At 37.3% G+C, this 126366-nt stretch overlaps 12 protein-coding genes, 2 long non-coding RNA genes and 1 pseudogene across 20 annotated transcripts; 6 read left to right on the top strand and 9 right to left on the bottom strand.

Moving 5' to 3' along the window:
• Positions 1-5740: 5740 nt before the first annotated feature.
• Positions 5741-17698, bottom strand: LOC105203492 (protein downstream neighbor of son homolog). Of its 3 annotated transcripts, XM_026140790.2 has the most exons (8): positions 17630-17698; positions 17356-17410; positions 15084-15716; positions 13632-13960; positions 9876-10099; positions 9614-9817; positions 8183-8363; positions 5741-8124 (listed from the first exon to the last, which is right to left on the bottom strand). In XM_026140790.2, exons 3-8 carry the CDS (start codon positions 15683-15685, stop codon positions 7937-7939), a joined length of 1728 nt encoding a protein of 575 aa, XP_025996575.1. In that variant the 5' UTR covers positions 15686-15716; positions 17356-17410; positions 17630-17698; the 3' UTR covers positions 5741-7936. The 3 variants fall into 3 exon arrangements, 2 of the variants coding, with proteins under 2 accessions (XP_025996575.1, XP_011170593.1); XR_003269445.2 differs by lacking the exon at positions 17630-17698 and having other exon boundaries at positions 8183-8305; positions 17356-17623; XM_011172291.3 differs by lacking the exon at positions 17630-17698 and having other exon boundaries at positions 17356-17623.
• Positions 17699-19862: 2164 nt separating this feature from the next.
• On the bottom strand, positions 19863-20465 carry LOC120359238. Its single transcript, XM_039456048.1, has one exon. It carries the CDS (start codon positions 20463-20465, stop codon positions 19863-19865), a length of 603 nt encoding a protein of 200 aa, XP_039311982.1.
• Positions 20466-20498: 33 nt separating this feature from the next.
• Positions 20499-22130, bottom strand: LOC120359237 (zinc finger MYM-type protein 1-like). Its single transcript, XM_039456047.1, has 2 exons — positions 21934-22130; positions 20499-21876 (listed from the first exon to the last, which is right to left on the bottom strand). The coding sequence occupies exons 1-2, from the start codon at positions 22128-22130 to the stop codon at positions 20499-20501; spliced, it is 1575 nt and encodes a 524-aa protein (XP_039311981.1).
• Positions 22131-29975: 7845 nt separating this feature from the next.
• On the top strand, positions 29976-31025 carry LOC105206723 (protein GVQW3-like). Its single transcript, XM_011176201.3, has one exon. It carries the CDS (start codon positions 29976-29978, stop codon positions 31023-31025), a length of 1050 nt encoding a protein of 349 aa, XP_011174503.3.
• An 8761-nt stretch (positions 31026-39786) lies between these two features.
• Positions 39787-41596, top strand: LOC120359223. 2 transcript variants are annotated; one of them, XM_039456031.1, is made up of 5 exons: positions 39787-40461; positions 40530-40775; positions 40925-41096; positions 41169-41290; positions 41430-41596. In XM_039456031.1, exons 1-5 carry the CDS (start codon positions 40356-40358, stop codon positions 41444-41446), a joined length of 663 nt encoding a protein of 220 aa, XP_039311965.1. In that variant the 5' UTR covers positions 39787-40355; the 3' UTR covers positions 41447-41596. The 2 variants fall into 2 exon arrangements, with proteins under 2 accessions (XP_039311965.1, XP_039311964.1); XM_039456030.1 differs by having other exon boundaries at positions 41169-41596.
• A 27-nt stretch (positions 41597-41623) lies between these two features.
• Positions 41624-43298, bottom strand: LOC105204431 (protein ALP1-like). Its single transcript, XM_039456029.1, has 4 exons — positions 42869-43298; positions 42539-42776; positions 41948-42398; positions 41624-41881 (listed from the first exon to the last, which is right to left on the bottom strand). The coding sequence occupies exons 1-4, from the start codon at positions 43225-43227 to the stop codon at positions 41685-41687; spliced, it is 1245 nt and encodes a 414-aa protein (XP_039311963.1). The 5' UTR covers positions 43228-43298; the 3' UTR covers positions 41624-41684.
• Positions 43299-57276: 13978 nt separating this feature from the next.
• LOC120359236 lies at positions 57277-62554 on the top strand. Its single transcript, XM_039456046.1, has 4 exons — positions 57277-58618; positions 58691-59809; positions 59877-61123; positions 62099-62554. The coding sequence occupies exons 1-4, from the start codon at positions 57277-57279 to the stop codon at positions 62552-62554; spliced, it is 4164 nt and encodes a 1387-aa protein (XP_039311980.1).
• Positions 62555-64336: 1782 nt separating this feature from the next.
• Positions 64337-65585, top strand: LOC105202964. The gene is made up of 3 exons (XR_005576032.1): positions 64337-64540; positions 64864-64987; positions 65506-65585. It is a non-coding gene; the product is annotated as an uncharacterized LOC105202964 (long non-coding RNA).
• Positions 65586-68927: 3342 nt separating this feature from the next.
• Positions 68928-69977, top strand: LOC120359196. The gene is made up of 2 exons (XR_005576031.1): positions 68928-69080; positions 69287-69977. It is a non-coding gene; the product is annotated as an uncharacterized LOC120359196 (long non-coding RNA).
• Positions 69978-75838: 5861 nt separating this feature from the next.
• LOC105202966 (protein ALP1-like) lies at positions 75839-78579 on the bottom strand. Its single transcript, XM_039456010.1, has 5 exons — positions 78121-78579; positions 77853-78044; positions 76629-76650; positions 76260-76532; positions 75839-76186 (listed from the first exon to the last, which is right to left on the bottom strand). The coding sequence occupies exons 1-5, from the start codon at positions 78489-78491 to the stop codon at positions 75881-75883; spliced, it is 1164 nt and encodes a 387-aa protein (XP_039311944.1). The 5' UTR covers positions 78492-78579; the 3' UTR covers positions 75839-75880.
• Positions 78580-84107: 5528 nt separating this feature from the next.
• LOC113005865 lies at positions 84108-86525 on the top strand. The gene is made up of 3 exons (XM_026141769.2): positions 84108-84969; positions 85186-85640; positions 85788-86525. Exons 1-3 carry the CDS (start codon positions 84108-84110, stop codon positions 86523-86525), a joined length of 2055 nt encoding a protein of 684 aa, XP_025997554.2.
• A 10116-nt stretch (positions 86526-96641) lies between these two features.
• Positions 96642-100492, bottom strand: LOC105207273. Its single transcript, XM_039456045.1, has 2 exons — positions 100477-100492; positions 96642-100027 (listed from the first exon to the last, which is right to left on the bottom strand). The coding sequence occupies exons 1-2, from the start codon at positions 100490-100492 to the stop codon at positions 96642-96644; spliced, it is 3402 nt and encodes a 1133-aa protein (XP_039311979.1).
• Positions 100493-103168: 2676 nt separating this feature from the next.
• Positions 103169-105004, bottom strand: LOC105206813. The gene has a single exon (XM_011176277.3). It carries the CDS (start codon positions 105002-105004, stop codon positions 103169-103171), a length of 1836 nt encoding a protein of 611 aa, XP_011174579.2.
• A 4282-nt stretch (positions 105005-109286) lies between these two features.
• Positions 109287-120644, bottom strand: LOC120359235 (annotated as a pseudogene).
• Positions 120645-122028: 1384 nt separating this feature from the next.
• Positions 122029-126076, bottom strand: LOC105207063. Of its 4 annotated transcripts, none has more exons than XM_039456012.1 (5): positions 125869-126076; positions 125602-125793; positions 124803-125379; positions 124454-124603; positions 122029-124246 (listed from the first exon to the last, which is right to left on the bottom strand). In XM_039456012.1, exon 5 carries the CDS (start codon positions 123605-123607, stop codon positions 122471-122473), a length of 1137 nt encoding a protein of 378 aa, XP_039311946.1. In that variant the 5' UTR covers positions 123608-124246; positions 124454-124603; positions 124803-125379; positions 125602-125793; positions 125869-126076; the 3' UTR covers positions 122029-122470. The 4 variants fall into 3 exon arrangements, with proteins under 4 accessions (XP_039311946.1, XP_039311948.1, XP_039311947.1 ...); XM_039456013.1 differs by having other exon boundaries at positions 124454-125379; XM_039456011.1 differs by having other exon boundaries at positions 124454-125379; positions 125874-126076.
• Between the last annotated feature and the right edge of the window lie 290 nt (positions 126077-126366).

The following is a 126366-nucleotide window of genomic DNA, read 5'->3' as shown; positions in this document are numbered from 1 at the left end:
ATTTTATCAACGTAAAATCTAAAATAAGCAATAAGAATAGTTTGATATGCATAACACAGTTAAATAAAAGTCTAACAACCATAGAGTGAGATATATATATATATATATATATATATATATATATATATATATATATATTTGATAATATTTCTTATTTCTTTGATTTTATACATTTTCTAGTTCTTGAAACGCTGTTACTATCGGTGTTAAAATACAGTTCTAAATTGAACCAGTAATATAACTGATAATCAATTTAATAATACTAATGTTAATAAGCACCTTTTATAAATATAAGTGTTAATAATTATTAGTACGCGCTTTAGTAAAGGTTTACAATCAAATATCTTTTTACTTCTTAACTCCTCATATTATAAATCAATCTATTTTTACGCTAAAAACATAAAAAAAAAAAAAAATTGAGACATCGCTAGAGTCAAAATAGGAGCAAGCTCTTCAGTTAGAATGAAAGTAATGTCGTATTTTCAGTTTAAAATTGTAGCAAACTTATTCATATTTAAAAACAGCTTCAATCAATGATGTAATGGATGCTGTTTCGTATAACCTTTTGCCATCTTTCGGGCAGTTGCAAAATTCCTCGCGTGTAAAGTGTGAGCATTTTCACAGAAAAACTAGAAGGTATATATAAGTTTTTTCAGTTCTTTAAAGAAGTGAACGTCTTATCATTAAGAAAGTTCTGTAAGGATTAGAACAAGTAATAATTCAAAGAAACAATAACTAGTGAATATGCTGCGTATGATATTATGTCCCAGTAAAGTGGTTAATATTTTATAAATTAATATTACTTTAATAAAGGTAATATTTTTTTCTAGGAGGTTAAAGAAACTCATCTGAGCAGCATCCTGATAGAATAAACACTCTTTCTGTTCACTAGTTCTGGGCGTTTTACGCAATGACTTTATTCAGTTTGTGCAATTGAGCGCAGTATTTGTCCGAATTAATTCATAACGGTCTTTGAAACGAACTTATAATACACGACACTCTTCCAGTCTTATTAAATACACATTTTCCAAATGAAATTCAGATTTTAGAATAATCAAGTTTTTTTTAATGTTTTTCGCAGGATCCATTTTTACCCGTTTTCTAGTGCCCATTACGAGTTGTTTCAAAAATGAGTTATTTTCACAATAGTTTCGTGCTCGTGTTATGGCCTTTAATTATTCTGTGAGTTATTTTCGTTGCGTTTAAGTAACAAATCTAGGCCGGTATTCATAGTCGATTCTTATATTTAAGCATACTCTTAAGATGTCATTAACCAATCAGAAAGCCGTATTAGCATCTTAAGCTATTACTTAAGACAATCTTGAAATAAGAATCGACTATGAATACCGGCCCGTGTAGACATAAAACAGACCGCAGCGCAACTTTCAATTTTTCTACGATGTGAAATGTATGTGTAAAAAATATTGTACATTTTATTTAATAATTTTAAATTGAAAAAAGCTAATCGATAAAAAACGATTCTTAATGTTCAATAATAATTATCTATGTTAATTTATGTACATTTATTGTTCCTTCAAACTGTGTACCACATGTTTGGCGGTTGCGCTGGACTTCAAAATATAGTTGTTAAATAGTAATATAATATCACAAATTAAATTGCTAGTCAATTTATTAATTTTTATGTCTACATCTTTACAATCCCTACTATTCCGAAAACTGTAAAGAAATTTACCTAGAAAATTGTTAAGTACCAAGATCCATTTTTGACCGATTAGCTGTTGGATACTAACTTCCTGTATTGTCTGTATTTTTTATTGTGTATTAGGCTTAAGTGTTAAAGTAGTAATAATGAAGCATAGTAACGTAAAATAAATTATAACACCATTTTAATATTAAAATATTAATTTATTATAACATATATAATATTATAACATAACATTTTAATCTTCAACTATATTAACCAAATCTGGCATACGCAACTAAATTCATGGGATAATTTTGTTAAGAGTTTTAACTTAAATAAAAGATAAAAAGTTAGTGTTTTTTTAGAATGATGTAATAATTAAACGTTCCGAAAATAATCGTTATGAAAATATAACAAATATAATAGAAAATAAAGTTTGTTGGCTCTAAGTGTGTGTGTGTGTGTGTGTGTGTGTGTGTGTGTGTGTGTGTGTGTGTGTGTGTGTGTGTGTGTGTGTGTGTGTGTGTGTGTGTGTGTGTGTGTGTGTGTGTGTGTGTGTATATTATATATAATAAAGACTTTTTTTTAATTCTTAGCAACGGTAATTTTAGAACATTTCTTTTATAAATAATCAAATAATAAATGAGCTACACGAAAAATATTTGCGTAATTGTGTGCGATGGGATATATTTATAGTGCAGTTAAGGATTAATATGTATGTTACTAAAGGTTTTTATATAACATTTAAATTATAATTAACAGTATGTAACGTTTAATAACTTTTTTCTACTTTTATTTGTAATTTTATACGTCTTTTCCTATTTATTACTATTAGAAATCGTGTTATTTACTCGTCATAATCTTATGTTTGAATTAAACAGTAAAATTTCACGCAGTAGCTGAATTTCATTCTTTATGTAGTTACCTATTTTTATTGGCTATTTTTAGAAATATAAACTTTTGAAAAAAGTACTATAAAAATTAGAAAATTCTTTTATGATTAAACCGACTTTTCGGAAATGTAACTTGGATATATACAATTTCCTTTGGAGTAAAAAACGAAGCAATCATCTGTATTATCCGAAAAATTTGTTTCATGGATACTCCTAGTTGTAAATAACTACACTCTATGCTGTGAGCCATATATCCATTGTGAAAATATAGTTAAGATCTTCTTGATTAATTACATCGCTAATTACAGTTTCTTCTAAATCAGTCAATAAACTTATTTCTGCTTCAGTTAGAGTATAACTATTTAAATCTAACATTACAAAGTGATTGTAATAATAAGAGTTTAAGAACATGTTTTTAAAATACACAAAATAATAGATTTTTGAAGTGCTTTTCGTAGAAGAAATCTTGAATTTACGTAATATAAATAAATTTTACGTATATAAAAATAATGAAAAGTTGTATATAATAAAGAATACTAAGGAAACTTTTTTATTGTGATACGTATTTAATTTTATCTTGTTTTTCTCTTCTTTATTTATTTCTACATTAATAGCTTCAGATTCATACATCTTTATTTTGTCTCACATCTGCATTGCTTAAAATATTTGAGTATCTCTTATCAACAATATTTTCCTCATTAGTGAAAATCTCAAAATTATTTACAAATGTTCTTAAAATTAAACAATATATTGTTAAAATGTTTTCCTATGGTGTAAAATTTTAATATGATATTAATCGGCAGATGATCATATACAGCTGCAACAAATCACAAATATGAAAATTAAGAAATTTTCCAAAATATTTTGTAGTAACCTGTGTTCGTTATTATACATTCTATTTTAAATAAATTTGACCATTTTTTTTCATACATAATAATAATTGTTTTATTGGATAATAACATTTTTTTCTGAAAAGGTAGTCAACTTTGATTGTTTCTCATACGCATTTTTTATATAAAATTATTCAATTTTTTTGCAATATTAAATTTTGTTCTAAGTTTACGCCATGTGCATATAATTTATTTTTGTATCCAAATTTTAATTGACTGTTGATAGATCAAATCAATTACTAAATAAGAGCAGAAGGTCTGATATTATTTTCATTTCTGCATTGACATAGGAGTATATTGTCTACACCACGGAGATAAAAAATTACCTCCATGGTCTACACCATAATATGGTTAACGCATTTTTGAAAATAAGTTTTTTATGTGCCACAAAAAAGTTAAAGGCCATCACAAAAAATTGTAGTCGTAATTATAAGACCGTGAACATATCGACTAAACATAATCAAGCATTTTAAAATATAAAACTGCACTTTTGATTATGATGGTTTGATTTGCTTATGACCTTACGATTATGACTACAATAGTACTTTCGAGTACAGTGAATTTTTAATCCAATTTGATATTAATGACGTTATTTCAAAACACGAAGCAACATAATACTATATAGATGAAGCCTATTTGTTCCAAAACTTGTAGTAAATAGTTACGACCTAAAAGCCTAATACAATCACAAACAATAACTTTTAAGTACTTATTCAACCATTATATTTGTTGAACACAATCAATTGTACATAAATAAGTTAACTTTTACAACCCTGTTTCTGAAGTAGATTGAAGGAATAGATCTTGGAAAAAGCGTGCTAATTCGAAAGTGATTTTTTATGTATTATAAATACTTATGTTTAATATTTTGTATTAAAACTTATGCTTATAATATTTACATAGTACTCATAATTTAATCTTAATCAACCACAAAACAGTAATTAATTACACTCTCGATAATATGCGTAATCATCCTGTACTATTAAATTTTAATAGTATTATTTATACTGACATGCGCGCGCGCACGCACGCACGCACGCACGCACGCACGCACGCACGCACGCACGCACGCACGCACGCACGCACGCACGCACGCACGCACGCACGCACGCACGCACGCACGCACGCACGCACGCACGCACGCACGCACGCACGCACGCACGCACGCACGCACGCACGCACGCACGCACGCACGCACGCACGCACGCACGCCACGCACGCACGCACGCACGCACGCACGCACGCACGCACGCACGCACGCACGCACGCACGCACGCACGCACGCACGCACGCACGCACGCACGCACGCACGCGCACGCACGCACGCACGCACGCACGCACGCACGCACGCACGCACGCACGCACGCACGCACGCACGCACGCACGCACGCACGCACGCACGCACGCACGCACGCACGCACGCACGCACGCACGCACGCACGCACGCACGCACGCACGCACGCACGCACGCACGCACGCACGCACGCACGCACGCACGCACACAGGAAGAACGGCGGTCATGGAATCTAGGATGATGAAATATCATATCTCGTATAATTCGTGTTGAATTCTACGAGCAACCGTTAAAATTACTTCATTAGAGTCTATTTAGACATTGGGGTTACAGGGTGGTTGCAGGTGCATTAGTGTTCGCTGTGCTTTAATTAAAGGTGAATTTCAGTTTTGCAGGAAGCAGAAATTTTTATAGATGTATACATTCTACGTACTTTAGAAAGGTATATTATGTATTAATTTGTTTTATTTTAGTCTAACTTGAAGGCCTTAAATGTGAAGGTCAAATAATGTTATTGAATTTAATACGTGTCGTAATGAATGCATAAATTCTGCAGTCATGTTACATGTAAGTTGTGATTGTCGATTATGGTCGTCCGCCAAGTGCCATCTCTCTTGCGACTTTACTATCTCATTGTAGATGTGTTACAATATTTATTAGAAGTAAATTATTTTTAAAGATTTTAAGTTTTATTTAAAAAAAGATTTTCAAGCTGAAAAAATTAACAAAAAATTGTTTTTGATAAAATATATTTTATAATATGTTTGTAAACCTTGTTTTGTTATATTTGTGTGTAAAAGTTATAAAAGGTCATTGATTTATGTTTTTTTTATAAATAAAATAAAAGTGCCTTTCATGACATTATATAATATTCCATGATCTCCCTTTTATTCCACCAAACGCATCCTTTTTCCCCCTTTAGTAATTGTAAATTACGTTTCTTCTATATATCAAATGAATTTCTACCTATAGGGTGATTGGTAAAACTTTATGGTTAATAAATGGATGTTGGTTAGAATTGTGTCGTGTTAGTATTTATTGAGTTAATGTCAAAAAACAAAATCGTATTTTACAACTTCCTCCTTTTCTTTATATCTATTTTAATAATTATCACAAGATATTTTAAATATTAATCTGATTGATTGAGTTAAAACTTAAGACTGTAATTTTTCCTTCAAACTTACACAATTATATTTCACGCAAAATGTCTAATTTGTTTCAAATTTATTTGGCGCGTAGAAACTTACTCTGACTTCTACTATCTTGTGCTCTTCATTTAGAGTACAGTTTTGTAATACAGCTCTACACATTCTATCCTATTATGAACCTAAACCTAATCCTAAACACGATGCTTCATCTGAAACACTCTCTTTCGAAGTTCAAACCTGTATCGAACTCGAACCAGGCATATAGTTGATTTCCCGTAAGCGCCTTCGAATTCTGTTTGTATCGTACAATTAAACAAGATATCCATCTCTCGTGAGCAATTTGTTCACATAGAAAGGGAAGAGAGAAAAAGGCGAGGATAGTATCAAAAGTAAAACACTCATGGAAATGGCGCGCTCGTATAACTCGAGCTGCATCGAGAAGACTTTAAAATGCGAAATCGTCTTCGCTCGACATGGCGCAGCGGTGTTGCAATACGGCGACGAACCCTGACGTAATCTCCCGGCGCGTGTTATTCACAGCCATGCCTCGCACATCGCATTGACGCGGCAAATGGATCGCTTTGTCGACGCACCACTGCCACTAACGGGACAATGTTCTTTCGACAATATTTGTCGGTAAAACTAGACGGTATATTTACCAACCGTAATTGCGACGTACAAGCAAATGATCGAGAATTATTGCATAATTCACATGAGAAAAAGAAATGCATCTCGACGTAATGAACGAATTGATTTTTCGTATTATGGACTCTCTCACTCACTCACTCTTACTCTCTCTTTCTCTCTCTCTCGGTGACCCAGGCGAGTGCGGCGACTGATTTGGGGGCAGCGGGCGAATATCGATTCGTTATTTTTAGGGGCAGTCTATCCGTTGTGCGGACCCTACCTATTTCATTCCCGGGGTTCTTGAACAGTTCTTAATGATAATGTTACTATCACTATCATTGATACTGTATTCCATTATTATTTATTTTAAAAACGTTGAAACTTTTAAATTAACAACGCAATTGTTCTTCCTACATGAAAAGCAACCGTGATTAAATCGCGAACTAAATTAGTTTGTTATAATCGTGGTCTCATTCCTTCTTTCTTTTTTATTTTAAATGCATGCACACACGATATACATATAATAAAATGGCAAAAACAATATTTGATTTTGTACATAAACGTACCAGTTAAATGAAACAGAATCTATATTGTGGTAAAAAATAAAATATATTTGTAATTTAAAGTTTTGTCAAGGCGACTGCAATATTATGTCAGTTTAAATAAAAACTTTATCAGATGTCGATAATGTTCACAGTTCCTATTTTATATGATATATTAGTATACATCTTGTAATTTAAATTACAACACATTAAATTACACGTTAATAAAAATATAAAGTTTACAATAGTGAATTGTGCACAAATGTAATTACCAACGTGTCTATATTGTTAATGGCGTGTTGCCCACAATTACATGTGTTGCTATCAGAATCATTGCAGTAAATGAATTCACATTTGTTGGCAAACATATACCTTCATAATATGACAACTTTAGATAGCAATTTTTCAGCGATATGCCAACAATTTTGAAACCATCATTAAAATTTGTACTGTTGACGTTATGTCATAATAATTTAAAAAATCACACAACTATTATATTGTTGACAATGCAGAGGAACTATGATGCTGCTACTTTGTTATTAAATTGCTGGCAAGACACATGTACATTATTGTCCGAATGCTGTTTTAATATCGGTATATTCGAAATTGTTTAAGACAGATATAAGACAATTTATCAACATCATAAGCAATCAAATTTGCGTGACTTTGTTTAGGCACTTTGTTATTTGGGTCATTATATTAGATATAACATTAGACACCTTTTTATTTTTATAAACATAACAATATTTCGTTATTGGATGTTACATGCCGTCAGCAATTTAATATTGCTGAAGACAAGAAATGTTGACTACTTTCTTTTAAAATTAATTCTTATGAGTACAAAGATCTATACTTAAAGGTGCCATAGTTATTTTGAAACTATACATATTATTATGGTCACGACCATGTATATAGTCCGTTAAAAAACTTGAGACTATCTAAGATTTCTATCCTGGCTGGGTCGGGACTGCAAAAATGGCTCAATAATTCTTCGTTGAATCCACAATCGGTTAGATTTTCTTGCCCAAAAATGTTAGGTAATATCATGGTATCATGATCTTCTCCTTTTGTGACAATCGCATGGCCTAGAAATACAAATACAAATATTTTTGCTCTTTGTCATATGTATTCGCGTAACCTTACCGTGCTTCGCAGCAGAAAAAGAAGTTGTCGAGGCCAACTGCGCGCAGCTTGCCGAATATTGTTCCAATTGACTGGATTTCATCAAATGACAGAGAGAAGGCAGTACATGCGGTAAAAGGGGTCCTTTCAATTCGAGAGAATAGTATTTGTCGTTATTATCGCGCACTACGCTTTCTCGAACCTTTGTCATTAAAAAAAAAATACAGTTGTGTATTTTTTTACTAGAACAAGATTTTATAATACAACAAAAATAATTTTTTTTATATAATAACGTAACAAAATAATTTTTTTTCTACAAAAAATTCGATATGTACATGTAAGTAAAGACGAAATTTAGCACAAAAATGTGATTCGTTCCGTAAGATTAAATTATTTGAAATTTTTATGTATACAGTAAAGTTTAGAAAAAGTTGTTTCGATTGCAAGATGAAATTTGCAATAATGAAAATAATATTGTATATAAAATTCATATAAAATTAGTCGTCGAATTTAAAAATATAAAAATTAAAGTGAATATTAACGAAAAAAATGTGTAATCACTGCTTTTATTAATAAAAAAGATGTGATCTTTCATCATCTTACTTTTCTCTAAATACTTTAATTTTATTATTTTCGTATTCAGTAATCAATTTTAAATATGGAAATTGTGAGTTTTAGATAATCGTAAAATTTCATATTGTATCAAGGCAAAAGTAACCTACTTAAACTTCAAATGCATAAAAATTGCAAATAACTTGATCACACGAAAAGAAATCCATTTCTATGCTAGATTTTATCTCCACTCTCACAAACATATAAAGTTTTTCATGGATGAAAAATGCTATCGTAATGTAATAACAATGAATTGTGTTCTTTATTAAGGTAAAGTGGTACAATTTCAAACTCTTAACATATATTTTTATTTTTGTAAACACAAATGCAATCAAACATTTAAATTTTAGTGTAGAAAGTTTGTAATCTAAATTATTTAAACATGAATATAAAAAAATTACTGTTGATGTGATCAAAGTGGTAATTTGTTTTATTTTAATAGATTTCGAAAATATACCGTAATAAGTAACATTTTGAATATAGCATAATACAATTGTATCACTGGTATTTCCCACAAATAAACCGGTTCCTTTTTTAGCAACTACATTTTGTGATGACAGAAGGGGAATAGATTAAAAGGTAAATAATATTAATATTAAACTATTGTACTGCTCAGATTTGCATCTAAACATTTCATGTAATATTCGAAATTAAACCCTCAAATAAAAAGAACTGCTTTCCGTATAATTTTTACACAATGAGACTAACAAAATAAAATTATTTTATTGACATTATGCAATAAAATTAGAATTATCAAATTTGAACCTCGAAAACCTTGAAAAATTTATTTTGCTCAATTGTACCACGGTCGAAATTATACTACCTTATCTTACGTAATACCTTAAGCGGTTTTAACGTGGCACCATGGAAAGCCGTTGGAGCCAAGAGCGTAGGAGGAATACCGGCTAATGCACCAGTCACCGCAATAGCCGATTTACAATTAATTAAAAAGTTAAACAATGCCTGCGTCTCCACACCTTTTACGAATACAAGGGATTGTCTCAAGCTATCCATTTCGTTTTCTTTCTCCAAAGTCATTCTCGCCTAGAATGAGCCGATGTTAAGATAAATTCAGAGAGTGCACATTTTTATACATATACACCTGTGAGTTATGATTAATTTTCTTAATTTCTGAATTTTCTACTCCAAGACTCTCTAGCCATGCATCTTGAGTTTCATCATCATCATCATCTTCTTCGTAATTGTCATTCTCTCGCTGACAATCCACAGTATTAGTAGAAATAGCATCTGCAGTCTTAGAATCAGAATCTGTCACATCAGATTGTCTCTTCGAATCCTTCCTTAAAGGCATAGAGTATTCTATTTCTGAAATATATTAAAATAGACACAATTAATATTTTAAAGCAGAATAGGGTGACTAGTTAAAAAGTTAAACGTTAAATAATAATATAAAGGTAAGAAAGTCTATGTTGATTGCAGTGGAAGTGCTGAATAATAATTTTTACAATCTCCAGTCCAACGAATATACGAACTGCGCGAAGCATAATTATTAAAGTCTAATTTGAAAAGTATTTAATAAAAAATAACTATTATAGTGTTTTGAAAAGCTCTCAAGTTCGATTGTCAATAAATGCAATAAAAAATAGGAATTTTTATTTAAAAATTACAAAACTTTTTTTACGTTTTAATTTAAATAGTGCCAGCCAAGGTCACGCTAATATTTTTGTCTACTGCATTACTTTCTATCACTTTTGTATGAAACATTTCTTTGGAAATACTTAGTTTTCGAAATATTAAGCAGTTCCAATACTTTGTATTTTTTATTGCATTTTCTTGCAGTTGATCTCAAAAACTTTTCAAAACTTTACAATGAAGCAATTTTTAATTAAATACTTTCCGAGTTATGAGGCTTAAAAGTTACAATGTACTGTAATTTTCAAGCCATGAGACAAATTATGAAACTTGGAAAATACTTAATGAAAAATAACTTCATTTTAGTGTTTTGACACTTTTTTAAATGCTAATTTTTTAAGATATTCAAGTGGTCTAAAACTTTTTATATACCCTGCATACTTATATACACATAATTTAATATTTTTCTTCTTTTTTACTCATTTTCAATTTTATATTAAATAAAACAGTTTCAGTAATATTTTTTTGTTAATTTCAACCTAAAGTTACTTATTTCTGTAACTGCCTTTTCTCATATCTTTTTCTTAGTAAGAACGAATATGGTTCATACTAAAATTGAGATTTTTTAAATTAAACTTTTTTTTTTAATTGCGAGATTAATGTTTTATTTTTAACGAAATGTTACGACTATAAACAGATACCTTAGAAATTAAAGTAAAATTAAATTTATATATTTAAAAAAAAATTTAAGCAACAAGATCAAAATATCAATATTTAGGACATTATCAGTAATTGAGTTATTTAACCTATATTCCTAAAAGTATTAGGGTCAGTCAAATGAAAACGAGACAGTCTGTATAACGAGCATGGAGCGAATGTTCGTAACCCTTTTCGGTGTGTTTATAGTCCTCTGTTGGGAATTAGGGGAGAACGGCGCAAATGTTCACCGCTGTGTCGTTTGTTTCCGTTTGTTTTCTGTTCCTGAACCCCATGAATTAGTGTGCACTTAAAATGAAATAGATATATATTTGAAAGTTAGTGAAAGCAAGAAAGAACGTTCCAGTGTAGTTTAGTGCAGGAATAGAAAACAAGCCTTTTGTTAAACGTGCTCGAAGTGAGATCAACGCGTGTGTGCGTCATCATATGGAGGCCGGGAAAGAAGAACAGCGAGATGTAGTGCGATTTTTAACTGCGAAAGGGCTGTCAGGAAGTGCAATTCATGCCCAAAATGTCTGCTGTGCATGACGAACAAAGTACGTCACGTGCGCGTGTGTTTGCGTGGAATAAACGAATTCGAGAAAATCATTTATTCCATGTAAACACACGCGCACGTGACATATTGTGTTCGCCATGCACAGCAGACATTTGAACATGAATTGCACTTCCTGACACCCCTTCCGCAGTTAAAAACCGCACTACACCTCGCTGTTCTTCTTTCTCGGCCTCCATAGTGATGTCAAACGCACACACGATGCGCTGACTTCGAGCACGTCTAAAGCTATAGGCATACGATGCGATTTTTTTTTTGCTAGAACGCATGCGAGTCATACTGGCGATGCTGCTAGAAATATGGCGTATTGTGTGCTACCAGCCCCCTCCGACTCAAGCTTTTATCCGTTCCATTAATGACCAAAAAGTTATAGGCGATATTATCTAATTGGCTGGTGGGTCCGTGGTAAGAGTATATTATTTTCTTATTTTGTGTGGGATCGACTTCGTAACTTTTAAGAGCGGTATCTTTATCGTTATGTTATTTTGAGTATAACATATAATATATAAATTACTTTATACAAAAGATTGAACTACGTAACGTTAACGATGCAAAAGAAATTTTCTGAAAAGCTCAGAGAAAGAATTCTTTTCTCATCTGGAAATGCATTAAAATTGATGATGTACGATTTATTAATTCTTTTTGAATTTCTTTTTAACTCTCTGTACTATCTGGGAATACAATAAAATATAAAAAATAATTTTATTATAATTAACCTTTCATATTTTACAAAATTTGGAAATTTTTTTTATACATTCTTTTTATACGTTCTTTTTTATTATTATTTAAATTGCAACAATATTGTGTTAATTTTATGTGTAAATAATAATAAACAATATAAGAAATTACATCCATTTTATGAACTTTACAAGGGAAAGTTAATGCATTTGATTCAATAATATCGCAACCGACAACTATACGTTTCATTTTTTTGTTTTAGCATATGCAAAATAAATTTTCTTTACTATTAATTTAATCCTCGTGAACTTCATCAATCCGTGGTTAGCCGGTTGGGACCCGCTCACTCATCGGCCAACTAGATAATATCGCCATTTACAACTTTTTGGTCATTAACGGAACGCGGTAGCACATGGGAAATATACAAGAGTCGGAGGGGGCTGCAGTCCGTTTGGGGCATCGAACGTGTGCGAACATGTTCGTCCATTACCGGAAATATTTTGAATTCGCCGATTGCATCACAATCGGCAATTAGCTGTTTTAGTTATAACTTCGATTTTGTTTACTCATAAAGACTTTGTATTTCATTTTTTTTTCTGGAACTAAATCTTGATCTGAAGCACACAGGGAATTTGCATCCCTTTTATTCGAGGAATGGCCTTAACGTTCCTGACTTAGTGAAACAGAAACGGGTGCCAAATTGTCTAAGAAGAAGAAGAAAGAGGGGGCTGCGTGCTACTATGCGTGCTAACATGCTGGTTTTCAATGACATCTGTTACTATTTTTTCTGCGAGATTTGCTGCCAAGTAAAGAATTGGGTTAGAATACAGATATTCTTACAGAAATATAATACTAACAGTATTAAATAGGTAGTAATTAAAGTAATATATTACTTATTTTAAATATTAAGTATATACTGTAAGAATATCTGTATTCTAACTCAATTCTTCATGTACTTACTTTGTTAGCAGCAAATCTCGCAGGAAAAATAGTAACGGATCTGTCACTAAAAACCAGCATATTAGGACGCATAGTAGCACGTAATACGCCATATTTCTAGCAGCATCACCAGCATGACTGCTAATAAAATGCCTCGCATGCAATCTAGAAAAAAAAATCGCATCATGTGCCCATAGCTTAACAAACAAATGACACAGCGGTGAACACTCACACCGTTCTCCCCTAATTCCCAATAGAGGACACGTCCATAAACATACCGAAAAGGATTACCAACGTCCTCGCCATGCTCGTTATACAGCCTGTTTCGTTTTCATTCGACTGACCCTAATAAATAAACAGAATTCACTTGTTCCTTACCTTCTTGTTTTAATGACTGGCGGAATCCTCGTGTTGTAGGTGTGACAAGAGCATGAATCTCCGATAATCCACAAATACCGGCAGCACGGAAGAGCACTGTAAATGTGTTCGCGCACACATAAAAGTATGGACACTGCCTCACTCGCAATAAATGAAACAAAGATCTGAAGCTGTCACACCATTCTCGATACAATGCATCTTTCATATTTTGATTATTTACTATTGATGAGTTATTGACGAGAGATGCACTCACTTTGCCAGCAAAGCGAGGGAATAACTCTAACCATGGTAAAGATGGATGTTGCCATATTAAGCAGCATTGATGAAACCTATATCAGAACATTTAATGAGCATTATTATCAAACTTGAAAAAAGCCAAAGTTGGATGAGTTAATATATATTTTTTAATTAAATTAAAATAAATAGCTTAATTAAATTATTGGTCATGCAACTTTTAAAAAAACTAAAATTAAGTTTTAGTTATGTTAAAAGTTACATAAATAAAAAATTGCGTTAAGGTTAAAATAAGTTAAAATTTTGAAGAATTGCATTAATTATCATAAAGACATAATTTTTTAAATAGTTAATTATCCTGCAAATAAAAATAAATTCAAATAAATTGAAAATTGCATGTCAGTTTAATTTATTTATGTTTGCGTTTTAAGTATTTTTATCTCAAAGTATTTTTGGATTCAAATGGATTCAAATACAAAATGTGTTATTCATCAATTTGAAATCAGATGGATTCATGTGCCCATTATGTTATTCTTGGATTCAAATTGAGATACGAAATGAGCTATTCATCATGTTGAGTGTGAATTTGGATGTATTTATATTCATATTATATTACTTTTGGATTCAAATACAATAAATTTTAAAAATTTGAAGCGCAAATTTGAAATGTTCAAATGAATTCATTTATACCCATTTCATTTTTGTTTGCTGGGTGAATTATTCTAAATAACAAAACAAAATAAAATCTCTCTTTACGTAGTCAACTGCAAAAACCTCAGATCTTAATTGTTGGATCTTCTTGAAGATCAAGATCATTGAACTTTTCTGTCGCTCGTTGTTTATTGCAAAATTATTAACAAAACAATATTTATAAATAGAATGTAATTTTTGAGAAAAGTACATCTTTAATGTTATAAAAAAGATAAATCTAAAATATTATGAATAAATAGATATATAAATAGAAATTTCTGGCAAAAATCAAACAAGTCCAAAGATTTTTTCTTTTCTTCTTTTAAATGAATCCTCGAAATATTATTCAAAGCCTACAACTTTTTTTTGTTCTTTTACTTATTATATGTCTAGAAAAAAATTATCATATTTATACAATAAACAACTTAAAGATAAAACATTCTTTATTTCCTGAAAATTTAATTTTTCGAACTTATTTAATTTTTGTAAGAAACCCTTTAAATATGGTCTAGTGACAAAAAAATCAACCTTGCATTTGGACTAGTGTCCAAAGTTGTCTCTTTCTCTCCAATATTTAAACATCTCACAAATCCTGTGGTACCTGATGCTTCTTCACTTGTCTTGAGCTTACCATTCCATGGAAAAGGCTTTGGTGACATAAATTTTATTATAGTTTTCAATGTCCAATCTATAGGAATATACTTTGTGCCTTTTGAGAAATCTGGAGTGTGACTAGTTGAATCCAATTTTGAAAGAACATTAGCAAAAGTTAAAGAATCCTTTATAGATGTATCTGTTGATTTTTCTCGTTGAACTTCAATATTTAACAATTCGAACAATGTGTTGTCATTACTAATCTCTAATCCAGCTGAGGTTATATCTTTTTGTTTCTTACATGTTTCATTAATGGCAAAAGGATTCTTACGCTTCTGACAGTAAGATATATGTTTCAGTATATTACTACTAGAGTTAAGCGTATCTAAATTCGTAGTAGTTTGTCGAGTGTCAATAATGATAGTTTTCTTTATACGTGCTTGAAGTGCGCGTTTCTTTAATTTCATACGATGCAGTTGCATCACTTGATCGGGGCGTGTCCATTCCAATGTGTTTGAATTTTCCGATTCTGACATTGGAGTATGTAAAGTTAGATTTGATACACCGCTGTAAAAATTTTCATTATATAAGAAAACTGAAGAAAATTATATAATACTCATGTTACTAAATTTTTTATTATATGACTGATATTCTTTTAGCTGGTTCTCATATTTAAAATCATCTTATTATGTATAGATAACATTAAAATAATTTTACATTCATGTATATAATAATAATAATAATAATAATAATAATAATAATAAGTACATATACAATATATTGTACATCAATGCATATAATATATTAAAATGTCAAAAACTTCGACAATATTGTTGAAATGTAGGTATTATTATATAGAATACCCACCCCACCTCAAATTTTGATAAAAATATACTCATTTGATGCATTTTCACTCAAAACAAAAGAAACTGGCAGAAAAAAGCAGAGGTCTGACTCGCAAAACTAATTATAAAGCATTAAAGTTTGAGACTTTAAAGATTAAGATATCTGTTATACTGATACACTATGCACTTTGTGCACATACTGAAGGAAGGAATATAATTAGGAAATACGTTACAATCTTGTAGATTTTTACTAAAATACTAGATCTTATGACAAATTTAAATCAAGTATCTCAACATTGTTGAAAAACTTATTTGTTTTTTTCATGTTCAATACACCTTTTTCGGCATTCAGCAACATATATTAGTTTCTTTGTAGTTACACTTTCCATACTTGTTGTTAAGCAGCAAATCATATTAGATTAAAAAATGTATTAATTGCTGAATGTATTACTATGAAATTCTTGTATAACTATCGACGCATTAAGGATTCAAAATCTTGAGTCGAAACGTATGTCTATTCTACTTAAAAAAAACAGATCGATTAATAGCGTTTAATGTATGTCCTTGTAATTTGTTAATTTGGCACACAAACAACCTGAGCTGACTCACATAGGTTATATTCAATTCCTGTTTTATTAATTTTTACTACTATTTTTACAAATATTGTGCTACATATACATATACATATACACACACACAAACACACATACACATACATATATATTTATTTTCCATAAATATAAATGTTTTATAAAATAAGTCTGCACTGTGGTTACGTGTGCAATTAATTCCTAAAAATAAATATTCTCTGCTTCAAAACACAAATTCTCTGCTTGAAGATCACAAAAATTATATAAGGAAATAGTTTGCATTTTGAAAGTAGAGAATTTGTTTTTAAAGCAGAGAATTGATGTTTTAAAACAGGGAATTTAAAAACACAAATGCTCTGCTTTAAAAATGCAAATTATTTTTTTATATAATTTTTTATGTAGTCTAAAAGCAGAGAATTTGTTTTTAAAGCAGAATATTTGTGTTTTAAAACAGAGAGTTAATTTGTTATAACCGCTTAGTACGCGATTGTATGACAGATATTTTAACCTCTAAAGTCTCGAACTTTAACGCTTAATAACTCTCTTCGTGAGGAAGACCGCCGCTTTTTTCTGTCAGATTCTTTCGTTTTTCTTTCTTTTTTGAGTGAAAATGAATCAAATAAGTAAATTTTTATCAAAATTTGAGATGAGGCTGGTATTCTATATAATTACCGAAATATATAGGTTATGCAGAACTTTTCGCTGAGGACAACGTTCAGTTAAAGTACTAATTATCTCATAATTTTTAATAATGAAAAAAAAAATACATACCGTTTTTTATTATTTGTCGATCACTTATAAATACTGATGAATTGTTAAGTTTCGTCTAAAAAGGTTTTTAACATTATATTTACAAACACAACAAATGTGTTTCGTAAAGCCACAGAACATAGGCTTGTTTTCTGTTCCTGCACTAGACTGCACTGGAACGTTCCTTCTTACTTTCGCTAACTTTCAAACATCTATCTATTTCATTTTAAGTGTATGTACACTAATTCAGAGAGTTCAGGAACAGAAAACAAACAACATATGTAAAGAAACTCACTGCTCAAGGTGTAATAATGGCTGTGTTCCGTTTTTACTGTCAGTACTGAAAATTTATAGTTCACGTCACATATACTATACATTTTCAGTACTGGCAGTTAATATCGGAACACAACCAATAGGTCTGTTCGAGTTGCTTGAAATCCCCAAAAATGTTTGCACTCGAGATGAGATAAATATATATTCGATTGTAAGAAAAAGAGAGACGACAAAGAAATTAATTCAAAAAGGGCAGCAACACGAACAGGCCTAATAGGCTTGTTTTCTATTCCTGCACTAGATTGCACTGGAACGTTTCTTCTTGCTTTCACTAACTTTCAAATATATATTTATTTCATTTTAAGTGCACACTAATTGAGGGACAGTTCAGAAACAGAAAACAAACGGAATAGCGTTTTTCACTGGGAAAACTAGTGCGCACTGAGTGTGCACTCGTCGCTGGCAATTGGACGTTTCGATTTGCGCGATGACGGTGCCAACGGAAACGCCCAATTACCTGCAGCAAATGCACATTCAGTGCACTTCCAGTGAAAAACACTATAAGAAAGGTAAAGCATTCCCGAGGATAAGCAGTGGTCAGCCAATCAGAAATGTGTTAAAACTAAAATAGTGGAGAATAGTGAAGTCTTAGAACATATAATGGGTCGATTATGAAACTTTTTCCCTAAAGGGGAAACGTGAAAAGTGAAAAATTTCTCCATTCACTTCAATAGTAAAGATTTTCACTTTTCACGTTTCCGCCCTAGAGAAAAAGTTTCATGATCGATCCCCCTGAACACGTGGCAGAAACCTTTGAATATCTTTCCCCATTAATGTTTAACCGCGCTCGTTGTCGTCGCATCATCGTCGGTCCGGGTATCGGTATAAAGTCACTAGATTAATAAAGTACCGCAATTCATAAGACTCAATGTATAAGGATTTGGAGCCAAAATGGCGTCGGAAAGTGTAAAGAGTGCACACTTTCATAATGTATGTATCTACACATTAAGTGCAATTATTTACCGTGAGACACCGTGAGATGCGTTAGATCTGTTGTGTTATTGTTGTACTCTGAGAAATTAAACGTTTAAAAACATGCCTAATTTCGAATAAATTAAAACCTTTAGACTCTATTAAAGTGTTTTTAAATAATTGTCGTACAGACTTTGTGCCATCATGCCACAATATTGTTGTTAAACTTATCAAAACATTTATTATAGGACGCATCCATTTTACCTTCAAAAAAATATATTAATATTAACACATATAGAATACGCATATATAATATTAACGCATATTGAACACATATAGTAGTAAAAGAGTTGCAATAAAGTCATATGTGAATAAGAACCATTGTAAACAAAATTAATTTATATAGTTTATGATTTTCTTTCTTATTTAAATACATTTATACACATATGCACGTTTTAAATGTGCCGCATGTTGGAGCCAAAATGGCGGAATGATTGCGGTACTTTATAAATCTAGTGACTTTAGGTCGTGCATCGCCATCGTCGGTCCGGGTATCGATAAAAGATTGGCGAATCTATGCTCTGTAGTCAGGGCCGCCGAGAGGTTTGCCGGGCCCCAGGGCTACTATCTCAGACAACACACTGTAAAAAAGTTTGTAATTTTTTACAACTATTATAATGGGCAATTTTGCGACCCACTGTAATAATTATAAATTTACACAAGTTTGTTTTTGCAATATACAAGTAAATTGTACTTGTATTTGTATATTGCAAATACAAACATGTGTAAATTTACAATTATTATAGTGGGTCTTAAAATTACCCACTATAATAGTTGTAATTTTACACAAATTTTTTACAGTGCATGTTATAAATCGAGACATAAGATATCTTAAAGACGCCTTTAAACGATTTTTATTATACGTCTTTAAAATACCTAATGTCTTGATTTGACATTATGTTGTTTAAAATTACTGTTCTCCCTCCTTCAAAGGCAACTCTTTACAAATTACAAAAAAATATTCTTTTTGCCATCAAAGCGAACTGTAGAAGTTGGTAGAAAACTCTTCACAAAGTACAGCCAGTGTAAATCAATAAAAAATACTACTAATCATAAAATTTTTAATTATAAATATTTACTTATAATTATAAATATTTAATTATAATTGTAAATATTTACTTGTATATAAATACTTAAATACATTGCACACGAAAAGGCAAAGCTCACTACAATCTGCATTACACAAGCTGGCTTACATTATTACACATATTGCACAATGATATTTAAATATTGCATTTTCTGGCCTTTTTTGAAGCAAAATCGTTAATTAAACTCTCCATGTTGACTTGTCTCGCGAGTTCAGCTTCCACAGCCAACACACCCAGGCTGGATAGCCTGTCCTGAGACATGGTGGAACGCAGAACACTCTTAACTCGCTTCAGAGTAGAAAATGACCTTTCAGCACTAGCTACTGTTGCGGGAATTGTTAGGAAGATACGGAGAGCGATGCACAAATTAGGAAACAAACAAGCAAGATTCATTTTTTGAAGAGCATTCAATAGTTCTAAAGGTTGCAGAGTTTCTTCGCCGAAATTTACAACGTAAATGGTTTTCAAATCCTCTGCTTCATTCACAAGCTCATACTGCAGATCTATAGAATACTTGCGCACCAAATTAGTTGCTCGTTTTTCAATTTCGTCCTTTAACATAGAGCGCATTTTCCAAAGGACGGAAAAGTTTTCACAAAGCTCTTGCATAGATTTAAAGCGCTCAGTTAGGTCTTCAATCACTTGATCTAAAATAACATAGAAAACTTCTCTTTTGAATGTCACATCTGCAGTTACTTGTCCTGCTCCGTCGTCTTCATCTTCTTCTTCGTCTGCCATTTTTCTTCGCTTACGACCCCTCTTTGTTTCCTCTTAGAAAGATTCTGGCCATCCGATATTTTTGGCCACGATGACAGCTTCATTCAAAATATTCTCCCATCCTTCATCACGTAAAGCCTTCAACTCTGCTATTAAACTACTTAAATTTTTGCAAGTAACATCAACTATTGCCCCTCGAGCCTGAATTATTTTATTGACTATGTCAATAGGTTTCAAAATTTTCACCCAAATTGATGACATAACTAAACATTTGAATGTCCGTACATAATTCTTGAGCCCATTGACGTCACGCTGAGACTCTGCTGATAAGTTGAGATGTGACAACTCATTCAGTGCTTCCGCTATTCCTGGGAGATGAGCAGCAAAAGGTTTTACACTCTCGATTCTGGCAGACCAGCGAGTTTTAGAGGTTGAGTGCAGAGAGTGACCTATTTTCTTCTGTAATATTTCCCATCTTTGGGGACTGGAACTAAATAAATTATACAATTTTTGTATAACTCCGAAGAATGTAAGGGCAGCACTACAACTCTCAGCTGCATGCACTCCGCAAAGATTGATAGAGTGGCAGGCGCAAGCAGAATAGATCGCTAGATTGTTGACAGCCAGTATTTTTGCCTGCACCCCTTTATAAGCACTTTTCATGTTGCTGCCGTTGTCGTAGCCTTGTCCTCGACAATCTGCTAAAGGAATTTTAAATTGCTCAAGTTTTGATACTATAAGCTGGGTAATGGCTTCCCCTGTTTTTTGAGCACAATCAGCAAATGTCAAAAAACGCTCTTCGATTTTATAAATTCCTCCAGCTTCATCGGTCAAATTTACATATCTTATTAAAAATACCGTTTGTTCAATGTGAGCAGAGTCTGGGGTTGCATCCACAATTATTGCAAAATACTTTGCTTTTTCACGTTTTTGAAGAATATAGTTTATTACTTCGGCTGCGCAGATATCTATAAACTCGTTCTGAATATCTGATGATAAATAGTGTACCTGTAGTCTTGTACCGGTTTCTTGCGAGTGACGCACTTTCCGTAAATGGTCATTTAGGATCGGATCATATATTGCTAGAAGTTCGAGAAGTCCAAGAAAATTACCATTGGAAAGGTCTCCAATTCTGTTACTGTCTCCGCGAAAAGCCAAACCCCTCTCACATAAAAACAAAGTTACATGAAGTAGTCGCTTTAAGATTTCTTTCCACACTTCTTGCTCATGTTGTATAGACTTAAACAATAAGCCACTTAATGAAGTGTCCATTTTCAATTTTCTCTGTTCCGTTTTCCATGCGATGTAACAATTCTTGTGCGAAGCACTTCTCTCATGTTCAGGTACTTTGTCATGTAATTTCTTCCACTTTTGTGTAGTGGAATAACCTTCAGATGATGTTAAAGCTGATCGTTGAGATTGTGGAAGTCTGCTGAAAATTCTGCATGGCAGATAATAGAGGGCTTTCTTTGTTCTACTCTATACTAACCAATCTCTAGGCACAAATTCACCATTCGCTAGTTTCTTCTTAAAGATGGAGATCGGCAGTACACCTCCTGTACTATCTTCTGGAAAACTTTCAGGCAACTTTTCGTGCGATTTTGTAATATCAATTTCAATGTTAAAAGTGGGCGATCCTACATCGAAATATGTTTTAGTGATTGGCGTTGACGATGCTGAAGACATTAATATTAAATTATTTGGAAGAGTATGATTATCAGTGTCAGCATCAACGCAAACAGACTGAATTTTGTCTTTATGTGATGTCGAAGGTTCTGACGTTGAAAAGAGCTCTAATGAAGTTGCGTCTTGAGAAGTAGAAGGCTTTAAAAATCTGGACAAAGAAAGTTGTTTTTTTGATGCGTCTTTAAGGTTTTTCTCCCACTCTTCTTTTTCCTTCCTCTTTTGTGCTCCTGATTTATATTTGTAGCTTATTTTTAATACTATTATTTCAAACACACACTTCCTGTCAAAGAAACAGACATGAATGAATAATCGATTTGAAAATATATTGTCGAACGAGGTACCTAATTATCGGATCTAAATAATTATGTGCCAGTTTTAATCGTAACACGAGTACAATTACAATTCCAACACACGTTTTTTCTGCTCTTACCTTTCTGGAAACTGCAGTCAAATAATATCTATGAATCCAACACGGTGTCTTATATAAAATCCAGAAATAAATAACTCTATGTTACAACTTTTTTCAACTTCATGCTATATGATCGTAAAAGAATTGAAAGCGCACGTATACGCGACTTTGATTTAAGCGACAAGCGAACTGCGGCACTGCGGATTTCGAGACGTAACGTGAGAACGCTGGCAGAGATCGGAGATAACTGATAGTGGCTTGTTTTATTCTCCGGTGACTCCGGTAAGCCGATTTTGAAAAGAATAAATAAGAGAGCGACGCGAGTCAGTCAATTAGTTTGCAGCTCTATTCTATGCAAGTTACATCGCGTATTTAGCGAGCTTCTACAATACAAATGTAAAACAAATAAGACGGTATGATTTGATGTGTCTAAACTAGATATGCTGCGAGTAAAAATTAAAAGATTCTGCGTTGTCTACTCCTATGTCGTATTTAGATTTATGTCTTTGATATAAATATATAATAAGAACATCATCAATTATCTCCTTATGTTTAACTCTATGAATTATAATTTATAGATTGTGTATAAACATGAACCTCCCCTCTATGAATATTATTTTTTTAAAACCATGTTTTTTATTAAAAAAAAGGTTACTTCTTTTGTGCTAAAATCCGTGGCCGCGGGCCCCCTATGAGAGTCCGGGCCACGGGAATATAGCCCTCCCTGCCCCGCCCTCTCGGCGGCCCTGTCTGTAGTATCCGCGTGTTGTCTGCGGCGAGTGGGGCGACGGTGAATCTGAAGAATTTCGCTTTCGAAGAACAGTTTTTTTTTTGTTGTCTGTATTATTTCAGGATTTGTACACATATGATATTTTAATACAGTGATGAAAATAAAATTATAAGAATTGTCTATGTATATTAACATCGTAATTATTAAATGATAAATTAAATTAAAATTAATTAATAATTTTTAGTTGGATTCCACTATTCCCAATCAGCAGACAATGTTTTTTTAAATATTTAAAATACACAATAATAAATATTTAAAAAATATTGTTTGTTGATGCGATTTTTAATACTAAAAAATTTTATATAAAAACAGTTATATAAAAACAGTTATATAAAAACAGTTTAATAAAAAAGTAAAATTTTACAAATCTTTATTATAATAATTAATAAACATTTTCAAAATATTTACCATAATATTTATCGTAATAATTAATAAACATTTTTAAAATATTTATCATAATATTTATCATAAATATTTTTGAAACTTTTATAATAAATATTTATGATCAGTCCAATCTACGGCCATAAAAACATTTATTAAATGTTTATGATAAATGTTTATGAAATATTAAAATAAATATTTTAAATATTTAGTAAATGTTTAATAAATATTTTGTACTATTTGGGAAATTATTAAGAAAAACTATTTTTAAAGAATTATTAATTTTTAATGAGAGAGATTTGAAAATAGCAACTTCAACTTTACTAGGGCACACTTTGATGCAAAAGGGTTTCAAAGACAAAGAGTTAAACTGGCAGCTTAGATTTTTTCCCACAGAAATGCTGCAGCTATTCAATATTGCAGACAAGAAGGCTTTTTAAATGATCCAAATTGACAAACAATGGCAAACATGTTGAAATTAACAAATAATTAGTTTGACATTTTAAATACCCAATCAAAATTTAAAAAACACTTTGGTTTACGTGCCTATGGAATTGATGTGGAACACCAGGACATTATTCTTAACGAAATGAATAAATTAATTTTAAAAATGAGAGTATTTGGAAGAAAAACACTATTGCTATTTTAAAAAGGCATTCTAATAGTCAATTCATCTTTAAAACAATTGCTTCATTATTTAAAAGAAAAATATACTTGCGACAATTTCAAGCCAGAATATATAATAACTCGACGATTGTGTCAAAATATATTAGAAAATTTTTTTGTATACATTCGGTCCATGGGAGGAACTCATGATCATCCCTCACCTGTACTTCTGCAGATTAGATTGAAGTAGTATATTTTAGGAAAACATTCGGAACGTGGATTGTCTGAAAAAGAACACAGAATCTGACGAAGCCTCAAGTATAATGGACTTACAAGATGCCTCTCATTCCTTAAACGAATTAGAATTAAATTTTGAACAAGACAAATACACAAGAGAAATGGCCCTATTTAATAAAGGTTTAGAAATGACAAAAGAAAACTTTAATGAAGGTATTTGTGAAGCAACAGTAGAAGTGGAGAAAAGTGGAGATAATTTTTATTTTTACTAAAATATCTTCGATCGATTGTATATCACATAATTTAAAAATTACAAAAGTGAGCAAATTCATTTGATATCCATTGAAATATAACGAGTAAATTTGCTCACTTATGTAATTTTCATCAAGATACACAATCTTCGACAGACAAAACGTAATTAAAAACATAAGGCCGGTATTCATAGTTGATTTTTATATTTGAGACCGTTTTAAGATCATCTTAAGATGTCATCAACCAATCAGAGAGCTGATATTAGTATCTTAAGACTTTACTTAAGACACGGTCTTGGCATAAGAATCAATTATGTACCAATCATAAAAAAATTACCAGTAGTTTCAGAGATATCGTACGGATGGATAGACATTTGTATAAGTAAGTAGTTTTTTTATTAAGTAATATTTATTACTTAATGAAAAATAATTGCTGAAATAATTATAAATATAATAAATAATTCAATCATAATATTACATATTGTAATATTAGTATATTGTAATATTATAATAATAATAAAATAATTTAATTATAATATTGTTTGATTTATTACAATTGTATTTTTCCTTTCTTACTTTTCTTTCATTAGAGATTCAGTAGCAAAGTACCTCAGTAGACGAACTAAAATTATTAAAAGAATTTGAAAAAGAAGTAGCACTGCATACTATAGAAACTTTAATTTATGTAGTGGGATTGTCGCGCACCAATTTTGTTCTTCATACTCTCATCTCGGCGTACCGACATCAATTATGGAACCACTTATTAGTAGAAATAATTTGTTATCGCGCCTTTCAAGAGGCAATTGTATTTATCTAGCAGAATCGTTTATTTTTGTTGCAAAAATTATGGAAGATGAATTTTCAAAATTTCATAGACTCACATTTAACAAAGAAAGTGGAATTTTTGATAAATTAACAAATTGCGTGTGTGCGAAGATAGATTGTAATGTTTTCCCCAAAAAATAATTCACTGTTTAGCAAGAATATGAACCTACATAAGATTAAGAAATATAAATTTAAAAATAAAAGAAAAAAATACTTTGAGAGGGAAGAAATATTAAAAAAAGATAAAGCTTATGACTAATAAGATTATTTAACATTTATTTCTGGTTCATTGTTTGTTTTATTATATATTTTATTATTATATTTTATTGTATTTATAGTTAATACCATATATATAAATTATATTTAAAAAATAATGTTAATAATTTTCTTAATATAATGGATTAGAATACAATTGCAATTAAATTGATCTTGTTGAAAACATTAAAGAGACTACTAAAATCAAATGCAGTATGTATTATTTCATTCACAAAAGACTATATCAGAAATTTAGAAAATAATAATTATAAAGATTTTGATGCGACTTCTTAGCATTGTAATAAATGAAATCTGTATATATATTGTTTAAAGCTATTATATTGCACGTATTGCTATTCATGCAAATATATTTTATTATATATATATATAAAATATATAAATTATTAAACTAATTTATAGGAAGGGTCCCAGATGCGCACAGACCCGATCGGACACCACCAATCACGTAATCTAATCTAACCCAACCAACGGAAATACTCTAGGCATCAGCCGCTATAATTGGTGGTGTCCAATTGGGCTTGTGCGCATTTGGGACCTTCCCAATTTTTATATATTTACCTTGATTAAACATGATGTGACATGATGTTTTCATTTTGTATATTATATATATTGAAATTAACGCCTTGTATTCACACCATGCACTTCACTCTTAGAACATATAGTACTGGAAGGAGCATAGCCCTATCAGCCCCGTGCATTTGATTGTCCGAGAGTAGAATGGAGAGATGATGGTCCTAACTTGTAATGTGCATGTTCCATACAGATGCGTGCATGGTTGCCATCCAAGGCATCTAAACTAACCTTCAATTGAGCTTTGTAAGTATTGAGTTGTATTGAGTTCAGGACACGTAATCAAAAAACCCCTTTGGAAGAATTGAACATTATTCTACGAAATTGTGACAATAATGTATTGCTATATTTGCAAGGAACGAGATCAGGCGTCTACATATCACATGTAAGTTTAATTATTTACAAGATCTGTTTTTTAATCACAGAACAGAAATGATTAGATTAATTATTAAACAATATTTAAAGATTCGAATCTATCATACAAATAAGCAACTTTGCGAAAAAGATAATTATATCAGGCACAAATATACGAAACTTGTACTGTTCGATAATCAATAAATAAACATACAAATTATTATTCACATTTGAATGCGTTTTTATTCAGTTAATATAAATTATAATTTGTCACTTGTCACTTTAATATTTTTTTTATCATAAATTAGTTTTTTATTGACCTTTATACATACGAGGTGTGTTCAAAAAGTATCGCGAATTTTGTGTTTTTTCAAAAATTATTTATTTATTCATGAATATCTATTTTGTCCCCTTCAAAGTAATCCCCATGAGATATTATACACTTGTGCCAACGGTTTTTCCAATCTTCGAAGCACTTCAAAAAATCATTTTTTTTTATCTTGTTCAGCTCCTCCTTCGATGCCGTCTTTATCTCGTCAAGCGTAGCGTAACGTCGTCCTTTCATGGGCCTCTTCAGTTTAGGGAACAAGAAAAAGTCACAGGGGGCCAGATCTGGGGAATACGGTGGCTGCGGCATCATTAGTGTGTTGTTTTTGGCCAAAAAGTCGCGCACAAGCAACGATGTGTGAGCAGGGGCGTTATCGTGGTGCAAAAGCCAATTTTTGTTCTTCCACAAATCCGGGCGTTTCTGGCGGATTGCTTCGCGCAAATTGCGCATAACTTGCAGGTAATATTCCTTATTGACCGTTCTACCCTGTGGCAAGAACTCATGATGCACCACGCCCCTGCAATCGAAGAAAACTGTCAGCAAAACTTTCACATTTGACCGAACTTGGCGCGCTTTTTTCGGTCTTGGTTCGTGCGGCAGCTTCCATTGAGATGATTGAGCTTTGGTTTCCACGTCATAACCATAAACCCACGATTCGTCACCAGTTATGACCCTCTGGAGCAAATTTGGGTCGTCGCGGACAGAGTCCAACATCTCATTAGCAATGTTCATGCGATGCTGTTTTTGGTCGCAATTGAGCAATTTTGGTACGAATTTCGCGGCGACCCGTCTCATGCCCAAATCATTGATAAAAATCGAATGGCACGAGCCAATCGATATGTTTAGGTCCTCAGCAACTTCTCTAACGGTGATTCGACGATTGGCCAATACCATTTTCTCCACTTCATTAATTTTTTCGTCTGTTGTTGAAGTGCTCGGGCGTCCGGCACGCTCTTCGTCGTTCACATCTTCTCGGCCTTCTGAGAACATTTTGTACCACCGATAAACGTTGCTTCGGTCCAAGGTAGCTTCTCCGTATGCCACAGTCAACATTCGGAATGCATCCGCGCACTTAATTTCGTTTTTCACACAAAATTTGATACAGGTTCTTTGATCCATTTTTTTGAATAGGTAAAAATCGAAGACGATCCAAAACACGTGCAAGCAAAGCAGCTGTCAACAATTAAGTGAACATTCAAAATGGCCGAGCTTGGCTGTGTTCCGTTTTTACTGGCAGTGCAGTAAATGTGACGTCATGACAGTACACTGTCACAACTGTTCCAATATTACTGCATTACTGCCAGCACTGCTATAGCATCGTATTTCGGAACAGCATAGTAGCCATATTGCACTGTAGCTACCTCACCTTGGAAGCTGCAGTAGTCACAGTGGCAATATGGCTACCATTCATGACGTCATTGATGTTACTAGATGCTGTCGCAGTGCGCTGCGTACCAATAACGGAACGGATTTTTCACCACTGCCAGTACTGGCAGTTATATCGGAACACAGCCCTTGTCGGCATAAGTGAGAGACATGAGTACCAACATAACGCCACAAAAAGATCGAAATTCGAATATACGTAACCCGCGAAAATTCAAAATTCGCGATACTTTTTGAACACACCTCGTATACCGTTTTGTGCTATAATTCATTTGCCCGCGCTTCCCTGGTCATGCGCATTACAAACTAGTATCACCATCTATCTATCTCTGTCAATCTATTTGACGACACTTTCAAGAGACTATGCTCCTTCGGGACTTAATTCGTAGATATCAATAAAAACGTCGCCGGTAGATAAAGCGCAACAACTCTCTTAAATTTATTTTTTTGAGGAATATATACATATAAGCTTTGTTTACACCAAATACTTGATACGCGTAATATTTAGTAACTTTCTATTCAATTATCTTAATTTCGGTAATAAATTTAATGAATAGTATATTAAGCTGGTACAATATGAATCAAGATAATTAATTAAATACAGATATCACGTATACATTTACACGTATTGTCGAAATTAAGGCTTTGTTTACACCGAATACTTGATACGCGTAATATTTAGTAACTTTCTGTTCAATTATCTCAATTTCGGTAATAAATTTAATGAATAGTATATTAAACTGGTACAATATGAATCAAGATAATTAATTAAATATAGATATCACGTATACATTTACACGTATTGTCGAAATTAAAACAATTTAATAGAAAGTTACTTGATAGCATGCGTGTCAAGTGTTCGGTGTAAACCGCCTATTTAATGTACTAGATCTCCTCAAGGGTCATTAATGAATTACACTCAATCTACTTAAGGGTCTCAAGAGCTTTCAGATCTATTCTATAGATATAGACACACCTCGGCATGGCTCAACATGGCTCAACAGGAACAGAAAGTATAATAGCTGCTCAATCGTCGCGGCGCCAGTCGGCCACAGATCGTTCACGTGACGCTGTTGGTGTGTTCTTTTCAGTTTCACTTCAAATGCAGTTGGAAAGAACAGACCAGGAACTTACGATAGCGGCCTAGTTTACATCAAGCACTTAATTGATACGCGTACTATAACTCGTAACTTTTTATTAAATTCTTTCTATTAAATCTTACTTTCAACGATGTGTGTACAGGGTTTGTCCGGAAAGTAATAGGACTGATTTTCTTCCGCCGCGACTGTACTTTGGAGCGTGTACGCGCCGACTGGATTCGGTAGAGGGCGTTCCTAGCTAACGAACGAGCGGCTGGTCGGTTGTCTCCGAGCACCTGGAGAGTCAGGACAGGCATTTTCGCGCGACGTGTTTCTGTGAGTGGTGCAAGCCGAAAATGCAGCGTTCGTTAGAGCAGAGGTACGCGATTAAATTCTGTGTGAAACTCGGTAAATCTGCGACAGAGACGTTTGATATGATCAAGCAGGCTTACCCAGATGTTGCTTTAGCAAGAAGTGGTGTGTTTCGGTGGCACCAGGCCTTTTTGGAGGGCCGGGAAGAGGTCGCCGATGAAGACCGTGCTGGAAGACCTTCGACTTCGACAAACACCGACAATGTGACTCGTGTGCGCAAAGTTTTGAACTCAGACCGTCGACTAAGTATTCGTTTAATTGCCCAGATGTTAAATTTACCAAAATTTATGGTTCATGACATTGTGACGGTGCATTTGAACATGCGCAAGGTGTGCGCGAAGATGGTCCCAAAAGTGCTCACTGACGACCAGAAATTGCGGCGAGTGGAAGTGTGCCAAGAAAATTTGAACATGTGTGAAAGTGACCCTCAATTTTTGAATAACGTAATCACAGGTGACGAGTCCTGGATCTTCGAGTATGATCCCGAGACAAAGAGGCAATCTTCCGAGTGGCACACGCCGGCGTCTCCTCGCCCAAAAAAGGGAAGAATGAGCAAATCGAAAGTGAAAACGATGCTCATTGTCTTTTTTGACATCAAAGGCATAGTCCACCATGAATTTGTTCCTCCTGGACAAACCGTCAACGCCAAGTTTTACGTGGAAGTGCTCAAGAGACTCAAACGAAGGGTCAATCGGGTCCGACAAGACATCGCAGCCGACTGGAAGTTGCACCACGACAACGCCCCGGCTCACACCGCCTTTCTTGTGAACAGCTACCTGACCAAGGCCGGCATCCCAACGCTTCCGCAGCCGCCCTACAGCCCAGATGTGGCCCCCCCAGACTTTTTTTTGTTTCCTCGCCTGAAAAGGCCGATGAAAGGCAAGTATTTTGAGACGGCAGAGGGGATACAAGCAGCATGCACCGCGGCTCTCAAGGCTATTCCGGAGAATGCCTACCGTGACGCCTTCAATGCTTGGAAATCGCGCTGGCAGCGCTGCATCGACGCAGAAGGAGCCTATTTTGAAAGTTTTTAAAGAATTGTAACAATTGGCTCAATAAATTTTTTTAAATCGACTCAGTCCTATTACTTTCCGGACAAACCCTGTATACATGATACATATATTTAATAATCTCGATTCATATTGTACCAGTTTAGTATACTATTCTTTAAATTCATTGCCGAAATTAAGATAATTTAAGCTTTTACACCGAATACTTGATACGCGTAATATTTAGTAACTTTCTATTCAATTATCTTAATTTCGGTAATAAATTTAATGAATAGTATATTAAGCTGGTACAATATGAATCAAGATAATTAATTAAATATAGATATCACGTATACATTTACACGTATTGTCAAAATTAAGACAATTTAATAGAAAGTTATTTGTTAGTATGCGTGTCAAGTGTTCGGTGTAAACTAGGTCTTAATAGAAAATTACTAGTTAGTACGCGTATCAAGTGCTTGGTGTAAAGTAGGACAGTAAAGAGAAACCAATAGTACACCCTAGAGTCCTATATAAAGAGAAAAGCGACATCAAACCCCCACCACAACCTTCAGTATCCAATTGAGTCCTCCACCGCCATTTTGGGATCGCTTTAACGTCATCAAACACCATTCGTATCATTCTGCAAACAGCTGTGGTCACAATATGGCTGCTCGCTTAGCCAATCAAGTATCAATCATTTTACCAATCAGAGCTTCGGACATCAATGTCGCTTCTCTCTTTATATAGGACTCTAGTACACCCAAGGACTTTGATTCTGTCCATGGGGAAATTTTCCAAACTAAGAAGTCGCTATCTTTCTACATATTTACAGTTCATGATTAACGTAACGACCAATAAGCTCTAGTCATTAATCATAAACTGCGAGTATGTAGAAAGTGGTGACTACTCAGTTTGGAAAATTTCTCCATGGACAGAATCAAAGTCCTTGGGTGTACAGTGCGTTGCATGATGCCTGGGGATTTTAAGGACCACGTTTCGTTCCATAGTTATTTTTATGTTCATTACTAAATGCTGCTGTCAACCATGAAGGAAGATTAAGGAGAGGGAACTACAGAGATTGAAAGTGGTCACGAAAAATGTTCCGCGTTCTACCGTGTTTGTCCAATGAAAGAACTAGGCCCATAGCGTCGCCATCTTATCCTTGGGGGCAGATTTTATCCTTATTAGGCCTGTTCGTGTTGCTGCCCTTTTTGAATTAATTTCTTTGTCGTCTTTCTCTTTCTTACGATCAAATATATATTTAGGTTTGTTTGAGTTGCTTGAAATCCCCAAAAATTTTTGCACTCGAGATGAGATAAATATATATTCGATCGTAGGAAAGAGAGAGACGACAAAGAAATTAATTCAAAAAGGGCAGCAACACGAACAGGCCTATTATCTCATCTCGAGTGCAAAAATTTTTGGGGATTTCAAGCAACTCGAACAAACCTATTGTTTACCAAGTATTAGACAAAGATAAAATTGCTGGAATTTGTGTCCTGGAGTGGTTTTGACAGTTTGGTTAAAAGGTTAGAAATACACGTTGCAGTGTAAGTGGAAAATTTTTTAATGTACTGTAATAAATACACACATAGCACGTAATATTTCTGTGATATCACAGAATCATTGCAATATCACAGAAATATTATATATTACTGTGAAATATCACAGAAATATTACTGTGATATTACACAGTGATAATGACATTGAAATATTCCACTGATATCACAGAAATATCGCAGAAATATTACTGTGATATTACACAGTGATAATAACATTAAAATATTCCAATGATATCATTGCAATATATTGTTGCAATATTTAATTCCAAAGAACAAGGTAATGTCAAATGACGTTTTTATTATGTCTTATTAATGCAACGTCACTATCTCTTTGATTAATTTCGATATTTTTAGTATCCTTAATATTCTTAGTAATTTCGGTATCCTATAGAAGAAATCAACTTACAAATAAAATAATTATGTCTTTGCCCTTTCGTGGAATAAAAATGAAAGTTAAGAAAAAAAGTTAATTAACTTTATTATTAGTTTAGATATTTACTTAGTTTATCCCTTAAACTGTATATATGTATAAACTATAATGTACGCTCTTCTATGTAATCTATCAATTTAATTATTGCTTTACAACTCGATCAATAATGATTTTATTAAAAAATTACAGAAAAACCTTTGTATTTGTCTTATTACCATTTATAATTTTTACAGGAGCACAAAAATCGATTTTAATTTTTAAAAATTTTTATCATAAGGTATTTAAAAAAAAATGTTTACAAAAAGTTTTGTTAATACACATTTAATATTCACTTGGCAATAAATATTTTAAAGTATATTTAGAAGTTTCTGAAAAAAATATACATTTTTACGTCGTTTAATATTTACTGCTCGGTACATTATTTTGTGAAATAGTTTATTCATTAATATTGATTAGACTATTAAACACCACAGTAAAAGGTTTTTCAAGTTTTTTAAAATATTACATTTCCAACAAATTTTTCTTTAGATTTAATTTTTTTTCAACTCTATTAAAAAATATGATTATATATATTCTATCATTAATTAGGTATTTTATAATGTTCATTAATTATATGTATGTATATAATATTGCGGCTCGGTCACCGACCGTCACAACATACGACGAAACAAGTGAGCGCGTGCACAGCCGCTATGCGGTCCCGCCATGTGTATAAAACTCCACGCAAACAAGTGAATGCTGGCACCACCGCTAGGTGGCCGCGCCGCTGGAGACCTGTAGCGACTTAATGTATAAATCACTAGTTTTATTCGAGATTGAAAGATATTTATTATAAACGTGTTCATTCCTTGACAGACAATATATTAATAAAGAAGTAAATGTTTTTAACAAAAGATGTTTAGTGTGTTGCTAAGTAACAAGTGCAGAAAGTGTAAGTGTAAGAATAAATAGTGTAAGTGAAAGAGTGTAAGAACGCCACAGTACTCCCCCCTAAGCGACGACTACGTTGCGAAATGAACTTTCTTCTTAGCCGGGTAAGTTCTTAAAGGTCTTGAAACAGGAACAGAAATAGAAACGGGAACATCCAAACTGGTTACAGGTTCCGTAGAAGAAGAGCAAGGTAAGGAAGTAGAAACTGCAGAAAAATCTTCTCTAGGAAGAAAAGCTGGTTTAAGCCGTTCCGTAGAAACATTAACAATATTACCTGAAACGTTTATAGAGAACAAATAATCAGAAATACGTTTGACAACAAGAAAAGGCCCAGAATAAGGAGGTTGAAGAGATTTCTTGACAGCATCATCACGAATCCAAACGTGAGTACAATCACAAAGATTTTTATGTACAAAAGGAGATTTCTTGATGTGATGACTGGTTGGTGAAGATCTAACATTCCTCATATGAATTCTGTGTTTTTCTAAAAAGATTTCAGGATCCGCAGGAAAATCCTCTTCAATAAAAAATTCTCCAGGAATCCGAAGAGTGGTTCCATAGAGTAGTTCCGCAGGTGAAGCTTTTAAATCTTCTTTAAAACATGAACGAAGACCCAGAAGAACTGAAGGAAGAGACTCTAGCCAATTCTTCGTCTGATGACACATAATGGCAGTCTTGACAGTCCTATGCCACCTTTCCAAAATGCCATTTGAAGCAGGATGATAAGCCGAAGTTCTTTTCCTGTCACAACCAATCAAATTGGTTAAAGCCTTGAAAAGAGATGCTTCAAACTGCGATCCTTGATCCGTGGTGATGGTTAAGGGAGAACCGTATCTAGCTACCCAATGAGTATAAAAAGCTGTAGAAACAGTGTCAGCAGAGATTTCCTTAAGAGGGATAGCTTCAGGCCAACGTGAAAAACGATCAATAATCGTGAGGCAATAACGAAAATCTTGACAAGATGGAAGAGGACCAATCAAGTCTAAGTGGACATGTTGAAAACGTTGATCCGGAATCGCGATTCTAACAGGAACATTCTTCGTGTCTTGAAATCTTGGAACGTTGGCAAGGCAGACACGTACGAGTCCATTCTTTAACATCCTTTTTTAAAGATGGCCAAATAAATTTATGCAAAAGTTGTTTAGCTGTTGATCTACCACTGGGATGAGCAAGATCATGAACAACATCGAAAATCCTCTTGCGAAGAGATTTAGGCACATAAGGACGAATTAGTTCAGAGGAACAATCACAATAAATAGGAGAAGTTGAACCAGAAAGAATAAGTTTCCTTAACTGAAGAGAAGAGTTCGAAGAAAGTAAGTCTTGAAGTTCTTCATCTTCTTTTTGATAATCAGCTAACTCATCAAGAGAAACTATAATTGGCATTGAAACTGATTCAATTCTTGAAAGAGCATCGGCTACAGAATTTAACTTGCCTGAAATATAAACAATATCAGTAGAAAATTGGGCTATAAAATTCAATTGTCTGATCTGTCTAGGAGATGCTTTATCAAGTTTCTGCCGAAAAGCATAAATCAAAGGCTTGTGATCTGTTCTAATAATCAGTTGACGTCCTTCAAGTAAATATTTAAAGTGCTTAATAGCTAAATAAATACTAAGTAGTTCTCGATCATAGGTGCTATAATTCTTCTGAGTTTGATCAAGTTTTTTAGAAAAGAATGCAATAGGTTTACTAACATTATCAATGGTTTGTTCTAGAGACGCTCCAACAGCAAAATTAGAAGCATCACAAGTTAAAATCAAAGAAACATGTGGAGCAGGATGAGAAAGAATAGTAACTCGGAGAAGTTCTTCTTTACAATTTTGAAAGGCTGTTTCAGTTTCATTATTCCAAGGGATAACTCTTCTATCTCTCTTGCGACTATCCTTTAAAAATTCAGTAAGTAAAGCTTGATGTTCGGCTGCATTTTTAAGACAGCGACGATAATAATTGATAATGCCAATAAATCTGCGCATATCATGAATTGTCTTAGGTTTAGGAAAATCAATAATAGATTTTACTTTTTCTGTTGTAGGTTTAATACCTTGATTTGAAACTAGGTATCCAAGGAAAGAAAGTTCTTTTTGTCCAAAAAGACATTTGGATACATTAATTGACATTCCGGCTTGTAATAAACGATCAAAAATAATGCGCAAATAGGCAATATGTTCTTGTTCATTTTTGGAAGCTATAAGAATGTCATCAAGATAGCAAAAAACAAAATCTAAATCACTGAGCAGTGAGTTCATTAATCTTTGAAAAGTTTGAGCTGCGTTACGAAGACCAAAAGGCATGACTAAAAATTCAAAAAGTCCAAAAGGTGTGGTAACGGCGGTCTTGTGAATATCCTCTTTGGCGACGGGTACTTGATAGTACGCTTTTACTAAGTCAATCTTGGAGAAGATATTCTTACCATAAAGCCCAGAAGTAAAATCTTGAATATGAGGCAGTGGGTAACGATCAGGAATGGTAGCCGAATTTAATGCACGATAATCACCACAAAGTCTCCAAACATTTTCCGATTTGGGAACCATATGTAAAGGGGCTGCCCAAGTACTACTCGAAGGTCTACAAATTCCTTGTTCCATCATAAACTTGAATTCCTCCTTGGCAAACTTGAGTTTTTCCGGAGAAAGTCTTCTGGGAACTGAAAATTTAGGAGATCCTTCCGTGATGATACGATGTTCAATTCCATAAGACTTCACCGAAGAAAGAGGAGCAAATCGAGTAAGTCCAGGAAATTCCGCTAAAATCCTGTGATAAGGAGAGTCAGGAGACATGGTACATATGGATAATTGTGAAACTTCTTGGATCTTTCCAAAATGTTTAAGGCCAGTAACAGAGTCGACCAAGCGTTTGTTTTTAATGTCAACTAGGAGATTAAAATATCCAAGGAAATCTGCACCTAAAATGGGACGTTGAATATCCGCGATGCAAAATTTCCAACGGAAATTTTTCCTGAGGCCAAGATCCAAAGAAAGAGTTTTAGAACCATAAGTATGAATTTGAGTACCATTGGCAGCAAAAAGTTTAAAATTAGCTGGTAATGGTTTAAACAAAACTCTCTTAGGTATTAAGGAAATATCAGCACCAGTATCAACAAGAAAATGTAAATTAGTTGATTTGTCAAAAATAACGAGGCGATGGCAAGGTAAACCGTTGTAAGCAGCCTCAATCTTCAACGGCGCTTCTAGTTTTCCTGAGAGTCGGTAAGAGTTTTTGACATCAAGCAAGGAATGGTACATCTCTTTGCCTTATTACCAAATTTTTGTGATAAAAACAAATTGACTGATCTTTAGAATTAGATCTTTTATTTCGTGAATTTGATCTGAATTTTGATCTGCTTCTAGATCGGCTAAAAGATCTGCCACGACGATGAGATACTTCAAGCGCAGCGATTCTTTGTTCCAAATCAGCAAAATCAGATTGTTTAGAGGTTGATTGCGTATTAACTTCCGCGACTTGAAAACCAGTATCACGTTCAACTATTTTATCCGCGAGTTCCGAGAGCTTGACTCAAGGTACGTTTTCAACCACTGCAAGAGTCGCTTGAACTTTATATGGTAAACGTTGTAGCCAAATCGAATGTAAAATGTTATCTGCTAAAGAACCACCGGATAATCGACGGATTTCACGTAAAAGTTCTGAAGGCTTTTTGTCATTTAACTCAATACCAGCTAATAATTGTCTCAAACGTTTTTCTTCAGAATCCGTGAAACGATGAATGAGTGCTTTCTTTAACTGATTATATTTATCAATTTCAGGCGGATTTTCAACAATCTCCGAAATCGCGACTAACGCTTGTTCATCAAGATGACGAATAACTGAACTATATTTAATATCTTCAGAACGGATACGGTATACAGTAAATTCACTCTCAATCTGAGCAAACCACAGCTTAGGTTGTTTATGCCAAAAGGTTGGAAGTTTCAAAAGGCGAAATTCATTTGAATGGATCTGAGTGGACTCACCCGATGACTGATGTTCAAAACCAGAAGATAAATTTAAAATCTCTGTTCCGACCTGTTCTTGTAGGCTTACGGTTGACGCTGAAGTAGTAGAAGTTGACGGAGTTGACTCAGATTTAACAGGAGTTCTGTCCACAGGCATTTTATTAAACTGATACTTCCAGAGAAGAACCAAGACGATCCAGAAATCAAAATTCGAAGATTCTTGTAGACACCAAATGGCACTTCGGAAATCAAACTTCCCGCGTCAAGAGATATTTCAGCTCACACCGTGATCACGTCGGGGTCACCAAAAATGTAGCGACTTAATGTATAAATCACTAGTTTTATTCGAGATTGAAAGATATTTATTATAAACGTGTTCATTCCTTGACAGACAATATATTAATAAAGAAGTAAATGTTTTTAACAAAAGATGTTTAGTGTGTTGCTAAGTAACAAGTGTAAGTGTAAGAATAAATAGTGTAAGTGAAAGAGTGTAAGAACGCCACAGACCTTCTCGTGAGTCAAGTGCAGCCACAGGTGTTATATCTAGACGCCACTGCGGCCGACCGAGCCGACTCACCACGACTCACTAGCTCACACTTCAGTGAGATTTTAAAGAAAATCGTTGCTTGTTGTAATTTGGAAACGAATACTCGTTCTAATTTTTTTCCCAATGTGACGTCCCTTGAAAAAAAAGTTGATAAACTTGTTTTAATGAACTGATTTCTGATCAGTAACGGATTATATTTCGTCAGTTAACTGATAAAACATCATCAGTTACTGATCAGTAATCAGTTTATTGAAACAAGTTTATCAACTTTTTTTTCAAGGGGTACGTGTGGAACGCTGTTCCACATAAAATTTTATATTTTTACATGTAAATAATATTTTGTATTGTTATTTAATCTTGAACATAAATTAAAATTATAATTCAAATTGAATCTTTTTTAACAAAAATGAAAAAGGATACAAGAGATTTTTTTTGCAAGTTAAACATTTATTACGTTTACATTATTGTATTGTTTTAATAAATATAATTATTTTTTCTATGTCTAATATATATTACATATAACATGAAAATAATATTAAGAATAACAATAAAAATAAAATAAAGTAAAATAATTTATTTATTTAATTTCTTGCAATATTATTTAAATATCACATAAACATCACAGAAATATTTTGAAATATGACAGTAATATTACTATGAAATATCACAGTAATATTACAGTGATGCGTTTTCGCGGACATTTTGATATTACTGTGATATCACAGTAATATTTCGTGATATTTCTGCAATATTTCATTTGTAATATTGCAATGTAAAAGTGATATTGCTGTGATATCACTGCAATATTACGTGGTATAAACTATAATGTACGCTCTTCTATGTAATCTATCAATTTAATTATTGCTTTACAACTCGATCAATAATGATTTTATTAAAAAATTACAGAAAAACCTTTGTATTTGTCTTATTGCCATTTATAATTTTTACAGGAGCACAAAATTGATTTTAATTTTTAAAAATTTTTATCATGAGGAATTTAAAAAAAAATGTTTACAAAAAGTTTTGTTAATACACATTAATTATTCACTTGGCAATAAATATTTTAAAGTATATTTAAAATTTTTTTAAAAAATATACATTTTCACGTCATTTAATATTTACTGTTTGGTACATTATTTTGTGAAATAGTTTATTCATTAATATTAATTAGACTATTATACACCACAGTAAAAGGTTTTTCAAGTTAATTAAAATATTAAATTTCCAACAAATTTTTCTTTAGATTTCACTTTTTTTTCAACTCTATTAAAAAATATGATTATATATATTCTATCATTAATTAGGTATTTTACAATGTTCATTAATTATATGTATGTATATAATGTTGCGGCTCGGTCACCGACCGTCACAACATACGACGAAACAAGCGAGCGCGTGCACAGCCGCTATGCGGTCCCGCCGTGTGTATAAAGGTGCCTACTGATGGACGCGGCAAATGCCGCGCGCGGCAACGCGGCAGTTCAGAAAGAACTAGATTCTAGGGGCTTCTGAACCACTGCGATGCCGCAAGTGAAGTTGGATTAATCCAACTTCACTCGCGGCATCGCAAAAGTGATTACTAGAGCGAAATTTGAAAGATTATAACGATGGCCGAAATGGAGATTCCAAAGGTTAGTAGATGTTTATATTTGTATTCTATATTTGTGTGTAATATGGAGTTTTATACAAAAATGTTAACATAGCAATTAAGGAAGTAATATATTAATGCAATTAAGTAATATACATATGATTTATTATAATCATCAAGATTGGAGGTTAAGTACATATGTTTTACATGTTTTCGAAAACAAAATTGTATGATAGTATGTGCAAATAAATCATCTATTTCAATTCTTATAAACATTTATGACTTGGAACCGAACTTTTGAATGACATTGGTGATATAATTAATATTTTTGTTATTATAGAAAGTATATACATGCGGAATGTGCGAGATAATTCTTGAAGAAGAAGATACACATGCCCATGAATGTTTAAAGAATTATCCCACAATTGTTAGCGATGAAAATTTGTATTTGTATCCCCAATGTGGTAAGTAAAAGGTGAAATGAATGATGTAAAATTATTTTAGCGAATGTAACAAATTAAATATCTTGTAGAGGATGGAAGCATTGTACGGCGCAGTGCGATTGACGAAGATGATCAAGATGGAGTGTTGGTGATGGAATCACATCCTCCGACAGATCAAGAACCGCTTACATCAAACACAGAACAAAACGTAGATGAAATCATAATAGCAGAAGTGTCGGCACGACCGCTATTATGGAACCAAAGAATAAATATAACAAAACGTGATAGACGAACTGTACAACAGCTTTGGATGGAAGTAGCTGATGCGACAAATGGTACGTATGTATAACATACACACACATACACACACACACACGTGTGTGTGTATGTTGAGAAAGAAGGAAAGGAAGATAATTATTTATGAAAACTGTATAGAATTAAAATGATATATAATAGTACAAAATGTATGATTTTATTATTACAGGCGAATGTTCTGTCGACGACGTAAAAAAAAAGTGGAAAAACTTGAGAGATCGTTTTATGAAAATCGTCTCTCTTGAGAAGTTACCAAGTGGCTCAGGAAGTAAGCCATCACGTAGAAAGTGGCAATATTATGACTCGATGTCTTTCCTACGGAACACTTATCTGCAAAAACAGTAATCACAAAAGCATTCATTGAAATACTGGAGATAGTTAATATCAATATATTCCATTTCATTGTATTTCAGGACAGTTTCAAATATAACAATTAATGAATCCATTAATCTCATTAACGACGCTCAGGAAGCTCATGGCGATGTGGAAGCTCAGGATGAGGAAGTCAACGATGCGGTTTGTGCACCGATCAGGGGTATGTTTCGGAATAAGGTATACTGACAAGTGAACAAATTGAAAAAGAATAGTACAGAAAGAGAATAATACTAAGACTATACAATAATAAAATAGGATTCTTGTACTCAAATTTCTATTTTCTTTTCCTATCATCGTAGGAAGCTTTGATTATTAAACGACATATACCAGCCCGCAGACGCCACATAATGTTGAAAATTCATCAGCTTTTATATACAGAATTGCGTGACAATAATAGTAATAATACATAATAATAATAAATATAATAATTAAAAAATTATATTTTTAGTAGCACACTAAACACACACACACACACACACACACATACATTTTGTTTGTGCTGAATTCAAATACACCAAATTTCTTCAAAAATCAATAGAAAGTTTCATGTGTAATTATTTATCGTTTTGCCATGCCACTGCGCCTTCATTATTAAAATATTTACAAAATTCATCTCTAATGAGCATGGCATTCCGAGTACTTGTGTTTGTGCTACATTTGGAGATGTCCACAAATGCACAACCATCTTCCATAATCGTCCTCCACGAACCTTGTACTTGATCACCTTCTGCCGTCTCTCTATCCAGCATGCCTGGTGAAATATAATCATTTTTTTCCATGTTATTCTTGCGGAGCCAGTTATGAATGCAGATTGTACCTTGCACAATTTTCATTGCAGTTTCCACGCTACTAATGATTGGTTTTCGGTAAACTCGCCACTGGCTAGCAAGTATTCCGAAAGAGTTTTCGATTACTCGCCTGGCTCTGCTGAGTCTATAATTATAAATGCTTTGTTCAGCGGTCAGGTTATTTTTGCCGGAGTATGGCCGTAGCAAATATGATTTTAGTGGGAAGGCTTCATCCCCGACAATGCAATAAGGCAAATCCGGTCCTCCTTTATAAAAACGATCTGGTTTTGGAATATTCATTTTTCCTGCATCGAATTGTTGTCCAAACCGGCTTTCACGAAAAATGCCTCCATCACTTCGCCTGCCATATGCACCAATGTCGACGAATCGGAAAATATAATTAGCATCACAAACAGCTAATAGCACAATGCTATGACTGTTTTTGTAGTTGTAAAAATTGGAGCCAGCATTGTCTGGACACTGAAATTACACAAAGATTATCGTTTTTTACATACTGTAAGGAAATTGGATTTCGCTCATATCGTTTTTTCTATTTATTTTCCAATAGCTTTCGATATTTTAATAATGCCTAAAAACAATCGTAATAATAAAATTATAACTTGAATGATTACATGCTTTCCGTCGATTGCTCCAATGCAATGTGGAAAGTCCCATATGTCCTCAAAATCTTCTGCGATGCTCCGCCAGTCATCTTCGAGTAGTTGAGATGGGAGAACCAAAGGACACAGCTGTTCCCAAATAATTTGGCACGTTGTAGCAATAATATTGCTTACAGTAGTCAAACCTACCAAATATTGATATGTCATTGAAGACATGGAGTCACCAGCTGCCAGAAATCTGAAACGTGATAATTGATAACATATAGATGTGCTACTCTGTAATGCAACATTTACATTCATATAACTGAAGAAAAAACAAAAGATGTTTACCGTAATGTTAACGTCAATCGTTCTGCTGCACTTATCGGCTCTCGCACGACGTACTGTCTCTCTAGATGTGGGCCTACAATGGTTAACAATTCTTCATATTGCACAGTTAACATCCGAAAATAATTATGAAAGCGCAAATCTTCCAATCGCAATGTTGGCAGCAAGGCATGGTAAAAACCATGCTCATAGCGTTTTTTAAAAATTGGCGCAACCCAGAAACGTTTCTTTTTCTTGTCTCGTTTATTTTTTTTAGCTAATAACAAAGCTAATGATCCAAGCAGCTTGTCACATCGATCAGCTTCTGCCATTACATGAGTGCACTGCACTAACCACTCATGCATTTTTATTTTCACTGACATGATTTGCTGATTAAATTAATTACAATGCCGACAATGATATTAAAATTATAATCGAGATATTTTTCTTTGAAGTTTGTATTGAAGAATAGTGGTTAAGGTGCCTACGATGGACGCGGCAAATGCAACAACGCCGCGTTCACGCGGCTGGCGGCATGGAATTAGAAGCCTCTAGAATCTAGTTCTTTCTGAACTGCCGCGTTGCCGCGCGCGGCATTTGCCGCGTCCATCAGTAGGCACCTTAAGACTCCACGCAAACAAGTGAGTGCTGGCACCACCGCTAGGTGGCCGCGCCGCTGGAGACCTTCTCGTGAGTCAAGTGCAGCCACAGGTGTTATATTTAGACGCCACTACGGCCGACCGGGCCGACTCACCATGACTCACTAGCTCACACTTCAGTGAGATTTTAAAGAAAATCGTTGCTTGTTGTAATTTGGAAACGAATACTTGTTCTAATTTTTTTTCCAATGTAACGTCCCTTGAAAAAAAAGTTGATAAACTTGTTTCAATAAACTGATTACTGATCAGTAACTGATTATATTTTGTCAGTTACTGATCAGTAATCAGTTTATTGAAACAAATTTATGAATTTTTTTTTAAGGGGTACGCGTGGAATGCTGTTCCATATAAAATTTTATATTTTTACATGTAAATAATATTTTGTATTGTTATTTAATCCAGTGATGCCAGAGATGCCCCGCACTCGCGCATGTGCAGAGTTAGTAGCGCCAGTAAAGTATCTAAACCGTTCGTGAAACTGGCGTTTTTAGTCACCCCAAAGAAAAATAGAATTATGGACATAATGTACACTACTCAAAAAAAAATAGGGAACACTTTCCAGACACCAAAAATTAGGCTATCTTCAAATGACTGTAACTCGGTGAAAAATCATCGTAGGTAAAAAATAAAAAAAGCATTTTGAAGCTAGAAGATCGAGCTTTAACGTTCTACTAGCAGATTTTCAAAATTCTTTTAACTTCCTTGTCTTACGCAGTAAAAAAGCACACCTTGTTTTGTTCGTCAAAATTTTGTATTTTTGACACTTTGCAGATCGACCAACAAATTTTTTTCGAATAATTCAAGTAAAATTTCATAAACTACAACATTTTACCTACAAAATGCTTTTTTAAAAATTTCTCTACGATTTTTTTTGACCGAGTTACGCAACTTTGGAGCTAAACCTGCATTTTTTACAAATGATATTCGTACTCCGTGAAAAATCATCGTAGACAAAAAATCAAAAAATCATTTTAAAGCTCGAAGTTTCAGCTTTAACATGCTATTAATGGTTTTCAAAAATTTTCTCAATTTCTTAGTACTATGCCCCAAAAAAGATACACTGTTTTTTCCTTAAAATAACGTATCTTTAACAGCCTGTAGCTCAATAAAAAAATTTTTCTCTACAAATCCAATGCAAGTGCCATAAAGTATGACATTTTCTCTACAAAATGCTTTTTTAAAGTTTTTTCTACGATTTTTTTTGACCGAGTTACAAGACTTTGAAGATATACATTTTTTACAGTACATTTTTCCGAAAAATGACGTCTACCGCCGACATTAGCATTACCCAATGTGCACCACGTGGAGGTTGTCGGTCGGATTTTTGCACATCGTGTGTGTGTGTGTGTGTGTGTGTGTGTGTGTGTCATAGCAGAGATAAGGACCCCGCAGTTCGTCACTTCTGCAGTATTTAATGACTCCAAACCCTCTCTGCTGTGTGTGTGTGTGTGTGTGTGTGCATGCGTGCGCGCGCATGAGTGTTCAATAGTGTGTATTTCCTCCTCTCTGATCAATTACTGCTTGCAAGCGTTCTCGCATATTTATACATCTTGCAATACGATCTTGCGGAATGTTGTGCCAAATTTCCGTTAAAATTTCTCCCAATTCTTCTAAATTTCGCGGCTGTTCCTCGCGACGCCTTAATCGTCGTTCCATTTCATCCCAAATGTGCTCGATTGGATTTAAGTCCGGGCTATTGGCGGAATGATTTAACAGTCTAATTGCGTGTCGTTGAAAAAAACGTCGCGTTATATTCGCCGTATGAGGTCGAGCGTTGTCCTGCATAAAAATAAAGTTCCGACAGGTTCGATTTAATAGCAAAACGTGTGGTCGTAGAATATCGTTGATATAACGAACAGCCGTCATTGCCGGAGGTGGCAGGATCACTAGATCATTTCGTCTTGTAAGTGATATACACCCCCACACTATCACGGAACCGCCGTTGTAGGATCGTATTGGCATAACGCAACGTCGATCATAGCGTTCATTTCGTCGACGCCAAGTACGTATACGAGCATCATTGCCATAAAGGCAAAAACGTGATTCGTCGGAGAAATATACATTTCTCCAATCCCTAGCGGTCCAATTTATGTGATCGCGCGCAAATTGATAACGTACTTGGCGATGTACGAGTGTGAGTCTTGGTACTTGTGCACGAACACGAGAACCGGAGAAGAAGACCGGCTTCTCTCAAACGATTGCGAATTGTTTGTTCGCACACATGGCGCAAATGAATGTCATCACGAATGTTTCTTGCGGTAATTATTCGTCTTTCTAATGCATAACGAACAATGGCTCGATCTTGTCTATTTGTCGTTAATCGAGAACGACCACTACCTTCACGTCTCGTGTAATTTCTCGTGTCTTGATATCTTAACCAAGCTCTACTCACTACGGACACGGATGCACCAATATCTTGCGCCACATAACGCATACCAAAACCTTGTTGCAAAAGCGCAATTATGCGTGCAACTCGTACGGCCGATAAATGTCTACGCGGCATTTTGAAAATTCCGTGTCGCTTATCACACTGCGAGAATCGCCGGCGTACTAAACAAAATTTTATTGTATTGAGCATGCAATGTTTACATATGGTCATCTTTGTCTAAAAAGAGATTTTTTTTAGATTAAGACGACTATATGTTTACAGTCGTCTTGTCTAAAAAGAAAATCTCTTTTTAGACAAAGATGACCATATGTAAACATTGCATGCTCAATACAACAAAATTTTGATTAATATAATAATATAATCTAATTAAATTAAAATAATTAATTGTGTGGCTAAATTATAACAAAAAGATAATCTAACTAATGACTCAAGCGCGCAAACCTCATATCCCCCACAGCGTTATCTATAGCTATAATACGAGGTGTGTTCAAAAAGTATCGCGAATTTTGTGTTTTTTCAAAAATTATTTATTTATTCATGAATATCTATTTTGTCCCCTTCAAAGTAATACCCATGAGATATTATACACTTGTGCCAACGGTTTTTCCAATCTTCGAAGCACTTCAAAAAATCATTTTTCTTTATCTTGGTCAGCTCCTCTTTCGATGCCGTCTTTATCTCGTCAAGCGTAGCGTAACGTCGTCCTTCCATGGGCCTCTTCAGTTTAGGGAACAAGAAAAAGTCACAGGGGGCCAGATCTGGGGAATACGGTGGCTGCGGCATCATTAGTGTGTTGTTTTTGGCCAAAAAGTCGCGCACAAGCAACGATGTGTGAGCAGGGGCGTTATCGTGGTGCAAAAGCCAATTTTTGTTCTTCCACAAATCCGGGCGTTTCTGGCGGATTGCTTCGCGCAAATTGCGCATAACTTGCAGGTAATATTCCTTATTGACCGTTCTACCCTGTGGCAAGAACTCATGATGCACCACGCCCCTGCAATCGAAGAAAACTGTCAGCAAAACTTTCACATTTGACCGAACTTGGCGCGCTTTTTTCGGTCTTGGTTCGTGCGGCAGCTTCCATTGAGATGATTGAGCTTTGGTTTCCACGTCATAACCATAAACCCACGATTCGTCACCAGTTATGACCCTCTGGAGCAAATTTGGGTCGTCGCGGACAGAGTCCAACATCTCATTAGCAATGTTCATGCGATGCTGTTTTTGGTCGCAATTGAGCAATTTTGGTACGAATTTCGCGGCGACCCGTCTCATGCCCAAATCATTGATAAAAATCGAATGGCACGAGCCAATCGATATGTTTAGGTCCTCAGCAACTTCTCTAACGGTGATTCGACGATTGGCCAATACCATTTTCTCCACTTCATTAATTTTTTCGTCTGTTGTTGAAGTGCTCGGGCGTCCGGCACGCTCTTCGTCGTTCACATCTTCTCGGCCTTCTGAGAACATTTTGTACCACCGATAAACGTTGCTTCGGTCCAAGGTAGCTTCTCCGTATGCCACAGTCAACATTCGGAATGCATCCGCGCACTTAATTTCGTTTTTCACACAAAATTTGATACAGGTTCTTTGATCCATTTTTTTGAATAGGTAAAAATCGAAGACGATCCAAAACACGTGCAAGCAAAGCAGCTGTCAACAATTAAGTGAACATTCAAAATGGCCGAGCTTGTCGGCATAAGTGAGAGACATGAGTACCAACATAACGCCACAAAAAGATCGAAATTCGAATATACGTAACCCGCGAAAATTCAAAATTCGCGATACTTTTTGAACACACCTCGTACTGCTATCTCAGTTGTAAACCAACGCGCATGCGCAAGTGCGGGGCATCTCTGGCACCACTGATTTAATCTTGAACATAAATTAAAATTATAATTCAAATTGAATCTTTTTTAACAAAAATGAAAAAGGATACAAGAGATTATTTTTTGTAAATTAAACATTTATTACGTTTACATTATTGTATTCTGTTTTAATAAATATAATTCTTTTTTTTATGTTTAATACGTATTACATGTAACAATATGTAAATAATATTAAGAATAACAATAAAAATAAAATAAATTGAAATAATTTATTTATTTAATTTCTTGCAATATTATTTAAATATCATATAAACATCACAGAAATATTGTGAAATATCACAATAATATTACTATAAAATATCACAGTAATATTACTGTGATGCGTTTTCGCGGACATTTTGATATTACTGTGATATCACAGTAATATTTCGTGATATTTCTGCAATATTTCATTTGTAATATTGCAATGTAAAAATGATATTGCTATGATATCACTGCAATATTACGTGCTATGTGGGAATATATGGATCATCAAAAATAATATATATTATATTTGTAAATTAAGTTTATGCAATATAACTAAAAAATATTGCTATTTATTTATAAATATATTTTTTTACAATTCCTTTTTTATATAATTAAATTTTTACAGTAAAAGTTATACTATAAAAGCAGGTAGAAACCTTTTTCACGACCGCTTGATAGTTGCGATGACAGATTCGAGCCTCTAAAGGTGAATTTCGGAACGCTACCTAAACTTCCGCGTATTATCCATACATAATCGCTGTGCGTGAAAAGATTCACGTGAACTCTCTATGAGTGAAAAATGAAAAAATGAAAAGTGAAAAGTGAAAGGTGAAAAGTTCCACGTGAAATTACATGATTGACCCCCCAGGACACAAATGCTAGTAATTTTATCTTTGTCTAACACTTGGTAAACAAGAAAGATAAAATCATGCAGTCCAAGATGGCGACGCTATGGGTCTAGTTCTTCCATTGGACAAACACGGCAGAACGCGGAACATTTTTCGTGACCAACTTTTTTCTCCCCAGCCTATGCAGTTCCCTCTCCTTAGGGCCACTTTCACCAACGTCGATTAACTTAATCGCTGATTAGTCTATCGGAATTGACCAATCGGATTTGTCGTTTTTACTTAACGACAAATACGATTGGTCAATTCCGATAGACTAATCAGCGATTAAGTTAATCGGCGTTGGTGCAAGTGGCCCTTAAGGGCCTCGCACATGAAATGCATAACATAACATAAGCACAACATAAGACCGACGGACCAATGAAAATGTTATGTAACTCAATATGGCGACTTTATACTGGATGCTCATTGGTCTATCGGTCTTATGTTGTGCTTATGTTATGTTATGCATTTTATGTGCGAGGCCCTTTAATCTTCCTTCATGCTGTCAACGATCACCGCAGCATTCAGTCATGAACATAAAAATAATCAAGAAAGAAACGTGGTCCCTAAAATCGGTACCCCAGGCATCAATGCAACGCACTATACATACATACATCAAAACAGTGTAAAAAAGAATAAAAAAGCTACCCAACGATACCACTAATTATTTTATTTGTGTGTGTATCAGCACATGTACATATACTATATGTATATACGTTAAGTACACAGCCAAAAGTACTATTTTGCATTCTATTATAAGAATTAATATGTGACAGTCGAAACAACAAATCATTATATTATTAACATCCTTTCTGAAAAAATGTATTGCATCGATTCTCGAATTATCGAATTTATTGTTGTCGCTTTTCCGAAGTGCTGATTGGTTCTATCGCTGCTAACTTCGTGATCGGCTGTCATAGCGGAGATCGTGTTAACAGTAATAGACATAATAAAAGTTATTGAGATATGATAATCTCGTGTGCTTGGAAGTTGATGACTTGTATATAATATTTGTTTTTAATACAAAAATGCAATCATATCACGTGCTAAGTATAAACGTTATTGTATATTAAATAATTATAAACTAAATAATTATAACATGTTTAAATTTTAAATTTTGTGTAGATTTTGGTTATATAAAAAACATATGAGAGTTGTACATATGGGTATCAATTACAAGAATGTGATATTAACGTATACTACTATTAATGATAATTTTAGAGACATTTATCCTATCAGGAAACAATATTTTTTAAATATTTAAAAGACATTATAATGAAGAATATATATATATATATATATATATAAACATTTAAAAAACATTGTCTATTCATAGGGTATTAATAAATCAAATCATATTCTATTTTTATTTATTCATAATCTGTCATCAAGGACGTGATCTGTTATTTGTCATCGTAAACTGTATTATTCTTAATCATGAACGTATAATTTTTGAAATTCTTATTATTTATGTTTAGTTATATGTAAACATGAAATTAAATAAATGGCGCGCGCTTAGCGCGCACTTGTGTTGTTCTAGTATTATTAAAACGGAATAAATTTTTATATTTATTATAAATAAACAAAATATTAATAAAAATGTTTACAAAATATTATTATAAATATTTATTTTTTATTTATCATAAATATTTACCTAAATATTTTTGTAAATATTTATTCTTCATTTACCATAAATATTTTGGAAAATATTTAATAAATATTTTAACAATATTTTAGATAAAGATTTTTATAATTTTTTTTCATCATATATATAAAATACTTATAAAATATTTCTATAATATTTATAAAAAATATTTATGATAAATGTTTATTAATATTTATCATATGTATTGTGTGTTATCTGGGTTATTGTCTATTATAAAACCAGAATCAAATAAATTATTTTTCATTAATTTGATTAGATAAGGAACATCAGCAAATAATAAAATTTGAAGTGCTTCGTTTGCCGGATGGATAAAAAAATATTTTATTGTTAGGTTTTCGTCCCCTGTAGACATTTCAAGTCCAATATTTAAATTTTTCCACATGACATATTTGACGCTCCCATACCATTTGTTACAGCCACAACGATATAATTTATTTCATATAAAATTTTTATAATATTAAATAAAATTGACTTTGTCATTTGTTGAGAGAATTGATAAAATATTAGCTGTTTCCAATTGCCAAAAATACTTCTAGCCATAACAAATTGGCATGATTTATGTGGACTACATCTTTTACTCTCTGCGTTCTAAGTCAACCTTATCAGCAATATACATCTCATCAAAGGTTAATACTGTTAATTTATTAGTAATTGATAAATTTTCTCCTTTTTTTTATTATTGCCAAAACATTTTGTAAAATGCCTGGTTTTACATTAAAATTTGACTCCAATTTCTAAATGTATTATCACAGAGAAGAGGTATTTTCATAACATCGCGGAAGTATTTATATGCTCATCCGCCCTTTGACTTTAAAGCTATTGCAGATGAAATGTCTTCTGCTATGCAATTAACTCTAGTATGTGTTGGATTTATCAATCTCTTCACTTGACCTGCGGTAAAAACCGTATTAAGTATAATACAAAAGTTTGAAGCGTTAGAAGTTGGAAGCAATATTCCATTAGAAAATTCAAATTTGTTCTAAACGTTGTGTTAATCTTAAATAATATTCATATTGATATGGAAAAGAACATTGCATTAATGTGTTAGCCGTGAATCATATGAAATTTATCCCCTATCATATTGTTGTACTCGACAAGACGAGCACACAAAACACTCGCGAAGGGAAGAACAAACGCGCGACACGAAATGATTAGACACTTTTTTATAAAAAAGAACACTGACTTTAATCAAATGACTTTGTACAATAAAACCGTAGCGGAATTATTCAGAATATCTCTTGACAGCTCCGCGTCCCGAAACAGAACAAAAGCTGGCCGTGTTTCTTCTGTCTGATCCATTGATCTTCCTTCGGCAAGCTTCTCAAGCTCGGCCGAACGGGTACAACAATATATTAGCGTGTTGTGTGCTATACAATATTTGTTTACTGCAAAAAGACGAATTGCAGTTACAAAATGGAATCGTCGTTGAAGAAGTTCAACAAGCAGAACCATTATAAAGATTTGAATGTATAATAGAGATATTGCAGTAATCAAACAAAATAACATATGTGCCAATTTACAAATAAAATGACGGGCTTAAAAAATGTATTAATATGTTTATATATTACTTTGATTCATAGTACTTTATTAAAATTGTAACAACCACGCTTTGCGCACGGACGGTGATCGTACGGAAACGAGGACGCGAAGGGTCGCCGAAGGAATTAGACTCAGTTCTAGGCTTACTAACTAATGGTGTTTATTGAGTAGAATTAAGCGTGATAAACAATAACATTGGTGACAGTAATAGAAAAAGAAATCCGTCTGACAGTGATCGGAACAAATATTAATAATATCGGCTACAGATAATTCAAGCGCATGGACGGACAATCGTGACAATATATTTCTCGCGGACGTGAAAGAGCGATCGCTATATACAGTCTATTTACATAGGCATCTATGTCGCGAGACATGTTTCGTGGAACGGCGTCGAGCTCGTTTCTTGGAATTTCGGCGGCCTGTTGTCGCGGTCGTGAAAATCGTTGCGTGGCGTAGCACGTGGTGCGGTACAGCGTGACGCGTGACGTGTACACGGATCCGTACGTTTCGAAGTCGATTGCGCGCGGCCCGTCGCGAGGCGGTTAATACCGCTGGTGTAATTTCCGGGTGGCACTGCCTCACGCCAAGTGCGCTTGGTGGAGGCACGGAGCATCGTACCCCCTTACGCTTGGCAGCACCAGATTCGGGATGCGATAAGGATCGCCCTGTGTCAAGTGATTTGACAGGGCCCAAGTTATCTTGAGCTCGCTGTGGCGTGTGAGGATGTCGGTTCGAATCGGTAACGGGAGAGACGAGAGTCAAGTGGCTTGACGGAGACCGAGGCGCTCGATTTTGTTCTCGACCTAGATATTTTCTGCTCGGTAGACCGGTCAGAAGCGGACAAGGAGGTTTTCGGCCGGCGACTGTCGCCTTTATATACTCGAGGATCGAGGTGAAGGAATGTGTGGCGTGTTACGGCGGAACGGTACGGAGGCAGCATCCCCGCCACTCGATCTCGAGTATTTCGGTTCGGACCACGCACGCGCGCGTGGCTGCAGACGGTGACGAAATGAGAGTGCGTGCGCGCGGAGATGCGAAGCGCGCAAATGCGTTTGCTTGCTCGGTCGAGCCTGGTAACTTTTATTAGGCGCTATGCGCCGATATTTGTTGTCTGGCGGGTGTTCGGCCGGACGGCTCGGACTGTAGGCGGTCCGGGGGGGGTTCGGAAGGTGGTTTATAATTAAAGTACTTTATAAAAATAATTTTTCATAAATTGTGTACTTTTTATATTAATATTACACTTTGAATATCACATTTATCAAAAAAAATTGAAAAAAAATTGCTGCAACTAAAAATTATAAAATAATATAGAATAATTATAAAGTTATATGGAATGTTTAGATTAACATCCCAGCAAACACAGTTGCATAACAGCAATGTTAATAGAATAAAATCGGAAGTATCACGCAATATGACATGTACGTTACGTGTAATGTCCATGTTAGTTGTAATTTTCCACTCATAAAAAAAATAATAGTTACATAACAGTTGCATCATATTTGGTATACAGGAGTCGTATTAATAATTCAGTTTTATAACAATTATATTAGGAGTACAAATTGAAAACCGCCGTTTTCCAGTAGATGGCGCCAGCGATAAATGCTGGCGCCAAACGTTAGAACAAAAATTTTAAATGTAAGGTTGGGCATCTGGCAACAATTCCTTATCATTGCAGTTGTGAATTTTTATCGGCGTTATATATTTTTTTGTGATCGAAAATGTCGAAATTTGTGCCCAATAAGCGTCATTTGCGGGAAGTTTTGCTTTTTGCCTTCAATTCGAAAAAATCTGCGGCTGAGGCGCGTCGAATGATTGTAAAAACTTATCGTGAGGCTTCCATTAGTGAAAGAACGTGTCGAGAATGGTTCCAACGCTTCAAAAGTGGTGATTTCGGCGTAGAAGACAAGGAGCGTCCCGGACAGGTGAAAAAGTTTGAAGACGCACAATTGGAAACATTACTGAATAAAGATTCATCTCAAACGCAACAGGAGCTTGCAGATTCATTGGGCGTGACTCAACAAGCTATTTCACATCGTTTGAAAACCATGGGAATGATCCAAAAGCATGGACACTGGGTGCCATACGAATTAAAGCCGAGAGACGTCGAACGGCGTTTTTTCGTGTGCGAACAGTTGCTCCAACGGCAAAAACGGAAGGGTTTTCTGCATCGTATTGTAACCGGCGATGAAAAGTGGATCCATTATGATAATCCAAAGCGAAAAAAATCGTGAGGCTATCACGGCCATGCATCAACATGGACGGCCAAGCCAAACATCCATGGCTCGAAGCTCATGCTGTGTATTTGGTGGGACCAGCTCGGCGTGATTTATTATGAGCTGTTGCAACCGGGTGAAACCATCACAGGAGCTCGCTACCGAACACAACTAATGCGTTTGAGCCGAGCATTGCAGGAAAAACGGCCACAATACGAGCAAAGACACGAAAAAGTGATGTTGCTGCACGACAACGCTCGGCCACATGTTGCTCAGGTCGTTAAAACCTATCTGGAAACATTGAAATGGGACGTCTTACCTCATCCGCCGTATTCTCCTGACATCGCCCCTTCAGATTACCACTTGTTCCGATCAATGGCACATGGCCTGGCTGAGCAGCACTTCCATTATTACGAAGAGGCCAAAAACTGAGTCGATTCGTGGATCACCGCAAAAGACGAGCAGTTTTTTCGACGCGGGATTCGCTGCCCGAAAGGTGGGAGAAAGTAGTGGCCAGCGATGGACAATACTTTCAAGAATAAGTATGTAACCATTTTTCAACAATCAATCCTCAAATTTTGACAAAAAACGGCGGTTTTCAATTTGTACTCCTAATATTACTAAAATAAAATGTTTGTTATATAAACCTAATAAATGACAGTTATATGACAGTTATATGACTATTATAAGTTGTACCGTATGGTGTTGTAATATCAACAATTCAATTTTACATAACTATAATATTGCTAGAAAGTAAAAATTCGTTATATAACGTGACACACACAAGTTATGTAACTATTATTTTCTGTGTTTGCTGGGATTATTACTTTAAGGATCTTTCTACAATAAGCTATTAGGCGGTATCATAAGTTATATTCCTATGTACGGAACATAGCAAACATAGATTAGTTTGATATATCCCGCGTTTTTGAGGATTCAAAATTTTGCTTCAGCCGTAGGGCCTTAGCAGAACGGTTGATTTATAATTGTTACGTTTTGCGGAGTAACGATTCTTTTCCTTTGCAACCAGTGGATATCCTAATTAACGGGGCCCAACAGTGGTGATCTCACCCCGATTCCAAGAATACAGTGACTCTCACATCAATAATCAGATGTCACGAATTAAGTAGTTATAAATTCACTAATCATGGGGATTGGGATGACACCGTTGCTCGACGTCGGAAACACCAAAGTAAAATTAGGGAGCTGGGAGACGCATGTGTGCACTCTTTCGGATTTGAATGCTCGGCACCCACATAGCAATAAAATGTTAAAATTTTGACATTTAATGCTTTCCGGGAGTTCAATTGTCAAATTTGCCGCCTTCTCAGGATAACAATTACCAAGAAATATAAAAAAATCGTAAAACCAAATATTGCACGTGGGCGCATTAATGAGTAAATTGGTGCACACGGCCCTTGACAGAACAAAGGAAATCATAAACAAAAAATTGTATACATAGGCGCGTTTTCCAGCGGAGCAGTTAGTCTAGTCTTGATTTCTGCTTAATCCGAATCACAGTTCCGTGGCATCTTATATATTCGAGTTCTGTGACTCTCGGATTCGCGGTCTTTAAACTCGTACGGAGCATAAGTCTAAGTCGAAAAAAGTGCCATTGTGAAACGAGACTATTTGGGACCTTCCAAACATAGTGCATCAGACGCAGAATCCCTTCGACTAGACCGGCCGTCTCCCGCAGAGTCCACCCTAGTTTGGAGGCCCGCGACTCCGAGAGACTCTCGCATTGTCTGCAATACTAATTCTACCAACACTAACACTACAATCAGCAAACAGTAAGTCCCGAATTAACCGTTTAGTTCTTATTTCGTTCTTGTTTTCCGACCACCTTTTCTTTCTGTTGCGAACGACTTTGCTATAAACATAATATATTTATCAAGTTCATTACTCTTTCCTTTTCATACTCCCTCTCTCTCTCTCTCTCCCCCTTTCTTTTCTTCTTCTTCTTCTTCTACAATATTCCACTCTTTCTTGGGATTCACTCGCTGCGTTAAGAGTTAATCTGTTTAAAATGTACACGCTTATCGGATAGTCCATGCCGGTAATTGAATGGAGGCACTTCACGCGTCTAATCGAGAGAGAGAGCCTAAAATAAAAGGATTTCCATGGAGATCGTGGTATCGAGGATAAATAAGTAGGTAGCGATCGGAGAGAGGATTAAGCAGTACAAAAAAAGTAAACGTGTGAGATCGACGCGAGCGTGCACGCTGTATGTGTCTTCGTTTTCTCTAAATTGATTGTAAAGAAAGTGGTTGGATCGTGCCTCACAAGCACATTAGTTATCGTATCGTGCCTCACAAGCACATTAGTCATCGTATCGTGCCTCACAAGCACATTAGTCATCGTATCGTGCTTCACAAGCACATATCGAAGCAATTGAGTGGAAATTGTGCCTCACAAGCACAAGGGGACTCGTCTCCTATCGTCACTTTTCTATTCACAGGTCCCGCTTTATTCATACATAAATACAGAATGAAACAAGAAGGAAAGCTAAACCGATGAATAATTTTCCAGACGAACGATTTCTTACAGATTATTAAAAAGGTTGAACCTCTTAAGCATTTTTAAATAATTATCTTGTTTATGTATGTTGCTAAGCAACCACGATTTACGCAATACGCCAATTTGTAAGTAATTCATTTCAATATTCTAATCCTTTTATTGAATTTTCACCATTATCATCGTAACTTATTAAAAGATTTAAGACAAATTTATATATTAGATAAGTTTTGAGTGTCTCGAGCCTGCAAAATGTGATTTTCAATACTACGTTTCTTTTATTTTCACTCCTTCTTTTAATTACAATTAAAAGTATTTTGCTATGTTTAGTGACTTCTGAAAACGTTATAATTCTATGTTTTTTCTTGACTAAGATTCGAGCATTATATATTATCAAATATTCATTATTATATTCGTTTATTTCAATCTGTTAATTTAAAACTATATTGTTCTTTTTGCGAATGTAAGTTTCTATACAACGTCATTAAAAATAAGAGTTATATGTATGTAAAAAATACATCCTTATTAAGTAACAATAAAGTGAATCTCTTTTCTTTTCTGAAACATTAAACTCTGCAATTAAATCATTTTAGTTATTTCAGGAAAGATGTCTTCCCATTTTGTTGTTCTTTTTCTATCGTCATAATAAATCAATTTATCTCATTTAACATTTTTGGTCCTTCGAGCCGGATAGACTGATCAACACAACAAAATGAGGCTCAGACATATTGAGAATCACATTGAGCAGCAGCTTGCACTCGCGGAAATTATATCTCACTCTTACGAAAACCTTATTAAAAATGGAACCGAAAGTATAACTCCGCAACGAGTAAAAACACGTCTTTCAATTCTTAAAGAGAATTGGGAACAGTTTTCTTTGGAACATAAAGCTATTAACCTAGCGGTCTCAGAGCTTACAGAATTGGATAAGAATGCTATAAAAGTTAATCCTTATTTTATCAAAAATCTGTTCATCTCAACACACGAATGTTATTCGGAGTCTATTGAAAAATTAAGTTTATTGCTTGAACCAGATCAAGGAAATATGCCTAGAACATCGTCTTCTCAATCTATATCGCTAACGTCTTTCATTCCGTCAACCAACACATCTACGTCGACGTCTTCCGCGACGCTTACTTGTCATCACCGGACACGGCTTCCGCGACTAGATTTGCCTAAATTTAATGGTACCCGATCTGATTGGTTAAACTTTAAAGGTTTATTTTGTTCCCTAGTATTAGATAATCCGACTTTAAGTCTAGTTGAAAAACTACAGTATTTAAAATTAAGTCTAATTGGCCCTCCTGCACTCTTGTTGAAAAACACCTCCTTAGTCGCGGAAAATTTTCAAAAAGCCTGGGACTCGCTAGTTGCTTATTATGAAAATACAAGATTATTATTGGACTCTGCTTTACAATCTTTATTCGATATTAAACGCATGACGAAGGAGTCGGCCGGTGAGTTAGAAAAATTGTATACTCATGTGACTCAAATCTATAGAACTTTAGAGACATTACAGAGACCAGTTTCTTATTGGGATGATTTCCTAGTATTTCTCGTTGTACAAAAACTTGATTCCGAATCGTTAAAACTTTGGGAACAACATCTAGGTTCACGGAAAGATCCCCCCACGTGGAAGGAGCTTTACGATTTTCTTGTTGCCCGCTTGCTTACGTTAAAAGCATGCGAGAAAAAACAAACGACGAAAAACGTCTCTTCGCCGGTTCAGAGTTTCTTACGTTCCCACTATCAAGGAAAATCAAAAAACATCACGACTCCCAATGTTAAATGCCCTATTTGTTCTGAGATCCATTATGTAGTGGCCTGTCCCACTTATTCGTTAAAGACTGTCCAACAGCGACTAGCCCTTATTTCTAAGCATAAATTGTGCTTCAACTGTTTGGGATCTCATCGGTCAGCCGAATGCTGTAACGTGAAACGTTGTCGGAAATGTGGTGCTAAACATCACACGTCAATTCATCCAGGAAAATCTCAAGATACCAAGACTATCACACCCGCATTGAAATCCAAGGACATCGATGTTGTTAAAGCTAGTTCAGATCAACCATAGCGTACGGCGTTGCACTCTGACGTTGAAGGTACCACCAATATTTCTGTTTTATTAGCAACGGCAGTAGTTAAGATTCTTTCTCACAAAGGAGAAAACTTTAATGCAAGAATACTCATCGATCAAGGATCTGAGATATCCCTTATCACGGAACGTCTTGTACAACGACTTAGGTTACCACGGAATCATTCTCGTTTACTTATTATCGGAATTGGAGAAAAACCTAATGCATCTAAAGGTCAAACTTCGTTTACACTAAAACCTTGTTACAACTCAGCCTTTAAATGTACCGTGTCTGCTCATATTTTGCCAAAGATCACTGACTTTATCCCGTCGTTGGTTGTTGAGAATCAGGGTTGGACACATTTAAAAGGATTACAGTTAGCAGATCCAAATTATCTGTCACCAGGTCCAGTAGACATACTAGTAGGAGCAGATACTTATGGAAAAATTATCGACAAAGGTCTTATTAAAGGTCCTTCGGATACTCCCATTGCGCAGCTTACAAAATTTGGATGGATAATTTCAGGACCTTCGCAATCGAATTTGAAAACAGTAAATACACGTGGTTTTCACGTCTTTGTCGAGGAAAATCTCTACAATCTTCTCCATCGGTTTTGGGAATTCGAAGAAATTCCGTCAACGAAAGTTTCAACCCTTTCCGCTGAGGAACAAGCGTGTGAAAACCATTTTAAATCTACCCACACTAGAGACAGAGATGGAAGATATATAGTGAGACTGCCCTTTAAATTATCGACTGAAAAACTTGGAGATTCTCAAACGAAAGCTGTTCGACTAGTTAAAAGATTATTTAGTCAATTTAAAACTAATAAGGATTATGCATCTGCTTATTCAGAGTTCATTGCGGAATACGAACGTCTAAATCACATGCAACTATGGTCAACACCTGATTCAGACTACTTATCCTATTATCTTCCACACCACGGGGTATGGAGAGAGCAAAGTATCACTACCAAACTACGAGTAGTGTTTAATGCTTCGAGTCCATCTTCTTCGGGATATTCACTTAATGACTTACTTCATACCGGTCCTAAACTACAAACTGATTTGTTTGATGTACTCATATATTTTCGATTATTCCGTTATGTCTTCTCCACTGACATAGAAAAGATGTTTCGTCAAGTGAAGATGCATCCTGATGATTGGAGATTTCAACGTATACAACATATACATACTCTGGCTCGATCATATGAATGAACTTCGTACTTACCAACTCACAACAGTCACATATGGATTAGCTTGTGCTCCATATCTAGCATTACGCACTTTACAACAGCTTGCAGAAGACGAAGATTCACGTTTTCCTCTAGCGATTACATCCTTAACAAAGGGACGTTATGTAGATGACATTTTTGGAGGAGCTGACTCGATTGAGCAAACTAAGGAAATCGTTACTCAACTTAACCAACTTTGCATGGCGGGCGGCTTTAACCTTCAAAAATGGTCAAGCAATCAAGTAGAAGTATTAACCGAGATCCCTGAAAAGAATCGGATTGCACATTTTGCGGTTAATATCAAAGATAACGTAGCTGTAAAGACTCTCGGTTTACATTGGATAACAACAACGGATACCTTTCAATTCACCTTTAATCTTTCAATTCCGGACGTTATTACAAAAAGAGTTATTCTATCCAACATTGCTAAGTTATTCGATCCTCTGGGGTTTCTCGCACCTGTAATTATTACTGCAAAGATTTTCATTCAACAGCTCTGGTCAAATAAATTAGGTTGGGATGATCCTTTACCAGAAGCCCTAGCATTAAAGTGGACGAATTTTGTAATGAGTCTCCAAGACACTCCTCGTCTTACGTTCCCAAGATGGATCGGATACATGTCTGATCTAAAAATTGAGTTACACGGATTTTGTGACGCGTCTCAACAAGCAGTGGCAGCGGTTGTTTACATACGAACTGAAAATCAAAATAGAGAAATAAAAACTGCGTTATTATGCTCGAAAACAAAGGTAGCTCCATTGAAAAAGTTGACGATACCTCGTTTGGAATTAACAGGAGCAGTGTTACTAACCAAGTTAGTTTCACATGTGTTAAAAGTACTAAATCTAAAAAACGTGCCTCTTCTCCTGTGGACTGATTCCACAATCACCTACACGTGGCTGAATCACCACCCTTATCGTTGGAAGGATTTTGTTCATAATCGAGTCTGTTACGTACAAGAAGTTTTGACTCAAGCAGTATGGAAATTTGTCCCAGGAGTTGAGAATCCAGCAGATCTTGCCACACGAGGTTTAACCCCCAACCAACTGTCACAGATGTCGTCATGGTGGACAGGACCACACTGGCTCACTTTATCACCTTCAAGTTGGCCCACGGTAGTTCCATCACATTCTTTCGAAAAAGGGTCCTTGGAAGAAAGACCTACTAAAGTGACCTCATATACTATCAACACTGTTCACTTGTGGGATCTAATAAACCGATACTCTAGTTTAATGAAATTGTTACGAATCACAGCAGTATGTAAGCGTGCTATATCTTGTTTTAAGAAAAAACCGGATTAGTCTCTGTCAAGCCCACTTTCAACTACGGACTTAGAAAACGCGAGGCTATTTTGGGTCAAGCTAATTCAACAATCCTATTTCAACAAATTAAACTCCTTTCAAGAGGACTTTCTTTGTCCGCTTCTGATCCACTCTTAAAATTGACTCCTTTTCTCGATTCTTCAGGACTTCTCCGAGTGGGAGGTCGTCTACAACATTCACTACTACCCTCCTCAACAAAACATCTACTAATCCTACCGAAGGAGTCGCCATTGTCAACCCTAATTATCGCCGATGCTCATTCTCGTACTCTACATGGAGGTACGCAACTCACTCTTAATTATATCCGAAATGATTATTGGATAGTAGGCGGAAGAGTTCCTGTACGTGCATTTATTTCAAATGCGTTAGATGTACTCGTTATAGACAAAAGCGAGCTCAACAGTTAATGGGACAACTTCCTGTGGAAAGAGTTACACCAACTCGCCCATTTCTTCATTCTGGTGTCGATTACGCTGGACCCTTTGTATTGAAAACGTGGAAAGGACGGAATCCTCGCACTTACAAAGCTTATATTGCTCTATTTGTTTGTCATTCTACTTCAGCAGTTCATTTGGAACTAGTTACAGATTACTCTGCCGAAACCTTTATTGCCGCATTCAAAAGATTTACTGCAAGGAGAGGAATATGTTCTACATTATCGAGTGATTGTGGTACGACGTTAAAAGGAGCCGATGCGGAACTGCAAAGACTGTTCATCAAAACCACGAATCAGAAAAATTAGCGACATTACTGGCGAACGACGGAACTCAATGGAATTTTAACCCCCCCGCAGCACCTCATTTCGGAGGAAAGTGGGAAGCAGGAGTTAAGTCCGTTAAGTACCATCTTCATCGAGTGATCAGAGATACGTCTCTTACATATGAGGAATTGTACACACTTCTTACTCAGGTGGAAGCTACAATGAATTCAAGACCTTTTAGCGCACTCTCTGAAGATCCCGAAGATCTTAACGCTTTGACTCCTGGACATTTTATCATGGGTTGTGCACCATCCTTGATTCCTGAACCATCGCTGGAAACCGTGAAATTGTCACATCTTTCGAGATGGCAACTCATCCGTCAAATGTTGGACAGTTTCTGGACTCGGTGGTCGAAAGAATGTCTCCAACGTTACTACGCACGATACAAATGGAACAAAGTAGTTCCATCCTTGACTGTTGGGAATTTAGTTCTCGTAGTTGATGAACGGTACCCACCAGCGAAATGGCCATTAGGACGCATTATTCAAACTCATGAGGGTAAAGACGGTCTAACTCGAGTTGTCACTGTACGTACTCAGACATCTATTTTAAAGAGGCCTATCGTGAAGGTGTGCCCACTACCGATAGACGTACCCACTCTGTAACGTATCAATTCGTTAAAGTTATTTAACGAAGGCGGGCGGTATGTTTAAAATGTACACGCTTATCGGATAGTCCATGCCGGTAATTGAATGGAGGCACTTCACGCGTCTAATCGAGAGAGAGAGCCTAAAACAAAAGGATTTCCATGGAGATCGTGGTATCGAGGATAAATAAGTAGGTAGCGATCGGAGAGAGGATTAAGCAGTACAAAAAAAGTAAACGTGTGAGATCGACGCGAGCGTGCACGCTGTATGTGTCTTCGTTTTCTCTAAATTGATCGTAAAGAAAGTGGTTGGATTGTGCCTCACAAGCACATTAGTTATCGTATCGTGCCTCACAAGCACATTAGTCATCGTATCGTGCTTCACAAGCACATATCGAAGCAATTGAGTGGAAATTGTGCCTCACAAGCACAAGGGGACTCGTCTCCTATCGTCACTTTTCTATTCACAGGTCCCGCTTTATTCATACATAAATACAGAATGAAACAAGAAGGAAAGCTAAACCGATGAATAATTTTCCAGACGAACGATTTCTTACAGATTATTAAAAAGGTTGAACCTCTTAAGCATTTTTAAATAATTATCTTGTTTATGTATGTTGCTAACCAACCACGATTTACGCAATACGCCAATTTGTAAGTAATTCATTTCAATATTCTAATCCTTTTATTGAATTTTCACCATTATCATCGTAACTTATTAAAAGATTTAAGACAAATTTATATATTAGATAAGTTTTGAGTGTCTCGAGCCTGCAAAATGTGATTTTCAATACTACGTTTCTTTTATTTTCACTCCTTCTTTTAATTACAATTAAAAGTATTTTGCTATGTTTAGTGACTTCTGAAAACGTTATAATTCTATGTTTTTTTCTTGACTAAGATTCGAGCATTATATATTATCAAATATTCATTATTATATTCGTTTATTTCAATCTGTTAATTTAAAACTATATTGTTCTTTTTGCGAATGTAAGTTTCTATACAACGTCATTAAAAATAAGAGTTATATGTATGTAAAAAATACATCCTTATTAAATAACAATAAAGTGAATCTCTTTTCTTTTCTGAAACATTAAACTCTGCAATTAAATCATTTTAGTTATTTCAGGAAAGATGTCTTCCCATTTTGTTGTTCTTTTTCTATCGTCATAATAAATCAATTTATCTCATTTAACATAATCCAAAGGAATTTCTTTATTTTTATTTCTTCTTTTTCTTGGGATTCACTTGCTGAATTAAGAGTTAATCCAAAAGAATTTTTTATTTTTATTTCCTCTCTTTCTTGGGATTCACTCGCTGCGTTAAGAGTTAATCCAAAAAAATTTCTTGTTTTCCTTCCTCTAGATTCAGTCAAACTTGTTAGACTTTCAATCTCTTTTTCTGGTTTCACTCGAACCCTGTTTGAGTTAACCCGAAAGAGTGTCTAAATTTTAATTAAACCTTTCGCAAAACACAGAGAGAAACGGAGTGGTTTTTTATTTTAGTGAATGACGAAAAACTCCACAAAGTCCACAAGAACAAGTCCAGAACGGCTGCGAATTAAGCGTTGTCGGAATCACAAGAATCGCCGGATCCGCCGCCTTAAAGCTATAGAAGAAGAAATTAAAAGCATTGCCGTGCAAGTCAATCTATTCTACCCGCCTATCTCATATTCGCCAGTTGCACCAGAAGAATAGCGCCTACTTCCGTTTGAGCTTCGTCCCAATTCACCTCTCAATAATTTCCCCCGCGCCGATTCGTCGGACTCTCAATTAACATATAGAATCTTCCCGGATTCTCCCGTCTCACTCTCTCCTCCTGGGCTGCGTTCAGATTCCCCACTCGGTGGGTGATCTCTGGGTGACTGGGTAAGTGGGCGGAGCTAATAAAAAGCTCCTTAGTGGTTTATAGAATCTGAACGCACTTAACGCACTGAACGCATTCAATTGAATCCACTCTCTCACCTCTCACACAAGTTAACCTCATTTCTTCATATATAATATATGTAATATAATCTAATTATTAATTTTTTTTGTCATCTTTAATCAAGCTTATGTAGATTAACAATAATCAAGTACTATGTAGATTTACAATAAACAAAAAGAGTATAATATTACAATAATATAATAAAAATTAAACTTATCTTTATTTGCAAAATAAGACCGGAATTAACTGTCGGACTGTTATTGTGACTGTTATTTGTGTTTTCTGCATTAGTCTTTAATCAAGTAAACTTTAAAAAGCAGGTTTCTTATAAGTAAACGATATTTCAATATTTGTGTGATTTTCTTAAGTAACCTAATTTAAATTTTTATTAATATATTTCAGAACGCGTATTTAGAGATGGAAAAATCGGATATTGCCTTAGATGCCGAAAGACATGAACTATATAAATCAGAAACTAATGAACCTGTTAGACTAGATGGATCATTATTGATTCGTGATAAAATCAGTAAGTATTTATAATTTGAACTCACATGTATGTATCATAGATCAGTAATATATTTTAATTTTCTGTAATTAATTCATTAAATATTATTAGAGATATTTGTATTTAATTTTATCTGTTATAAGACATAGGTATTCATAGTCGTTAAGACCATTTTATTTAAACTGCTTTCCTTTAATTAAACACAGTTGACACAAGCATCATTCTATCTTTGTTACTCATTAAATACCCAAAAAGACAGAATGATACTTGTGTTGATTGTGTTCACTAAAAGAAAAAACAGTCATAATGTCTTAAGATGCTAATACGGCTTTCTGATTGTTGACATTTTAAGTAGTATTTAAGATAGTCATGAATCGAATATGAATATAAGCAATAAGAGAACAGGATATAAGAAATTTCCAGTTATTTATTATCAATGTATAAATTATTAATAAAATAATTTGTATCACATATGTTTGTAATACTAATTTTGTGTCTGCTGTGTATGTTTATAAACTAATAAGCATAATTTATTACAGCTGATGTTGTTATGATGATTCTTAATACAATAAAAACGAGACAGTTCTTTAACGTTAATACAATTAATAAAAATTCAAGTGTTACGTCCTGCGGAGTAACAATTCTTTTCTTTCGAAATCGATGCAGCCAAGCAACCGAAAAATTGCGAAAAGATGGCTTATCTTAACCGCGCAGATACGCTAAAATTGTCCGGTCGAGTCAATACGGTTGGTCTACCCTTGACACGTGCCGATTTTGGGCGGAAGCAAGCGTTGAAACGCGGACCCCATCGACACGAAACACTTGTCGCGCAATTAATAGGTAGCGCGTGGGCAATAATAAGAGACAGTACACCTGCGGATTAAAATCCCATAGAAATCATAGGCAGAATCAGGTATAAAAGGAAGGAGCTCCGGAGCTCGCGAGCACCTTACTTACAGTCATTTACAGTCACTTACGAGCACTTACCGCACCTTTTTTCATTCTGCTCAATCGCTCATTTTTTCGTCATTCATTGTTCGCGATTCACTCCAGTTCGATCCGTCGCACATTCCGTGACATTATATGTCCGAGTTTGTAACGTTCGGATTCGTATTTATCGTACTTAAATTTGACGCGGCATTGTGAGAATTAGTCAACAAGTTTTTTGCAACTTCCGAACACTCTGAGAGCCAACCGTCGACCAGCCGTCCGCCGTTGTAAGCTGAATCCGCTCCGCCAAGCACCAAATCGTTCGCACCTTCACAAATTTCACCCAACAGTAAGCCTTAGCCGTCCATTATTTTCTTTTTTTTATTTTTACTCTTCATAAGACTACCTTCTCTCTCTAGTAAGATATTTATTATATTTTTGAAAACACTCATATACCCAATATTATTTCACCACCCTTCCTTTCCTCCCTCTATTACTCCCTTTTCACTTTCCGCAGGATACAATCGAGCTCTTTCGATTGGGTCCGCGACTCTCTTTATTTCCCGCAGGATACAATCGAACTCTCTCTCTCTTTCGATTGGGTCCGCGACTCTCTTTATTTCCCGTAGGATACAATCGAGCTCTTTCGATTGGGTCCGCGACTCTCTTTATTTCCCGCAGGATACAATCGAACTCTCTCTCTCTTACGATTGGGTCCGCGACTCTCTTTATTTCCCGTAAGATACAATCGAGCTCTTTCGATTGGGTCCGCGACTATCTTTATTTCCCTCAGGATACAATCGAGCTCTTTCGATTGAGTCCGCTACTCACTTTATTTCCCGCAGGATACAATTGAACTCTCTCTCTCTTTCGATTGGGTCCGCGACTCTCTTTATTTCCCATAGGATACAATCGAGCTCTTTTGATTGGGTCCGCGACTCTCTTTATTTCCCGCAGGATACAATCGAACTCTCTCTCTCTTTCGATTGGGTCCGCGACTCTCTTTATTTCCCGTAGGATACAATCGAGCTCTTTCGATTGGGTCCGCGACTCTCTTTATTTCCCGCAGGATACAATCGAACTCTCTCTCTCTTTCGATTGGGTCCGCGACTCTCTTTATTTCCCGTAGGATACAATCGAGCTCTTTCGATTGGGTCCGCGACTCTCTTTATTTCCCTCAGGATACAATCTAGCTCTTTCGATTGGGTCCGCGACTCTCTTTATTTCCCGCAGGATACAATCGAGCTCTTTCGATTGGGTCCGCGACTCTTTTTATTTCCCGCAGGATACAATCGAACTCTCTCTCTCTCTCTTTCGATTGGGTCCGCGACTCTCTTTATTTCCCGTAGGATACAATCGAACTCTCTCTCTCTTTCGATTGGGTCCGCGACTCTCTTTATTTCCCGTAGGATACAATCGAGCTCTTTTGATTGGGTCCGCGACTCTCTTTATTTCCCGTAGGATACAATCGAGCTCTTTCAATTGGGTCCACGATTCTCTTTATTTCCCGCAGGATACAATCGAGCTCTTTCGATTGGATCCGCATCTCTTCTTTCATTTTCTGCAGGATACAATCGCGCTCTTTGATTGAATCCGCAACTACCTTTTATTCCCTGCTGGATACAATCGAACTCTCGTTCGATTGAATTCGCAGCTTTCTTTCCTTCTTTCCTTCGGAAACGAAGAATTCCGTTCCTTTTATTAATTCAAACTTTTTCCTTTTTCTTTTCTTTTTTTTTCTTTCAAGAAGTTACAATATAGATTTTATTTTCCTTTATTAGAAAGAGAGAACGTAGCCTTAATTCTCAAATTCATTCTAGTGCATAAGCGAGTCCCTGAACATAAATCTCGAAGAGGCGTTAAGAACTGTCGGAATCATCGAAATAAGAAGTTCCGGAAGCTAGGCGCATCGTTATCGCTCTACGGAAAATTACACAATCAGCGAGGAAAAAATTCTGTTTTGTTTAACGCTTTAATTAGTTTAAGAACTTCCGGCGAACCGACCGATTCATCTCCACCAGTCTCAAATCCGTCCCCCGAATCATTGTCTCTTTATCCCTGTCGTTATCCCTCCCCCTCTTACACCCCTGGATCTCATGTAGAAACAGATTTTAAACAATCACCAGGGTCACCTTCTTCTACCTTCGATCCCTTTGCAGAGCCCTTAGCATCTCCTCGGGATTCAACCTTTTCTCCTACAGACTTTCCTCCTACACCTTCCCCCGATTTTTTTCATCGTAATCTCGATTCACCTGTTCGAAGACCCCCGGAAGATCCATACTCCCCCGCGTTAGAGTTTCCTCAAGAAAACCCGCATTCCCACTCATTATTTACTCCCGAACAAATAGAGAATATAGTAAACGAAATTATCGAAGCGGATCGAAGAGTAACCAATGAATTGGAAGAAATCTTCGACTCGCTCCAAAGCCTACCTGGATAGCTAAAAATCCCCTGATCACAATATACACCCACACACGCACATTTATATCTCGTTAAGCACAAATGTAACCAATTAGAATTTAAGTTATAATTGCATTTTCTATTAAGATCATAAGATTTTTCTTCTTTTTATTATACATGTTCTCTACTAACAAAAATGTTATTTGCAAATTAATAATTATTATTTTAGTCATCACCTATCATTGTAATTGGTTATTTCTTTTATTATGTTAAAATAAATTGTAATCCTTAATTTTAATCATTTTCGTTTATTTCAATCACCTCTAATTCCCGCTCCGATAAAATTGCACTTGGTCCGATCCCGCGTAAAAGCGATTCAATTCGTTTACGCAAAATAAGGACTACACGAATGTAAGAGTTTGAATGAGAGTCATAGGTCGTCATTCTCGACACCTGACCTACATTCTGACTCACCTGACGCATTCGACTCGTCGCACTCGCCCGGAAACATGTGTGCTCGAGATTAGGCCTGTTCCGTTCTTCCTATCTCGCTCAAATTATTTCCCTAAGTTTCTACCTGCCAATCGACCCGAGAGACCTATTTCGAGAATTCCGGACGTAACACAAGTATGTACACTTTTTAACAGACTATTAATTTTTTTTATTATTCTTGTCTATTAATGCAATCATTTTTATGTAGAGAGTTGTAACATCAATATTGTTCCTTCGGTTTCATCTGCTGCTGATAGAAGTACAGAAGAACCAATTGAACTGAACAATTTAGGTATACATTGAATTAACAGAAGTTTGATTTATTTATTGGATTGTATTCAGATCGCGCTTATGAAGCTGTTAGCGCGCTTTTTATTTTATATCTAATGAACAATAAGGATAGAATGAAAAAAAAGTGCATTAACATCTATAAGCACCTTCTAAATACAGGCAATTGTGTTCCTTTTTTATTATTGTTGTATAAATGTTTTATTGTAGACATATGTGATACACAGTCTCTTTCTTCATTGAATTTTGCACCTGTTAAGTGGACAAATTCTAATGCTGTGAGAACACTTATTTCCAAATGGAAAAACCACGAAAGTGATTTTAAAAATACTCAAATTAGAAATAATAAGGTATGGCAAATAATTGCAGAAGAGTTAAAGAAAGTAAATCCTTCGTGGAACTTTAATAGTATTCAATGCGAAAACAAATTTAAAAATGTTAGAAAATCGTATACTAAAGTAAAAAATCATAATAACCAGAGTGGAGCAGAACTGAAAACATATAAATTTTATGAAGAGATGGAGGCTGTTTTGGGTGACAAACCAATTATAAAACCTATTTCAATAGCATCAACTTTAATGAAGAGGACATGTCCGAAAGAGCGGTATCACCATATCTGACAGTGAGGAGAAAGAAAATTCATCACAATCAAAGCAGAAAAAAAGTAAAATAGCAAAAGAATTTGACAAATGGAGTGTACAACATAAAATGGAAGCAAAAGAACGAGAGGAAGCGAGAATGCAGTGGCATAAAGAAAAAATGGAAAAACAAGATAAAGCTATAGCAGTTTAGAGCAAATGGAAAAATTATTGGAAAAGCTCTAACAAGTTAAAACAGTCTATTTCTCTTTTTGTTTTGTTAAAAGGATTCGTTTATAATGTAAAAGTTTTTCTTACAAGTATTTTTTTTAATGTTTTATTGGACCATAGATTTTTTTTATAAATTTACACAGTCTATTTAGTGTTTATTTTAGTTTATATTGTAGTTTCTTGCAATATTTGGCTGTGCTTTATGAGATGTTTGTTTACGAAATACGTTTATTAATTTATATTTTATTTCTTTAATGTAAGAGGCCATATAAATAAACTTGTGTATATGTATAATATGCATAACAAAAATTATCTATTTGCATTTTATGTCTTTAAAATATCTGATAGGATAATTTTTTTATACATGTGTAATATAGTCATGCAAGTTTTCCTTGGCCCTTATTTTGGAATAGCAATTAAAACTTGTTTTCTTGATAAAGACAGCTTATGTTATATATGATATATAAGTTTATGCAGTCTATTTAGTGTTTCTTTCAGCTTAGAAATATTTAATGTAAATTTTTAGTTCTATAAGCATTAAGTATTACAAAATTATTTAGTCTTCCTCATAACATTGTTCCTATTACAATTACGTTATAATGTTTTATGTTTATTTTGTAAAATATTCTTTAATGTTTATCTCAAACTTAATAATAATAATAATAATAAAACTGAGGGGGCGGTCCTCGGGTCGAAGATCCGCCTACGGCACGCAGACTGTTGTCCATTGTGTCACCCTCTAGTCGTTTACCGTCTATGGGAGCCCCGATTCCCTCCAGAAGAGACTCAGGTCCCTCATAGGTAGCCTGCTAATCTGCCCTAGCTCGGGAAATGCCGAACCTAGTAGTTTTAGTCTCAGCCTTGCATAGGCCGGACAGTCACAAAGAATGTGGAGACTTGTCTCCTCTTCCTCCCCACAGGCCCTACACTCGGCCGTATCAGAACGGCCCAACCTGTGCATGTGGTAATTGAGGGCTCCATGACCAGTCAGTATTTGCACTACTAGCCTGGCGTCCCTTCTGCGACCCCCAGCACTGGTCCCGGCCAGAACACCTCCATTCTTGATGTGGCCCTGGCGAGCCGATCGGCCTCCTCATTGCCCTCAATCCCCGAGTGACCGGGGACCCAGGTCACGATAACTTCTTTGTCCTTCGCCAGCTTCTCCAGTGCATTTCTGCAGTCCCAGACCAGCTGCGAGGTGTAAATCTGAGCTTCGAGTGCCTTGATAGCAGCTTGACTGTCCGAGCAAATTCTCACGCGCTCACCTGTCTCCCTCACTTCCAGGGCCAGTTGGGCACATCTCAGGATCGCCACGATCTCCGTCTGGAAAACTGTGGCGTACCCATCCAGGGGCAGGCTTTCCGCCACCCTCCTCTGTCGGCAAACAATGCCCGCGCCGGAGCTCGTATCCGTCTTGGAGCCATCTGTAAACCAGACGTCCCCCCAGGCCTGAACCGGTGCTCCGGGTTCAATCTCGTCCGCGAGCCCTGTGACCTGCACTTTAAAGCGCCTTTCCAGGGCCCGAACTGCTGGCATCCTGTCCTGCCTCATTCTGAAGATGGAGTCGGTCAGCACGCCGCTGGGGAACCTAGTATGTGCAGTCCCCTCCTTCCACTTCAGTTCACAGGCTAGTTGGTGTGCAGCGATCGCCGCCGCCCCCACTACCACCTGGTGAAGTGGTTCAATCCCGAGCAGAATGCTCATGGCTGCCACCGGCGTGGTTCGCATTGCACCCAGGGCCCCTCTTAAAATCAGAGCCCTGATGTGCTCGAGCGCCACCACCGCCGCTTTCTTCCGCGCCCTAGGCCACCACACAACTGCTGCGTAGGTGAACCTGGGTCGAAGTATTGCAGTATAGATCCAACAGACCATCCTGGGCTTCAGTCCCCACGTCTGGCCCACGATTCTCCTGCACATCCAGAAGTAAGAGCACAGACTCTTACAGCGGCTTTCAAGATGCTCCCTCCAAGACAGCTTCTTATCTAGGATCACTCCCAGATATTTCACTGACTCAGTTGGGGCTAGCCTTGTATCTTCAAAGATGGGCCCCTTTATAGTGCCCACTTTATATTTGCAAGTGAAAACAACGAGCCCCGTTTTCAGCGGATTCACTGACAAACCGGTCCCCCTGCATCATCGCTCTACTGTTCCCAGTGCGTTCTGCATGAGCTCCAAGAGAGGCCCGAGAAAGGGTCCTCGCACTAGCAGAGCCACGTCGTCAGCGTAGCCTTGCACGAAGAAGCCCCTCTCACTCAGACCCTCAAGCAGCCCATCCACCACCAGGCACCATAACAGTGGAGAGAGTACCCCGCCCTGGGGGCATCCCTTCTCCACCCATCCACTGACCCTCGTTGTTCCCAACGAAGCTATAACTCGTCGCCCTAGCATGTTCCGGATCCACTCCACGAGTTTCTCCGGCACACCCCTGTGTAACGCTTCCTCACACACCACCTTGTGCGGGGTGTTGTTGAAAGCACCCTCTATATCTAAGAAAGTGCCCATCGCATAGCCGCCCCTCTCCAGTTGCCCCTCGATAAACGACACAGTCGCATGAAGAGCCGTCTCCGTGAAGTAGCCCATACGGTATGCGTGCTGCGCGCAGTGCAAGGAGCGCCGCAGGAGGACAACGTCCCTTACAAACGCATCGACCAATTTCTCCAGAGTCTTCAGGAGAAACGAAGTCAGACTTATCGGTCTTTAGCAGAGGAGTAGCTCACTCTTCCCGCTTATGGGATGAATACCACTCTCGCTAGTTTCCATGCGCTAGGCGTATGGCCCAGAGCCAAACATGCCCTCAAGGTCCTTGTCAGAGGTCCCACGACCAGCTCCAGCCCCTCCTGTAGAAGAGCCGGAAATACTTGATCTGGTCCTGCCGACTTAAAAGGTTTGAAGGTGTTTATCGCCCATCTCACTTTTCCGGGCTTGACAATGCTGGCCGCTAATCCCCAGTCCTCCTTGCGAGCCCTGCGCGAGCCCGCCGCATCATGAGCGAACAGTTCACCGTGTTTCCTGCGAAAGCCCGGAAAGCTGGCCTCCAGCAGGTGCACCAGACATCGCTCCCCGGTCACCATTGTCCCATCAGGGAGACTAATGGAGTCCAGGACGGCGTCTGGGTTTCTGGCTAGAATCCTGCATAGTTTTGCGGTCTCGGGCACGCCCTCTACCGACTCGCAGAACTCTTTCTAGTTCTTTTTCTTTGCCCTTACCACAGAGTCTCTGTAGTCTTTCTGGGCCCTTCTGTGAAATTCCCTGTCCGACTGGCGGCCCGTGTTCCTGGTCCTATTCCAGGCCCTCCGAGCCGCACTTCTGAGTTCCTGCAGCTTGGGACTCCACCAGGAGTTGCCCCTGGAATTCTTAACCGCCCTTTCTGGGCAGTTCCTTTCATAGCTCTCCACCAGAGCCCTCTGCAGATGATCCACACAGAGCTCCAGTTCCTCCTCGGTCCCGTGTCTCCTTGGGAAGCCTTCGAGTTGGCATTTCAAGTCCACCCGATAAGAGTCCCAATCGGTCCTTCTGGGGTCCCTGAACGTCGTCACCTCACCTCTGGCCCAGGCCAGCTTGAAGGTGATTTGCCTATGGTCTGACAGTGAAGGTTCGCGCAAGACCCTCCATCCGACCACGTCCCTCGATATACACCTAGAACAGACAGTAAGATCGAGAACCTCTCTCCTCACCGTCGTGCTAAAGGTGGGCTCGTTACCTCTGTTGAGAATCTTCAGGTCCGTCGACGCTGGAAATTCTAACAGCCTCCTATCTCTATCGTTGGTGTCCGTGCTACCCCAGACCGTGTGGTGCGAGTTAGCATCGCAACCCACTATCAGGGGAAGCCGCTCACTCTGGCAGTACTCTACCAGTCTGGTCACCGGTTCCGGCGGCGGTCGGGCCCCCTCGTCGTGGGGAAAGTACGCGGAGCACACCACCACCCTCCTCCTGCTTCCCAAGGAATCGGCGACATCGAGCTCGACCGCTACCACATCTCTGGAACATAAATGCGGGATTAGTCGAGCGTCAACGCCCTTCACCGCTACGCAGGCTCTGGGCTTTTCGGTTGTTGGAGGCTTAAATAACCTCCCGCATGCTGCCACGCCACTGATACGGCCCCGGACAAGCCAAGGCTCTTGTATCAGTGAAATGGCTGTGTGCACCGCAGCTTGTTTCCTCGACAGAATCGCCGAGGGCCCTTTGCTGTGGTGCAAGTTGATTTGAGTAAAGGTCACCCCGGGACGATCGAACTTTATGATTCGTCCATAGGGAGCCCCTTCTCGCCCTCCCTATCCCCACTTGGGCCCCGCTCACCTTGAAGGTGACTTGGTCGAGCCCAAGGTAGGCCTTAAAGTCCAGCGCCTTAAGCTTAAGAACGCTGGACTCTGGAATCCTGAGAACCAGGTTCCTACCATCCCTGGTAGCCCCTACGTTCTCAGCCATGGTCTTCCAGCTCCCGGTGCTGAGCCCAGGATTCTGCCTCTCCAGCCGCTCCAGGACCGCGGCCGGTTTATTGGGCGCCCCCGGGACCCAGACCACGGCCCTGTGCTGCCTTTGAAGCGCCTCCGGGTTCACCACCTTGAGCTTGGCGTTTTCCCAGGGAGAGATGTTCCCCATCTGCTCAGCGAGCCAGATTAGGGACGCCTCATCCCTGCCTAAGACTACCGCGGCCCCTCCTCTAAGGAAGATACGGCGGAAGCATGGAATGGGTCCTTCCCGGATCCCTGATTGCCCTGCTGACGGCCAGCTTCAAAAGAGCCAGCCGCTCAGCAGTAATTTCCTCCTCGGGATAACCCTCGGGGATGATAACCCTTGTTAAAGGGTCCGCCGCCTCGGCGTAGGTCCCAGTATGTTGAGCCCTATGCTTCTTAGCGGGTCCTTCCGCCGAAGGGGGAGTATCCGTGGAGCCCTTCCGGCGTTTGCCGCCGGCGTGCCCCTCCCTCGCTGTTGCTACTAGGGGGGTCACGGTGCCCGAGGAGGTCCCGCACTGAGACCTTTCTCGTTCCCGTTTGGCCCTCCTTTTCTCCGCACCAGAGCGGTTCCTCTTGCCAAGAGGGCCCGCCGCTGGCGCGGAGCTTTTCTCTAAGACGGTGGCGCTGGCGCCTCCGGAGCCCGGTCGAGCCCTATCTGCACCCACCGCCTCCGCCTGTGTGCCGGAGCCGACGGCGGTGGCGCTTCCAGAGCCCAGATGAGCCCCGTCCGCAACCCCCTCCGCCGCCTCCGCGCTGGAGGTCCCGCACTGCAAGCCCTCCATCTCCTTCCTTGCATCTTTGAGAGTGTTCATTTCCATTTGAAGTCCCACGAGTAGCAAGGAAATAAAAGGTCCGCCCACACAGAGCCCCGCATGCGTAGGTAAGGCTATTACTCTGGGGTGTCGCCTGGTGCCCCAGAGGCATCGTTCAAGACACTGCTTGCTCAGTGCCACGCAGCCATCGCCACGATAGCTTACAGCTTGGCTTAGGGAACTGGTCCGCGGTAGCGGCCTTCCTGACCCCACCCAGGGTTTTACACCTAGGAGACCAGTTATAGCCGCCACTAATCAGAGGTACCCACACAGGATTTTATCCCTGGGGGCCTCGGGCCCCTCCGGCCGTTCTCCTATCCGCCACCCGGAGACGCGCCCGGTAGGTAACTCAATCCCCGGGTATCTCAAGCTTAATATTCAAATTTTTAAATAATTATTTTGTACTAGAATTCATAAATATAAAATTTAAATGTTGCCATTTTTTTTTAGTCATAAGCCATTTTTGATATGAAAGATAATATTGTGAAGCCATGAAATTTTTTTTCATTACTGTTAAGATAAATGTTATATGGAAATAATCTAATTAATATGTAGTATTTTTGTTTAGAATAAAAACCACTTAAAAAATAATAAGTTAAACCAAGGTTAAAATTAATCTACATTGGTGTAAACAGGTCTTATTCCATTAAATACTGTTTTATTAAATAAAAATAATGTTTTTTTTATTTAAATGTATACTATAAAAATTACATTGCATATCAATATGCTTCAGCAACTAATGCACATAAATAATATACGTTTTATTTCTCCTGTCTCTTCATTAGGTATATTTTCAGCATAAACTTCAATCTCCATTTCCATACCTTCCTTTATAAAGCATTCTATATCATTTGCATCAATGCCATCCAAGCATATATTATATAATACTGTGCAGGCAATTATAACATGGGGAATTATTTCATCTACATTCATATCAAGAAACTTTAATCTACGAAATCTGCCTTTTAGTAGTGCAAATGCGCGTTCAATCACTGACTGTTTTGATGAAAGAATTGTATTAAATTTTTTCTGGGCCTGGAAAGAAGATATTACAAAATGTATAAATTTAAATAAATTCTACAAGAAAAGAAATAACAAAACATCTTACACCTGTGAGTTGACCACGGTCAATATAAGGGGGAATACACCATGTTAGAACAGGATATGCCTTATCACCAATAATGAATTCATCATTGGGAAAGGAAGATTGTTTGTCTAGTTGAATTTCTATCCAGAAATCTGAATTTCTGAAGATTCTTAAATCTCCAACTAAACCTGCATATCCTGCAAAACAGTCAGTAAATTTCATATTAGCATCACAAACTGCTTGCAAAATTATGGCATATGTTTTCTTGTAGGTTCTATAGTATTGGGAATTAGTCTGAAATGAAAAAAAAGCCTGAAATTTTTTTTCTATTCTCAAGTACTTATTGTAATATCATATTTTTTGTAATAGAAATCAATAACAATTACAAACCTTAGGAGCTTTTATAGGAATACGAGGTGTGATCAAAAAGTAAGGTGACTTTTTATTTTTATAAAAAAATATTCATTTATTCATCCAAAATGATGTTATCCCCTTCAAAATAATCCCCCTCTGATACAATGCATTTGTGCCAGCGCTTTTTCCAGTCGTCAAAACATTTCTGAAATGCACTTTTGGGTATTGCCTTGAGCTCCTCCAACGATGCAGCCTTAATCTCCTCAATTATCGCAAATCTTCGTCCTTTCATAGGCCTTTTCAATTTTGGGAAGAGGAAAAAGTCGCAGGGGGCCAAGTCTGGTGAATACGGTGGCTGAGGCATGATGATAGTATTGTTTTTGGCCAAAAAAGTACTCACTAGTAACGACGTGTGCACAGGTGCATTATCATGGTGCAGAATCCATGAATTTTCTTTCCACACTTCCAGACGTTTCTTTCTTATTGATTCACGCAAAAGCCGCATAACCTCAAGGTAATACTCCTTGTTTACCGTACAACCTTGTGGTAGGAATTCTTGATGCACAACGCCATGGTAATCAAAGAAAACTGTGAGCAAAACCTTCACATTCGAACGAACTTGGTGTGCCTTTTTTGGTCTTGGCTCTCCTGGGCTCTTCCACTGGGATGGTTGGGCTTTGGTTTCGACGTCATAACCATATACCATGTTTCGTCACCAGTTATAACCCTTTTGAGCAGATCAGGATCATCATTGACGTCGTTCAACATATCTTGGGCGATGTTCATGCGACGCTGCTTCTGATCAAAATTAAGCAGTTTTGGAACGAATTTCGCTGACACACGTGTCATACCCAAAACATCCATTAAAATTGATTGGCATGAGCCAAACGATATGTTAAGATCATTAGCTATTTCTCTAATCGTGATTCGACGATTTTTCAACATAATTTCTTTCACTTCGTGACGAGTGTACACCCAAGGACTTTGATTCTGTCCATGGGGAAATTTTCCAAACTGAGAAGTCACCATTTTCTACATACTCGCAGTTCATGATTAATGAAACAATTAGAGCTTATTGGTTGTTACGGTAATCATAAACTGTAAGTATGTAGAAAGATAGCGACTTTTCAGTTTGAAAAATTTCCCCATGGACAGAATCAAAGTCCTTGGGTGTACCAACACAAAAAAAAATTTTGAAATTAGAGTGTATAGAGCGCGCGAAATTCAAAAAGTCACTTTACTTTTTGATTACACCTCGTATGTGTTCCATCAATGGCATCAATAATGCCTCGCAGTAATGAATTTTTGTCGAAATCTGATTTTACTCTGTTTAGTTCTTGGCCTCTTGGCCATACAATAATTTGGCCTGCTATATCATTTAAACATTTAACGACTCTCATGAAACTTATGTTTAACGAACTTTTGGCAAGATCGAATCTTTCACCAAAAGAACTTAAATGGAAAATTCATATTAACAATTACACATTTCTGCTTATATAAAGTAAGTAAATGCTTGTCACAAACTTACCGATATGAATCAGGCATTGCCAGTAACCACAACGACTCCAATAATTGCTTTCTTACTGAAATTACAGCTTTTCCTTGAGACAAAGAAAGAACAGGACTAAGCATTACTTCTAAATTTTCATATGTTGCTGGTGTCATACGGAAATGTCTTCTAAACTGCTGTGTGTTAAATTTTGGTACAGTTATTTCAACATAATTTTTTACCCTTGGAGGTTTTCGTTGACCATCACGTAATTGAATTCTTCTTCTCAAAGCTCCCTCATCTATATCTGAATCATCACTGGTTTCACTATCTGTATCGAAAATTATGGCTCCGGAGAAACTCATTACTGAGAGTAATCGCAGCAAGAGCAATATTTCGTCGACGTTCATCCATGTTAAATATTAAATGTGTCTAGTAAATAACGCTGAGAACAAATAGTAACATAAATGGGCGGATCCTGATAGCGCACGGGACGGATAGCCCACCATCACTCACAGCGGCTGATGCCTAGAGTTTTTCCGTTGGTTGGATTATGTAAGTCAAGATGATTGATTGGTGGGCTATCGCACCGTGCGCTATCGGATCCCGTCCAACATAAATATCTCAGATTTAGAATAAATTACATAATAAATAAAGATAAATGATAAAGATGATACATAAATGTGAATATTTTATCAGTATAACTAAAAGTAGATGAAAATTAAATGCCAGTAGAATAGGACAAATTAATTTAAACAATGAAAAGAAATTCTTATTTTGACAAAATCAATGAAGATATATGTTGCGCATATCATCTATTATATGTATATTTTATTAGTATCAGAAAATATTTAATAATACTAAAAATCTTTAACATACTAATCTTAAATATAAATATTTATATAACGGTTTTGTGAGACTGTAGACCAAGAAACCTTACATTAATAGAATAAAAGATTAATATTTATTAATCTGTAATTACATAAATAGAATAATAAACAAAACGTTTGAACTTTAGTTTGTTATTAACGTTTTTCTTTATTATATTTATACATTTTAATTTTTATTTACTATAATATTTTAAATTAAATTAATTTTTTTATTTCAAATTTGTTTTAAATATACTAGCTTTATCACATTTATATATAAAGAACGATGGCACTTTAGGGCCGAAATTTGCCCATGACGGGGAATCTGTGAATTTAGTATATTTTTATATTTTTGGGTCTGCTGAATTCGAATGTAAAATTTAAAATTATCCAAAGTGTAGGGAATTTTATGAAAATACGATATTTCTACACAAAAACCTAATTTTGCGATACATGTTTTCTAATAGTAATTTTGAATTCAAAGACTTCTTTTTTTATGAATTTCTTTAAAAATGGGTTTTTTAAATCACCATATCACCAAAAAAAAGAAAAAAAAAAGAAAAGAAAATATAGTAAAAATATATAAAATATATAAAAATATTTAAAAAAATAAAAAAAAATAAAAAAAAATATAAAAGAATATAAAAAAAGAAAATAAAAATACAATAGGATACCCTGTATGTATCTATGTATATACAGACATATATATATATGTATATGAATATGTGTGTATGCATAATTATAAAGTATATAGTGATTTAGTGATATAGTGATTTAAAAAATCCATTTTTAAAGAAATTCATAAAAAAAGAGGTCTTTGAGTTCAAGATTACTATTAGAAAACATGTATCGCAAAACTAGGTTTTTGTGTAGAAATATCGTATTTTCATAAAGTTCCCTGCACTTTGGACAATTTTAAATTTTATATTCGAATTCAGCAGACCAAAAATATACCAAATTCACAGGTTCCCCGTTATGGGCAAATTTCGGCCCTAAAGTGCCATCGTTCTTTTTATAGCGATACATTTGGGAAACCACCTTTACGTCACCCACCCGTTTCACCCGGCTCAAGAACCCATGTCCTTTTCCACTCTCTCGGGATAGACAGAGTGATAAAGTGAACGACCTACCTAATGTCCGGTAGGGGCACTCTACAGGAATCTGAACGCTTTTTAGGTGCCTGGGTGCACTTGAGTGGGGAATCTGAACGCAGCCCTGGATCTTCGACCCCTGAGGTCCATGATCTGGGGGTCTATCATGTAACATTTCCCCTAGGGCGGAAACGTGAAAAGTGAAAAGTTTCACGTGAACTGCACGATCATGTACGATTCCGGAATCATGTAACTCACTCATGAGCGGAAATATGAACTTTTTTACGTGAACTTTTTCGCCATCAGCCGTGATGGCGAAAAGGTGAAAATTTAGGGAATTAATAAATTGTATGTATTTTGAAATAAGAATGAAAGTGTGGTAACAGTGTGGTAACAGTTTGAAGAGATATTATTGAAGAAGTTAATCTTTTTGGTATTGCATTACGTTGACAGGATAAAGTAATGTACATACATAAATAAAAATAATGCTTTTGTGATGTAATTAGGTTTGATATTTATATTTGACAAATTGATATTTTGATAATTATATAGAATGAGGCTTCATCAAATGCAAATTTAGATAAAAATATACTTTAACGCGTTTTGATACACAATGATATAAGAAAGGTGCATCTTGTGAAATAGAATATTAATCAATCATGTAAGTGTTTATAACTTATAAATTTGGAAAATACATGTGTGAGCGGAGAATTCAGTTTTGATCAAAGTCCGTATTCTAAATTATTCAATATTTTTTAATTAAACAAAGTTAAATTTAATGACTAATAAAATTAATTTACTTTAAAATTTGCATAAATATAAAACTAAATTAAAGTTATTTTTGAAAAACATTGTATTAAATTACAATGTAATTTTTAGAATTAGATTACTACATAATAAAATAGTTGTTACAATATATGGATCATCAAAAATAAATGTAATATATATTATATTTGTAAATTAAGTTTATGCAATATAACTAAGAAATATTGCTATTTATTTATGAATATTTTTTTTACAATTTTTTTTATATAATAAAATTTTTACAGTAAAAGTTATACTGTAAAAGCAGATAGAAACCTTTTTTACGATCGCTTGATAGTTGCAATGCCAGAGCCTCTAATGGTGAATTTCGGAACGCAAACTAAACTTTCGCGCATTATTTATACATAATCGCTGTGCGTAAAAAGATTTGCGTAAACTCTCTATGAGTGAAAAATGAAAAATGAAAAATGAAACGTGAAAAGTGAAAAGTGAAACGTGAAAAGTTCGGGAAGGTTCCATTTGCGCACAGTACTATTGCACACAAGCCACTCACAGCGCTTGAACAGAAGAATATCACTAGGCACCAGCCGCTGTGATTGGCTGTGTGCAATAGTACTGTGTGCAAATGGAACCTTCCCAAAAGTTCCACGTGAAATTGCATGATTGACCTGGAGGAAAAGCAACCTCCTACGGATTCTTCTATCGTAGGGGCCCACGATCTCGAAGAGGAGAAGGAACTTTGCTTAGGGCCTCCAATCCTCGGATCTCATGATCTCGAGAACGAGAATCGTTCCCCTAGTCCGCGCTTAGCATAGAATTTGTAGAGATATGTTATCATGTAGAGATTCAGCAAAAAATTTAGTAACGTCGACTGTCCTTAGTTTGCTAAATGCGGATGAATAATTATAGATGAATTAAATTAATATATTAGATGCGTAACTAAGGTCTCGCTGTTTTTTTTTTATGAAAATGCAACTTTATTGTGAAAAAATGGTTACAAATGAATTATTCAGAATATTGGCTATCGCTAGCTACAATTTTGCCCATCTTTCTGGCAGAGCTCGAATACCGTTACAATAAAAGTGTTCGTCTTTTGAGGCTATCCACGAATCAAGCCATTTTTTCATGTCTTCATATGATCTGCTGATCAGCCAGACCATGTGCCATCGAACGGAACAAGTAATAATCGGACGGCGCAATATTTGGGGAATATGGCGGGTGGGGTAGGACTTCTCATTTGAGCGTTTCCACGTAGGTTTTAACGGATTTGGCACATGAGGCCGAGCGTTGTCATGCAGTAAAATCACTTTGTCGTGCCTTTGCTCGTATTGTGGCCATTTTTCGTGCAGTGCTCGGCTCAGTCGCATCAATTGAAGTCGATACCGTTCCATAGTGATGGTTTTGTTTGGTTTCAACAGCTCATAATAAATAACACCGACCTGGTCCCATCAAATACAGCATAACTTTGGCAGCTTGGATATTCGGCCGAACCGACGACGTCGGTTTTCGGCAGAAGCATGACCGGGCAGTCCCCATGACTTTATTTTTTTTGGGTTGCTGTAATAAATCCATTTTTCATCATCCGTTACAATACGATAAAGAAAACTCTTTTTTTTTTGCTGCCGGAGCAGTTGTTCACAGGTGAAAAAATGACGCTTAACGTTTCTTTGCTTCAAATCATAAGGAACCCAAGTTCCTTGTTTTTGAATCATTCCCAACGCATGCAATCGTTTGGAAATGTCTTAGCGAGTAACTCCTAATACTGAAGCAAGCTGTTCTTGCGTTTGGTACGGATCCTCATCGAGCAATGCCTTCAATTCAACGTCTTCGAATGTTTTTGGCCTTCCTTCACGCGGACGGTCGTCAACATCGAAATCACCGTCTTTGAAGCGACGGAACCAATCACGGCACGTTGTTTTACTTAGAGCAACTTCGTAAATTTTTTGGAGCTCTCGAAGCGCTTCAGCCGCCGTTTTCTTGGAATAAAATAAGAAAATCAACACTTTTCGCAAATGACGATTATTTGGCACAAAATCAGACATTTTCACACAATCAAAAGTATATAACGCCAAAACAAAATTATTAACGTGTCAACGCGGTTTGTTTATCATATGTCTAAGCTTGGTTCATGACGTTTTGGATATATCTAAATTGACCAGCTGTGGCAACCGGCGAGTTCCCTCTACGCTATCAGTAGTCTATGGTCAAAGCCGGGTTCTGGCGAGCAGCGTTGCGTGAGCATTCGAGCTCTGTTTGTTGTCAAGTTACATATGCCCACACATATGCCCGCGTGTCAGTAGTCAGTGCGTCTTTAGATGTATTACATCATCCTTGTAACTCCGCTGTATAACTAATGTTGTCAGTACTAATACATCAACTTTCTGGTTAACAGTACAGTTGCGTACCATATTAATTACGACCTTACATATTTCCCGGGCTATATAGCCAACATTGATGATCCCGACGTGATATTGACAAGAAATTAAACACTATTACAAAGCAGCTCGCCGCATTAAATAAGGAGGTATTCAAATCGCGTCGCAGACAATCTTCGTCTCGAGGCCGCTCTCCCGGTCCATCGAGCAACGCTAAAAAAACTAACAAACAGTCAGGTCTTTGCTTTATCCATCGTAAATATGGAGAAAAGGCGACATCCTGTCGCAAGCCCTGTTCGTGGAAAGACAAAAACGCGACGGAAAACTAAAACCCCCTCCTCGCACAGAGACGGTCGGGGGAAATGGGGCCTCTCAAAGCCGTCTTCACATACACGATCGTGTTACCGAGCGTCAATTCCTCGTAGATACGGGCGCGAAGATTTCTATTCTTTCCGCAACGTCTCGCGACGAAAATCAGCCCACCGAACACAAATTATACGCGGCCAATAATACCGTAATTGAGACCTACGGCGAGCGTCGTCTTACGTTAGACCTTGGTCTTTGGCTACCCATCGCGTGGAATTTCCGCGTTGCTGCCGTTCCGCACGCCATTATTGGCGCAGATTGTTTAAAGTTCTATCAACTAGTGGTAGACTTACACAAGCGCCGGCTCATTGACTCGCAAACCAAACTTTCCGCCGTGGGCGAAATTCGAGTGGTACCAGACACTAAGTTTTTTCAGTAAATCGCGGATCTAAATTCGCGGACATCCTGTCAGAGTTTCCGGAAATAACGGGAGTGAATCATTTGATTCCTTCAGGAACTCGTGATGTCGAGCATCATATCGCGACCTCAGGTCCGCCCGTAGCTGAACGTCCTCGTCGTTTAGCGCCTGACAAATTAACGGCGACAAAAGCCGACGGCTTATGAGTTTAGGCATTTGTAGGCCTTCAAATAGCTCCTGGGCTAGTCCTACACACATAGTCCGTAAAAAGAACGGCGAATGGCGTATATGCAGTGATTATCGTCGTCTTAACGCGATAACTATTCCGGATAAGTACCCGATACCTCACCTGCACGATTTCACTGCCAACGTGGCAGGAAAAACCGTTTTTTTGGTTCTAGATCTCTATAAAGCTTACCACCAAATTCCGGTGGCTAAAGACGACGTGCCCAAAACGGCCGTCATTACTCCTTTCGGTTTATTCGAATTTGTCTACATGACTTTCGGATTACGTAACGCTGCTCAATCGTTTCAGCGTTACATACATCGCGCTCTTCAGGATTTAGATTTCGTCTTTGTATACATCGATGACATTCTTATTGCATCCTCCTCGGAAGAGGAGCATAAGAATCATCTGCGTATTGTCTTTCAAAGACTTAAAAAATACGGTTTATTCATTAACCCAACTAAATGCACTCTCGGTGCGCAAGAGGTTACCTTCTTAGGCCACGTAGTTAATCAGGACGGTATCAAACCGATTTCCGAACGCGTTGCTGCCATACAAAATTGGCCTAAACCTCGTACTATCGCCGATCTCCGACGATTCCTAGGCGCCCTTAATTTTTATAGGCGTAGTTTAAAACAGGTAGCTCGCATACAAGCCCCGCTACATTGTTTTTTAACAGATTCGCGTAAAAACGATAAACGCGAAATTACGTGGACACCCGATGCCAAAGACGCATTTGTTAAAGCAAAATCTAGCTTAGCTAACGCAGCCTTATTGGCTCATCCGTCCAATGATTCGGAAACACGCATAGGATGCTTCGAACTTCTCGATGGGAGCTGTTCTCGAACAAAAGTTCTCAGATTCTTGGAGACCTTTGTCTTTCTTTTCCAAGAAGTTTACTCCATCCCAAAAACACTACAGCGCGTATGATCGCGAGTTAACCGCGATCTACGAATCCATTAAATTCTTTCGACACTTCCTTGAAGGTCGCAATTTCAAGATCCTAACGAATCATAAACCTCTGGTTTATGCGTTCAAACAACGTTCTGACAAGCCTCACCTAGGCAGTTACGACAATTGTCGTTCATCGCTCAATTCTCTACTGATATCGGGTATCTACCAGATCCCGATAATTTGGTTGCCGACAGTCTGTCACGCATTGAGGCACTCCGCCTACCAACTGAATTTGAGCTTGTTGATCTCGCCTCGCGGCAGAAAGAGGACGAAGAACTTCAACACTTATTAGCTTCCGATAAGTCTTCTCTTAAACTTAAAAAATTTGTTTGGGGTTCATCCAACTCCGAGCTCTACTGTGAATTATCAAGGGAAGCCATTCGCCCCTATATTCCAGTATCTCTTCGGAAGCAGATATTCGATCTGTTTCACAACCCCGCGCATCCTAGCGCAAAAGTCACTGACTGTATAATTCGTCAACGATATATTTGGCCTAACCTGCATCGCGATGTCGCCTTATGGGCAAATAACTGTATCGACTGTCAGCAATCAAAGGTATCCCGCCACGTTAAACAGATATCTTCTCATTTTACTGCTCCTGATGGGCGTTTTGACCACGTCCATATGGATATTATTGGTCCCTTACCGTTAATTAACGGCTATAGATATTGTTTGACATTGATCGACAGATTTTCACGTTAGCCGGAAGCAATTCCTTTAGCCGATATCTCGGCTCAAACAGTGGCTAAAGCCTTTCATGATCATTGGATCACACGGTTTGGCGCGCCGCAAACTCTAACTACCGATCAGGGAACTCAATTCGAGTCACAGCTTTTCGCGGCTTTACTCTCTCTCGTAGGCTGTAAACGCGTTCGCCCAACTGCTTACCATTCCGCGTCAAATGGAATGATAGAGCGCTGGCACCGTTCGTTAAAGGCAGCTTTAATGTGCCACGGTACAGAAAATTGGGTCAACACTCTCCCAACCGTTCTTCTCGGATTACGTACCCACGTTCACTTAGACACCATGGCTTTTCCAGCCGAGTTTGTATACGGCACCGTGCTCCGCGTTCCTGGAGAATTCTTTCTACAGGATGACTTTACCCCCGATCCGCAGATTTTCATTAGTGAATTTTGCGAATTCATGCGCCAAATTAAACCCGTACCTGTAACTCATCATCACAAAAAGCGTGCATTTTTCTTTAAAGAACTCAACGCGTGCTCTCACGTATTCCTTTGCACCGACGCGGTTAAAAAACCTCTCGAGCGACCGTACTCTGAACCCTTCAGGATCATTAAACGCGACTCCGATAAAGTATTTACTTTAGACGTCAATAACCGACCAATTAGCGTTTCCACGGAGCGTTTAAAACCGGCGCATTTTCTGCTTGAGGATATTAACAGCTCCTCCAGATGTTCCTACTTCCTCGTCAATGCATAATGACGAACACCCTGCGTCGTCCGAATCGCGCACTAAACAAGTTAAAATTTATCCGCCACAAAAAAAAAGTACGGTTTGACCTTAGTAAATAACTATTATATAGTATTCTGCGTAACTCATTTTGTATTCTTAGCGTTCCTTAGCGTTAGTTTTTAAGTCTATATTGTCAGCGTAGCTCTTAAGTCTAGCATTAGTTTTCAATATTAGTAGGTTAATTTAATTCCCAACTATATTGTTTAACGTTAGTTAGCATTTTCTCCGAAACACATGTAATTCTCCTTTCGTTTACACTCGGAGGAGAATGTGTGGCGACCGGCGAGTTCCCTCTACGCTGTCAGTAGTCTATGGTCGAAGCCGGGTTCTGCCCATGATGTAAGAAACAAGGTGAAACAACGCGCATCGTCGGCGGCTCGATGCGCGGTAAGAGGCGTGGCTTGATGTGGTGAGCCAATGAAATTTGGGTCCAAATATATCTGCGCAATTTGAATACGAAACAATCATATGTAGTCAAACGTACTTAAAATATAGATGTTGTTAAAAAAAAATAAATATAAAAATGTAAAAATACTTGAAATTTATTATCTTTAACACAAATTACTGTTTCAATAAATACTGTTGTTATAAACATGAAATATAACAATTTAGCCATACACATAAGCTCATTCTTATAATTTTCCAAATTTCTTCTAATCCAAGTTTAAAAAAATTTGAAATAACAATTATCACAATTTTCATTAATGTACAAAGTCTTAACTTTACCTTCACGTTTTTCCTTTTTTAAGTAGCTTTGAATTTCTCCGATTCACTGATTATTTCCGATTCACGTTTAAATACAAGTATAAATACGCCCCAGTACCGGAGCCGTAGCCATATTGAATCTCAAAATTTGGACCCACTTCTGATTGGTCTAGAGTATGGTCTACTGCGCATCTGGTTACTTGTTTCACCTTTCTTCTTACATCATGGTTCTGCCGAGCAGCGCTGCGTGAGCATTCGAGCTCTGTTTGTCGTCGAATTACATGCGTGTGCCCACACACATGCCCGTGTGTCAGTAGTCAGTGCGTCTTTAGATGTATTACATCATCCTTGTAACTCTGCTGTATAACTAATGTTGTCAGTACTAATACATCAACTTTCTGGTTAACAGTACAGTCGCGTACCATATTAATTACGACCTAACATATTTCCCGGGCTATATAGCCCATACAGCTGTGGGGACTGGCACCACTGCTTTCCTCTAGCGCTGCAGTGACAAGTAAAGATACGAAGTTGGCTGCCTGCGAGCAGCACATTGCGATTTACTTCGTTCTCGGCGCCCGAACTAATCAGTCGTACTCGATTTGAATAAATCACCTCTTGTATCCAAGCTGTGTTTCTCATTACCACGAACGACCTACCGCACGCATACGACGTACGTGGATACGTCTGGGAGCAGATATCAACCATCACTATCCCACATTGGTGACCCTCGTGCTCTCGTTCTGAGAAACAGCAGAATTTGGCCCTCGGCCGATCAACGCACAACCACGTGTGAGTAATCTAAAAAAATACACACGTAGTGCGAAGCGCAGCCACAACAGCCATTGCCTTCGAACTAAGACGCATCGGGAAAAGCCGACAGTTTAGCATTGTCAAGGGTGCAAGTCAAAGAAAGCACCATCGCCCAAAATACGAGCGCGACAAGGTATCTTCACACCGGACACATACGACCGGCTTCATCGTCGCCAAGGGGACCCACGCACTCAGGGCGTCGCCGTAAAGAGCACGAGAGATACAACGCAGCACGGCAGCAAAGGCAGCAACCAGCTAGCCCGGGACATCAGCTACGAGACGCCACGCAACTTCGCAGCGTCGCCCAAAGCTTAACCGGAACATCATCTACTAGACATCACGCAGACTCGCAGTTTCGCCTGCAGCACAGCCAAAGCATCGCAGTCAGCAACAGCAGAGACCACCTTAATCAAATCTGTGTTTGAGGTACCATTTGTAACACGCATCAACCGTTTGTAAGCCCTTTGTTCTTTGCCAAGCGCGTCGCGCATCCATCGCCATTTGTAATCCAGCATTCTCGCGCCGGTACGCATAATAGCGGACGCCATTTTGGAAACAATCGCGCGAGTTTGTGCACGCATCGCAACAGTGAAACACGCCGCGCACCACGCAGTTCAAACAACGCAACGCGTTCGACTCGTTTTTGTCTCAGCAGCGCCGCAGAGCATAAATAGCGTAACGCGTTTTTATAACAATGCCCCCCCTCACAGTAGAAGAATTGCAGGAGCAATTACGGCAAATGCAAAACACGGTTCAGCAAATGCAAGGCCTATCGGGCGCGGGCGTTTCGCGAATCGACTCGTATAGAATCCCTAAAATCCCACCGTTTCTAATAAAAGATCCGGTTATCTGGTTTATCCAAGTTGAGGCAACCTTCGAAACGGCGCGTATCACAGATCAAAAAACGAAAGCCCATCATGTAATAATGTCGTTAGACGCCGAAGCGATCGCGGCATGCAGAGACCTCATATCGGAACCAGACGCGAACGAACCCTACACTAAGCTCAAACAGCGCATTATCGAGAGTTTCTCGGCATCGGCCGAAACTCAGCTGCGCCAATTAATCAAGGGTCAGGTGCTAACTTCTGGAAAGCCCTCGCAAATTTTAGGAAGGTTACGTAATCTCAACCTGGATAAACGTTGCGACGACACCGTTATTAAAACAATTTTTTTAGAACATCTCACTCCTTACGTACGGGGAATCCTTGCCATCTCGGACTGCGCGGAGCTTGATAAATTAGCGAAAATGGCAGACAAAATTGCTGAAACGTCAAGCGAGTCCGTACAATGCGCGGCCGCGTCCACCAAGGAATCGCGATCGTCGGACTTGGAAAACAAGGTCGACCGTCTCTCCGCCGATCTCGCAGCCCTCACCGCGCAACTTAAACGATCGAGCAGATCACGAAGCAAAGAAAGACCGAACAAAAATCGAAAACGATCCAGCAGTAGAAATTCCAGGGTCTGTTGGCCGCATCGTACGTTCGAGGACCAGGCGCGATCGTGCAAGGGAACCAAAAAACTTCCGTGTTCATGGCCTAAAAACAAGTCCGATTTAGACAGTAAGGGGGAATAAACGGGTCTGTTATTTCAGAGGCAAACTTAACAGACCCCTCGTCAGTACGCCTCCATATTCGTGATCGCGTCACGGGAGAACTATTTTTAATTGACACCGGGGCAGAAATTTCATTACTTCCGACTAACGCCTCAAATAAGATACCCAAGAACTTCAAGTTGTACGCGGCAAATAACACACAAATAAACACATACGGAGAATCGTTTCGCACTCTGCATCTCGGGCTACGACCACTCACGTGGAACTTTTGTATAGCATCGGTACCGTACCCTATTATAGGGGCCGACCTGATTAAGCACTACGGCCTTCTGCCCGACCTCAAAGGTCGTAAACTCATCGATTCACAAAATCACGTGTTCACCGCAGGCATCGTGAAGGTAACACCGTCAGTAGCAATCGTTACAGTCTGTCCAGGCACCAAATTCGCGCGCATCTTAGCGGACTTTCCAGAAGTTACCGGCCTCGAGCAATCGCATACGGCTATTAACTGCGACGTGCAACATCATATCCTAACAAAAGGCCAGCCGGTAGCCGAACGTCCACGCAGATTAAGCTCGGATAAATTAAAAGCAGCAAAAGCTGACTTTCAAAAATTAACAGAACGCGGAATCTGTAGACCGTCTGACAGCCCGTGGGCAAGCCCCATTCACATGATAAAAAAAAAAGACGGAACGTGGAGAATCTGCGGGGACTATAGACGCCTCAACGCGGTAACCGTGCCAGATAGGTTTCCCGTGCCGCATTTGCACGATTGCTCCTCCAACCTACGGGGTAGAACCGTGTTCTCTAAGCTTGACCTTCACCAGGCGTACAACCAGATTCCGGTCGCGCCGGAGGATATTCCTAAAACGGCGGTCATCACGCCGTTCGGGCTTTTTGAATTCAAATACATGACCTACGGCCTTAGAAATGCCAGTCAGACGTTCCAACGTCATATCTTCCGTGCGCTCGGCAATCTGGAATTCGTCTTCGCATTCATTGACGACATTCTAATAGCGTCCTCCTCCCTCGAAGAGCATGAAAAACACCTGCGCATTGTTATGCAGCGTTTGAAAGAATACAATCTTCGACTCAACGTCGAGAAATGCGAGTTCGGCAAACATGAAATCGAATTTCTCGGCTTCATTATAAACAACGAGGGATGTAAACCGTCTCCTTCTAAAGTTCAAGTCGTTCTCGACTTTCCCAAACCGCGGACGATTGTAGAGTTGCGTCGCTTTCTCGGTCTCATTAATTTTTACCACCGACTTCTGCCCAACACCGCCAGCGACCAAGCTCCGCTTAACAAATATCTCCGCGATTCTCGCAAAAATGACAAAAGAAAAATTGAGTGGACGACCGATGCTGAAGAAGCATTCGTAAAATGCAAAACAAGCCTGGCCAACGCAGTGATACTTTCACACCCGGCGGACGCTGCACCAACGCGTTTAATCAGCGACGCTTCCGATTTTGCCATGGGAGCCGTCGTCGAGCAACAGCTCGACAACGCTTGGAAACCACTCTCGTTTTTCTCACGCAAATTCTCTCCAGCGCAACTCAAATACAGTGCGTATGATCGCGAGCTTACAGCTATTTTCGAAGCGATCAAATATTTTCGGCACCTCTTAGAAGGTCGTGACTTTAAAGTCATAACAGATCATAAACCTCTTATCTACGCGTTTCTGCAGCGTTCCGAAAAAGCTTCACCGCGTCAACAGAGGCAACTGTCTTACATTTCGCAGTTCACCACATGCATTGAATACCTTCCCGGTAACGACAACGTGGTCGCCGATTCGCTTTCCCGCGTCGAAACAATTCGTTTGCCCATAGAAATCGAGTTAAACGAGCTCGCCGAGCAACAAGAACGCGACGACCAATTGCGATCGATCCGCGACACTCCGGACTATCCACTCGCCTTAAAAAAAATTCAGTGGGGTCCCGCACACACTACGTTGTACTGCGAAATGACCGGAGAAGCCATCCGGCCTTACATTCCAGCATCATTACGCAATCGCGTTTTCCACATGTTTCACGACTCAGCGCACTCAGGTCCTAAAGTCACGGATCGCGTTATACGCCAGCGCTATGTGTGGCCTAACATGCATCGTGACATCGCAAAATGGTGCAAAAATTGCATCGACTGCCAACAATCAAAAATTTCGAGACACGTTCAAACTATTCCGAAAAAATTTGTAGCGCCGGATGGCCGATTCGAGCACGTATATCTAGACATAATAGGGGCCTTGCCCGAATCGAACGGTTTTAAATACTGTCTAACTTTAATAGATCGATTTTCGCGTTGGCCAGTTGCAATTTCGCTTAAAAATATTGAAGCCGCCACAGTTGTGCGAGCATTTTACGATCACTGGATTGCTAATTACGGTGCACCCAAAACATTAACGACTGACCAGGGCAGTCAATTTGAATCCCAGCTCTTTACAGCGCTTCTTCAGCTTATCGGCTGCCAGCGCATCCGTACAACAGCGTATCATCCCGCCGCGAACGGCATGGTCGAACGCTGGCATAGGAGCTTTAAAGCCGCAATAATGTGTCACGCCGACAAAGAATGGACACAAGTAATCTCAACAGTACTATTATGTTTACGCAACCACGTCCGTCTCGATACCGGCGCATCACCCGCGGAATTCGTCTATGGAACAACCCTGCGCATTCCAGGCGAATTTGTAATTCCAGACGACCTCACCCCGAATCCTCATGCGTTCGTCGAGGAATTCAGAGAGGTCATGCGTAAGATTAAGCCAGCACCTGTAGAACACAAGCACAAAAAACGCGCATTTTATTTTAAAGACTTACACTCCTATTCTCACGTATTTCTTCGCGTAGGGGGCACCAGAAAATCTCTCGAACGTCCTTACACTGGTCCCCATCGAGTCATCGAACGAGTGTCCGACCGTGTTTTCGACATCGACGTCAACGGCATTAAACGCAGCATATCTGTAGAAAATCTAAAACCAGCATACTTTATACGCGACGATATCACCGATCTCATGTTAAACAGCGGTCAAGCGCACGTCACGCCCAGCTGCGAACGCCCAGGATTAAAAACCTACACGCGTAAGAAGGTCACGTTTGCTTTGTAATATCATGCCAATGTACTCATTGTCACTCGGGGGGGAGTATGTGGGGACTGGCACCACTGCTTTCCTCTAGCGCTGCAGTGACAAGTAAAGATACGAAGTTGGCTGCCTGCGAGCAGCACATTGCGATTCACTTCGTTCTCGGCGCCCGAACTAATCAGTCGTACTCGATTTGAATAAATCACCTCTTGTATCCAAGCTGTGTTTCTCATTACCACGAACGACCTACCGCACGCATACGACGTACGTGGATACGTCTGGGAGCAGATATCAACCATCACTATCCCACACAGCACTTACTGCTGGAGCCATCTATTGACAAACAGCGGGAACTTAGTTGCGCACCTAATATTAAATGCAAATATTCTGCTTCGCCTCTTTATTAATTGTCATTACTTTATTAAAATATTATGATATTGTAATGTTTCTGGAATATTACTGGCATATGCCATGAGATGTTGCAGGCATATTGTTAATTTATGTTTCTGATATGTCTCCTTAATATTGTATTGCAATCTGCAACATTGCAACATTGCTGCAATGTTGCTGCAATTTTCTGTGCTGTATGGGATGTATTTTATAATTCACGCAAGAGGTTGAAGGTTATTATAAATTACAATATGTATTTATAATGTTATACTCGACGAGACGAGCACACAAAACACTCGCGAAAGGAAGAACAAACGCACAACACGAAATGATTAAACACTTTTTTATAAAAAAGAATACTGATTTTAATCAAATGGCTATGTACAATTAACTTGTAGCGGAATTATTTAAATATCGCTTGACAGCTTTGCGTCCCGAAACAGGACAAAAGCCAGCCGCGCTTCTTTTATCAAATCGCTCTTTCTTTGGCCAGTTTCTCAAGCTCAGCCGAAAAGCGGGCATAACACTATACAAGCTGGGTTTGGGAAGCGCGCTATCGGCGCTATTCCGTCATTCCATCTTTATTGATCATTAGACGTAAAATAAGGATAAAACGACACAATAGCGCTGATAACACGCTACGCAAACACAATCACAGACTCACATGTGATTGAAGTAAAAGATAATGAAGATCTATTATTTAGTGATGTATTGCAATGTTTTCCTAACGAGAAAAGTATAATGAAAACAGAAAAAACATGTACAGAGGAAAGACCGACGGAAGCAAGACCATCAATAATAGAAGAACTTACAACAAGAAAAAGGAAAGCACTAAATACATCGAACAAATACATCGAACAAAAAAAAATGAATAATAGTAAGTGCATATTTAAATAATTCTATAACATATAAAGTGTAATGCATTACGTACAGAAGATATTAATGATTTTTTTAGCAACAGAGGCTTTTGTTGATATACAACTATTAGCGCTTTCGAGTCATTAACTTGATGCAAAGTGTGTGCGGTGGCCCTAACACAGTGAATAAAATGAATTACTTTGTTACACTTTGTAATCTGTTTCTCTTGCTACAAATTGGTACTCATTTAAATTATTTTACAGATAGAAGGAATGAACGCATCAGCGTGCAATTGCATGAAGCACGAGAGAAATTTACGCACATTGCAAAAAGTCACGCTGCAGTTTTACAGGTAACATATTTATTATTTTAATGCAATGTGTGTCAATAATCGTTTATTGTATTAATAAATTTGTTTTCTTTCAATACTTTTGAAACTTTAATGTATATATTTTTTTTAAAGTTAAACGGTTTGCAAATTATTTTTGTATTTTAAAATGATATTTTAAGACACAACTATATATCAAGTTCCATTTTTTGTTACAGATGTTTGCGAAGGCTTCCATGAAACAAGCAAAAGTTGCATTAATACAAGCTGAAAACAAACGCGACCGCAACCACTTGGAGCAGCATCAATTGGTATTGGAGGAAAAAAATTAAATAATGAAGAAAATTTAATAAAAACATTGTATAATGTACAAGAAATCATCAATAAAATATTGACTGAGTAAATGTAAATACATTTCTTTATTATTTCAGAATCATTAAACACTTTTTTTCTCTTTTTTTATTATTATACATAATTAATCTTACAAGGAAACACAGGGAAGTGTCCGTTTAATCTCAGATTAAAACGAGTTTTTAATATGTTGTAGTACAGATAAAAATAAGGGACACGTATTTTTTTTATACGTGCCCATACGCATTTTAAGGGGGTGAAACACCCCTTTGAAGAAAATCGGTTTTTTTCTTTCGAAGTGTATGCCGTCGAAACTATAAGAGATAGAAAAAAATGTTTTAAATGAAAGTTGAATGGCTCGAAGAGTAATTTATGACAGCGGAAAAAATTTTTTTTTTTTAATTTTTTTTAATACTTTCCCCCACCACTTACCTATTTTTTTTCAAAATTTTTATGTTTTTATAAGCAAAATAAAGCTTATTTTATTACGAATTCAACGGTATATGATAAAGTTACGATACAACATTCCCATTTTCCAAAAATAATTAAAAATCTCTCGATACGCACGGTATGCGCACCCGTCCGCGCGTTCGTGCGCTACAAAAGTGACTCCCTTCGATTTTGACGTGCCTTTAATATGTTGTACAGATTAAAATAAGGGACACGTATTTTTTACACGTGTCCTAATACACTTTTAAGGGTGAAACACTCCTTTGAAGAAAATCGGGTTTTTTCTTTCGAAGCGTGTATCGTCGAAACTATAAGAGATAATAAAAAAAAAACTCCCGACTGCTGCCAAAAGTTGGTTTAATAACAAGAATTAAAAAGTTTAAGATTAAAAATTAATTAATAACAAAAAAAATTAAAAATTTAAAAAACAATTTAAAAAATTATTAAATTAATATAAAGTTAATTAAAATTAAATAAAAATTAAAAAATTAAAAAGTTAATTACAAAAATTACAAAAATAAGAAAAAACCAACAAATTAATAAAAATTAACTAAATTAACAAATTTAGTAAAAAATTGGAAATGAAAAACAAATTAACATAAAAACAGAAAATCAACAAAACTAAAAAATAATAATAAAAAGATTGCTTTAAAAAGTTTGAAATAAAAATCAATTAAACAATTAAAATAACAACAAAAAATAAAACTACGGATACTAAAAAATAGTTTTAAAAGTTTGAAATAAAAATTAATTAAAGCAAATACTTGACATTTTAAATGCTAATTCTACTTTTAGCACATTATTGTATCAATTAAAAATTAAAATTGAAATTTACACTTTGTTTAATAAAATACTTTTTTTTTCAATAATAAATTGTACTTAACCAGCAGTCGGGAGACGCCACGCTAAATAATAAATATAACATTACTGTTCGCGTATCGCCTCGGTCCAGTGATAACCTTCCTGGACGTAGACGGCTTAAGCGAAAGTACAGAAGGTATCTTAGAGACACGCACTGCAGTTACTGATAAACGCACTTTATTTCCTTTCAACACAGCGCTCAGGGATCTCCGTGCTTACGGAATACTAAAGCTCGGTACAATATAAGAATCGCACTCGCCGACAGAGTCAAAGCGGATCGCGGTCGCTAGTCCCGTGCTTACCGTGGCACAGTCGTCGAACGAGAGCGAGCCCGTCGACCAAAATTTGAACGAAAAGGTAATCTCCGCCTCCGCGTCTCCCCGTCGCCTCCAGCTCCTCGATCCACCGAGAACGACGACGAGGCCGGGGAAGCAGACAGCGCCGTACGAATACGCCGGAATCGGGCGGCGCTTCAATTCGCTCAAATAACGAACATGCCGCCCGCCTCGTCCGGCTGACGAAATACGAACTGGCTTGACTAAGGTGTAAACCAAAAAATAAATGAACAACTACTCTAGATTACCGATTAATAACGTGAACAAAAAAAAATAATGGGAGATCAGATACAACTAAACTAAAGATTAAAGAGCTATTAAAAAACGTCCCCTGCGAAGAGCGCTCGTCAGTGCAACGTAGCGTCAGGTGGCTTGGTCAAGCCCCCCGAGAGGGCGCCGATCCATGGTGAGTGGAAGAGGACAGATCTTGGTGATCGGCCGTGTCAGCTCGGTCGCCGCCATGCGGACCGTCGCCACGCGCACGCATCCGTGCGGTCCCGGAAAGACTCGTGTAACCCGAGCCAATGGCCACTTAGCAGGCGGCAGCAGCTCGTCCCTCACCAAGACCATCATGCCCGGCGTGATGTTGGTCCGCTCTCGGGTCCATTTGGAGCGCTGCTGCAACAGATGCAGATACTCCTCGTGCCACCGCCTCCAAAAGGATTCCTTGATTGCGGAGATCAACCGCCAGCGCGACGTGGGATGAAGATCGGACTCGGGGACCTCCGGTATATTCCCGAGCGCCTCACCCACCAGGAAGTGGCCAGGCGTCAACGCCACCAGATCCGCCGCGTCCGTGCTCAATGGACTTAGCGGCCTTGAATTGAGACAGGCCTCAATCTGACACAGCAGTGTCGCCGTCTCCTCATAGGTCAGGGCATGATCCCCGATGACGCGGCGCAGGTGATGCTTGACTGAACGAACTCCCGCTTTCCAGAGTCCCCCAAAATGAGGAGCCTGAGGTGAAATGAACCTCCATTCGGTCCCGTCGTTGGCCAGCACCTCGCCGGCCTCCTTATAGAATTCAGAGGCGGCCCGAAATCTAGCCCTCAGTTCAGCGTCAGCTCCTCGAAAGTTGGTGGCATTATCGCTAAGCAGCAGGCGACAACGACCCCGACGCGCTGTGAATCGGCGGAACGCCGCAATGAAAGCCGACGCCGACAGGTCCGACACGGCCTCCAGGTGAACCGTTCGGGTGGCTAGACAAACAAAGAGACAGATATAGCCCTTGCTAGAGATGTTTCCTCGTCCCTTGTGAGCCCGGATACGCAGGGGACCGGCGTAGTCGACTCCCGCCGATGCAAAGGGCCTGGAGGGACGCACGCGTTCTGGTGGCAGCTGGCCCATCCTCTGTTGTGCCGTTTCCGCACGGAAACGGGCACAGCGCACGCACTCTCGGGCGATCCTTCGCACTCGAGTGGCCACCCCCACGACCCAGAACCGGCGGAGGAGATAGCTCCGCATGAGTTGAGGAGCCCCATGTAAGGTAGCGGTGTGCGCGTTGCGAAGGACCAGCTCGGTGAGAGAACCCTCCTTTGGAAGAATCAGAGGGTGCTTCTCCGGGAAGGGCAGCTGAGCGGATTGAAGTCTACCGCCCACTCGCAAGGATCCATCCTTGTCCAGGAACGGACTCAAGGCTCGCAGCGACGAACCGGTCGGCAGCGGGCCGCCCGCCGTAAGCGCCTCCAAGTCCCCCGGAAACTCTCTTCTCTGCGCCAGTCTCACCAACCTAGACAGACTAGCCTCCAACTCAGCGCTCGTCAAGAACCCGTCTTGCTTGTGTATGCCTCGGGCGCTCCGATAAAATCTGCAGCAATACGCCACTACGCGTACAAGCCGCATCAGCGACGAGAATCTCTCCTCGAGGAGGTCCTCCTTATTTCCTGGAGCGGCTAAATGCACCGCCCTTCTTTCCTCTTCTTCTTGGCGAGTGGCAAGGTCACCCACCGCGGGCCATGCGGCGGGCGCTCCCCGCAGCCACTCAGGACCCCTCCACCACAGATTCAGTCCAAGGAGCTCCGAGACCGGAATCCCCCTGGTTGCCAGGTCCGCTGGATTGGAAGTCGTGGGGACATGCCTCCATCGCTCGCCCGGCACAAGATTTTGCACCTCCGTCACTCGATGCGCTACAAATGGTCGCCAGCGCGACGTATGAGAGCGCAACCAGCACAGGACGACCCTCGCATCTGTCCAGGCCACGATCGGTGCATCCTCCATGTCCAGCTCGCGCGCCACCCGGCGGAGCAGCCGTGCCACCAGGACAGCCCCGCAGAGCTCCAAGCGGGGCACGCTCTGCGTCTTGACGGGAGCCACCTTGGCTCTGGCCGTCAGCAAGGTCACCCTTACCCGGCCGTCTCGCCTGGTGACCCGAGCGTAGACCGCCGCTGCGTAGGCTCTCTCCGATGCATCGGAGAACCCATGGAGCTCCACCTCGTTCCCCCGGTCACGCTGCAGCCAGCGCGGGACTCTCAAAGCCGACAGTCCCGGCAGGGAAGCAGTGAAGACTCTCCAAGCGTTCACCAACTCAAGGGGAAGCGGGTCGTCCCAGTCGTGGCCGGCAAGCCACAGATCCTGTATGAAGACCCAGGCGAATATTAGAACAGGCGCGACCCACCCCAGCGGGTCAAACAAGCGAGCCGCGTCAGACAGGACCGTCCGCTTCGTGGTGGTTTCGTGTTGCTGGGATACTGTCACACGGACTGACAGTGCGTCTTCATCAGGATGCCACACTATCCCGAGAGCGCTTACTGCGTCAAAGGCTGGCAGCAATGCCTCCTCCGGCGACGCCCGCGGGAGAAGCTCCCGCGTGTTCGAGGCCCACTTGTCCAGCGAGAACCCTCCAGCCTGCAGCAGTGCCACTAGCTGGCGCTGGACCTCCCGGGTCGCCGACAGATCGCTTCCTCCAGCTAAGATGTTGTAGACATAAGAATGTCGCAACAAGGCCGTCGCTCCCAGTGGAAAACGCGCAGCCTCGTCGTTGGCCAACTGCTGCAGCGTGCGTATAGCCAGGAAGGGCGCCGCGGTTGTACCGTAAGTCACCGTCCGGAGCTGGAACTCTCGAACTCGCTCCGTTGGGTCGGCACGCCAGAGTATCCTCTGCAAGTCCATGTCTGCCGGGTTTACTCGGATCTGCCGGAACATCTTAACTATATCGGCCATGAATCCGACCTTGAACCCTCGCCATCGAGTCAGGATGACCCATAGGTCGGACTGTAATCGAGGATCTGGTAACAAACAGTCATTCAGCGAATAACCAGATGTTGTTTTAAAGGATGTATTAAAAACCACGGGTATTTTCCCTGTGGCCTCTCCAGCCTTGAAGACTGCGTGGTGAGACAAGTAGTAAGACACCGACCGGGAAGGAGCATCAGCCAGTACGGGATTCATATGATCCAGCGCGAGGTACTCCACCATAAAGTCGATGTATCGTTTCTGCAGCTCGGGCTTCCTCGCCAAGCGGCGCTCCGAGCTGAGCAGCATAGACAGCGCGGCCGAGCGTGACTCGCCCAGCCGCTTAAGTCGATCCGGACGACAGGGCAGCCGTACAACGTATCGGCCCGACGCGTCCCGAAAGTGCGTCCGTCGGAAGTGCTCCTCCGCTTGATCCTCATCCGGAGTCGGAACGCGCTGAGCGGCAACCTCTTCGAGCTCCCATAGTCGCTTAAGAGCTGTTGTGAGCTCATCAACGGGCTGTGCCAGCAGCACCGACACCGTGTGCGCAGCGACCGCAGCTTTCTCCCCAGAATCCACTGCGCCGCACAGAGGTCATTTTTATTTATCTAGGAATTAATAATTCAATTTATCACCATGTTACAGATTACGTTGGTACTTATTTTTTTAGAAAGTTGGGTATATGAGTAGGCTGCGACATAAACTATTTGTCTCACTCTTACGCGTACGTTGGTTAGTTATTGTTTTAACCGGTCCTAACCTCTATTATTTATTTATTAAAATATTGTTACCGTACATAAAAAGTAATTGTGAAAAATTTATCACACAGCCTTGGTTATTTTATTTATTGGATATTATTTGTTCAAGGTATATACTGACTTTTAAAATTACTATACTCGTCACATATTATATTAAAAATTTTTAAAAACCTTGATGAATGTCATTTTTTCCGTTTTTACATTTATAAAATAAACCCGCAATACATATATTCGTGTTTGTTCGTAGTGTTTTATTTTTTTTTTAATACCTAGATATGTCAGCATTTCAATCCGTATATTTTTTTTTGCCAAGAAATGCCAGTGACTTAGTATTTATATTTTTTTTAGGTATTATGTCGCTAAATAAGAGAGAATTGTTCGAAGTTTGGCGTAAAGGAAAGACAATTAAACAGAAGAATTTATCGGTTTTTGCTTTTATATCTTTCAAATTTGGTGTAGAAGAGTGTGCTAACGATGAAAAATACAACACCATTAGAAAAAATGTTTGTCGTTTTAACAGCAAGGTAGCTCAAATGTGGAAGGAGTGTAATCGTACATTAAAGTTTTTTGAAGAGAGACACCATCAATGGCTTGATGAAAACATCGAATTTTTTAGTAAAGATGTCGGTGAAAAAGAAGGTCGACCTCATTCGCAAAGAGGTCGACCTTCAAAAGATTTTAGTGAAGTTGGCAATCAAAGCAAAAGGCAAAAAGTTTTACCATTATTAGAAAACTATTCTTCTGAAGAACTAGCTTTTGCGACGCGTAAAAGCCTTTATGCCTCTGGTAGGAGAGATGCTGCTAAAATAGTACAAGAAGCGACCACATCTTCGCCCACTAGGGCAACTAAGATTAAAAAAGTTTACCATTCTACTGTATCATTGCCTACTAAGTACACACCAGAAGAAGCTCTTGCGTTGTTTGTTGATTGCCATTGTACAAAAAAATCATATATAATGATGCAGCAGGGAGCTAAATCAAGGAACGCGAATATTTATCCAAACTATAATCGTTATTTTACACGAGAAAAAGAAGTGCTATCCAGACAAAGAACATATTATCATAACAGATATTTCAGCGGAAGTCAATTTGCAGGAACTAGTCAATCACACAGCAAGAAGAATCATACAAGTGCAAAGTGATGTTATTAAACAATTCCTATCTGAGATATCGAACGGAGTGATACTTTTGTACAAATGGGGATGTGATGGCAGTGCTTCACAGTCTACTTACAAACAACATTTTAATGAAGAGACCAGTGATAGTAAAAGTGATGCAAATTTATTTGCTGTGTGTCTAGTTCCATTGCGTCTTTGTACCGAAAATGGGCATATACTGTGGCAAAATCCTCGATCTTCATCCACACGATATTGCAGACCCATCAAGTTGATTTTCAAAAAGGAAACTCCAGAATTAGTTAAAGAAGAGATTCAAAATGTAAAAAGCCAAATTACCGAAATTGAAGTTACGAATTGTGTCATAGGCAACAACCAAATAATTGTAAAACACAGTTTCAACTTGACTATGATTGATGGGAAAACGTTTGGCGTTATAAGTGATTCATCCAATCAAAGTTGTGGAATCTGTGGTGCCACACCAAAAATAATGAATCAGCTTAATAAAATTAGGAACCTCCAGCCTAACTCTGAATTATATAGCTATGGAATTTCCAATCTTCATGCGTGGATAAGGTGTCTAGAGTGCTGCTTACACATTTCATATCGGCTAGATGTGAAAAAATGGCAGATCCGCGATGATGAAAACAAAAAACTGGTGAAAGAAAGGAAGAAGCAAATCATAAAGAACTTGAAATCCAAAATGAGTTTATTAGTAGATATTCCAAAGCAAGGTTACGGAACGACTAATGACGGAAACACCGCGCGAAAATTTTTCCGGGAATATGCTTTATCTTCGTCTATAACCGGACTTAACGAAGACTTTTTAAAACATCTGCATAAAATTTTAACTATATTGTCATGTGGATATGCAATCAACACAAAAGCATTTGCGGAATATTCAAAGGCTACTGCTGAACAATATGTGGAACTTTATCCGTGGTATAATATGCCTTCAAGTCTTCACCGTATACTAATTCACGGGCCAGATATTATAAAGGCAGCTACACTTCCAATAGGATTGTTTTCCGAGGAAGCTCTTGAGTCCCGAAACAAAGAATTTCGGAAATATCGAGAGTGCAACACAAGAAAGTTTTCTAGGGAAGAAACAATGCAAGATTTATTTAATGCGCTTCTTGTAACGTCAGATCCTGTAATATCATCTTTATCACAATGCATTGGAAATCGATCGTACAAACAAACACTAAGTAAGGAAATTTTGGAGTTACTACCGAATTACAGAAGGATTTGTTGATTTCAAGTGAGAATGAAGATAACATGTCTGATTAATGAAATAAAATATTATATTAAAAATAAAAAATATTAATGTTTTAGTATTTGTCTGATTTTTCATTTAGTTTGACTTTGGATAGTCGTTTGAAGATCACATGAAAGTCACTTTCAATTTCTTAAATGGAACTCCTCATATTATAGTATATATCTTTTAAAAGGGCACAAAATAAGAAAAATTTTGGCGCAAACCAGAGGTCGATACGTTGGCGTTGATCCGTTCGGGAGTTATTTAGAGCAAAAAATTGACTTTTTTTTCGGATCAACGTATCGACCTCTGGTTTGCGTCAGAAATTTCCTTTTTTATGCCATTTCAAAATATATATACTATAATACGTATGAAACATTTTACTCTAAAATGTCGCGTTTACGAAAAAAATCGGATGATACGGGTGTTCTGGGTCACCCTGTATATCTGCAAATAAATTTTAATTTAGTACACTATAGAGCCAAAATATCCACGCTAAAGTATTAGTCGTAAAAAATCATAGATATAACAAACATATACTACAAATAAAAATTTAAATGTGATACTATTTATTATTTGCCAGAATAATCAAAATGACCTCTGTGCGCCGGTCAGAATCCAGCCAAAGGCGGAGAGGTGCGCCGAAGGCGAGCCCAGTTCACCCTGCCGAATGTCAGGTCGCATCACTTGACGGTAAACGTCGGCGCTGAGTACAACGTCCACCGCAGCTGGCGTCGCAAAGTCCGGGTCGGCCAACGGAAGGTTCGTCAAGTGCGGCCACGCACGCGCAACAACGCGTTGAGGCGGCAGCAGATCGGTCAATCGCCGGAGCACGAATGCCTCCGTCTCGAGGCGGAACGCGGCATCTGTTCGGGACCTTATGCCAAGCGTTACAGCGGTAGCAGCCTCCCCGGTTCGCGTACACTGCAGACCGGATACCGCAACCCGGACACGGCGACGCGGCGCGCGTAGCATTTGGGCTGCACTCTCCGTTATAAAGGAGGCCTCTGACCCAGTATCAAGCAGAGCCCGCACCCGCAGTTGCCTTCCAGACGGTCCCTCAAGCAGAACCTGTGCCGTGGTCAGCAGGACGGTTCTTCTGCTAGTAGCGGCGGTCGAGCCCACGCTTGCTGTCAAGGAGTTAGCGTCGGCGACAGTATCCTCCGTCTCTCGTGGCTGGTCCCTGGTGGTGCCTCCGGACTGCCCGAAACCAAGCCCATGCAGGGTAGTGTGGTGATTCGCGCCACACACCAAGCAACGACCGCTGACCGGGCAAGAATCTGCCCGATGTCCAAGTTTCACGCAGTTCAAACACGCGCCAAGTTTTTTCACTTGTTCCGCGCGTTGAGCAACAGGCAATGCCTTGTATTTGGGACAGAACGTCAGTGCGTGCGCACCCGAGTAGAGAGAGCACGTCTTCGCCTTTGTTTTCGGAGTCACGGTTGTGTTGCATGCAACGCGCGTGGCCTTAGCTGCGGACTTCGCACCCGCACCCGGTCCTCCTCGCGGAAGGGGGGCGTCCACCCTAGCCGCCTCCAGAGCGCGCACCCGGTTCTCTAGGTAGACCTGTAATTGCCGAAACGTCGGAAAGTCGCGCGAGTCCAAGAGTGACGTCTCCCAGTACATCCTTGTCGTGGCGTCCAACTTGCTAACGAGCAAGTGGACGAACCAATCATCCCACGCCTCGACCGGTCGCTCCAATGAGACGAACGCCCGCCGCTCCTGATTGAGCACGCCCAGCAATCGTTTGATTTCCCCAGCCGAAGATTTAATGGCGGCCGGGCAAGAAATCAAATGGCGCATGTGAGCGCAGAGCAGGACACGCGGATTGTCATAGCGCATCACTAAATCCTGCCACGCCCCATCATAAGCGCCGTCCGTCAAGGGAACGCCTGCGACGACCTCCGCGGCTTCACCGGTCAGGCACCCCATCAAGTACTGAAGCTTCTGCACCTTAGGAACGCCCGTGACGTCATGAACGAGCGAGCGAAATAAATTTCGAAAACCCTCCCACTCGAGTTGATCGTCGGAGAATTTCGGCAGCTCCAGCTTCGAAAGCTGCATCTGTTTAAGTACCGGCGCGACCGTCGTAGAGCTCGGCCCAGGGCGTTCCTCCACCTCTACAATTCCCGCTCTGCTTAGCTGAACGAAAAGATCATTAAGCCTACTACGCATACCAAAATACTCCTCTTCCGTTTTGGTGAAGTAGTCGTCCTTGACGTAATTCGTTTTGTCAGCTTCGGGATCGGCTGCGATTTCGAAGTGCACGTCCTGATAACGCTTCCAGTAATCATCGAGGCGCGCCAGCCGGCTCGAGACTTCATACGCCGTGATTTTGGTTTGTCCTAATTTTTGCAGGTTTATCCACATGCGGGAGATGTATCCCGCCAGGACAACTTGTTGTTTGATCGTTCGATCCAACATCGTGATGAGCACGGCGAGCTCAGCTTGGAGTCAGACACCGCGCGCGTGATTCCGACCAAGTTACTCGTTGCGCGATCACGCGGTGAGACCACGCGATCCCGACGCTCGAGCGAGCGCGCCTCGCGGCTTGAGTAACACGGACGCAAGGTACTGCTGCCGCGTGAATCACGACTCCGTCGCGTGCTACCACGTGTTCCACGCACTCCGAGACTTCGTGATCGCGGAAAAGTAACGCAGCGGAAAGAATTGCTCGCGCCAGCGGAACGCGAGCAAAAATTGTTATCTTGCACTATGAAAGTATCCCCGGATTCAAGTCGATCCGGCTCGAAGGACCAAATGTTCGCGTATCGCCTCGGTCCAGTGATAACCTTCCTGGACGTAGACGGCTTAAGCGAAAGTACAGAAGGTATCTTAGAGACACGCACTGCAGTTACTGATAAACGCACTTTATTTCCTTTCAACACAGCGCTCAGGGATCTCCGTGCTTACGGAATACTAATGCTCGGTACAATATAAGAATCGCACTCGCCGACAGAGTCAAAGCGGATCGCGGTCGCTAGTCGCGTGCTTACCGTGGCACAGTCGTCGAACGAGAGCGAGCCCGTCGACCAAAATTTGAACGAAAAGGTAATCTCCGCCTCCGCGTCTCCCCGTCGCCCCCAGCTCCTCGATCCACCGAGAACGACGACGAGGCCGGGGAAGCAGACAGCGCCGTACGAATACGCCGGAATCGGGCGGCGCTTCAATTCGCTCAAATAACGAACAATTACATTATATCCTGAATAGTTATAACATTCAGCGTGGCGTCTCCCGACTGCTGGTTAAGTACAATTTATTATTGAAAAAAAAAGTATTTTATTAAACAAAGTGTAAATTTCAATTTTAATTTTTAATTGGTACAATAATATGCTAAAAGTAGAATTAGCATTTAAAATGTCAAGCATTTGCTTTAATTAATTTTTATTTCAAACTTTTAAAACTATTTTTTAGTATCCGTAGTTTTATTTTTTGTTGTTATTTTAATTGTTTAATTGATTTTTATTTCAAACTTTTTAAAGCAATCTTTTTATTATTATTTTTTAGTTTTGTTGATTTTCTGTTTTTATGTTAATTTGTTTTTCATTTCCAATTTTTTACTAAATTTGTTAATTTAGTTAATTTTTATTAATTTGTTAGTTTTTTCTTATTTTTGTAATTAACTTTTTAATTTTTTAATTTTTATATAATTTTAATTAACTTTATAATTTTTTAAATTGTTTTTTAAATTTTTAATTTTTTGTGTTATTAATTAATTTTTAATCTTAAACTTTTTAATTCTTGTTATTAAACCAACTTTTGGCAGCAGTCGGGAGTTTTTTTTTTAATATCTCTTATAGTTTCGATACACGCTTCGAAAGAAAAAACCCGATTTTCTTCAAAGGAGTGTTTCACCCTTAAAAGTGTATTAGGACACGTGTAAAAAATACGTGTCCCTTATTTTAATCTGTACAACATATTAAAGGCACGTCAAAATCGAAGGGAGTCACTTTTGTAGCGCACGAACGAGCGGACGGGTGCGCGTACCGTGCGTATCGAGAGATTTTTAATTATTTTTGGAAAATGGGAATGTTGTATCGTGACTTTATCATATACCGTTGAATTCATAATAAAATAAGCTTTATTTTGCTTATAAAAACATAAAAATTTTGAAAAAAAATAGGTAAGTGGTGGGGGAAAGTATTAAAAAAAATTAAAAAAAAAAATTTTTTTTCCGCTGTCATAAATTACTCTTCGAGCCATTCAACTTTCATTTAAAACATTTTTTTCTATCTCTTATAGTTTCGACGGCATACACTTCGAAAGAAAAAAACCGATTTTCTTCAAAGGGGTGTTTCACCCCCTTAAAGTGCGTATGGGTACGTATAAAAAAATACGTGTCCCTTATTTTTATCTGTACTACAACATATTAAAAACTCGTTTTAATCTGAGGCGGACACTTCCCTGTGTTTCCTTGTTAGTAAAATAGTTAAAAATATATAGTGTAAATATATTTAAAAGTTTATTAAAAGAATGTAAAAGAGATAAGTAATAACTTCGTACTCTTGTTCAAGCTACGTAAAATGCTATTTAATTAATAATCCAACTTAATCTAAGATGATAAATCTCTTATAAAGGTTTGTGTTGTTTAAGTCATGTTATAGTAAAAAAAACATGAATAAGAGGTTTACCATCGTAGATAAAGTTTGATTATTAATCGTTCTTATAAAATTAAAATGATATAAAATTTTAAAAGATACTTTTTATTTGCACTGTGTTTGTTTAAACAAGATACCTAGTTTGGTATAGTGCTGCAAAAATGGCAGAAGCAGACTTTTTAGCATGGAACCTGTTATATTTAGATTTAGAGCATCAAATGAGACGCTTCAAACGCCGTAATTAGAGGAGAATTTGACGAGAATTACACGATCCATTTGATCTACTTGACACGGAATTTATAAAACTGTATAGAATAGGGTAGAATTAGGGTTGACGATTTCATCCGAATCTATGGATATCCGGATATCCGAGTATCCGGATAGTGATATTATCCGGATTCTATATCCGAATATTTCGGATAGAATATGAAGATCCGGATATCCGAATCAATCCGGATTATTTTTTTTCATCTTATCTAAAAAGTTTACAATTGGTATAAAAATCCGGATCCGGATTTGAAAATTGTGTTACAAAGAGAACGAAAAGTACCAGCTTGACATTGCCAGTGTCTGTTTATGTTGACACTCACACTCGCCGTTCGAAGGTTGAGCTCGCTAACACGCGGCTTTGAATTATCATTGTCTGGCAGCATTATTGGCATTTAGAAAATGAAAATCTACTTATCAGTGTTTGAGAAGTGTACTATGTCAAAGAAGAGAAGTTGGGTATGGCAATATTGCACGGCTTCCGCAGACAAGCTTGAATATCTCAGTATACCCGCATCATCAGCTGGATCTGAAAGAGTGTTTTCCACGTGTGGAAACACTGTAACTATAAAAAGATGTTGCCTTGATCCTGCCAATGTCGATGTTCTTGTCTTTCTGTTCCAAAATCGGAATCTGTTTAATTAACTTGTTTAATTGACCAATTAAAAAAATATTATTAAGTTATGAAGTTATTATTATAAAACTTCTATATATTATGTTTTTGTTCTATATATTATGTTTTCGTTCTATGTCAAGAAATAAAAATTTATCTTTATAATGAGATCTTTTTTCTATAAGAATCATCTGAATAACAAACAATTTAATGGTTTGGATCCGAACGGCTTCAAATTTGGATCCGAAAGATCCGGATATCCGCTTCAATCGGATATTTAATCTCGGATCTATCTCTATCTCGGATATCCGAATATCCGGATAAACGGATAATCGTCAACCCTAGTAGAATGGATATGGTTAAAACAATTTGATTTTTTTTTTGTTCATAGTATTGTTATTTATAAACTGAGCAATGATTATGATATGTTAAATTCAAGAACGCGTTTTTAACTGCGAATGAGCTATACCATTTTAGTTCTTGGGTTGCTAGTTTTAGAAGTATACAAAAAAGTGACCCCAAACTTAGCCCATTTTTTGTACTTCGATTTTCGCATCAAATTTTGTTTTAAATGATACCTTATAATGAGACATTAATCTTAGAAAAATTTTAAGTTAAGCCTAAAACTGGTTTTGGAGTTAGGTTACAGTATTTTTCATTTAATTTTATGTTACAATATTTCGTGTTATTTTAAGTATTTTATAATATGATATAAATAAAAATATTAATTTATTTGATGATTAATTAGTGCGGTGGGGAAAGAGAACTAACCGGGCGGAGCGCATTTCCCTATACCTATTCAATTTTCCTTGTTAGTTATGTAGTTTTGATGTTTAAAAAAATATTTTTGTTTTAATCATTTAAGATAAAAAACTATTATTAATCAATTTAATTGCACCAAATGTTAAGCAATAATTGATATTATTTTGGTAGTACTATGCTTCCTCCGTTTTTTTGCGTGACGTCGAGAGGAAACTCGCCGGGCGCCACAACTCAAAAAACTTCTGCGATACCTAGTGACGAATACTAGAACTATGTGATAACTAGAAAATATCAAGGAAAATTAAATACGTAGGAAAATGCACTCTGCGCGGATAGTTCTCTTTCCCCACCGAGCCAATTAATCATCGAATAAGTTTACATTTTTATATTCATTTGATATTTATATCATATTATAAGACACTTAAAATAACATAAAATATTGTAACATAGTATTGAAAAAAAATACTGAAAAGTGAAAAGTTAGATATATACGTGATATCGCCACTTTTACCTTCTCCTAACTTCGAAACCCGTTCTAGGGTCAACTTAAAATTTTTCTAGGATTAATGTCTCATTATAAAGTATCATTTTAAACTAAATGCGATGCATAAATCAAGGTACGAAAAATGGGCTAAAAAAGCCTTGATTTTGGGGTCACTCTTTGTATTTTGTATACTTCTAAATTTGTTTTGTTTCAACCGTCTTTTGTTGCAACCGTACTCAGTCTACCTTAAACGCAGATATTGTAATGAAGTTAACTGAGGCAAATGGTAATATGTTACATCATTCAAAGTCTTCCATATTGCCGAGCAATAAAACGCTTCTGTATACGTATAGCAAGAACTCGTCCTTGCAATTCTCCGTCTTCGGGATGATATACGATATTTTGCCTATGACACATTGCATTTTCCATTTCTATATCCTTATCTTGAATGTCATGTGCAATTCTCATATTGTGCAGCACAGCACAAGCATTTACAATTTTTCCAGCCATGCCTGGTTCATACATTAATCTTCTTTGAGATGACAAACATCTAAATACTGCCTTCCAAACGCCAAATAAGTGTTCTATGCAGGATCTGGCGCTGCATAAATCCTCATTGTACTGGAACCTAGGCGTGCTTGGTATTTCGTGCTTCAGAGGAGTCATTAACCATGGCTTGAGTGTATATCCATCGACACCTGTACAAAAAGAATAAAATTAAGGTTCTTGTTTCCTTGTTGCAATCACCTTACATTGGCTACGTATGAAAATTCATTGCCATTATTGAAAATCTATGGTATACGTAACGTAAATTATAAATTTTCAGTATTGACAGTGTATATCATAATATAGCTATCGTAATGGATGCTTTCCAATAAAAAAAAATGACACAGTGTAATCATTTAAAAGAATATCAAAAAAATAACTCAGAATATATTAAGAATGGAATCACCAGAAATGTTATAAAAGAATTAGGAATCTTAATGATTACTACTTCAAATAATATTCAATATAACTTAAAAAAAACATTTGGTATAAGCTAGATAACTTACCTATTAATTAAGTATTGCGTTTTCCGTTATTGTATTTTTGTTTTATGACACGTCTTACTGAAGAATTAGACCAAATGTATGCGTCATGTTGCGCTCCTGGATATTGTGCATTGACATTCAAGACTTTTAAATCAGGATCACAGATCTAATAACAGAATAAAAAAAATATTTCAATAAAATGTAACAGAATAATGGCATTAATTAATATTAATATATAACTTACTATTTTTTATTAAGATATAAATAAATATTATTATATAAATGTACGTATACGTATACAACTTGGATATTGAGTGCGTGATCACCCTAGTGATTCACATGTGATTCTTCAGAGAGGGTTCCGGTAGCGCACATCCCGATAGCCCACCAACCAATCATCTTGACTTATCTAACCCAACCTACGGAAAATCTCTAGGCATCTGCCATTGTGAGTGGTTTGTGTGCTATCGGGATGTGCGCTATCGGAACCCGCCGGATTCTCCTTCATGTACCGCGGGTTCTTTTATATTGATATAAGTGCAATCGATTGCCCCAATTGCCTTCAAACGGTTTTGAGGAGTATTTTTAAATTTTTTCCGAGCTCTTCGGCGTTCATCGTCAATCATCGGGGGAAAATCGTACCCATTGTCGGAACAAGATGTTATTAATAGCATTTGTAACTCTTCATATACAGCGGCTAAAAGATGGCTGGTTTATTGCAATGTCCTATTGTTCTCTAATTGAATCTTGGTTATAACTCACAACATAAAACCGTAAAGCTGTTAGAACCTTGCAAAAAGTGTGTAATAATTAATATTTATACGCCAATTAACACCAACGTTATATTAATGTTACAATTTTTCATTCATTAATCCAATATAATATGTAATGTAATATTTATAGTAATTACATTACAACCCACATAGCACGTAATATTGCAGTGATATCATAGCAATATCACTTTTACATTGCAATATTACAAATGAAATATTGCAGAAATATCACGAAATATTACTGTGATATCACAGTAATATCAAAATGTCCGCGAAAACGCATCACAGTAATATTACTGTGATATTTCATAGTAATATTACTGTGATATTTCACAATATTTCTGTGATGTTTATGTGATATTTAAATAATATTGCAAAAAATTAAATAAATAAATTATTTCAATTTATTTTATTTTTATTGTTATTCTTAATATTATTTTCATATCGTCACATGTAATATATATTAAACATAAAAAAAATAATTATATTTATTAAAACAGAATACAATAATGTAAACGTAATAAATGTTTAATTTACAAAAAAAATCTCTTGTATCCTTTTTCATTTTTGTTAAAAAAGATTCAATTTGAATTATAATTTTAATTTATGTTCAAGATTAAATAACAATACAAAATATTATTTACGTGTAAAAATATAAAATTTTATATGGAACAGCGTTCCACACGTGCCCCTTAAAAAAAAATTGATAAACTTGTTTCAATAAACTGATTACTGATCAGTAACTGACAAAATATAATCAGTTACTGATCAGTAATCAGTTTATTGAAACAAGTTTAACAACTTTTTTTTCAAGGGACGTTACATTGGAAAAAAATTAGAACAAGTTACTCGTTTCCAAATTACAACAAGCAACAATTTTCTTTAAAATCTCACTGAAGTGTGAGCTAGTGAGTCGTGGTGAGTCGGCCCGGTCGGCCGCAGTGGCGTCTAGATATAACACCTGAGGCTGCACTTGACTCACGAGAAGGTCTCCAGCGGCGCGGCCACCTAGCGGTGGTGCCAGCACTCACTTGTTTGCGTGGAGTCTTATACACACGGCGGAACCGCATAGCGGCTGTGTACGCGCTTGCTTGTTTCGTCGTATGTTGTGACGGTCGGTGACCGAGCCGCAACATTATATACATACATATAATTAATGAACATTGTAAAATACCTAATTAATGATAGAATATATATAATCATACTTTTTAATAGAGTTGAAAAAAAGTGAAATCTAAAGAAAAATTTGTTGGAAATTTAATATTTTAATTAACTTGAAAAACCTTTCATTGTGGTGTATAATAGTCTAATCAATATTAATGAATAAACTATTTCACAAAATAATGTACCAAGCAGTAAATATTAAATGACGTGAAAATGTATATTTTTTTAAAAACTTCTTAATATACTTTGAAATATTTATTGCCAAGTGAATAATAAATGTGTATTAACAAAACTTTTTGTAAACATTTTTTTTTTAAATTCCTCATGATAAAAATTTTTAAAAATTAAAATCAATTTTGTGCTCCTGTAAAAATTATAAATGACAATAAGATAAATACAAAGGTTTTTCTGTAATTTTTTAATAAAATCGTTATTAATCGAGTTGTAAAGCAACAATTAAATTGATAGATTACATAGAAGAGCGTACATTATAGTTTATACATATATACAGTTTAAGGAATAAACTAAGTAAATATCTAAACTAATAATAAAGTTAATTAATTTTTTTTCTTAACATTTACTTTTATTCCACGAAAGGGCAAAGACATAATTATTTTATTTGTAAGTTGATTTCTTCTATAGGATACCGAAATTACCAAGAATATTAAGGATACTAAAAATATCGAAATTAATCAAAGAGATAGTGACGTTGCATTAATAAGACATAATAAAAACGTGGTTTGACATTACCTTGTTCTTTGAAATTAAATATTGCAACAATATATTGCAATGATATCATTGGAATATTTTAATGTTATTATCACTGTGTAATATCATAATAATATTTCTGTGATATTTCTGTGATATCAGTGGAATATTTCAATGTCATTATCACTGTGTAATATCACAATAATATTTCTGTGATATTTTAGTAATATGTAATATTTCTATGATATTGCAATGATTCTGTGATATCACAGAAATATTACGTGCTATGTGGGAAACATAACGTGACAAAATCACATGATCAAATCACGTAACAAGTCACGTAATTAATGTCATAAATTACGTAATGAAATGTTCTAAATCAATATGTAATTTTTGAAAATTACGTAATATTAAGAAATCACACGATTTTTTAATAATTATATGATTTTCTAATAGTACATAATTTTTCAAACCTTATAATTTTCAAAAATTACGTAATGATTTGGAACATTTCATTACGTGACTCGTTTCGTGATTTTATCGTGATATCAGTATGTGATTTTGTCACGTAATTTTTTTCAATAGGGATCATTATAAGTTCTAAAAACTATAATTTAAGGACGTTCGCCGGCTTTAATCATAGCCAAAAGTTTACTGCAAAGTTTACTGTTTTTATCTCTCCCCCCTTCCTCACTCCGCTTCCTACGCAAATACTTTTTTTATTAAGTGTACTCGGGAGAGTTCCGATAGCGCACATCCCGATAGCCCACCAACCAATCATCTTGACTTATCTAACGCAACCTACGGAAAATCTCTAGACATCTGCCTTTCCGTTTGTTTTCTGTTCCTGAACTCTCTAAATAAGTGTACACTTAAAATAAAATAGATAGATGTTTCAAAGTTAGCGAAAGCAAGAAGGAACGTTCCAGTGCAGTCTAGTGCAGGAATACAAAATAAGCCTATTGTGAGTGGTTTGTGTGCTATCGAGATGTGAGCTATCGGGACCCACCAGTCAGGTGTGCGTTAGTGAGGTTAGTACGTAGTGTCTCATCAAAATCACAGATCAAATGGCAGATTCGTGAAAAAAAAAATTAGTGAGTTAACACGTGTAAAAGTTTTACTTAAAGCTAGAAAAGTGAAAGCTGAAAAAAGTGCATAATAGCCGTCGAAGACAATAATATTTGTAAGAGTTACGTTAAGAGTTACAGAATACGCTTACAGGGTCTCTAGTATAGGTGCGAACCTATGGACAGGGTTGCCAGGTTTTCTGACAGCAGAGTCGCCAATATGCAGCGCTGAAATAGCCCAATATGGACCAAATTTTCACTAGCCTCTTATGCGCTCGAAATTTGAATACTACAAACTTGTAATTATAATTATTATTACATTTTAAACTTATATAATCTTTTATTTATATTTTTTAATTAGTTAACAATGTGTTGAAAAAAGTTTTGTTATTTGTATTGAAAAAATTTTTGCTTAAATATAATGTAAATAAAATAAAATATTAAATCATAGAAGATAAAATTTATATGTTTATTTTTACATAATTATATTAAGTTTTCTTGAAAATAATAAATTGATATAAACATTATATTACGGGAGGTAAGGGAAGGTTTTAAAGAAATGAAAAGTGAATTGAGAGAATTGAGGGACGGTAGAGAAGAGATGAGGGAATGGATGGAGGAAATGAGGAAAAGAGTAGACAATTTGGAGAGAAGAGTGGAGGATATAGAGAAAGGTAGGGGAACGGCGGAGAAGGTGACGGGAGGAAGGGAGAAGGATAAAGGAGAAGAGATAGAGCAGATGCAGATAAGAGGAAAGAGTGAAACGAAGGAACTAGAAGAAAGGATGAGGAGACTAGAATTAGAAAGGGAAAAGGGGGAAAGGGAGAAGAGGAAAAGGAATATAATTATAAAGGGGGTAAGAGTAAAGGAGGAGGGAAAGGAGGAATTAAAAAGAGAGGTTGAAAAGATAGTAGAGGCAACGGGGGTGGTAGCGGTGGAAGGGGTGAGGAGGATAGGGAATAAAGATAAAGATAAAGATAAGGGGGGAGGGGTCATGGTATGGGTGAGATTAGCGAGTGTGAGGGAGAAAATTGATGTGATGAAGGGAAAGATGAAGCTGAGGGATAGGAAGGAGTGGATCGTGGACGACTTGACGGAAAAAGAGAGAAGGGTAGAGTGGTGGATAAAGAGGGAAGCAGAAAGGAATAGAAGAAAAGGAAAGAAGGTAAGAGTAGGATATATGAAAATGTGGATCGAGGATAAATTGTGGATATGGGATGAGATCAAAGATCAATTAAGGGAATGGAGGGGAAGAGATGTAAGAGTGGAGGAGAGAGGGGGAAAGGAGGAGAAAGGGAAAGAGGTTTTTTAATAGGGGGGGGGGGGGGTAGGAGAGAGGGAGAAGGATGGGAATAAGAGAAATGGAAAATATGATAGAAGGAGGAACAGAAAAAGGAGAGACAGTAAAGAATATAAAATAGGTTTTTGGAATGTAGCAGGCATGGAAAATAAAGAGGAGGACTTTAGGGAGAAATTGAAGAAATGGGATGTGATGTTCTTGAGTGAAACATGGTTACAGAAGAAAGGATGGGAGAGGGTGAAAAGATGGTTACCGAAGGGATATATTTGGGAGGTGCAAGAAGCGGGAAGAAAGAGCAAAAAAGGGAGGGCAATAGGGGGGATGATTGTAGGGATTAGGGATGGGATAGAAAGAGGAAAAGAGAATAGGAAAAGGAGAGAGGTGGGTTTACAGGTGAGTAAAGTCAAATTAGGGGGAGAATGGTGGAAACTAGTGGGTGTATACGTGAATGGGGATTTAGAGGAAAAAACGAGACAATTAAGAGAGTGGATGGAGGAGAGAGAGGAGGAGGTAAGTATATTAATAGGGGGGAATTTTAATGCGAGAACGGGCAGAGAGGGGGGAGGTATAGGAGAGGAGGAAGAGGGAGGGGTAGGGGAAAGAGAGAGAAATTCGAAAGATGGGAAGATGAATGGAGAGGGAAAGAAATTGTGTGGTTTTTTAAAGGAATTAGGATGGTCAATTCTGAACGAATGTATAAAGGGAGGTGAGGAGGGAGAATGGACATATACTGGAGGGAAGGGGGGGACTGTAATTGACTATGTAATCGGAAATGAGGATACGAGAGGTAAAGTGGTAAAGATGAAGGTGGAGGACTGGGTGGACTCGGATCATCAGCCATTAACGGTGTATGTGAAGGGGGGAGAAAGGAGGGAAGAAAGGATTGGGAAAAGAAAAGGAAGAGAAAGAAGAGGGGTGTGGACGGAAGAGGGAAGGAAGAAATTTGAGGAATACATGGGCAAGAGGGATAATGTTTCGGAGGTGGTTGAGGAGGATTTGAGGAAATTGAAAAAGAGAGTGGAAAGAGCATTGGAAAGAGTAGAGAGAGAAGAGAAAAAGGTGAGGAGAGGATGGTGGGATATAGAATGTAGGAATATGAAAAGAGAAGTAAGGGAAGAGTTTAAAGAGTGGAAGAAAAGAGGAGGGAATGGGGAGAAATATAAGGAGATGAGGAAGGGATACAGAGAATATTGTAAGGAAAGGAAAAGAAGGGAAAGAGAAAGATGGGAGAAAGAATTGGAAGGTGTAAGAACGGAAGGGGATGTTTGGAGGGTAGTAAATAGGGGGAGGAGAAAGAGAAAGAGAGTCACGGAAGGGATCGAAATGAGGGAATGGGAGGGACACTTTAGAAAGGTGTTGGGGGGAGTAGAGTGGAGGGTGAGAAGGGAGGTGAGGAGAAGAGAAGGAGTGGAAGATGATATCAGTAGGGAAGAAATAGCAAGGGCGGTAAGTAAACTGAAGGAGGGAAAAGCGGCGGGAGGGGATGGTATCGTAAATGAAGTATGGAAATATGGGGGAAAAGAAATAAAGGAATGGCTGTGGGAAATATGTGACAGAGTGTGGAGAGGAGAGGGGCGGCCGGAGGAGTGGTGGGAGGGGGTGGTAGTGCCGATAGTGAAAAAGGGGGAAGGGGAGAGGGTAGAAGACTATAGAGGGATCACGCTAACGCAGACGGCGTACAAGGTGTACGCAGCGGTACTTGCGGAGAGATTGAGGGAGGAGGTGGAGAGGAAGAGGATACTCCCACCGAGTCAAACGGGGTTTAGGAGAGGGGTAGGCACAATTGATCAGATTTACGTGCTGAATTATATGATAAACAAGAGGGTGGCAGTAAGAAAAGGCAAGATGGTAGTGCTATATATAGACCTGAAAGCTGCGTTTGACTCGGTGGATAGGGAAATCCTCATACAGATGATGAGGGAGAGGGGAGTTAGAGAAAGCTTGGTCGTGAGGTGCGAGGAGGTACTGGAGGAGACCCTAAGTAGAGTAAGGGTGGGGGAAAAGGTAGGGGAAAACTTTTGGACGGGGAAAGGGGTAAGACAGGGATGCCCTCTGAGCCCATGCTTATTCACGCTATTGCTGGCGGATTTGGATGAGGAGTTAGAGAGGGAGGGATGGGGAGGAGTGAGGGTAAAGGGAAGGAAAATATACTCGCTAGCGTATGCAGATGATGTGGCAGTGGTTGCAGAGGAGGAGACAGGGATGAAAGGGATAATTAAGGCATTAGAAAGCTACATAGAACGGAAGGGACTAGAGGTCAATGTAGAAAAGACGAAAATAATGAGGTGTAGAAGGGGAGGCGGAAGACAGAAAAAGATGGTGTGGAAATGGAAAGGAAGAGAGATAGAAGAGGTGAGAAAATACAAATACCTAGGGTATGTAATGATGGCAAATGGGGGTCAGAAAGAACATATAGAGGAGAGAGTTAACAAGGAAGCAGTGGTGATGAGAGAAGTATGGGGAATAGGAAAGAGAAGATTTGGAAAGAACTGGGCTAGAAGGATGTGGTTATTTGATAGATTGGTATGGACGGTGGTTAGCTATGGGGCAGAAATTTGGGGGTGGAAAGAAAGGGAAAGGTAGAGAGGATACAGGACAGGTTCTTGAAGTGGATTGTGGGGGTTGGGAGGTACACGCCGGGGTACATGGTGAGGGAGGAAATGCAGAGGGAAAAGTTAAGGGGGAGGGCAGGATTGAGGGCATGGAGCTATGAAAAGAAACTGTGAGAAGGAGGGGGAGGAGAGCTGGCAAAGTTGTGTTTGGAGGAAATGAGAGACAGGGCGAAGGTAGGAAAAGTAGTGGGTAAATGGGAAGAGGAAAGGAGAGACTTTTACGAGGAGAAGAGCTGGAACCTAACTGAGATAGAAAAGGTGAGAGAGGGGGGAGAGCTGAGGGGGGAAGAGGTAGTGGCAAGAGAGAGAAGGTGGCAGGAGGAGGAAAGATGGGAGAAAATTAGGGGCTCTAGATATAACTTATGGTATGGTAGGGTGAAAGGTAAGGGGGTGCCAGAGTACCTAAAGAAGGGATGGAAGGAACAAAAATGGCAGAGAGTGGCGAAGTTTAGGTTAGGAGACGGGATGATGGGGAATAGATATTGGGAAGGGGATGAAGAAAGGAAGTGTAGGATATGTGGAGGGGGAATGGAAACTTTGGAGCACGTATGGGAGGAATGCACGAATTGGGGGGTTGAAAAAGGATGGCAGGAGATGGTGGATGAGGTCTTGGGAGAAGATGGGGAGGGAGAGATTTGGATGAGGAGATTAGCGGAGATGAGGGAGGGAGGAGGGTGGTTGGGTGTGAATGAGAGTGTGGAAGGAAGAGAGGAAAATGCGGCGGAAACGGAGGTCCGGAGAATGAGTGTGGATGTATGGATGGATGAGTGATCTTTCTCTCTCTCTCAGGTGTTGGATAGGATGCGAGGAATAAAATTGCGAGGTTTAAATTTTGTAAGCGGAGCGGAGGTCCGCAGTGTACTCCGCAAGGAATAAAGTACCATATATATATATATAAACATTATATAAACTATATCTATTACACATACATTTATAAGTCTTGTACGAACATTTATAAATTTTATACTATATAGCAGCACATATAAATCTTATACAAATATATAAAATAAAATATAAAAGCTTCAGTTATTTTCTATTAGACTTATTGCTTCTGTTAAATTGAAATCTTCAGTTTCATTATCATCTTCATTTATATAAGATTTTTCATAAATGCTATTATTAAATAAGGAAAACGTGTGATCAGTAATCTCATAATTTGTGCAGCATACATTAAATGCACGCATATGAATACGAATGCGCGTTATAGCCACGAGTATTGACATTAATATTTTGTTTTATGTTTTAGTTTTCACAATAGACATTGTGCTAAAAACTCTTTTCACGTCAGCATTACTGATAGGTAGAGATAACGCATGGATAGCAAATCAAGCTAAGTCGCCAAAACTTCTATTTCCATTTGCATTTCAAATATTCAAAACAGCAATCCAAAATTTCGTTGTATCAACATTTTCATTAAAATCTAAAGAAATATCAAATAATCTAACAATAAGTGTTCCTAATTTTCGCCATTGCTCTTCAATTACGTTTTTATCTACAATTGTAGCTGTAAATAAAAAATTAATTTATTAAAAATGATTACAGAAATAACATTTAGGTCTGATTGCATCAGTGTTATTATTGCTTGAAATGACACTTAAATAAGTATCTTTATTTAGAAAGAAAGATAAAGACAGATATATTAAGATTTGCTTAAAGCTGAATAAATAATAACGTGCAACTGTGCTTAATATGATAAAAAATGTGCCTGTTAAATCCTCTAGTAATTCCTTTATTGGAATAGTAGAAAATTGAGATAAACACCTTTCCGGTGAAAAATAATGTAAGTTACTAATAATTGCTAGATTAAATGGTAATCTTTTGATTAATTCTTTACAGAGTCGAATCATAAAAGCTATAATTTTTTCTATAATAATTTTTAAGGTATTTTGAGCAATAGTCTTTTTAGCAGTATATGATGAAAATTTTGTACCAAAATCTATGGAATCCAAAGGAAGTAGAGAATTTCCAAAATTTGAGCTAGATTTTTCCCAAGCTTTTTTTACAGATTCTATATCAGTGTGTTGAAGCATTTTAGACGAAGCATTTGAAAGTTCAAGAGATCTTGAAAAACTTGGTTTAAATATGCGTTTTGCTGCAAATAACAGAAATATCTGTAAATCAAAATATAGTTTTGTTATGTCCACATTAGTCTTTTGAAATGCTAAATTCATAAATTGGCAATTTTTTTTAGAATTCCATCAAGGAAAAGAAAATATAATAAATTTGAGTCATCTTCATACATTTCTGCTAAAGTTCTAGCAATATAACATTTATCTTCTGATGACTTAGCAACTATTTGGAAAAATCCTTTCAGTTCATTCCATTGTTTTATATTTACTGATACAGCATCTGACCATGTTAACCAACGAGTCGAAGATAGTTGAATAAGTTTTAGTGATTGCTTGCCGTTCCCTTACAAAAAAGTAGTACTAGCAATCAGTACTCAGTACTGAGTGATCAGTACTCGTAGTATTGAGAGTATTAGTATGTTAATACTCATGAATACTGCGGAATGGTCAGTACTGTGTCTGTCAGTGCTTACAGTACTGGCAGTACTACAAGTAATAATACTCATTAGTACTTCAAAGTATTGAAGTGGTCAGTACTTTATCAGATTAATATTTGGAGTACTATTGTGATAGTACTGTCAGTACTGTAAGAACTAGTAGGCACAGTACTGACCATTCTGCAATATTCATGAGTATTAACATACTAATACTGTCAATACTTAGAGTATTGATCACTTAGTACTGAGTACTGATTGCTATAGTACTACGTTTTCGTAACGTACATCTTGGAAATACTAAATTAATAAAATACTAAATTAACATACTAAACTATCAATACTGCAGCGCGATAAAACGATAACAATCGTCAGTATTCTAAAATTTTTAAATATATATTTTGTAAACTTAAGGCAATTTTATATCTACATTTATATGATATTACTTAATTATATGTCATTTGATTCTTTTCAAATATTTGTTTTTGTATATAAGTTACTCTATACAATTAAAAAATAATACCAAAATGTTAATAAACCAATAATTTTTTAAGATCTATTAGTATATGTATAATAAAACAAATTTACACATTTGTGAAGTTTAAATATAAAATTTTATAATTATTAATATTTATTTGTTTTGGCTTCCTCATAGAGGAAGCTTTGTGAGCGAAGGTTTCTACTTGCACACTTAAAAACTATAAGGAAGCAATGTGCAAGTTTCTACTTGCACACTTAAAAACTATGAGGAAGCAATGTGCAAGTTTCTACTTGCGCACTTTTTTTTATTGTGTGATAAGCTTTATTGCGACTAATACCTGTTATACTAATATCTGTTATACTATTACAAAAATCAAGTAAATAATTAATGTTTTTACACTAAAACGATTCCTACTAATTGCAGATATTTCTTATTTCATATATAATTCTTTAAAATCTGGTTGATTAGACCAAACTTTATAAGGGTTCTATGTATAATATGTACGGATTCTCCGAAATTTAAAACGTCTGTAATTCCAGAACTAATTAACCAAATCTTAAAAAATTATATATGAAATAGGGGTAGAAAAAACTGAGGAATATGATAGAATTAGAAATGAATTGTTATCTTAAATATGGAGAAAGCTATAGAGTAAAATACTTTTCTAAAAAATAAAAATCCTCCTAAAATCGATACCGGTCGACCAAGTTTAATAAAATTTGAGGAGGACATACTTTCTATGATACTCTATCGATTAAAAAAAAATGTATCCCGATATCTAAAAAATTGTAGAAGTAGATGCTTGTATAAAAATCCGGACATTTTTTAATACAATTTCTCGACATTTTGGAACATTCTGAACCTATTTCTTTTAAAATCTAGAAAATTTTTTTTCCACCATCACAAAGCTTCCTCTATGAGGAAACAAAAATTGAACACGTTTTACAACACTGTATAAAAATTTATAAGCACAATTATGATGCAAATATAAAATTATAATACAATTTCGGATCTAATACTGCACATAGTAATGTTGAAGAGAAAAAAGTAGGTTTTTTTCAATATTGTAAGAGATATAGTATGTAATTTTTATTTATTTTATTAACTTTTTCAATCAGTTTCGACAAGATTTACAATAGGAATAATAACAAATGTCTTGTTATCAATATAGAGTATAAGAATACATTTCCGTAATAAATTCTCTGGTAAACAGCACATTTTGTTCTCAGTTAACATGACTACTGTAGAAAATGAATTAGAAGAAATTGCTCCATGTGTACAAAGTATTTCGTTCAATACTTCAAACACTTTTCCTATAATAACACATTGTTTAATTTGACTGTTTGCGGTTGTAACAGTTAGAATGTTGCATATGTCAATTATCTTATCTCTAGTTTGGACAGTACTGTTATGTCTTCTTTTCAGTTGTCTATCACTGCAATGATACAATATGTTTTTATAAATGAAACGATCGTAGCTGCACGCATTAGTCATAATTTCTTCTCCTAAAACTTCTGTTATTAAATGTTACTCTATAACAGATAATTCCACTTGTTGAGCACATCCACAAATTTTTAAAAGCCCAAAATGAAGATACTTATCAATATTTGAGTCCCCAAACATTTTATTAAACAGTGATTTTCTTGATACACTGCAATTTTGTTGAAGAAAAATAGTACTGTTCTTAATGTTTTGCAACCTTAAATAAGATTTACAAATTTGTTGAGGAACGCTCTGAGAATTGTGAAACATTGTAGTTAAAATACCATTGTAATGCTCAAACGGAAACGCCGACCAAGCCCATAAAGCACCAAACTGTTTTACACTATCTGGGATATAAAGGAGAAGATGAATGTTGTATTTCATATACTCCTTTCCGTATAGAGTTTCAGTATCTTCAATAAATTGTTGCAAAGCTCGTTTAGCAGACCTGAATTCCTGAATACTAAATCTGTCCTTTAGGATAGTATAAATACTAAAAACTAAAAGCAGCCAGTGTTTGTAATAACGTAAAGATAATATATCTTTCAAACATACAAGCGAGTAATAAAGTAAGTGGTGTTTCCACTGAGATGCTTTCCACAATCCGAAGTTTTCAATAGAGTCAGTAGTTCTAGAAATTTCGTGACAAGGCATAATTTTCTTCAATTTTTGATCATACAAATTAACTCTTGTTCCTATGTACCACGGTTTCTGAAAATTCTTTGAATCAAACCACATAGTGGCAAATGTTTTGCAAACACCTAGCAATACACAGTGTATATATTCGGGCGGAAAGGAATATATAATATTGAACAAAGGTATAAACATTGTTAGTGAAAAACCTTTAACTCCAAACACTCGCCGTTTTTCAGTAATTGCTTTTTCTACATGTTTTTCATGTTTTTTTTTCGATCTCTTAATTCCTATTCCGCCGCAAAAGACACGTGCATGGCCTTTCCCAACTCGCATTCTCTCTCCTTTATTAAAACACAAGCTACATCCAAATTTCCCATTATATTGGGAAATATACTGAACGACTGGTCTAGCAACAGAATCGATTGGGGAAAGAAGAGTGTGCACTTTTATTGTTATACCATCTATTTGTCTAGATGGAGTAAAAGTAATACCGTTATAGTGTAAATCTTTTAAATCGTTTACAAATGGCTTTAGGAACAACTGCATGTTTGGTTTCACCGTTCCGTACCATAATCTACATAAAATAATAGAGTTTCATCTGTCATGGTACGGTAACTCATTAATTGCAACTTGAATAGGCCACATAGATACTTTAGAAGATTTAAACACTTGTACCCCATCTGTATTCCATTGAAGTGTGATATCGAGATCGGAAATTTTATTTTTACGCTGTAATGATTTGTACACACTTCCACTACAAATATCTGATATGTAATTAGTGTCATTCGTTCTCTGAAACTTATTATAATAACTACTAACTACATTACTTAATTGTTCTTTAAGTGGAAGTTGTATAAAAAAATTTCCATCGTGTTGCAATACTTTCTGGTTGTACTTTTTACGGCAATCGGGACATTTTGTATTTATGTTTTTCCCAACAAAATCGAATAAAGTGAAACAATTAATGCAGTAGAAATGTGTTACAATGTTAGCAGTTTTTGGAAATTTGTTTAAAAAGAGATATTTCGATTTGTGCACTATCGTAGGAAGATGACAGTTAATGAGAGATAAAAGATCTTCTAATCCGACATCAGTGATGTTGTGACGAATTATAAAACTCATAATGAGCAATTCACTTTCTTCTAATGTTAAGCTGCAAGATTCGTATAGTGGAGCACCTCGTTCCTGAGAATAATGATTGTTTAAAAATTACACAATGTTCTAACGACATAATTAAAGTTAATATTTTACTTGCATATTACTTTTTGTTAAACATTTCTAAAAGTAATGTATATTAAAAATCAAATACTTAATACATAAAAATAACTACATGATGATATGTTGTTAATTCGGAATGTTATAAACTGTCACAGTTTTAAAATCATTACTTACTTGATGGTTATCATATGGTATTTCATCATCAAAACCATATTCGTTGTTGTCGTGTTCTGGAGGATTTTCATTTTCTTTATTGTTTTCTGACTGATTATTTTCCACTGTTAGATTTTCATTATTTTCCTCTCTGTCTGAACCAGTATTATCCTGTGAATGATTTTTTTTTTTTTTTTTGAATAAATGATGCATGATGTAAGCATTTCTAAATTTGATCCCAAAAAGAACAAAATATTTTTTAATTTAAGTTTAAGTCTTATTTGAAATCGCTTAAGCATTTAATTAGAGCATGTTTTCCTAAATACTAATAAATGTTAACATATATTAAAAATAAGAATATACTTCTTACATTATCTTCAGCACATTCGCTCATTGCACTCTGACCTGTTTCATAAACATTATGTAGGATGTTAAAATGTTAGCTAAGGAAAAAGAGTGAGAATGAGAGTATGAGAGTGAGAGAGAGAGAGAGAGAGAGAGAGAGAGAGAGAGAGAGAGAGAGAGAGAGAGAGAGAGAGAGAGAGAGAGCGAAAGAACATGTGTCGTAGAAGAAAAGCGTCGTTTGACGAAAAGGATTGCCATTGTTCGAAACATGTGTTGTTTTATGGTAGCGTCATAAAACACACAATCAATTGTATTCAAAGCGCGTAAATGTAACATCTGCGAATGGATGCACGTATGTATCAGGTAAAAGGGGTAAAGGCGAGTAGGCAGAACAAGCCAAAGGCAGAAGATTTGGAGCGGTCAGAGAGAAACGATCCTACGAGTCAAGAGAGCGTTCTGTAGACACTCAACGAAATATACATATTATACTTATTATCTAAAAGCCCTTAATTGATCCCACAATTATGTTGTTCACTAATAATTTCATCACCGATAACATCCATATTACTAGAACCTTGATAACTACTTCCAGATTGTATTTCCTGTATAAAAATAGTAACACATAGAAACTTCAACAATTACTTTTACAGCATTTTTTGTTTATAACAACTATTTCAAAATTAATGATAATTTTGTTTTGAATTAATTTTTTAAAATAATGAATAAATGTTTATAAAAGAATATTCTTAATTTTTTGATAATAAATAAATGTTTATGACAGAAGAAACATGATAAAAGTAATGAAAATGCGATTTAATACTTACATTTGCGTTTTGAACTTCATCAACAAGTAATTGTCTACCTTTTTTAAGACGTGAGAAATAAGTTGATTTAGGAATTCCATTCTCCATATACTTTTTATAAGGATCCCTTATTTTCATATTTCACATGTAAGGCAAGATCATACGATCTTATTTTTACAATTACATAAAGTAATTATTAATTCCACTTAATGACTGTAAACACAAGGTGATGTCAAATCCGGAAATTCTCTTAAATACAAATATTAGATTATATTCACAATAACAAACCTAACCTAACCGAACACGTTCCATACAAGCTATTGCGTGCATTCAGTACGCAATTACAATCGCTCAGGCTGCTCTCGGAAACATCACCAGAGTGCCCTCGTGTATCATCTTATCCTTGTTTAACATTCGGTGAACAACAAGGATAAAATGATACATGGCACTCGGGTGATGTTTCCGAACACAGCCTTACTGTGCTCAGTGAGCCCTTGCATCTGATTGGTATACACCCACCAATCAGACACAAGGAAACGAGTCACATGACGTAGGCTGATGGCAGAGAACGAGACGTAAGCGCGCGCTTTATATCTCGAGTTGTCTGCTATATTAGCCGTACTTAATAACTTCCTTCGGTCAAAAACAGACTTCGCAATATTACGTGAATAATAGAATAAAGTGAACGTGTTTTATGTTCTCGATCCAAAGTAATTTATATTTTGTGATTAAATCAAAATGAGTTATAAGTGGAATATAAGTGACGAGAAGTGCATATTAGTGCAA

This window comes from Solenopsis invicta, chromosome 12 (assembly GCF_016802725.1).
Source record: "Solenopsis invicta isolate M01_SB chromosome 12, UNIL_Sinv_3.0, whole genome shotgun sequence".
NCBI lineage: Eukaryota > Metazoa > Arthropoda > Insecta > Hymenoptera > Formicidae > Solenopsis > Solenopsis invicta.
Note: the sequence above shows the minus strand (reverse complement) of the source record. Positions and strands in the feature narration are given on the sequence as shown.

Excerpts from the sequence above, each read along its gene's own strand:
- LOC120359238 (XM_039456048.1), bottom strand. The coding sequence starts at position 20,465 with ATGGCAGACGAAGAAGAAGATGAAGACGACGGAGCAGGACAAGTAACT.
- LOC120359236 (XM_039456046.1), top strand. The coding sequence starts at position 57,277 with ATGAGGCTCAGACATATTGAGAATCACATTGAGCAGCAGCTTGCACTC. Across the intron at positions 58,619-58,690 it reads CATCGATGTTGTTAAAGCTA|CAACGGCAGTAGTTAAGATT; the intron begins GTTCAGATCAAC and ends CTGTTTTATTAG. Across the intron at positions 61,124-62,098 it reads AATTGTTACGAATCACAGCA|GTGGAAGCTACAATGAATTC; the intron begins GTATGTAAGCGT and ends CTTCTTACTCAG.
- LOC105206813 (XM_011176277.3), bottom strand. The coding sequence starts at position 105,004 with ATGTTGGATCGAACGATCAAACAACAAGTTGTCCTGGCGGGATACATC.
- LOC105206723 (XM_011176201.3), top strand. The coding sequence starts at position 29,976 with ATGCAGCGTTCGTTAGAGCAGAGGTACGCGATTAAATTCTGTGTGAAA.
- LOC120359223 (XM_039456030.1), top strand. The coding sequence starts at position 40,356 with ATGTGCGAGATAATTCTTGAAGAAGAAGATACACATGCCCATGAATGT. Across the intron at positions 40,462-40,529 it reads GTATTTGTATCCCCAATGTG|AGGATGGAAGCATTGTACGG; the intron begins GTAAGTAAAAGG and ends AATATCTTGTAG. Across the intron at positions 41,097-41,168 it reads AACACTTATCTGCAAAAACA|GACAGTTTCAAATATAACAA; the intron begins GTAATCACAAAA and ends ATTGTATTTCAG.
- LOC105207063 (XM_039456012.1), bottom strand. The coding sequence starts at position 123,607 with ATGCAGTTGTTCCTAAAGCCATTTGTAAACGATTTAAAAGATTTACAC.
- LOC120359237 (XM_039456047.1), bottom strand. The coding sequence starts at position 22,130 with ATGTCTTCAGCATCGTCAACGCCAATCACTAAAACATATTTCGATGTA. Across the intron at positions 21,877-21,933 it reads GAATTTGTGCCTAGAGATTG|CAGACTTCCACAATCTCAAC; the intron begins GTTAGTATAGAG and ends CAGAATTTTCAG.
- LOC105204431 (XM_039456029.1), bottom strand. The coding sequence starts at position 43,227 with ATGTCAGTGAAAATAAAAATGCATGAGTGGTTAGTGCAGTGCACTCAT. Across the intron at positions 42,399-42,538 it reads GAAAGCATGTAATCATTCAA|TGTCCAGACAATGCTGGCTC; the intron begins GTTATAATTTTA and ends GTGTAATTTCAG. Across the intron at positions 41,882-41,947 it reads TGCAATGAAAATTGTGCAAG|GCATGCTGGATAGAGAGACG; the intron begins GTACAATCTGCA and ends ATATTTCACCAG.
- LOC105203492 (XM_026140790.2), bottom strand. The coding sequence starts at position 15,685 with ATGTCAGAATCGGAAAATTCAAACACATTGGAATGGACACGCCCCGAT. Across the intron at positions 8,364-9,613 it reads CCACGTTAAAACCGCTTAAG|GTTCGAGAAAGCGTAGTGCG; the intron begins GTATTACGTAAG and ends TTAATGACAAAG. Across the intron at positions 8,125-8,182 it reads TTTTTCTGCTGCGAAGCACG|GCCATGCGATTGTCACAAAA; the intron begins GTAAGGTTACGC and ends TTGTATTTCTAG.
- LOC105202966 (XM_039456010.1), bottom strand. The coding sequence starts at position 78,491 with ATGAACGTCGACGAAATATTGCTCTTGCTGCGATTACTCTCAGTAATG. Across the intron at positions 76,651-77,852 it reads GATGCCATTGATGGAACACA|TATTCCTATAAAAGCTCCTA; the intron begins TACGAGGTGTAA and ends GATCACACCTCG. Across the intron at positions 76,187-76,259 it reads ACCGTGGTCAACTCACAGGT|GCCCAGAAAAAATTTAATAC; the intron begins GTAAGATGTTTT and ends TCTTCTTTCCAG.
- LOC113005865 (XM_026141769.2), top strand. The coding sequence starts at position 84,108 with ATGAGTTTAGGCATTTGTAGGCCTTCAAATAGCTCCTGGGCTAGTCCT. Across the intron at positions 84,970-85,185 it reads CGAACTTCTCGATGGGAGCT|CCTCACCTAGGCAGTTACGA; the intron begins GTTCTCGAACAA and ends CGTTCTGACAAG. Across the intron at positions 85,641-85,787 it reads TCGACTGTCAGCAATCAAAG|CCGGAAGCAATTCCTTTAGC; the intron begins GTATCCCGCCAC and ends TTTTCACGTTAG.